This window comes from Oncorhynchus kisutch, unplaced genomic scaffold, assembly GCF_002021735.2.
Source record: "Oncorhynchus kisutch isolate 150728-3 unplaced genomic scaffold, Okis_V2 scaffold982, whole genome shotgun sequence".
Lineage (NCBI taxonomy): Eukaryota > Metazoa > Chordata > Actinopteri > Salmoniformes > Salmonidae > Oncorhynchus > Oncorhynchus kisutch.
The window spans coordinates 1-109,864 of NW_022262927.1; the positions used below are offsets into that span (position 1 = coordinate 1).

Consider the following 109,864-nt stretch of genomic DNA (forward strand, 5'->3'; position numbering starts at 1 on the left):
AGAAACTAGTGGGACTAACACTAACTAGTAGCAGAAACTAGTGGGACTAAAACTTTACTAGTAGCAGAAACTAGTGGGACTAACACTTACTAGTAGCAGAAACTAGTGGGACTAACACTTACTAGTAGCAGAAACTAGTGGGACTAACACTTACTAGTAGCAGAAATAGTGGGACTAAAACTTTTACTAGTAGCAGAAACTAGTGGGACTAAAACTTTTACTAGTAGCAGAAACTAGTGGGACTAAAACTTACTAGTAGCAGAAACTAGTGGACTAAAACTTACTAGTAGCAGAAACTAGTGGGACTAACACTAACTAGTAGCAGAAACTAGTGGGACTAACACTAACTAGTAGCAGAGAAACTAGTGGGACTAACACTAACTAGTAGCAGAAACTAGTGGGACTAACACTTACTAGTAGCAGCAGAAACCGTGGGACTAACACTAACTAGTAGCATAAACTAGTGGGACTAACACTTACTAGTAGCAGAAACTAGTGGGACTAACACTTACTAGTAGCAGAAACCAGTGGGACTAAACACTAACTAGTAGCATAAACTAGTGGGACTAACACTTACTAGTAGCAGAAACTAGTGGGACTAACACTTACTAGTAGCAGAAACCAGTGGGACTAACACTAACTAGTAGCAGAAACTAGTGGGACTAACACTAACTAGTAGCAGAAACCAGTGGGACTAACACTTTTACTTACTCTTTAGTTTTGTCTTTTTCGCTTTCCTGAAGAAGAGAGAGATTGCATTAGAAGGCGCTGTTCAATCTTTTTTTTTGTGAAAGTTTGAAAGTAGGTCAAACTTGAAAGACGGGGATCAAACTTACAGATCAACATTTTTCTGCTGCACAGCAGCAATCTTCTTGCTCGGTGCTACACCCCTCATCTTTCCCTCAACATCATAATGCCTGTAAGAGGAAGTGAACACGCATGAACTACAATAACCTCAAAAACACTTCTAAAATTTCCGTATGATCATTTTATGCATCTTCTTTTTAACCCGTATGTTTTATGTTCAACTAGTGCTTACAAGTAAATGCACCGTGGGCTGCAAGTATTGTATCATAGGTTGCTATATACATAAAGATTACTATTGTGGTTCATTATTAAAAAATAAGTGGAATCACCTTTTTATGTTCTCCCATCTTCGAGTCATCGTCGGCATTTCTGGGGAGACATTGATTAACATATAGAATCTCATTGTTGTATTTTGTCCAATGGCAGCTTGAATACAATGTTGACACAGTAGGTACATCCCATACACTAAAACCCCTCCCCCAACACAGAGTTCTGTCTGTAATGATATGACCTCACTGATTAGCCTTTTGAAGCTCTTTTGTTTCGGCAGGTTGCTGCCACATATTGTTAGCAAACTCTGCTTTCAGGAAACCATTCATCCCAGCTAAAACAGAAAGAGATCAACCACATTCAGATTTCTGACCATTTTTATTGAATCAATACCAGAATGTTAGGTCTGTGGCTGTTGAGGTAAGCATTCATAAAAAAAAAGTAAAAAGTTCATTCTAAAAAAAGATCCATAGCTACAACAGTACTGTCAAAATAGAAACAGACAACTGGTCCTCTGCAGCTCAAATGTTAGAGTAGCGTTTCACAAGGGGTGTACATTTTGGTTTTTTGCCCTAGCACTACACAGCTGATTCAAATGAGGAACTCCTCATCAAGCTTGATCATTTGAATCCCCCTTGGGGTCCCCAAGAGTTTGGGTAACGCTCTGTTAGAGCACATTACTTGCAACACCAGAATAGTGGATTCAATTCCCAGGACCACCCATTCATAAAAAACGTATGCACCATAACGAAGTCACTTAGATTATTTATTACGAAGTCACTCTTATTATTTGAAAAGCCAACAATGGCAAAAATGACTCACTTTTTGTTCCATCCACTGTAATGAATGAAGTACTTAATTTGCTTCTCCGTGATATTGGTTTTCACTGCCTGAAATAGAACAACAATCATTACGAATTGTAATAAATATGACTTTAGGTATAGGCTACTGCAAATGGTTTATTGTTTAGTAACACGAGCCGAAAGCCATTCAGATTGGTGGAATGAATCTAAACCCACCTTTGCTTCGTAAAGCAATGGCCCATGAAAACACAGAACTCTTTCACCTAAAAACAGAAGAAATAGACAAATGCTGGATGGTTATATTAAACCGTCAACACCAGTGGTTGGCTAAGGTGTAGCTAAATGTATTTCGTTGATATGTGGCCAACGTATAAAACAAATACAATAGAAACACAATTGCCATAGTTAGCTAGCTAGATCTGTTATTCAAGCCAAGGCCCTTGGCAAGGGATTGTTTACCCGTTAGCAATTAGCTAACGTTAGCTAGGTAAGCTTATTGTTTCAACACAGCCAATTAGAGCAAAAGTCTAGTTAGTTGGCTGAATGAATACGAAGGTACGTGTATTAGTACACTACTTATGGTAGATGACATTTAATTATTCATGCAATTTTCAAATTGATGATATCTCTCGCTAGCATGTAGCAGTGTTTTAGCTAACGTTAGCTGGCTAACGTGCTCTGCGCGAGAAGCGCCATACGTCGATGCCTTTCACTCCACGAGACGACAGGGTCTAGCTACGTTTTAATTTTCACAGTTCATCATCACGGTGCCCATTACCTTCTTGAAATTTAGGTTTAGGTCCTGTTTTGGCGCCATTCACAGACTCAACTGTTCGGATCTCTGAATGATCAATTCGTGCATTGCCAGCTTCCATTCTTCCTGACACAACACGGCAAAGGGCTCTTCTCTCGACTGCGCAGCCTGGCAGCGCGGTCAGGTGACCACGGTATAGCACTGCGCTGGAGCGGCCCCTGCGGACCACACAGGACATGATCATGTGTTTGGGAAGGGAGCCGTATTCATTTACTTTATTTGAACCTTATTTAACTAGGCAAGTCAGTTAAAAACACATTATTATTTACAATTACATCCTGACCAAACCTAACGACGCTGGGACCATTGTGCGCAGGCCTATGGGACTCTTGAGTTTATTTAGTAAATATTTTCTAACCTCTATTTCTTGAACTGCGTTGTTGGTTAAGTGCTGGTAAGTAAGCATTTCACTGTACACATTTTGTATTCAGAACTGACAATTTTTTCCCCTAGTTCTGCCAATGAGAATACTATACCAGATCTGGATGTATGTTTAGATTATTATAATAAATATTTTTATTTAAGTCAGTTAAGAACAAATTCTTATTTACAATGACGACCTACCCGGTCCAAACCCGAATGACGCTGGGACCAATTGTGTGCCGCCCAATCACAGCCGGTTGTGATACAGCCTGAAATCGAACCAGGGTCTGTAGTGACACCTCCCATCACTGAGATGCAGTGCCTTAGACCGCTGCGCCACCCAGAAGCCCTGTAGGGTACTAGGCTGTTTAGAATATTCATACAATCTTAACATGAATTGGTTATTTCAGCCACTAACTAATAAATCAGCTCTTGATCTTGTATCTCATGTGATGGTACCAGATGGCTGGCCAAGAGGTTTGAAGATCATGAATAAGTTCATTCATTAGTCTGAAGAGTAATACAAAAATATCAATCATTCTGTCCTGACAAATAGGATAGTAGGTCAATATCAAAACGGAGATTAAATGTTTTAATTGATATGGGTCAAGTATGTGATGCATAAGTGGTAGCCTGTTAGCACCACACCTCTCCCCTATTTGACCTAGATAGTTTGTGTGTATTTACTGACATGGAGGCTACGTGGTGCCTGTTAAAATGTATGTAGTTCTGTTCTTGAGCTGTTCTTGTCTAATGATGTTCTGTATTATGTCATTCTGTGTTATGTTTCATGTTTTGTGTTGAACCCCAGGAAGGGTTACCGCGGGTCGGCCGTGTCGGGGTTACCGCGGGTCGGCCGTGTCGGGGTTACCACGGGTCGGGTTACCGCGGGTCGGCCGTGTCGGGGTTACCGTGGGTAGATGGCTGGCCGGCTCCAGAGAGGGACATGAACATTAAAGGATTCCATTACGTAGCATTTGGAATTCTAATAAAATGCTAAATATTTACACGCGCTCCTCACATGTGTGGGGATAAAGTCCTCAATGAATCATCAATGCTTCTAGAATAACCAGTAGGATACGTTAATGTCTTAACACCCTAATGTGTCTGTAATACAGAACAAATTCAAGAAAGTGTTTTATATAGAACCTGCATGGAACTTCCTTTCATCTCATATTGCTCAAATAAACAGCAAAACTGATTATTTTTTAACAGATAAAGCAACACCTCACGGCACCCACACCTCTCCCCTATTGGACCTAGATAGTTTGTGTGTATTGACATGGAGGCTACGTGGTGCCTGTTTAAAATGTATGTAGTTCTGTCCTTGAGCTGTTCTTGTCTAATGATGTTCTGTATTATGTCATTCTGTGTTATGTTTCATGTTTTGTGTTGAACCCCAGGAAGAGTAGTTGCTGCTTTTGCAACATCTAATGGGGATCCTAATAAAATACCCCCAAATACCAAATAGGTAGACCTGTTAAGCAATAAATGCAGTGTTTTCGATATAAAATCATTTTGTTTGGGAAATGCATAGGCCTACCGGTAAAAGCTGTCATCAACTATGAAGTTGTACTCGTAACACTGCTTGTGGGCTTCAGAGAGAAATTGACCATTTACAGTAATTGGTGTCAAGACAGTCATGTTATTCGTTGTCCATTTTGACATGAGACACAATACAATCATTAAGACAACGGGGTGAGATTCAATATATGGATGTTTATTTTGCATGAACACAATTTAAGCAATATGGTTATCTGTTATCATAGGCATAACATTTACACTTCCCTCCCATTGCATGTCATTTGTGACAAATGCAATTGCACACAATGAAGACTAGACGTGCAGCTGTGAAGGAGAACATAGGATCATGGGTACATTTATCTCCACTAGGCTACAATTATGATGGAATGATAAAGACAATATCTAGTCTGCCTCTGTTTCTCTATCGTTTAATGATGACTTCCGGTTTTTCTGTCGTTTAATGATGACAGTCCAGGTGGTTACCCTATCGTTTAATGATGACTGTCCGGGCAGTTTCTCTATCGTTTAATGATGACAGTCAGGGCGGTTTCTCTATCGTTTAATAATGATGACTGTCCGGGCGGCTCTCTATCGTTTAATGATGACTGTCCGGGCGGTTTCTCTTAACGTTTAATGATAACTTCCCGGGAATACAACAGCACATGGATAGGAGGAACCATAAGAGGCAGAATTGCCTCATGCGCAATTTTGGTAGCCATTATCATTGCATCATTGTGACCGTTTGTTTTAGTGCTTGTCCATGCCAGTTTTGTGATTTTTTTTCCACCAACAGAACATACTGCATTCGCCTATTACAGTACACCCATGTCGTGCGCCCTATAGGGTACATTATGCAACAGGGAGCGCGTGCGTAATGGCAACGGCAACCGATTCTTCCACTGCGTAAATGACTATCCGCCATATAACAAATCTTTCAGTTTCTTTCTAAACTCTTCTCTCATTAGGCAATAAATGACAGGGTTTAGACAGCTATTGGCGTGCGCAAGGCAGACTGTCACAGGGAATACGTAAGTGTGAACTATGTAGTAAGATTTATCCCAATGCACAGCATTCAATTTCACAAGGACGCCCCAGAATGTGATGGCGTGATTTGGCATCCAGCAAGAAAGAAGGAGAGGACGACGATGGTGACAGATTTGGTGACTTGTGATGTCCGTTTGGTGTTTGTTTTCATACTACGGTTGCGGATGAATCGCAAAAGCATGATGTAGCTGACTGAAACAATGGCCATGGGTAAAACAAATGCAAATATAATTTTCTGAAGGTGATAAACTGCTAACCAATATTGTCCATCAGGGACTTAAGCAAACATAGTTTTTCCCCCGCTACATTTGTCACGGTTGAGAATATGGATGTTGGTGCAGTCGCAATTGTTGCGGATACCCAAAGAACCACGCTAATCCATTTGGCAGAGCAGGACTTTTGCCTAGTTCGGTCCTTTAGAGAGGAGGCGACGGACCAGTATCGGGTGACGCTCATTGCAGTCAGAAAGAACACGCTCGCGTACATGTTCATAACCGTGACGGAGCTGATGATTTTGCACATGGCGTCTCCAAACGGCCAGCTGAAGTCAAGTGCGGTGTCCACTGCCCAGAACGGCAGAGTCAATACAAACTGGAAGTCCGTCACTGCCAAGTTAAGTACAAAGAAGTTGATTCTGGATTTTTTCCGCTCTTGTTTCACTCTGATAAAGAACAGCACCAGTAAGTTGCCCACCAAGCCCACAGCGCACACCACGGAGTAAACGACGCAGATGAACACCCTCAAAATCGGAGTACCGTCCGCTGTCACGTCGATGTCCTCTAGGCTACTGAACCGGTCCAGATCCGTCAAGGACCGATTCTGTAGGCCTACACTGCTGTTGTTTCCTTCAGTCATCGTTTCTGTTTTAAATTCGAGTGATTCATGTAGGCTATCCAACTTCAAATCAGGGTTGGAGTCGCTCACTCTGCTTCCAATACATCCTCAGGTTAGTTTGAAATGATAAGAGCGCAGCGATTGCCATGCGCCATTCCCATCATCGCATGATCACACACATTGACAATGTAGCTGTCTTGGTGGCGTAGCTCAAAGCGTCTTGACAATTGCAGTTCTTACAGGATTTATATTGTGACCGCTTCTAGATGCCCTGCCCTGAACGCACAAGGATTGGTGACAATGTTTGATTGACATTAGGCTATATCCTATATTCCTTATTTGCATCACTTTCTTGATATTGACCAATAGGCTACGCTGGGCGTAATGGGTTTTTATAATGGAATAAAATGTGTTTTTCTGGGCAATATTGATTTGGCTACTCACCGAGAAATAAAGGACTGGTAGGCTTAAACCTAATAAATACTATTGTATTGATTGGAAACATTATTTAGATCTTTCATCGACCATCCCATGTAGAGATCAGTGGAGGCTGCTGAGGGGAGGACGGTTCATAACAATGGCTGGAAAGGCGCCAATGGAATGGGACCAAACCATGTGTGGTTTTTATAAACATCTATATATTTAATCTCACCCCGTTGCCTTAATGATTGTATTGTGTCTCATGTCAAAATGGACAACGAATAACATGACCGTCTTGACACCAATTACTGTAAATTGTCAATTTCTCTCTGAAGCCCACAAGCAGTGTTACGAGTACAACTTGATAGTTGATGACAGCTTTTACCGGTAGGCCTATGTATTTCCCAAACAAAATGCATTTTATATCGAAAACACTGCATTTATTGCTTAACAGGTCTACCTATTTGGTATTTGGGGGTATTTTATTAGGATCCCCATTAGATGTTGCAAAAGCAGCAACTACTCTTCCTGGGGTTCAACACAAAACATGAAACATAACACAGAATGACATAATACAGAACATCATTAGACAAGAACAGCTCAAGGACAGAACTACATACATTTTAAACAGGCACCACGTAGCCTCCATGTCAATACACACAAACTATCTAGGTCCAATAGGGGAGAGGTGTGGTGCCGTGAGGTGTTGCTTTATCTGTTAAAAAATAATCAGTTTTGCTGTTTATTTGAGCAATATGAGATGAAAGGAAGTTCCATGCAGGTTCTATATAAAACACTTTCTTGAATTTGTTCTGTATTACAGACACATTAGGGTGTTAAGACATTAACGTATCCTACTGGTTATTCTAGAAGCATTGATGATTCATTGAGGACTTTATCCCCACACATGTGAGGAGCGCGTGTAAATATTTAGCATTTTATTAGAATTCCAAATGCTACGTAATGGAATCCTTTAATGTTCATGTCCCTCTCTGGAGCCGGCCAGCCATCTACCCACGGTAACCCCGACACGGCCGACCCGCGGTAACCCCGACCCGGCCGAACCCGCGGTAACCCCGACCCGGCCGACCCGCGGTAACCCCGACACGGCCGACCCGCGGTAACCCCGACCCGGCCGACCCGCGTAACCCCGACCCGGCCGACCCGCGGTAACCCCGACCCGGCCGACCCGCGGTAACCCCGACACGGCTGACCCGCGGTAACCCCGACACGGCCGACCCGCGGTAACCCCGACAGGGCCGACCCGCGGTAACCCAGACACGGCCGACCCACGGTAACCCCGACACGGCCGAGTTCAGGTGAGACATTTCTAATTGTATTTCTTAATTGTACTCTTCAAAGTCAAAAATTCAACAAAAATACAAAAAATAAGAATATAATTATTTTTAATGAAAGAAAAGTTGAGGTAATCTCCATCTCCTTGGAGCTGTTCAATAGTCAAGTCCAAGATCATAGATGTTGACGGCACCATCTCCAAAGCCTCCATTCAACCCCAGGTACATGTGGGTGATGTTTCAACCCAAAGTAGCAAGGCCATGGTACATGTGGGTGATGTTTCAACCCAAAGTAGCAAGGGCATGGTACATGTGGGTGATGTTTCAACCCAAAGTAGCAAGGCCATGGTACATATGGGTGATGTTTCAACCCAAAGTAGCAAGGCCATGGTACATATGGGTGATGTTTCAACCCAAAGTAGCAAGGCCATGGTACGTGGGTGATGCTATCTACCATCCTACAGCACTCTGCCCTCTATACCAGTGATGGCCTCAGCATTGCATCTGTAGCCAAGCAGAGGAAGAAGGGAAGCAGCTGCTTCTAAATCACTCAGTCCTTCCTCTTCACTGCAACTCAATCTACCCACCCCAACACAATTCCCTTCTCTCACACCAATCCCTTTACCACACACCAATCCCTTTTCCTCACACCAATCCCCTTTCCTCACACCAATACCCATAATTGAATCTTCAGATAACCTTTTGTCAATGCATTTGAATGCGTTCGGTTTTCGATTGGAACCACAATAAATCTCAAATTAGGGGAATTTTCATCGTCACTTTAAAGATAAATCAATGGATTTGTCATCAGAGATCATAGAACTCACCACAAATACAAGTATATACTAGTTCAACGACTTGTCAATCAATAACTGAGTAACTTTAATTAAACTGAGGCAACTGAGCCAGAGAAGCAAGCAGGAGGGCAACAATGACCTTCAGAAACGTTTAACGATACCAAAAGATTGCCAATGCAGTTCTAGAATCTCCATATTTTGACGACAAGCCTTCCCACACATGGCTCCTCCTAGACGGAGTAGTGTGCATAGTTATGACGTTTCCCTGCATGCTGCTATAAGCTGTTGGATTCCATAACGAATATGATCCTTTTAAATCTGTTCACTAATATGTGGTGAAGTATTTCCATCTCATAATGTAACTTCTAGAATAGAATAATGTAACTTCTAGAATAGAATAATGTAACTTCTAGAATAGAATCATGTAACTTCTAGAATAGAATAATGTAACTTCTAGAATAGAATAATGTAACTTCTAGAATAGAATAATGTAACTTCTAGAATAGAATCATGTAACTTCTTGTCATTGCATCCCACTCCTTTGAGGCGTTGCTACACTAGTGACTAGTTGTACCCAAGAGTGTTGTGTACTGTTGGAGCTAGGAACACAAACATTTCTCTACACCTGCAATAACATCTGCTAAATATGTGTGTGTGACCAATACAATTTGATTTGATTTAGACTCTGCCTCGTCTAACGCGCACTGCAAAATGAGTGTCTACTGCCACCCAGTGTATGGTTGTGGTAATAACATACACTATTGTATATTCATGTATTTTGTAAGCCACTTATTGGCAGTGAAACATGTTACCATTCCACATGAGTATTTAATACTGTATGTATATGTTTCTGAAAGAGAGGTATAAAAGAGGTATAAAAACGCCACAGATCAGATTAGATTTTTGACAAGCTAATATATGGTACACATAAAATCGTGACTAGAGACAAAGGAACAAAATATGGATGATCCCATACCTTCAATCTATTTGTTTGTGAACTAAAATGAAGATAAAACCCATAGTTAACAAAAATGCTTTTTATTACATCTAAACTCCTATACATTAGACAGAAAACATTCAATAAAGTAAACAATTTCTTCCAACGCAAGTAATAAATATTCTGTTTTCACCTAGTACTCTCTACAAACTGACATCGGTCTACTGTACAACGTTCCATCTTCCTTGAAAAGCCGTTTCATTCTCTGTTTGGAAATGTGAAAGCAGAACCTGGGGGTTAAGGCAGTGAGGGCAGCTGGCAACTTATCCGCTCTTTAAATTCATTTAGTAAATTGGACCTTTTTTAGGTTTAAAGTCCAATTTATTGTACAGCTTTACTTTTAAAAAATATATAAATTAATTTCATCTGATGTTTTTGGATGACGCAAAAACACGAACTAACACTGGAGGAACTGACACTGGAGGAACTGACACTGGAGGAACTGACACTGGAGGAACTGACACTGGAGGAACTGACACTGTTGAAACACTTGGGATTGGGGGGGGTGATACAGACATCATAATATTACCAATGGGGGGAGAGTGGGAGAGGACTTCACAATAAGGCCATTCCATGCCCATGTTAGGCTACACATAGCATTTGAAATGGGAACACATTCTATGATGTCTGCTCTCACCTTGTCTTAAAAACGGACAAAAAGAGATCACAGAGATCTAGAGTAATGACATCAACAACAAATCTGAAACATAAATAAACTAAAATCATCTAAATAAATAAAGACATTTCTGATTGGGTCAACTCCTAACCTCTAACCCCAAATCTTAGTCTCACTTTGTTGGTCTACCCTAAACTAGGGTTACCTAAACCAGCGCTTCCCAAACTCTGTCCTCACACACACACAGACACACATCCATGAAAATCAAACAGGTGTAAAAATAGATCCGATTTATATATATGTATATATTACAAAATAAATAAAATACTGCACAACATTGTTTATACAGAGAGGACATTTTTAAAACACGTCTGATGCTATCAAAGAGTCAATCAGTTAAGAGTAGGGGGGGGGGGGGTCTCCATATCGACTTGCTGCAAAGTTGACCTGTTATTTGCTCTGGTTCAGGATACTAGATGGAGAGTGATTGGGGAAGCTGTCACAAGCGATTATCTATCTCCAGAGGGGAAAGCTAATTAGGCTTGAAGTGAAGAGCTGTGGAAGAGAAGAGGACTGAAGCACAAACACCTTGCGAGAATGACACTGCAGGATTCTCTCTCTCTCTCCCTCCCTCCCTCTCTCTTTCCCTCCCTCTCTCTCTCTCTCTCTCCCTCCCTCTCTCTCTCTCTCTCTCTCCCTCTCTCTCTCTCTCTCTCTCTCCCTCCCTCTCTCTCTCTCTCTCCCTCCCTCTCTCTCTCTCTCTCTCTCCCTCCCTCCCTCTCTCTCTCTCTCTCCCTCCCTCCCTCCCTCTAAAAAGCATCGGTTTTTGACTGTAGGTGACTGTGATGATTGTGACTATCACTAAAGCAGTGATTTTTGGAAAGTTTTAAAATGCAGTACAGTAGCCTGAACAAACCCTGTATTTTACTTTCATATTGTCTATGTTGGCGGAAAACTGATTCAGCAGGAAAAGGTGACAAACGTTGCTGTCATTGTTTCGATCCCGACACATTCTTTAATGTCTTCTGAAAGAGCTTTACATGGCAGTTGTTGACTTCCAATGACTATAGAGTCTCCTGTATATTTAACCAGCAGTGACTGTTGAGTCTGCGCTTAGTTCTATACCTTTATATCTGGTAATTCACTCATTCTATTATCGTTACATGTTCACTGTGTAAAGTCCTCTGTCTGTATTCTGTCTCTATATTGTCTATCACTCGAAGCACCATTTCACCATGTCACATTCTGACTGAGTCAATGACAATGACACAAATATTAATTTCCACAAAGTTTGCTGCTTCAGTGTCTTTAGATATTTTAGTCAGATGTTACTATGGAATACTGAAGTATAATTACAAGCATTTCATAAGTGTCAAAGGCTTTTATTGACAATTACATGGCATGCTGTCAATTAACTTCTGGGCCACATCCTGACTGATGGCAGCCCATTCTTGCATAATTAATGCTTGGAGTTTGTCAGAATTTGTGGGTTTGTTTGTCCACCTGCCTCTTGAGGATTGACCACACATTCTCAATGGGATTAAGGTCTGGGGAGTTTCCTGGCCATGGACCCAAAATATTGATGTTTTGTTCCCCGAGCCACTTAGTTATCACTTTTGACTTATGGCAAGGTGCTCCATCATGCTGGAAAAGGGATTGTTCGTCGCCAAACTGTTCCTGGATGGTTGGGAGAAGTTGCTCTCGGAGGATGTGTTGGTACCATTCTTTATTCATGGCTGTGTTCTTAGGCAAAATTGTGAGTGAGCCCACTCCCTTGGCTGAGAAGCAACCCCACACATGAATGGTCTCAGGATGCTTTACTGTTGGCATGACACAGGACTGATGGTAGTGCTCAACTCTTCTTCTCCGGACAAGCTTTTTTCCAGATGCCACAAACAATCGGAAAGGGGATTCATCAGAGAAAATGACTTTATCCCAGTCCTCAGCAGTCCAATCCCTGTACCTTCTGCAGAATATCAGTCTGTCCCTGATGTTTTTCCTGGAGAAAAGTGGCTTCTTCGCTGCCCTTCTTGACATCAGGCCATCCTCCAAAAGTCTTTGCCTCACTGTGCGTGCAGATGGACCTGCCTGCTGCCATTCCTGAGCAAGCTCTGTACTGGTGGTGCCCTGATCCCGCAGCTGAATCAACTTTAGGAGACGGTCCTGGTGCTTGCTGGAATTTCTTGGGCGCCCTGAAGCCTTCTTCACAACAATTGAACCACTCTCCTTGAAGTTCTTGATGATCCGATAAATGGTTGATTTAGGTGCAATCTTACCGGCAGCAATATCCTTGCCTGTGAAGCCCTTTTTGTGCAAAGCAATGATGACGGCACGTGTTTCCTTGCAGGTAACCATGATTGACAGAGGAAGAACAATGATTCCAAGCACCACCCTCTTTTCGAAGTTTCCAGTCTGTTATTCAAACTCAATCAGCATGACAGAGTGATCTCCAGCCTTGTCCTCGTCAACACTCACACCTGTGTTAACGAGAGAATCACTGACATGATGTAAGCTGGTCCTTTTGTGGCAGGGCTGAAATGCAGCGGAAATGTTTTTTGGGGGGATTCAGTTCCTTTGCATGGCAAAGAGGGACTTTGCAATTAATTGCAATTCATCTGATCACTCTTCATAACATTCTGGAGTATATGCAAATTGCCATCATACAAACCGAGGCAGCAGACTTTGTGAAAATTAATATGCGTGTCATTCTCAAAACTTTTGCCCACAGTTGAGTTGGATGGAAACTGCCTCTCATATTAGCAATATCCCCATAGCATTTATAACACAGTAGATATGTCTGCCATTATCTCTACGAGGTAATTCCCTCCATCTCTACGGGGTTACTCCCCTCCACCTCTACGGGGTTACTCCCCTCCACCTCTACGGGGTTACTCCCCTCCACCTCTACGGGGTTACTCCCCTCCACCTCTACGGGGTTACTCCCCTCCACCTCTACGGGGTTACTCCCCTCCACCTCTACGGGGTTACTCCCCTCCACCTCTACGGGGTTACTCCCCTCCACCTCTACGGGGTTACTCCCCTCCACCTCTACGGGGTTACTCCCCTCCACCTCTACGGGGTACTCCCATCCACCTCTACGGGGTACTCCCCTCCACCTCTACGGGGTACTCCCCTCCACCTCTACGGGGTACTCCCCTCCACCTCTACGGGGTACTCCCCTCCACCTACTCCCCTCCACCTCTACGGGGTTACTCCCCTCCACCTCTACGGGGTTACTCCCCTCCACCTCTACGAGGTACTCCCCTCCACCTCTACGGGGTACTCCCCTCCACCTCTACGGGGTACTCCCCTCCACCTCTACGGGGTACTCCCCTCCACCTCTACGGGGTTACTCCCCTCCACCTCTACGGGGTACTCCCCTCCACCTCTACGGGGTACTCCCCTCCACCTACTCCCCTCCACCTACTCCCCTCCACCTCTACGGGGTACTCCCCTCCACCTACTCCCCTCCACCTACTCCCCTCCACCTCTACGGGGTTTCTCCCCTCCACCTCTACGAGGTACTCCCCTCCACCTACTTCCCTCCACCTCTACGGGGTTTCTCCCCTCCACCTCTACGAGGTACTCCCCTCCACCTCTACGGGGTACTCCCCTCCACCTCTACGGGGTACTCCCCTCCACCGCTACGGGGTACTCCCCTCCACCGCTACGGGGTACTCCCCTCCACCGCTACGGGGTACTCCCCTCCACCGCTACGGGGTACTCCCCTCCACCGCTACGGGGTACTCCCCTCCACCTCTACGGGGTACTCCCCTCCACCTCTACGGGGTACTCCCCTCCACCTCTACGGGGTACTCCCCTCCACCTCTACGGGGGTACCCCCCTCCACCTCTACGGGGGTACTCCCATCCACCTCTACGGGGTACTCCCCTCCACCTCTACGGGGTACTCCCCTCCACCTCTACGGGGTACTCCCCTCCACCTCTACGGGGTTACTCCCCTCCACCTCTACGGGGTTACTCCCCTCCACCTCTACGGGGTTACTCCCCTCCACCTCTACGTGGGTACTCCCCTCCACCTCTACGGGGTACTCCCCTCCACCTCTACGGGGTACTCCCCTCCACCTCTACGGGGTACTCCCCTCCACCTCTACGGGGTACTCCCCTCCACCTCTACGGGGTACTCCCCTCCACCTCTACGGGGTACTCCCCTCCACCTCTACGGGGTACTCCCCTCCACCTCTACGGGGTTACTCCCCTCCACCTCTACGGGGTTACTCCCCTCCACCTCTACGGGGTTACTCCTCTCCACCTCTACGGGGTACTCCCCTCCACCTCTACGGGGTACTCCCCTCCACCTCTACGGGGTACTCCCCTCCACCTCTACGAGGTACTCCCCTCCACCTCTACGAGGTACTCCCCTCCACCTCTACGGGGTACTCCCCTCCACCTCTACGGGGTACTCCCCTCCACCTCTACGGGGGTACTCCCCTCCACCTCTACAGGGTACTCCTCTCTGCTATGACTTTAGCTGGAGTGTCTCACAAACAACCAGGTGAAAACAGAGAGGAAGAGTGTGTGATAGGTGGAGGATACTACTGATATGTAGTGCCCAGATACACATGCACTCTGTGTGGGTTGAGTTCATTCATGGTTTTGTGCAAAAAGTGACAAATGTGGTTGAATATGCAAAACCAAAGCAACAACAACAGGATATAAACAAGGTGTCAAATAAAAGCATGACATGACTGTGTTTCTGTATTTCTCAAGTTAAACAGGCATTCTGTGTCAACCGTAGTTTTAAGAACCATACACATGTCAACACATTTTCTGCTCAAATGTTGTCAAATTGAAATATTGTGCATAATGATAATGACTGCACAGACGGTTAATTGAAGGGTGGGGGGGGGGAAATGAAAGGCCCAATGCAGCCGTTTATATATCGATATCAAATCATTTCTAGGTAACATGAAGCACCTTACTGTAATAGATGACCATAAAAATGGGCAAAAATAGCTTTTTAGGAAGAAAAAAACCCGCTCTAAAGCAAGAATTTAGCCGAGACTGGTCCGGGAGTGGTCTGAGTGGGAAGGGGGGAAACTGAACACGAGCTGTTATTGGCAGAGAGGGTTTGGAAGTCTCTTTGCTATTGGTCTAGCAACCAATTTACCACATAGTGACGTCACCATGTAAAGCCAAAATTCCCGCCCAAACAAACCTGCTGATTACAAGGTCCTGTGTAGATTATTTTCATCCAGCAACTATCAGGAAATAAAACTGATTTACGTTTTTTTTCTCACACTTTTACCATGTTAGTTTCATCAGCCGTTGTGCACTATGATAAAAACACCTGGAAACAGAATTCTGACGCCACTGGCCCTTTAACAGATGAAAATCAGAAATGTCTAATATCACCCACCTAGCTATACACTCCCCACAGCATCAAGCTGAAGTCCTTAGGGAATGCATGTTTACGTCATTTAGCAGATCCACTTATCCAGAGAGACTTATTCATATATCTTACATATAACTTAGAACGCAGAATACCAAAACAAATTATACAGTAACAAACAAGTCAACCAGGGAAAATATATTGTCTTGGAGAATAAATTCAAATCAAATCAAATCAAATTTTTTGATTTTTTGATTTGATTTGATTTGAGAATAAATTCAACTGTGATTTCAAAAATGAAGAGTAGAGAGAGATCGATAAGTTGAAAATGTCAAGAGGTAATGCCATGAATGTGTGAGGAAAATCCCCATCAGATCAGGATAAAAACCAAAGAAAAGTCATGAGATATTAAAGTTCATTATATCGAGGGGAAACGTATGTATATCTTCAGTCTCCACTTCAAAATAGCAACTGAAGTTACTTACGGGACAGAAAAATTATTCAATTAATTAATATACAAAAGTAAAAAGAGAAAATATACTTGTTGTTCTCTGTACACAGCGTTACTCTTTTCGTACAAAAAAAAAAAAAGTCTTCCTCCGTTTTTGCACGGCGTTTCTGGTAGGTACCGGCAGGGAGCTGATCTAGGTCCAGTCTGTCGACTTCAGAGATGAAACCCATAGACCTCTCTGATATCAGTCTAGTGGAATGTCGTCAGGGAGCCGCCAGCTACCAACCGGTAACTGTTCTGGGGTCAGTCTAGTGGAATGTCGTCAGGGAGCCAGCTACCAACCGATAACTGTTCTGGAGTCAGTCTAGTGGAATGATGTCAGGGAGCCAGCTACCAACAGGTAACTGTTCTGGACTCAGTCAAGCAACACTAGGTGCCAATCCCATCCATCTGTGGGGTGTGACTTTATAACTGTTCCTGGGTCAGCCCAGTCAAACGACACCTCGGGACCGGCTCCGCCACAGACAGGTATTCCACTGTTCTGGAGTCAGCCTTAACAACACAACTCAAAACCAGAGCTGTAGACTGGGTGGGACCGTTAAACTGTTTCTGCGTCAGTTTAGTAGTCATGACTGCATCCTCCATTAAACAACCAACAAACCCTCTGTTTCGGAGTCAGTCGCTAGTCGCCGAAAACAAAATCGTCAGTCTAGTGAGATCACGTCGGGGACGGCCCCGTAGAGGGCTGCGGCCGCCACATCAGCACTGGACCGACCTCCTACGCCGGGGTGTGAGTGGGTGGGGTGTGTGTGTGAGTGCGTGGGGTGTGTGTGTGAGTGCGTGGGGTGTGTGTGAGAGTGTGTGCTGTGAGTGTCTCTCAGACTGCTAGAGGACACTAGGCTACTGCTGCTGCCACCGCTGCTGTTTCCTCCATCACCACCGTTGACGGGCGCCAGCGAGCCAGAGGAGGGCGCCCCAGATTGGTCCAGGAACAGCTGGGAGGAGGACGAGGAGGAGGTGGTGTAGGGACGGAAGTGGTTGAGAAGGAGCTCGTGGTCGTCCGAGGCCGAGGCAGCGGCGGCGGCGGCCATCACCATGTTGTAATGCTTCAGAGGAGGACAAACAGGTACATTCACTTATATTCATCTTGTTACCAAACCCAAGTTCTGGGAACATCTTTAGAGGCTAATAGTGTTGACTTCAGGAGGCCTACAGGGGGGGGGTTCCATCTAAAACATACCTGATGATTGTCCCCTTGTAGAAAGGAGAAGAAATTCAGATCTGTGAATAAAACAATGAACCAAACACAACATACAGTCATTCATTTTATTCACAATGAACCATGATCAGTACAGGTTCAACTGACTCAGACAAGTTAGTGTTTACTGTATACAGGGACATACTGGTCTCCACAGACCCTGAGGAGACTCTTGACGAAATGTGTCGAGGCAGTGTGTTGTACTAGGTTGGTGTGTGTGTGTGGTTGTGTATGTGTGTGTGTAGTTGTGTATGTGTGGTTGCGTAAGTGTGGTAATGTGTGTGTGGTTGTGTATTTGTGGTTGTGTGTGTGTGGTTGTGTATTTGTGGTTGTGTGTGTGGTTGTGTATTTGTGGTTGTGTGTGTGGTTGTGTGGTAATGTGTGTGTGTGGTAGTGTATTTGTGGTTGTGTGTGTGTGGTAATGTGTGTGAGTGGTTGTGTATTTGTGGTTGTGTGTGTGGTAATGTGTGTGAGTGGTTGTGTATTTGTGGTTGTGTGTGTGGTAATGTGTGTGTGTGTGGTTGTGTATTTGTGGTTGTGTTACCTGTGAGCTGGTTTGGGGCGTGGTAGTGTGTGTGTGTTACCTGTGAGCTGGTTTGGGGCGTGGTAGTATGTGTGTGTTACCTGTGAGCTGGTTTGGGGCGTGGTAGTGTGGACGGTAGTCCTGGATGAGGGGAGGTAGTGTGTTACCTGTGAGCTGGGTTGGGGCGTGGTAGTGTGTTACCTGTGAGCTGGGTTGGGGTGTGGTAGTGTGTTACCTGTGAGCTGGGTTGGGGTGTGGTAGTGTGTTACCTGTGAGCTGGGTTGGGGTGTGGTAGTGTGTTACCTGTGAGCTGGGTTGGGGTGTGGTAGTGTGTTACCTGTGAGCTGGGTTGGGGTGTGGTAGTATGTTACCTGTGAGCTGGTTTGGGGCGTGGTAGTAGGGACGGTAGTCCTGGATGAGGGGAGGTACGGGGGGGATGTAGCTGGTGTCCACAGACGGCATGCTGGGGGTCCGGCTCACTGGGGACACCTGGTGGTGCAGGTTCAACACTCTGCAAACACACACACACAGCACAGAGAAAGAGAGACAGACAGACAGAGAGAATATTAACACACACAGAGGAGTGTAAGAGGTGTGTGAGAGGTGCGAGAGATGAGGGGTGAGAGGTGTGAAAGGGGTATGAGGGGTGAGAGGGGAGGGAGGGGCGGGAGGGGAAGGAGAGGTGAAAGGGGTGAGGTAGGTGAGATTGGTGTGAGGTGTATTGGTGGAGGTGGGCCTCACCCCTTGTTGACGATGGGAGGCGAGGTGGGGGACAGGGAGGGGCACGGCCTCTTGAGGGGCGGTTGGTCATCATCGTCGTCCTCTGAGGAGCTGTCCAGGGTCAGGTCGATCACCTCCACCTTCATCCTACTACTGCCCCCGTTGTGGGACGACGAGCTCCTCTGCTCCCCTACCGCCGACCGGTGCAAGCCTGGGGGGGAGAGACACGGGAAACAATCAAATCAATATAGCTAGCATATTTTGCAGTGATTTACACACCCCAGCATAGAGCAAGTGGCAACACAGTGGAATAGTCATCAGACATATAGTGTAATGATAACAAGCCAGAATAATATCATCTAACACAACGAGAGACACTGGGTTTGCAGCCTGTTGTTCCAGCACTGTTCTAACACACATTCTGATACAAGGTCCAACAAACAGAGTAGTGGAATCAGGCATGTTAAAAGCTGCAGGGCTGGACCAAAAGCCTGCCCTTACACACCGCCTCTCTCACCTTCCAGTCCGTTGCTGTAGGACGCTGACGAGACCTCCTGTACTTCCTTCTTTGTCCTCATGGGGGCCCAGTAGCCATCCTCCTTAAACTGGATCTCATCACAGTCTACACAGCTGTTCAGGATCTCCATAAACAACCTGGACAAGACAGACACACAGAAACAACAGTGTGAAGGTATACTGTACATGCAATGTCTTCACGTTGTGTTGCGGTCATTGTGTGTACGGTGTTATTTACGTTGTGTTGCAGTCATTGTGTGTACGGTGTTATTCACGTTGTGTTACAGTCATTGTGTGTACGGTGTTATTCATGTTGTGTTACAGTCATTGTGTGTACAGTGTTATTCACGTTGTGTTACAGTCATTGTGTGTACGGTGTTATTTACGTTGTGTTACAGTCATTGTGTGTAAGGTGTTATTCATGTTGTTTACTTGGTGTGTGTAAATACCTCTATACACTACAGATTGTATAAAATAGAAAAGACCATCTGAATCTCTCATGTAGGAATGAATAGAGTGGACTTGTACGCAGTATAACTGAATAGAGTGGACTTGTATACAGTATAACTGAATAGAGTGGTCTTGTATACAGTATAACTGAATAGTGGACTTGTATACAGTATAACTGAATAGAGTGGACTTGTATACAGTATAACTGAATAGAGTGGACTTGTATACAGTATAACTGAATAGAGTGGACTTGTATAACCGAATAGCGTGGTCTTGTATAACTGAATAGAGTGGACTTGTATACAGTATAACTGAATAGAGTGGACTTGTATACAGTATAACTGAATAGAGTGGACTTGTATACAGTATAACTGAATAGAGTGGTCTTGTATACAGTATAACTGAATAGAGTGGTCTTGTATACAGTATAACTGAATAGAGTGGACTTGTATAACTGAATAGAGTGGACTTGTATACAGTATAACTGAATAGAGTGGACTTGTATACAGTATAACTGAATAGAGTGGTCTTGTATACAGTATAACTGAATAGAGTGGACTTGTATACAGTATAACTGAATAGAGTGGACTTGTATACAGTATAACTGAATAGAGTGGACTTGTATACAGTATAACTGAATAGAGTGGACTTGTATAACTGAATAGAGTGGTCTTGTATACAGTATAACTGAATAGAGTGGACTTGTATACAGTATAACTGAATAGAGTGGACTTGTATACAGTATAACTGAATAGAGTGGACTTGTATACAGTATAACTGAATAGAGTGGACTTGTATACAGTATAACTGAATAGAGTGGTCTTGTATACAGTATAACTGAATAGAGTGGTCTTGTATACAGTATAACTGAATAGAGTGGACTTGTATACAGTATAACTGAATAGAGTGGACTTGTATACAGTATAACTGAATAGAGTGGACTTGTATACAGTATAACTGAATAGAGTGGACTTGTATAACTGAATAGAGTGGTCTTGTATACAGTATAACTGAATAGAGTGGACTTGTATACAGTATAACTGAATAGAGTGGACTTGTATACAGTATAACTGAATAGAGTGGACTTGTATACAGTATAACTGAATAGAGTGGACTTGTATACAGTATAACTGAATAGAGTGGTCTTGTATACAGTATAACTGAATAGAGTGGTCTTGTATACAGTATAACTGAATAGAGTGGACTTGTATAACTGAATAGAGTGGTCTTGTATAACTGAATAGAGTGGACTTGTATACAGTATAACTGAATAGAGTGGACTTGTATACAGTATAACTGAATAGAGTGGACTTGTATACAGTATAACTGAATAGAGTGGTCTTGTATACAGTATAACTGAATAGAGTGGACTTGTATACAGTATAACTGAATAGAGTGGACTTGTATACAGTATAACTGAATAGAGTGGACTTGTATACAGTATAACTGAATACAGTGGACTTGTATAACTGAATAGAGTGGTCTTGTATACAGTATAACTGAATAGAGTGGACTTGTATACAGTATAACTGAATAGAGTGGACTTGTATACAGTATAACTGAATAGAGTGGACTTGTATACAGTATAACTGAATACAGTGGACTTGTATAACTGAATAGAGTGGTCTTGTATACAGTATAACTGTATAGAGTGGTCTTGTATACAGTATAACTGAATAGAGTGGTCTTGTATACAGTATAACTGATTAGAGTGGTCTTGTATACAGTATAACTGAGAAGGTTGTTTTTGTACATACTGTAGGTCAACTAGCAGAATCCCGCCCTATGGTTGGATGTGACTATCTGGATTCAATACCATTTCATGTTTGAAGAACACAACCACAGACCGTTCAACTCAACAACCCCCCAGCTAATAAGCACAAATTCATGCTGCTAATCAACTATTCTCAACTCCCTGTTTATTTTGATCACTGCTCACCCAAAATGTCACCCTATGGGTGAATATTGAATTTGTGCAGAAAAATAAGTTGGTTGCAACTGGAGCCATGTAAAGAATTGTTGGGCTCCACATTTGAAACCCATCAGGTCTGATGTGACCATTAAAGTCTGAAACTGGGCACAGAACATAAAGGAACTAAACCCAGAGGAATATACAGTGGCACGTTCCCGGATGATGTGCTACTTTCCAGCCTAAAAGTAAGAAAATCTGCACAAAATTGTAGGGGCTCCGCCGCAAGTTTCTGTGATACGGTATAATAACATAGATGTATACAGTATACACAGTGCCTTCAGAAAGTATTCATACCCCTGGACTTATTCCACATTTTGTTGTGTTACAGCCTTTGTTGTGTTACAGAATTCAAAATGGATTAAATAGATTCCCCCCCCTCACCCATACACACACACAATACCCTATAATGACATCACAACACCCCATAATGACATCACAACACCTCATAATGACATCAGAACACCTCATAATGACATCACAACACCCCATAAAGACATCACAACACCCCATAAAGACATCACAATACCCCATAATGACATCACAACACCCCATAATGACATCACAACACCTCATAATGACATCAGAACACCCCATAATGACATCACAACACCCCCCATAATGACATCACAACACCCCCCATAATGACATCACAACACCCCCCATAATGACATCACAACACCCCCCATAATGACATCACAACACCCCATAATGACATCACAATACCCCATAATGACATCACAACACCCCATAATGACATCACAACACCTCATAATGACATCAGAACACCTCATAATGACATCACAACACCCCATAAAGACATCACAATACCCCATAATGACATCACAACACCCCATAATGACATCACAACACCTCATAATGACATCAGAACACCTCATAATGACATCACAACACCCCATAATGACATCACAATACCCCATAATGACATCACAACACACCCCATAATGACATCACAACACCCCATAATGACATCACAACACCCCATAATGACAAAGTGAAAACGTGTTTTTAGACATTTTTGCACATTTATTGAAAATGAAATACAGAAATATCTCACTTACATAAGTATTCACACCCCTGAGTCAATACTTTGCAGGAGCTCCTTTGGCAGTGACAGTAGAGTGTTTCTGGGTAAGTCTCTGAGATTTCCACACCTGGATTGTGCAACATTTTTCCATTATTCCTTTCAAAATACTTCAAGCTCCGTCAATTGGTTTTTAATCATTGCTAGACAACCATTTTCAGGTCTTGCCATAGATTTTCAAGTAGATTTAAGTCAAAACTGTAACCAGGCCACTCATGAACATTCACTGTCTTCTTGTTAAGCAACTCCAGTGTAGATTTGGCCTTGTGTTTTTGTCCTACTGAACTGTGAATTCATCTCTGGTGGAAAGCAGACAACCTGGTTTTCCTCTAGGATTGTTCCTGTGTTTAGCTCCATTCAGTTTATTTTTTATCCTGAAATACTCCCCCAGTCCTTAACGATTACAAGCATACCCATAACATGATGCATCCACCACTATGCTTGAAGATATGGAGAATGGTACTCAGTAATGTGTTGTATTGAATTTGCCCCAAACATAACACTTTCTATTCAGGACAAAAATATAATTGCTTTGCAACATTGTTTGTATTATTACTTTAGTGCCGTGTTGCAAACAGGATGTAAGTTTTGGAATATTTTTATTCTGTACAGATTTCCTTCTTTTCACTCTGTCATTTAGGTTAGTATTGTTGCGTACCTACAATGTTGTTTTCTCCTGTCACAGCCATTCAACTCTGTTACTGTTTTATAGTCACCATTGGTCTCATGGTGAAATCCCTGAGCTGTTTCCTTCCTCTCCGGCAACTGAGTTAGGAAGGACACCTGTATCTCTGTAGTGACTGAGTGTATTGATACACCATCCGAAGTGTAATTACTAACTTTCCCATGCTCAAAGGGATATTCAATGTCTGCTTTTTATTTTAGTTATTTTTTACCAATCTACCTATAGGTGTCCTTCTTTGCCAGGCATTGGAAAACCTCTCTAGTCTTTGTGGTTGAATCTGTGTTTGAAATTCACTGCTCGACTGAGGGACCTTACAGATAATTGTATGTGTGGTGTACAGAGATGAGGTAGTCATTCATGTTAAACACTATTATTGAGTCCATGCAACTTATTATGTGACTTGTTCAGCACATTGTTACTCCTGAACTTATTTAGGCTTGCCATGACCAAGGGGTTTGAATACTCACTGACTCAAGACATTTCAGCTTTTCATTTTTTATTAATTACTACAAATTTAAAAAAACATACTTCCACTTTGACATTATGGTGTATTGTGTGTAGACCAGTGACAATTAAAAAAAAATATGTAATCTATTTAAATTCAGGCTGTAACACAACAACATGTGGAATAATTGAAGGTGCTTGAATCCTTTCTGAAAGGCCTGTAGGACCACTATGTTCTGTATTAAATAGAGACACTAAGAGCTGGTACAGGCTTGTGGGTCTCACCCGTCAATGATGAGATGTTCGTAGGGGGCTTTCTTATCACAGACGGGACAAACCCAGGTGGGTTTCTTCTCATTCATCTGGATGTACAGCGTAGCGTCAAAACACTGCAGGTGGGAACACGTCAGCGCCCGGCACGGGATCATCAGACGCATCTTCCCCAGCTGCACACACACACACACACACACACAGACACACAGACACACACCCACCCACACACACACACACACAAACCACATACATAGTAGTTAAACGGTGATAGGGGTATTGAGACAAGTCGGGACACACACAGTAAAGCACAGTAATAGGGGTATTAAGACAGAGTGTGTGTGTTTACCGGACAGAGCAGCGACACACGCAGGCTGGTGGTGGCGATTTCACTGTCTGGATCTGCAGTTAGCTTCTCTTTGACTGCAGGGGGACAGAGAACAGCATGAAGAAGAAGCAGCAATCATAACCACCTATACAAGACCTGCACAACCTTCTACAGTACATGAACACTTCACATGGAATATAGTACAGAGCGCCATGACAATACAGAACGAGACGCCTGGTTTCAACAGGCCAGAACTAAATATGTAGCTAGATACACGTGTGTCATGGACCCGTTCAGCCAGATCCATATATTTAACCTAGCATGCTAACAGTGCTAACAATGTAAACAGTGTGTCGTTCTGGCAACCCTTACTGAGTGCTCTGGAATGGTCTGGGTTCCTGATGCCTTTGGACCGTAGTCTCTGCAACAGTACTGTGGACGACTGCTGCTTGACCAGGTACACCGCCATAGAGTAGCTCTGAAAACACAGAAGGTGCTGTAGGGTTGTTAAAATCACTCTCTTTTTCATCCGGATCACTGCACTTTTCTACCGCACTTTTATTCATGTGTTTCTGCCCCACTGTTCTTACCAAACCAAAACATTATTTATACAGAGCATTTCTTACAGGAGTAAAGTCTAAGTGCTCAAAACATCAAATAAATTGGCCTCCCGAGTGGCGCAGACGTCTAAGGCATCTGTATCGCAGTGCTTGAGGCACCACTATAGACCCGGGTTTCGATCCCGGGCCGTCCGCGACCAGGAGACCCATGAGGCGGTGCACAATTGGCCCAGCGTCGTCCGGGTTAGGGGAGGGTTTGACCGGCAGGGATGTCCTTGTCCCATCGCGCTCTAGCGACTCCTGTGGCGGGCCGGGTGCAGTGCACGCTGACACGGTCGCCAGGTGCACGGTGTTTCCTCCGACACATGGGTGCGGCTGGCTTCCGGGTTAAGCGAGCAATGTGTCAAGAAGCAGTGCGGCTAGGCGGGGTCGTGTTTCGGAGGACGCGTGGCTCTCGACCTTTCACCTCTCCCGAGTCCGTATGGGAGTTGCAACGATGGGACAAGACTAACTACCAATTGGATACCAGGAATTTGGGTAGAAAAGGGGGCAATAATAACTAAATAAAAACATTTAAAACATTAAATTTAAAAAATATATATAGAAATACAACAAAAAATTATAATAAATAGGTCAGAAAGAAACTAAATGTTTTCTAGAAATGTTTACAATTAAGATAGACAACAATCAAATTAAGATAATTTTAAATGTATCATCTCTTCAATCTTATCATTTCTTACCCTTCCAACCTCTGAGGTCCAAGACACCACGATGGTGTTGGGGACTGTGGTGGATAATCTGACCACTGAGGTAATGTTGATGGGCCGGCTGGGGCGCTTCGGCTCCACACCGTTTTTCGTTGGAGGAAGATAACCCTGAGAGGGGGGGAGAGAGAAGGGAGAGAGACAGGTGGAGGGAGAGAGGAGAAGGGAGAGAGACCGGTGGAGGGAGAGAGAGGGAGGGAGAGAGAAGGGAGAGAGACAGGTGGAGAGAGAGAGAGGGAGGAAGGGAGAAAGGGAGGGAGAGAGGGGGAAAAGTCACACCACATCTCAATCAAATGTTTATTGTAATTGAAGGTATGGTTTGTGTTTAACTAGCAGTAACTAGCAGTACTGTACAGTGTGTAACTAACAGTACTGTACAGAGTCTAACTAACAGTGAATAACATTACTGTACAGTGTGTAACTAGCAGTACTGTACAGTGTGTAACCAGCAGTACTGTACAGTGTGTAACTAGCAGTACTGTACAGTGTGTAACTAGCAGTACTGCACAGTGTGTAACTAGCAGTACTGTACAGTGTGTAACCAGCAGTACTGTACAGTGTGTAACTAGCAGTACTGTACAGTGTGTAACTAACAGTACTGTACAGTGTGTAACTAACAGTACTGTACAGTGTGTAACCAGCAGTACTGTACAGTGTGTAACTAGCAGTACTGTACAGTGTGTAACTAGCAGTATTGTACAGTGTGTAACCAGCAGTACTGTACAGTGTGTAACCAGCAGTACTGTACAGTGTGTAACTAGCGGTACTGTACAGTGTGTAACTAACAGTACTGTACAGTGTGTAACTAGCAGTACTGTACAGTGTGTAACTAACAGTACTGTACAGTGTGTAACTAGCAGTACTGTACAGTGTTTAACTAACGGTACTGTACAGTGTGTAACTAGCAGTACTGTACAGTGTGTAACTAGCAGTACTGTACAGTGTGTAACTAGCAGTACTGTACAGTGTGTAACTAACAGTAACTAACAGTACTGTACAGTGTGTAACTAGCAGTACTGTACATTGTGTAACTAACAGTGACTTACAGTACTGTACAGTGTGTAACTAGCAGTACTGTACAGTGTGTAACTAACAGTAACTAGCACTACTGTACAGTGTGTAACTAGCAGTACTGTACAGTGTGTAACTAACAGTACTGTACAGTGTGTAACTAACAGTACTGTACAGTGTGTAACTAGCAGTACTGTACAATGTGTAACTAACAGTACTGTACAGTGTGTAACTAGCAGTACTGTACAGTGTGTAACTAGCAGTACTGTACAGTGTGTAACTAGCAGTACTGTACAGTGTGTAACTAACAGTACTGTACAGTGTGTAACTAACAGTACTGTACAGTGTGTAACTAGCAGTAACTAACAGTACTGTACAGTGTGTAACTAGCAGTACTGTACATTGTGTAACTAACAGTGACTTACAGTACTGTACAGTGTGTAACTAGCAGTACTGTACAGTGTGTAACTAACAGTAACTAACAGTACTGTACAGTGTGTAACTAGCAGTACTGTACAGTGTGTAACTAACAGTACTGTACAGTGTGTAACTAGCAGTACTGTACAGTGTGTAACTAGCAGTACTGTACAGTGTGTAACTAACAGTACTGTACAGTGTGTAACTAGCAGTAACTAACAGTACTGTACAGTGTGTAACTAGCAGTACTGTACATTGTGTAACTAACAGTGACTTACAGTACTGTACAGTGTGTAACTAGCAGTACTGTACAGTGTGTAACTAACAGTAACTAGCAGTACTGTACAGTGTGTAACCAGCAGTACTGTACAGTGTGTAACTAGCAGTACTGTACAGTGTGTAACTAACAGTACTGTACAGTGTGTAACTAACAGTACTGTACAGTGTGTAACCAGCAGTACTGTACAGTGTGTAACTAGCAGTACTGTACAGTGTGTAACTAGCAGTATTGTACAGTGTGTAACCAGCAGTACTGTACAGTGTGTAACCAGCAGTACTGTACAGTGTGTAACTAGCGGTACTGTACAGTGTGTAACTAACAGTACTGTACAGTGTGTAACTAGCAGTACTGTACAGTGTGTAACTAACAGTACTGTACAGTGTGTAACTAGCAGTACTGTACAGTGTTTAACTAACGGTACTGTACAGTGTGTAACTAGCAGTACTGTACAGTGTGTAACTAGCAGTACTGTACAGTGTGTAACTAGCAGTACTGTACAGTGTGTAACTAACAGTAACTAACAGTACTGTACAGTGTGTAACTAGCAGTACTGTACATTGTGTAACTAACAGTGACTTACAGTACTGTACAGTGTGTAACTAGCAGTACTGTACAGTGTGTAACTAACAGTAACTAGCACTACTGTACAGTGTGTAACTAGCAGTACTGTACAGTGTGTAACTAACAGTACTGTACAGTGTGTAACTAACAGTACTGTACAGTGTGTAACTAGCAGTACTGTACAATGTGTAACTAACAGTACTGTACAGTGTGTAACTAGCAGTACTGTACAGTGTGTAACTAGCAGTACTGTACAGTGTGTAACTAGCAGTACTGTACAGTGTGTAACTAACAGTACTGTACAGTGTGTAACTAACAGTACTGTACAGTGTGTAACTAGCAGTAACTAACAGTACTGTACAGTGTGTAACTAGCAGTACTGTACATTGTGTAACTAACAGTGACTTACAGTACTGTACAGTGTGTAACTAGCAGTACTGTACAGTGTGTAACTAACAGTAACTAACAGTACTGTACAGTGTGTAACTAGCAGTACTGTACAGTGTGTAACTAACAGTACTGTACAGTGTGTAACTAGCAGTACTGTACAGTGTGTAACTAGCAGTACTGTACAGTGTGTAACTAACAGTACTGTACAGTGTGTAACTAGCAGTAACTAACAGTACTGTACAGTGTGTAACTAGCAGTACTGTACATTGTGTAACTAACAGTGACTTACAGTACTGTACAGTGTGTAACTAGCAGTACTGTACAGTGTGTAACTAACAGTAACTAGCAGTACTGTACAGTGTGTAACTAGCAGTACTGTACAGTGTGTAACTAACAGTACTGTACAGTGTGTAACTAACAGTACTGTACAGTGTGTAACTAACAGCACTGTACAGTGTGTAACTAACAGTAACTAGCAGTACTGTACAGTGTGTAACTAGCAGTACTGTACAGTGTGTAACTAACAGTACTGTACAGTGTGTAACTAACAGTACTGTACAGTGTGTAACTAGCAGTACTGTACAGTGTGTAACTAGCAGTACTGTACAGTGTGTAATTAGCAGTACTGTACAGTGTGTAACTAACAGTACTGTACAGTGTGTAACTAGCAGTACCGTACAGTGTGTAACTAACAGTAACTAGCAGTAACTAACAGTACCGTGTGTAACTAACAGTACTGTACAGTGTGTAACTAGCAGTAACTAACAGTACAGTGTGTAACTAGCAGTACTGTACAGTGTGTAACGAGCAGTACTGTACAGTGTGTAACTAGCAGTACTGTACAGTGTGTAACTAGCAGTACTGTACAGTGTGTAACTAACAGTAACTAGCAGTAACTAACAGTACAGTGTGTAACAGTACTGTACAGTGTGTAACTAGCAGTAACTAACAGTACAGTGTGTAACTAGCAGTACTGTACAGTGTGTAACCAACAGTACTGTATAGTGTGTAACCAGCAGTACTGTGCAGTGTGTAACTAGCAGTAACTAACAGTACTGTACAGTGTGTAACTAACAGTACAGTACAGTGTGTAACTAGCAGTACTGTACAGTACTGTATAGTGTGTAACTAGCAGTACTGTACAGTGTGTAACTAACAGTACTGTACAGTGTGTAACTAGCAGTACTGGACAGTGTGTAACTAGCAGTACTGTACAGTGTGTAACTAACAGTAACTAACAGTACTGTACAGTGTGTAACTAGAAGTACTGTACAGTGTGTAACTTGCAGTAACTAACAGTACTGTACAGTGTGTAACTGACAGTAACTAGCAGTACTGTACAGTGTGCAACTAACAGTACTGTACAGTGTGTAACTAGCAGTATGGTACAGTGTGTAACTAACAGTACAGTGTGTATCTAGCAGTACTGTACAGTGTGTAACTAGCAGTACTGTACAGTGTGTAACTAACAGTACTGTACAGTGTGTGGAGTTGTGTTTCTTACCGGGAGGTTGCATGGCTTCCCGTTCACCTTCACACACAGATTGGGCGGAAAGTGGTCTTCCTGAGGACAACTCGTCTCAGAGAGACAAAACCTGCACACACACACACACACACACACACACACACACACACACACACACACACACACACACACACACACACACACACACACGCACACGCACACACGCACACGCACACACACGCCATAATGGGCATATTGCAATGAAGAATGGCCACTAGATTATGGCCAGCTGATCTCTCGGTAAACCATCAATACGTGCGAAATTCACCTGCACAGCTCATCTCAATTGCATCCAGCATTGGCCACCCCCTAAGACAGATGTCAGGGTTATGTTTCCACCCCCTAAGACAGATGTCAGGGTTATGTTTCCACCCCCTAAGACAGATGTCAGGGTTATGTTTCCACCCCCTAAGACAGATGTCAGGGTTATGTTTCCACCCCCTAACCCCTCCCTAAGACAGATGTCAGGGTTATGATTCCACCCCCTAAGACAGATGTCAGGGTTATGTTTCCACTCCCTAACCCCTCCCTAAGACAGATGTCAGGGTTATGTTTCCATCCTCATTGCAACCAACATTTTTCGCCTTCTGGTGGGAATTATCATCGGAACATTTTAGTACGGCAATTTTACCTGACAATGAGCAATTTATTTAAAATATATATATATTTGTATTTTTCTCCCCAATTTCGTGGTATCCAATTGGTAGTTAGTCTCGTCTCATCCAGAATCTCACCCAGAATCTCTAGTGGCACAGCTAGCACTGAGATGCAGAGCCTTAGACCACAGCTAGCACTGAGATGCAGAGCCTTAGACCACAGCTAGCACCGAGATGCAGAGCCTTAGACCACAGCTAGCACTGAGATGCAGAGCCTTAGACCACAGCTAGCACTGAGATGCAGAGCCTTAGACCACAGCTAGCACTGAGATGCAGAGCCTTAGACCACAGCTAGCACTGAGATGCAGAGCCTTAGACCACAGCTAGCACTGAGATGCAGAGCCTTAGACCACAGCTAGCACTGAGAGTCTTAGACCACTGCACCAGTCAGGAGGACAATTGATCTGGGCTGGTAGTTTATAGTAACATGTTTTATGTTGTGTGGTTATAAACATGGTTTTGTTGTGTTCGTGGTTGGGCTGGTAGTTTATATGTTCTGACAGGACGACAAGTACTGAAAGACTATGTCTGAATTGGAAAGAAATGTGGAGGGTCACTTCCTATTGTTTGGAAGTCGATATTGTAACCATAGAAACAGAAACAAAGTGCTTTGTTTTATAATGATATTTAAATTGCGCTTCACACAGTTGCTGTAATCCATATCACTTTCATTTACACCGTGGTAATTCATTAACACTTAGTCTTCAGTGGCCTAACTTTATTTTCACAGAAGATATATAAATCATTTGGCTTAGTGATTGTCTGTAATTAAACGTGTTGGCTAAATCATTGTATTTGACATAGGCTACATTTACAGTCTAATCATTATATTTCAGTTGTAGGCTGTGTCATATTCTTTAATTCATGTTTTTCATATTTCCATTTTGTGGTTCGTGATAGGATGTTATGTCATTTGGGTGGGAGTCTGTCTAGTATAAATCATGTTAACATCTATATCCTCTGTCTAGTATAAATCATGGTAACAGTCACTTCCTCTGTCTAGTATAAATCATGGTAACAGTCACTTCCTCTGTCTAGTATAAATAATGGTAACAGTCACTTCCTCTGTCTAGTATAAATCATGGTAACAGCTATATCCTCTGTCTAGTATAAATCATGGTAACATCTATATCCTCTGTCTAGTATAAATCATGGTAACAGCTATATCCTCTGTCTAGTATAAATCATGGTAACAGCTATATCCTATGTCTAGTATAAATCATGGTAACAGTCATTTCCTCTGTCTAGTATAAATCATGGTAACAGCCATTTCCTCTGTCTAGTATAAATCATGGTAACAGTCACTTCCTCTGTCTAGTATAATTAATGGTAACAGTCACTTCCTCTGTCTAGTATAAATCATGGTAACAGTCACTTCCTCTGTCTAGTATAAATCATGGTAACAGTCACTTCCTCTGTCTAGTATAAATCATGGTAACATCTATATCCTCTGTCTAGTATAAATCATGGTAACATCTATATCCTCTGTCTAGTATAAATCATGGTAACATCTATATCCTCTGTCTAGTATAAATCATGGTAACAGCTATATCCTCTGTCTAGTATAAATCATGGTAACAGCTATATCCTATGTCTAGTATAAATCATGGTAACAGTCATTTCCTCTGTCTAGTATAAATCATGGTAACAGCCATTTCCTCTGTCTAGTATAAATCATGGTAACAGTCACTTCCTCTGTCTAGTATAATTAATGGTAACAGTCACTTCCTCTGTCTAGTATAAATCATGGTAACAGTCACTTCCTCTGTCTAGTATAAATCATGGTAACAGTCACTTCCTCTGTCTAGTATAAATCATGGTAACATCTATATCCTCTGTCTAGTATAAATCATGGTAACAGTCATTTCCTCTGTCTAGTATAAATCATGGTAACAGTCACTTCCTCTGTCTAGTATAAATCATGGTAACAGCCATTTCCTCTGTCTAGTATAAATCATGGTAACAGTCACTTCCTCTGTCTAGTATAAATAATGGTAACAGCTATATTCTCTGTCTAGTATAAATCATGGTAACATCTATATCCTCTGTCTAGTATAAATCATGGTAACATCTATATCCTCTGTCTAGTATAAATCATGGTAACATCTATATCCTCTGTCTAGTATAAATCATGGTAACAGTCACTTCCTCTGTGTAGTATAAATCATGGTAACAGCTATATCCTCTGTCTAGTATAAATCATGGTAACATCTATATCCTCTGTCTAGTATAAATCATGGTAACAGTCACTTCCTCTGTCTAGTATAAATCATGGTAACAGTCACTTCCGCTGTCTAGTATAAATCATGGTAACAGCTATATCCTCTGTCTAGTATAAATCATGATAACATCTATATCCTGTCTAGTATAAATCATGGTAACAGTCGCTTCCTCTGTCTAGTATAAATCATGGTAACAGTCATTTCCTCTGTCTAGTATAAATCATGGTAACATCTATATCCTCTGTCTAGTATAAATCATGGTAACAGTCACTTCCTCTGTCTAGTATAATTAATGGTAACAGTCACTTCCTCTGTCTAGTATCTAGCTGGCTTGACATGGTAACATCCACATAGTGGTTGTAGTATAGTGGGAGGATATATATTGATCAGGACCTACATAGTGGTTGTAGTATAGTGGGAGGATATATATTGATCAGGACCTACATAGGGGTTGTAGTATAGTGGGAGGATATATATTGATCAGGACCTACATAGTGGTTGTAGTATAGTGGGAGGATATATATTGATCAGGACCTACATAGGGGTTGTAGTATAGTGGGAGGATATATATTGATCAGGACCTACATAGTGGTTGTAGTATAGTGGGAGGATATATATTGATCAGGACCTACGTAGGGGTTGTAGTATAGTGGGAGGATATATATTGATCAGGACCTACATAGTGGTTGTAGTATAGTGGGAGGATATATATTGATCAGGACCTACATAGTGGTTGTAATATTGTGGGAGGATATATATTGATCAGGATATATATTGATCAGGACCTACATAGTGGTTGTAGTATAGTGGGAGGATATATATTGATCAGGACCTACATAGTGGTTGTAGTATAGTGGGAGGATATACAGTATATTGAGCAGGACCTACATAGTGGTTGTAATATAGTGGGAGGATATATATTGATCAGGATATATATTGATCAGGACCTACATAGTGGTTGTAGTATAGTGGGAGGATATATATTGATCAGGACCTACATAGTGGTTGTAGTATAGTGGGAGGATATATTGATCAGGACCTACATAGTGGTTGTAGTATAGTGGGAGGATATATATTGATCAGGACCTACATAGTGGTTGTAATATAGTGGGAGGATATATATTGATCAGAACCTACATAGTGGTTGTAATATAGTGGGAGGATATATATTGATCAGGACCTACATAGTGGTTGTAATATAGTGGGAGGATATATATTGATCAGGACCTACATAGTGGTTGTAGTATAGTGGGAGGATATATATTGATCAGGACCTACATAGTGGTTGTAGTATAGTGGGAGGATATATATTGATCAGGACCTACATAGTGGTTGTAATATAGTGGGAGGATATATATTGATCAGGACCTACATAGTGGTTGTAATATAGTGGGAGGATATATATTGATCAGGACCTACATAGTGGTTGTAGTATAGTGGGAGGATATATATTAATCAGGACCTACATAGTGGTTGTAATATAGTGGGAGGATATATATTGATCAGGACCTACATAGTGGTTGTAATATAGTGGGAGGATATATATTGATCAGGACCTACATAGTGGTTGTAGTATAGTGGGAGGATATATATTGATCAGGACCTACATAGTGGTTGTAGTATAGTGGGAGGATATATATTGATCAGGACCTACCTAGTGGTTGTAGTATAGTGGGAGGATATATATTGATCAGGACCTACATAGTGGTTGTAATATAGTGGGAGGATATATATTGATCAGGACCTACATAGTGGTTGTAATATAGTGGGAGGATATATATTGATCAGGACCTACATAGTGGTTGTAGTATAGTGGGAGGATATATATTGATCAGGACCTACATAGTGGTTGTAGTATAGTGGGAGGATATATTGATCAGGACCTACATAGTGGTTGTAATATAGTGGGAGGATATATATTGATCAGGACCTACATAGTGGTTGTAGTATAGTGGGAGGATATATATTGATCAGGACCTACATAGTGGTTAATAGAATCCTACTAGAAGTAGAACAATGAGTTCTATCAACTGACCGTAATTGAACTTGTACTGTGAAGTCACATTTGGTCCCCGAGATGTCCCTGAAAAACACAGACGGACATTAAAGGGTTGGTAGGGTAGAGGGTTGGTAGGGTACATGGTAGTATAGGGTACGTTGGCAGGGTAGAGGGTTGGTAGGGTACATGCTAGTATAGAGTACGTTGGTAGGGTAGAGGGTTGGTAGGGTACATGGTAGTATAGGGTACATGGTAGTAAAGTGTATATGGTAGGGTAGGGGATAGGTAGGGTACGTTGGTAGGGTACATGGTAGGATAGAGGGTGGGTAAGGTACGTTGGTAGGGTACATGGTAGTAAAGTATATATGGTAGGGTAGAGGGTAAGTAGGGTACATGGCAGTATAAGGTACATGGTAGTATAGAGTACATGGTAGGGTAGAGGGTAGGTAGGGTAGAGGGTAAGTTGGTAGGGTAGAGGGTAGGTAGGGTATATGGTAGGGTAGATGGTAGGTAGGGTACGTTGGTAGGGTACATGGTAGTATAGAGTACATGGTAGGGAAGAAAGTAGGTAGGGTAGAGGGTAGGTAGGGTACGTTGGTAGTATAGGGTACATTGTAGGGTAGACGGTAGGTAGGCTACGTTGGTAGGGTAGAGGATAGGTAGGGTACGTTGGTAGGGTAGAGGATAGGTAGGGTATGTTGGTAGGATGCATGGTAGTATAGGGTACATGGCAGGGTAGAGGGTAGGCAGGGTACGTTGGTAGGGTACATGGTAGTATAGGATACATGGCAGGGTATGTTGGTAGGGTACATGGTAGTATAGGATACATGGCAGGGTAGGCAGGGTACGTTGGTAGGGTACATTGTAGGGTAGAGGGTAGGTAGGGTACCTTGATAGGGTACATGGTAGTATAGGATACATGGCAGGGGTACGTTGGTAGGGTACATGGTAGTATAGGATACATGGCAGGGTAGAGGGGTAGGCATGGTACGTTGGTAGGGTACATGGTAGAGCAGAGGGTGTCTCTTACATTGAGCTGCTAATCTGTTGGACTTGCTGCGGTGTTAGTGCGAACGCAAAACACGTTTCCTGAAACCGCTGGCTGTTGTCCGATGCTGCAGAAAGAGAAAGAGAGACAGAGGGAGAGAGAGAGAGAGACAGAGAGAGAGAGACAGAGAGAGAGAGACAGAGAGAGAGAGAGAGAGAGAGAGAGAGAGGAGAGAGAGAGAGAGACAGAGAGAGAGACAGAGAGAGAGAGAGACAGAGAGAGAGAGAGACAGAGAGAGAGAGAGACAGAGAGAGACAGAGAGAGAGAGAACAGAGAGAGAGAGGAGAGACAGAGAGACAGAGAGACAGAGAGAGAGAGAGACAGAGAGAGAGAGACAGAGAGAGAGAAGAGAGAGAGAGACAGAGAGAGAGAGAGAGAGAGAGAGAGAGAGAGAGAGAGAGAGAGAGAGGAGAGAGAGAGAGGAGAGAGAGAGAGAGAGAGAGAGAGAGAGAGAGAGAGGGAGAGAGAGAGACACAGAGGGAGAGAGAGAGAGAGAGTGAGAGAACGAGACAGAGAGAGCGAGACAGAGAGAGCGAGCGAAAGAGCGAGAGAGAGTGAGACGGAGACAGAGAGCGAGAGAGGAGGTACTGGTTAGTGATAAGTGAGGGGAACTGTAGAGGACAGTGAACAATCAGAAGAACAATCTGGCCTTTATGGCCATGTACTCTTATAATCTCCACCGGGCACAGCAAGAAAAGAGGACTGGCCACCCCTCAGAGCCTGGTTCTTCTCTAGGTTTCTTCCTAGATTCCTGTCTTTCTAGGGAGTTTTTCCTAGCCACCGTGCTTCTACATCTGCATGGCTTGCTGTTTGAGGTTTTAGCCTGGGTTTCTGTACAAGCAAGTGCGACATCAGCTGACGTAAAAAGGGCTTTTTAAATACATTTGATTGATTGAACAGAGACTTAGTCCCTTTTCAGTGAGAGGTCTGTTCACTCAACCGATCAGACGATACAGGGTCCTTTACCCACAACAGGGATGGTTGTTCTTCACACCAGTTATCCTCCAGACAGACTTCTCAAAACAAAACTGGCTACCAGGAACGCTCTGAGAAAAGGACGGGTGTGCTATCTTGTCATCGATGCCAGTAGAAATGGGGGCTTCAGCAATACGGAACGTGTAATATAGTCAATTGGTAGGGTGACAGTACAGTTTGAACCCAGCACGGGCAGAGATCCTAAGAAAAACACAGATCAAAAGACCGTTTTGTCTCGTCGTCATTCACCTCCTCAACAAACTGGGTCCGTGTACAGCCGTGGGCTTGGTGGAGTGGTGTAGTGCAACAGTGGGGCGCTGAAGTGCTGCCTGGGGGGGGGGCTTACGGAGTGGGAGAAACAGCCCTGTATGAAGACAGACTGTGGGGGTAGTACGGCCCCAGCCTGTAGTTCAGCAGTAAACAGCCCTGTATGAAGACAGACTGTGGGGGTAGTACGGACCCAGCCTGTAGTTCAGCAGTAAACAGCCCTGTATGAAGACAGACTGTGGGGGTAGTACGGCCCCAGCCTGTAGTTCAGCTGTAAACAGCCCTGTATGAAGACAGACTGTGGGGGTAGTACGGCCCCAGCCTGTAGTTCAGCTGTAAACAGCCCTGTATGAAGACAGACTGTGGGGGTAGTACGGCCCCAGCCTGTAGTTCAGCTGTAAACAGCCCTGTATGAAGACAGACTGTGGGGGGTAGTACGGCCCCAGCCTGTAGTTCAGCAGTAAACAGCCCTGTATGAAGACAGACTGTGGGGGTAGTACGGACCCAGCCTGTAGTTCAGCTGTAAACAGCCCTGTATGAAGACAGACTGTGGGGGGTAGTACGGCCCCAGCCTGTAGTTCAGCAGTAAACAGCCCTGTATGAAGACAGACTTTGGGGGTAGTACGGCCCCAGCCTGTAGTTCAGCTGTAAACAGCCCTGTATGAAGACAGACTGTGGGGGGTAGTACGGCCCCAGCCTGTAGTTCAGCTGTAAACAGCCCTGTATGAAGACAGACTGTGGGGGGGTAGTACTGCCCCAGCCTGTAGTTCAGCTGTAAACAGGCCTGTATGAAGACAGACTGTGGGGGTAGTACGGCCCCAGCCTGTAGTTCAGCAGTAAACAGCCCTGTATGAAGACAGACTGTGGGGGTAGTACGGCCCCAGCCTGTAGTTCAGCAGTAAACCGTCCAGTCTTTGTGCTGACAGAGTTGTGAGACCGATGATGTCACTGTAGATGACCGCACAAAGGACTTGTCATGTGTGTGTGTCTGGTGTCTGTGACTGGTGAGTGTGGTGTGTGTGTCTCTGGTGAGTGGGTGTGTGTGTGGTGTGTCTGGTGAGCGTGTGTGTGTCTGGTGAGCGTGAGTGTGTGTGTGTGTCTGGTAAGCGTGTGTGTGTGTGTCTGGTAAGCGTGTGTGTGTGTGTGTGTGTCTGGTAAGCGCGTGTGTGTGTGTGTGTGTGTGTGTGTGTGTGTGTGTGTGTGTGTGTGTGTGTGTGTGTGTGTCTGGTGAGCGTGTGTGTGTGTCTGGTGAGCGTGTGTGTGTGTGTGTGTGTGTGTGTGTGTGTGTGTGTCTGGTGAGCGTGTGTGTGTGTGTGTCTGGTGAGCGTGTGTGTGTGTGTGTGTGTGTCTGGTAAGCGTGTGTGTGTGTCTGGTGAGCGTGTGTGTGTGTGTGTGTCTGGTGAGAGCGTGTGTGGTGTGTCTGGTGAGTGTGTGTGTCTGTGTGTGTGTCTGGTGAGCGTGTGTGTGTGTGTGTGTGTGTGTGTGTGTGTGTGTGTGTGTGTGTGTGTGTGTGTGTGTGTGTGTGTGTGTGTGTGTGTGTGTGTGTGTGTGTGTGTCTGTGTGTGTGTCTGGTGAGCGTGTGTGTGTGTGTGTGTGTGTGTGTGTGTGTGTGTGTGTTCAGCCCTTCCTAACTGATCCTTGCAGGATGGACCAACAGAACGTCTTGGCCAGAGAGCTGCTCATCTCCCCACATCACAGGAGCTGAAAGCTGCTCATCTCCTCACATCACAGGAGCTGAGAGCTGCTCATCTCCCCACATCACAGGAGCTGAAAGCTGCTCCATCTCCCCACATCACAGGAGCTGAAAGCTGCTCATCTCCCCACATCACAGGAGCTGAAAGCTGCTCCATCTCCCCACATCACAGGAGCTGAAAGCTGCTCATCTCCCCACATCACAGGAGCTGAAAGCTGCTCCATCTCCCCACATCACAGGAGCTGAAAGCTGCTCCATCTCCCCACATCACAGGAGCTGAAAGCTGCTCATCTCCCCACATCACAGGAGCTGAAAGCTGCTCCATCTCCCCACATCACAGGAGCTGAAAGCTGCTCATCTCCCCACATCACAGGAGCTGAAAGCTGCTCATCTCCCCACATCACAGGAGCAGAGAGCTGCTCATCTCCCCACATCACAGGATCAGAGAGCTGCTCATCCAAATCAGAAACATGTGGTTGGTGGGAGCAGCATTCACCTGACGATAAGACCTTTTATGTTGAAGGAGGTTGAAATTGATTTACTGTCAAAGGGAGGCTACCTGTCCATTAACGTCCCCTGATGAGTTCCAGTGTGATAGAACATGTTCACAATGTTACCTGACTGACTGGACCGGAAGCAACCAGATCAAAGTCTTCACTGAGTTACATTCATATAAAGAAATCAGTCAATTGAAATATTCATTCAGGCTATAATCCATGGATTTGACATGACTGGCAATATCAGATATACATCTGTTGGTCACAGATACCTTTATAATAATAATAACAATGGAAGTAGTTGCGTGGATCAGAACCAGTCAGCATCTGGTGTGACCACCATTTGTCTCATGCAGCACAACATCTCCTTCGCAGTTGATCAGGCTGTTGATTGTGGCCTGTGGAATGTTGTCCCACTCCTCTTCAATGGCTGTGCGAAGAAGCTGGATATTGTACACGCTGTCGTACACGTTGATCCAGAGCATCCCAAACATGCTCAATGGGTGACGTCTGGTGAGTATGCAGGCCATAGAAGAACTGGGACATTTTCAGCTTCCAGGGATGGTGTACAGATCCTTGCGACATAGGGCTGTGCATTATCATGCTGAAACGTGAGGTGATGGAGGAGAATGAATAGCAACGACAACGGGCCTCAGGATCTCAACTCGCTCTCTCTTTGCATTAAAACAGCTATTGATAAAATGCAATTGTGTTCATTGTCCGTAGCGCATGCCTGCCCCATACCATAACCCCATCATGGGGCACTCTGTTCACAAGGCTGACATCAGCAAACTGCTCACCCCCACGACGCCATACACGCGGTCTGCGGTTCTGACGTACTGTCAAATTCTCTTAAAAGAAGTTGGAGGTGGCTTATATTAGAGAAATTAACATTAAATTGTCTGGCAACAGCTCTGGTGAACATTCCTGCAGTCAGCATGCCAAATACATGCTCCCTCAAAACATGAGACATCTGTGGCATTGTGACACTGCACATTTTAGAGTGGCCTTTTGTCCCCGGGCACAAGGTGCACCTGTGTAATGATCAGGCTGTTTAATCAGTTTCTTGATTAGGCCACACCTGTCAGGTGGATGGATTATTTTGAAATGCCCACTAACAGAGATGTAAACAAATCTGTGTACAACATTAGATAGAAATAAGCTTTTTGTGTGTATGGAACATTTCTGGGATCTTTTATTTCAGCTCATGAAACGTGACCAACACGTTTATATATTTTGTTCAGTGTAGTTACCGGATTGGCTGGACAGGGTAAAGCAGATCGTTCAGGGCCAATCACATGGAAAGGCATCAGGCTGCAACTATACTGACAACAGCTTAACTGGCTTCCTTTTGATTACACCCCCCCCCCCCCCCCCCCCCCCCCACCCCCCACACACACACCCCCACCCCACACACACACACACACTAAATGATCACAGAGTAATATGAGGGAACTCTCTTGATGGTGGTAATTACTTTCCGTTTAGGATGATGGGGGGGAGGGACCAACCAAGAAGACCCCAGCCCCCCCCCACTAGACGATTCCCAAGGCCCAACCACCAGGTTCCCCAACTCATCTGCATTAACGGAGAACAATCTGTTTTTCACCGCCTGTCTGTCTGTCAAAATGGGTGTGTGGTTCTCTTTCCACCACCTGGGGTGCAATTAGAGATGAGAAGGGGTGTGAGGTGGATTTACCACAGCCCCCAGTCTGCTACAATACTAGATGGTAGAAAGAATACAAACATCCATGTGATCCTCGAGTGCAGCAGTTGGTTCCTAACAATGGTCTTCTTCCTCCCGGGCGCCCAGGCTATAAATAGACTGTTATTCTCTCTTCCCGCTCGCTCTCTCTCTTCCCCCCCCCCCCCCCCCCCCGCTCAATCTTCAGCATCTGATTTGTTCCAGCCATCGGCTGCAGAGTGGAGGGATCTGTGAGGGGTGTGTTTCTACGTTACTGATGGAAAGGCAAAGGGTTAACACACACACACACACACCTCCATCTGTCAGATCTATACTGGCCGGCTGCTTCTGACAGCAAAAGCATGGAAAACACTGTTCCTAGATCAGCTCTTATGGTAAAAGGCTCCCATCTGTACCTTTTCTTTCTGGGGTGAATGTGTTCTGGAGTCAGTACTGGCTAAGAGGAGGAGATGAGAGGGAACTATATGCTAGGGAGAATCTGTTCTGGAGTCAGTACTGGCTAAGAGGAGGAGATGAGAGGGAACTATATGCTAGGGAGAATCTGTTCTGGAGTCAGTACTGGCTAAGAGGAGGAGATGAGAGGGAACTATATGCTAGGGAGAATCTGTTCTGGAGTCAGTACTGGCTAAGAGGAGGAGATGAGAGGGAACTATATGCTAGGGAGAATCTGTTCTGGAGTCAGTACTGGCTAAGAGGAGGAGATGAGAGGGAACTATATGCTAGGGAGAATCTGTTCTGGAGTCAGTACTGGCTGAGAGGAGGAGATGAGAGGGAACTATATGCTAGGGCGAATGAGAGCCGCTCTAGTTCTTCAGTGGAGCAAAGACCATCTGGAGTCTATTAGCTAGTGAGTGGCATCATCCCATTGTTTTATACATTACAATACACACACGCTCACACAGACACACGAGATCTGGTACTAATCACTCACAGAAAGGAGCCAAAACGGTTTAGCTCCTCTCACGGTCACCCACAGTAACAGACCGCTCCGTTCAGCTCCATCACGGTAACAGACCGCTCCGTTCAGCTCCACCACAGTAACAGACCGTTCCGTTCAGCTCCACCACGGTAACAGACTGCTCCGTTCAGCTCCACCACGGTAACAGACCGCTCCGTTCAGCTCCACCACGGTAACAGACCGCTCCGTTCAGCTCCACCACGGTAACAGACCGCTCCGTTCAGCTCCACCACGGTAACAGACCGCTCCGTTCAGCTCCACCACGGTAACAGACCGCTCCGTTCAGCTCCACCACGGTAACAGGTAACCATGGATGCCATACCAATCCCCCCCAACAACTGAACCTTCCAGACTAATCAACTTCCCTTTCCCCAACAGCCATAATGACCCTTTATTGTCCCTATACTGAGAGACCTGTGCAGCCATCCTCTCTACTCTACACAGTAGCAATTAACACATTCCAGAGCTCTTGCTGCAGCCACACACACACACACACACACACACACTCCTGCTGCATGCTTCCTGGTATTAGTTCAGAGTGGTGGCTGTTCCCAGCCTGGCTGCCATCACTGCTATGTGAGGTGATGTATGGAGAACACATTGAAGAGGAGTGGGCTTGGAGGAGAGATGCTGTAGTGAGGTGGGGGGGGTTGTGTGTAGTGAGAGTGGGGGGGGGTTGTGTGTAGTGAGGGATGGGGCAGGTTGTGTGTAGGGAGGGGGAGGGGGGTGGGGAGGGTTGTGTGTAGTGAGGGGGAGGGGAGGGTGTTGTTTTGTCTACTGAGTGAAGAGGTGGTTTGCGTTGAGGGATTGGGTGTGTATTGACTAGTGAGAAGATTGTGATGGGTCAATTTGTTTCTGTGTGTGTGTGTGTGTGTGTGTGTGTGTGTGTGTGTGTGTGTGTGTGTGTGTGTGTGTGTGTGTGTGTGTGTGTGTGTGTGTGTGTGTGTGTGTGTGTAGTCACAGCCTTCTGGGGTCTGCATGTTGTGTCATGAAAATATCCATGTTGATGAAAACAAAACACATGAAGCTGTGTAACGCCAACGTTGTGCATTCCAATAAAAATTCCTCCTTGGCCCTTAAAGAGCTGAGTTAAGGTCTTTCAGAGGCCTCTTAAACCTGTTCACACATCTGCCACCTTCTCAGGGCTCTGTTGTGGCAGATGTGGCAGGGGGCAGCCATCTTGTTTGACCAGATGTAGCGGGGGGCAGCCATCTTGTTTGACCAGATGTGGCGGGGGGCAGCCATCTTGTTTGACAAGATGTGGCGGGGGGCAGCCATCTTGTTTGACCAGATGTGGCGGGGGGCAGCCATCTTGTTTGACCAGGTGTGGCGGGGGGCAGCCATCTTGTTTGACCAGATGTGGCGGGGGGCAGCCATCTTGTTTGACCAGATGTGGCGGGGGGCAGCCATCTTGTTTGACCAGATGTGGCGGGGGGCAGCCATCTTGTTTGACCAGATGTGGCGGGGGGCAGCCATCTTGTTTGACCAGATGTGGCGGGGGGCAGCCATCTTGTTTGACCAGATGTGGCGGGGGGCAGCCATCTTGTTTGACCAGATGTGGCGGGGGGCAGCCATCTTGTTTGACCAGATGTGGCGGGGGGCAGCCATCTTGTTTGACCAGATGTGGCGGGGGGCAGCCATCTTGTTTGACCAGATGTGGCGGGGGGCAGCCATCTTGTTGACCAGATGTGGCGGGGGGCAGCCATCTTGTTTGACCAGATGTGGCGGGGGGCAGCCATCTTGTTTGACCAGATGTGGCGGGGGGCAGCCATCTTGTTTGACCAGATGAGGCGGGGGTCAGCCATCTTGTTTGACCAGATGTGGTGGGGGGCAGCCATCTTGTTTGACCAGATGTGGTGGGGGGCAGCCATCTTGTTTGACCAGATGTGGTGGGGGGCAGCCATCTTGTTTGACCAGATGTGGTGGGGGGGCAGCCATCTTGTTTGACCAGATGTGGTGGGCGGCAGCCATCTTGTTTGACCAGAGAGTTTAGAGATTTCAGGAATCGTACTCGATGTGTTTTCAACAATCCGCACTGAGGAAGGCTATACGAGGAGTCTACAAGACCCCGAATCCACAAACACAAAAGGACACCTCTGTATTTCAATACAAACATCTCCCCTCCTACTCATGACTTTCAAAGAAACATTCAAAGGAGAAAGTCTCAGAAATATTTATTATTCATGAAATGCTCATCAAATTTGAAATAGTCCTACATTATTTCCCAAGAATATGGTGATTAAAATCATGTATAATGTATGCATGCCACATTGATATCCATAATGAACACAGAGGCATGGCTCCCTGGCAGAGGATGATGGTGTTGGTGATGAAGAGTTTAGAGTTCGACAAACATGAATGTGGCCTATTTAATGAGTAGAGCCGCGCAGGTCCTCAGTTGCTACATTAACCAGTCTTTACAGAGGGGAGCTGGGGTAACTGGAGGCCAACAACATGTACTGATAAGACTCAGGACATTACAGGCCTTCCAACAGGAGAACAGGCTGCTGCACAGACTGGAGAGGGGAGGGAGAGGAGCGAGAGGGGGAGGGAGGGCATGGGTAGAGTGCGGGACAGAGGGAGGGAGGGGAGTGAATTGAATTGAGTGAGGGGGAGGGAGGGAGTGGGGTAGAGTGAGGGAGAGGAGAGAGGGAGGGAAGAAAGATAGTGAATTGAATTGAGTGAGGGAGGGAGAGGAGAGAGGGTGGAAGTGGGTAGAGTGAGGGAGAGGAGAGAGGGAGGGAGTGGATAGAGTAGAGAGGGAGGGAGTGGGTAGAGTAGAGAGGGAGGGAGTGGGTAGAGTGAGGGAGAGGAGAGAGATTGAATTGAGTGAGGGAGGTGTGTGTGTGTAGAGTGAGGGATAGAAGAGAGAGATTGAATTGAGTGAGGGAGAGGAGAGCAGGAGGGAGTGGGTAGAGTGAGGGAGAGAAGAGAGAAAGGGAGGGAGAGGGAGCTGGGATAGGGTAGAGAGAGGCAGGGCGAAGATAACGAGTGGGGGATGGGAGAGAGAGGCACAGCCAGAGAGGGGGAGGGGGTGGGAGAGAGAGAGAGAGGCACAGCCATAGAGGGGGGAGGACAAGGCAGCTAGAGATAAACAGAGTGAGAGAGTGAGAGATGGAGGGAAACAGAGCCAGCGATAATCAGGGAATGCAAGAGTGAGAGAGAGAGAGAGAGAGAGAGAGAGAGAGCAAGAGAGAACACTAATGAAATACAGAGGGAGAGAGAGTGGGGGGAGGGGTGGGCAAGATAACTAGCAATAAACAGAGAGGGGTGGGGTTAAGGGAGGGGGGCAAGAGAGCTAATGATAGACAGAGAGAGAAATGAATATAACTATAGATGAACAGAGAGGGGTAGAGAGAGGGAAGAGAGGCAAAGAGCTAGAGATGAAAAGAGAGAGGGGGGAAGAGAGGCATAGAGCTAGAGATGAACAGAGAGAGAGGGGGGAAGAGAGGCATAGAGCTAGAGATGAACAGAGAGAGGTGGAAGAGAGGCAAAGAGCTAGAGATGAACAGAGAGAGAGGGGGGAAGAGAGGCATAGAGCTAGAGATGAACAGAGAGAGGTGGAAGAGAGGCAAAGAGCTAGATGAACAGAGAGAGAGGGGGGAAGAGAGGCATAGAGCTAGAGATGAACAGAGAGAGAGGGGGGAAGAGAGGCATAGAGCTAGAGATGAACAGAGAGAGAGGGGGGAAGAGAGGCATAGAGCTAGAGATGAACAGAGAGAGAGGGGGGAAGAGAGGCAAAGAGCTAGAGATGAACAGAGAGAGGTGGAAGAGAGGCAAAGAGCTAGATGAACAGAGAGAGAGGGGGAAGAGAGGCATAGAGCTAGAGATGAACAGAGAGAGAGGGGGGAAGAGAGGCAAAGAGCTAGATTAACAGAGAGAGAGGGGGGAAGAGAGGCATAGAGCTAGAGATGAACAGAGAGAGAGGGGGGAAGAGAGGCATAGAGCTAGAGATGAACAGAGAGAGGTGGAAGAGAGAGGAATAGAGCTATAGATAAACAGAGAGAGAGGGAAGAGAGAGGAATAGAGCTATAGATAAACAGAGAGAGAGGAATAGAGCTATAGATAAACAGAGAGAGACTAATAGAGCTATAGATAAACAGAGAGAGAGGGAAGAGAGGAATAGAGCTATAGATAAACAGAGAGAGAGGAATAGAGCTATAGATAAACAGAGAGAGACTAATAGAGCTATAGATAAACAGAGAGAGACTAATAGAGCTATAGATAAACAGAGAGAGAGGGAAGAGAGAGGAATAGAGCTATAGATAAACAGAGAGGGGGAAGAGAGGGGGAAGAGAGAGGAATAGAGCTATAGATAAACAGAGAGAGAGGGAAGAGAGGAAGAGCTATAGATAAACAGAGAGGGGGAAGAGAGAGGGAAGAGAGAGGAATAGAGCTATAGATAAACAGAGAGGGGGAAGAGAGAGGGAAGAGAGAGGAATAGAGCTATAGATAAACAGAGAGATGGGGAAGAGAGAGGAATAGAGCTATAGATAAACAGAGAGGGGGAAGAGAGAGGAATAGAGCTATAGATAAACAGAGAGGGGGAAGAGAGGGGGAAGAGAGAGGAATAGAGCTAGAGATAAACAGAGAGATGGGGAAGAGAGAGGGAAGAGAGAGGAATAGAGCTATAGATAAACAGAGAGATGGGGAAGAGAGGAATAGAGCTATAGATAAACAGAGAGATGGGGAAGAGAGAGGGAAGAGAGAGGAATAGAGCTATAGATAAACAGAGAGGGGGAAGAGAGGGGGAAGAGAGAGGAATAGAGCTATAGATAAACAGAGAGATGGGGAAGAGAGAGGAATAGAGCTATAGATAAACAGAGAGATGGGGAAAGAGAGAGGAATAGAGCTATAGATAAACAGAGAGAGAGGAATAGAGCTATAGATAAACAGAGAGATGGGGAAGAGAGCTATAGATAAACAGAGAGATGGGGAAGAGAGAGGAATAGAGCTATAGATAAACAGAGAGAGGGGGAAGAGAGAGGAATAGAGCTATAGATAAACAGAGAGAGGGGGAAGATAGAGGGAAGAGAGAGGAATAGAGCTATAGATAAACAGAGAGAGAGAGGAATAGAGCTATAGATAAACAGAGAGGGGGAAGATAGAGGGAAGAGAGAGGAATAGAGCTATAGATAAACAGAGAGAGGGGGAAGAGAGAGGAAGAGCTATAGATAAACAGAGAGAGAGGGAAGAGAGAGGAATAGAGCTATAGATAAACAGAGAGAGGGAAGAGAGAGGAATAGAGCTATAGATAAACAGAGAGAGGGAAGATAGAGGGAAGAGAGAGGAATAGAGCTATAGATAAACAGAGAGAGAGGAATAGAGCTATAGATAAACAGAGAGAGACTAATAGAGCTATAGATAAACAGAGAGAGACTAATAGAGCTATAGATAAACAGAGAGAGAGAGAGAGAGAGGGGGAGAGGGGGAAGAGAGAGAGAGGGTAGAGAGAGGGGGGGAGAGAGGAATAGAGCTAGAGATGAAAAGAGAAAGAGGAATATAACTATAGATAAACAGAGAGAGAGAGAGAGAGGCTCCCCTCGGTCCGTCTGGGAAGGCAAATGAATTAATCAAACTGCTTCATTACTGTCCTGCCATTATTATTAGGATAAAGAGGGTCATCTCCTCAAAAACTAAGGCTGTGGATAATTCATTACCACACCGTGCAGGGAAGGAATCAGGTCTTCAATGACTGAAAGCAGCTCCATTCTCTACCTCGGGCTGTTCTCTCTGCCTGGGGGACACGTGTGATTGAAATGCATTATTTATTTGAATGGGTCACTGTTTTTTTATGAGGTTTGGTAAGAGTTTGTGTGGAGGAGCGTGTGTGTGTGTGTGTGTGTGTATATATGTGCCTAACAGTCACATGATGGGGGATGTGTTTTGTAGGCACAGGTGTATGGCTGTAGGATTTCATCACACAACACAGCACGTCAAAAACGAGAGCGATGGAGAGAGGAGAGATGTAGCGAGAGGACAGTGTTGTGGGCAGTGTGTTTGTACATGCAACCGGAGGCAAATGAATCACAATCCGGTATCCTACTCCATCAAAATGCTAATGTAGGAAAATGTAGACATTTCCATATATTTGCAGGGAAGTTGGTGCAGGTTGAAAGGGGAGGTGTTTTATCAGACAAGGTGCAGTGGGGTGTGATGCAGCATTTGCATATCTAATAGAACGGGACACTTCAAAATAAAGAGCAGTGTTGAGATGCAACTGTTATTATAAATAGGTTACTTAGAAAGACAGAGGATGCACAGCCTGAGAGGCCTAAAAATATTTCTGTATGGCTCCGTATGGTCCCGTATGGTCCCGTATGGCCCCGTATGGTCCCATATGGCCCCGTATGGCTCCGTATGGCCCCGTATGGCTCCGTATGGCCCCGTATGGCTCCGTATGGCTCCGTATGGTCCCGTATGGCTCCGTATGGTCCCGTATGGTCCCGTATGGCTCCGTATGGTCCCGTATGGCTCCGTATGGCTCCGTATGGTCCCATATGGCTCCGTATGGTCCCGTATGGCTCCGTATGGTCCCGTATGGCTCCGTATGGTCCCGTATGGCTCCGTATGGTCCCGTATGGCTCCGTATGGTCCCGTATGGCTCCGTATGGTCCCGTATGGCTCCATATGGTCCCGTATGGCTCCGTATGGCTCCGTATGGCCCCGTATGGCTCCATATGGATTCCGTATGGAATCCGTATGGCCCCGTATGGCTCTGTATGGACCCGTATGGCTCCGTATGGTCCCGTATGGCCCCGTATGGCTCTGTATGGACCCGTATGGCTCCGTATGGTCCCGTATGGCCCCGTATGGCTCCATATGGTCCCGTATGGCTCCATATGGTCCCGTATGGCCCCGTATGGCTTCCGTATGGAATCCGTATGGCCCCGTATGGCTCTGTATGGATCCGTATGGCCCCGTATGGTCTCGTATGGCCCCGTAATTTTCAGATGTTCCCACTTCATTAGCATTTGTGAAAATTCTACAGTAATATATAGAGGGAAAACAGCTGTGAATTTGAACAATTAACACTGCAGTAAATAAAACCTATTGTCCAGACGACACAGACTGGAGCACCATAGCCAATCAGTGATACAGTAGGCCTTTATGCAAATAAGCCATTTGCCACACAGGCCTGCTGCCATCATTCACTATGAACTGGACTGTGTGTTTACAGGCAGTAGGGCCTGCCATCATTCACTTTGAACTGGACTGTGTGTTTACAGGCAGTAGGGCCTGCCATCATTCACTTTGATTGAACTGGACTGTGTGTTTACAGGCAGTAGGGCCTGACATCATTCACTATGAACTGGACTGTGTGCTTACAGGCAGTAGGGCCTGCCATCATTCACTTTGAACTGGACTGTGTGTTTACAGGCAGTAGGGCCTGCCATCATTCACTATGAACTGGACTGTGTGTTTACAGGCAGTAGGGCCTGTCATCATTCACTATGAACTGGACTGTGTGTTTACAGGCAGTAGGGCCTGCCATCATTCACTATGAACTGGACTGTGTGTTTACAGGCAGTAGGGCCTGCCATCATTCACTATGAACTGGACTGTGTTTACAGGCAGTAGGGCCTGACATCATTCACTATGAACTGGACTGTGTGTTTACAGGCAGTAGGGCCTGCCATCATTCACTATGAACTGGACTGTGTGTTTACAGGCAGTAGGGCCTGTCATCATTCACTATGAACTGGACTGTGTGTTTACAGGCAGTAGGGCCTGTCATCATTCACTATAAACTGGACTGTGTGTTTACAGGCAGTAGGGCCTGACATCATTCACTATGAACTGGACTGTGTGTTTACTTTGAACTGGACTGTGTGTTTATAGGCAGTATGACCTGTCATCATTCACTTTGAACTGGACTGTGTGTTTACAGGCAGTAGCAACAGCGTGACTTTGGATCAGTAGAAAGCATTCACCAAAATCTGAGTCTTCTTACATTGATCAGTCCAATTGATCAAACAACCATGAAGTTGTGAAAAGGGTCAATAGTCAGAAGAGGTAGTTTTGCAACACGACACCAACCAGCCACAGACACCAGCCAGCCACAGACACCCACAGACACCAGCCAGCCAGCCACAGACACCAGACACCCACAGACACCCACAGACACCAACCAGCCACAGACACCAGACACCCACAGACACCAGCCAGCCACAGACACCAGACACCCACAGACACCCACAGACACCAACCAGCCACAGACACCAGCCACCAACCAGCCACAGACACCGGCCAGCCACAGACACCAGCCAGCCACAGACACCAGCCAGCCACAGACACCAGCCAGCCACAGACACCAGCCAGCCACAGACACCAGCCAGCCACAGACACCAACCAGCCACAGACACCTGCCAGCCACAGACACCAGCCAGCCACAGACACCAGCCAGCCACAGACACCAGACAGCCACAGACACCAGCCAGCCACAGACACCAGCCAGCCACAGACACCAGCCAGCCACAGACACCAGCCAGCCACAGACACCAGCCAGCCACAGACACCAACCAGCCACAGACACCAACCAGCCACAGACACCTGCCAGCCACAGACACCTGCCAGCCACAGACACCAGCCACCCACAGACACCCTTACCTAGACTGGTGGGTTTGATGAGCTCGTCCAGCATATCGTAGAAGGGCAGCCTCTGCAGCTTGACGTCTGGGTGCACCGGATGCAGGGTGGCCGAGGTGGGCAGGTGGTGCGCCAGCCCGCTGAGCTCGTGCTTGCCAGGCCCCAGCAACGAGATGGGCAGCAGGGCAGCCGGCGAGGGTACTCCCCCGTGCCCGTGGCCCTCATACGCCAGCTGGCTGAGGCCGGCAGGTAGGGCGGCGGTGCCCCCTCCTCCCGAGGCAGGGTAGTGTGGTCCGGGCAGGACCAGCTCTGAGGGAGAGCCCATCTTGGTGGGGAAGCGTCTGCAGTATAGCTCCTTGATCTTCATCTGCACGGCGGGGCTGCAGCCGGCTTTCAGGAGATGCAAGGCCATGGTTAACAGCTCATGTTTTCGCCCGTGTTTGTTCCGGCCCGCGTAACCTAGCAGAACCTGCAGCTCTGAAACGCGCAGGCTCATCACCATTTGCTGTGGAGGAGAGACAGAGAGAGACAGAGACAGAGACAGAGACAGGGACAGAGAGAGAGACAGGGACAGAGAGAGAGACAGGGACAGAGAGAGAGAGACAGAGACAGAGAGACAGAGAGAGAGACAGAGAGAGAGACAGAGAGACAGGGACAGAGAGACAGAGACAGAGAGAGAGAGAGAGTGTTGAGTTAGGTTAAATGAAATGAGTCTACAAAACTCCTGAAGTACTCCTTGCTTAAACCAACAAAAGGTGCGAGGAGACTTACCTGGTTGGCGTAGCGTGAAACATGGACAACAGCGTAGGAGTAGTCTAATGATCAGATGCCTCACACAGAAGAGCTTTAACTATCATTTCCAGTTTGTGAAGTTCTACCCACAAGAAGAATCCATGAAGGGAAAGCAATGCGCCATTATTCCATATACATTACACCTAAAAACCCAGTTAACTTTAATATACTGTAGAAGCATACACAACATCAATTGAACTTTTTAAAATTAATTATAAATGTTACCTTTATTTAACGAGGCAAGTCAGTTAAGAACAAATTCTTATTTACAATGATGGCCTAGGAACAGTGGGTTAACTGCCTGTTCAGGGGCAGAACGACAGATTTGTACCTTGTCAGCTCGGGGGATTGAACTCGCAACCTTCCGGTTACTAGTCCAACACTCTAACCACTAGGCTACCCTGCCACCCCCAGACATCTTATTCTATGCATTCTTGCAGTTGTTTCACCTTTTTACCCTCAACAATAGTCCTACTGCTTTAGACTGGGTAGCCAAATAGCTTCATTTTGATTCATGATTTTGAATTTTCATGGCGCAGATGAAGCTAAATCCATCAAACGAATGTATAAACTATGTGATATAGGCTAATACGTATCACCAGCTCTCTCAGAAGGGTTGATGCAGGCCTAGTTTCCACTACAGATAATTACATGTGGCGAGGGTGTGATATGAATTTCAATGAAGTGTTATCAGACCAGGTTCCTACCAGTACGACCTGTGGACTGGAACCAGTTCATGAGTGAGCTGATACTAATTCCATGCTAATGAGATGCAAATTGTTCATTATCTATAATAATGAAATGCCCATGCATATTAATAATGTATGTTCTCCATGCTATGGGTGGACATTCGAGCAACTAACATCTAATTTGCTCTTGGGCTGGGAATTGCCAGGGACCTCACAATACGATACTTAGGTGCCGATACCACAGCGTTAATTTCATCAACAAAAATATTGACTATAATATAAAACAGACCCAGAAAAATATATATAAAATGAGACGAGAAAATGATCTCTATGACAAAAAATAAAAATAAAAAATCAGACTACTAAGTGGACTGGACAAGAGTTTCTGGAACGATTGAGCGCTTTTCAGTGATAAGCTCAATTAATATTAGCAGCACAGATGTGCAGCGCATTCAGCAGTGGGAAGGACACGTCACACCCAGCACACACAGCCTACATCAGCTGGTGAGCTGCAGGGGAGCAAGCGATGAGTGTGAAGACAGGCAGACAGGCTCCGCTTATAGTGTACACATCACACAGGCGACTCTCTTGCTTTATCGCCAGACTTCTAGTTAGCTACCCTTCGGCTGGTTAAGAAACACAAGCTGCTTTACAAAATAAATAAAAACAGTAGCAGTATTGAGTTTAGTAGTAAAACAACAGTCTGGCTATGTTTTTCTCCCCCTTGAGTAATCTTGAGAAAAGTAGGCTGTCTTTGAATTTGTAGTGACGCTCAACCCCTCCCACTTTTCTCACAGTGTTTCATATACAGGTTTTATAGACAATGCCACCAAGTCTCCCTCTTTTCCTCTGCGAACTGATCAATTCTAGACCTTAGGCTCCCGTTCAAAAGACATGACCCATAATACTGCCGCTATATTGGAGGGCCACATTTTATATTCATAAAGCATATCATGGGCCATTCTAAAGCTAGGCTACTTACGGACTGGACCGTTAACCATTTGTTTAGGCTACACCTTGTCCAGTCATGTTACCACATTAACTAGCTATAGCTAACAACCTGGGGAACACAATGTTATGGAACACTCAGAAAGAGGCCATGTAGAACACAAACATGCCTCTCTGACATGTTGAATAAGGGATAACGCCGGCTCTATTCATGGCATTTCTATGTGCTACGTTCGAGAACGTGACCCTGGTACCATTACCAGTAGCCTACTGAACGTGATCCTGGTACCATTACCAGGAGCCTACTGAACGTGATCCTGGTACCATTACCAGGAGCCTACTGAACGAGATCCTGGGACCATTACCAGTAGCCTTCTGAACGTGATCCTGGGACCATTACCAGTAGCCTACTGAACGTGACCCTGGTACCATTACCAGTAGCCTACTGAACGTGATCCTGGTACCATTACCAGGAGCCTACTGAACGTGATCCTGGGACCATTACCAGGAGCCTACTGAACGTGATCCTGGGACCATTACCAGTAGCCTACTGAACGTGATCCTGGGACCATTACCAGTAGCCTACTGAACGTGATCCTGGGACCATTACCAGTAGCCTACTGAACGTGACCCTGGTACCATTACTAGTAGCCTACTGAACGTGATCCTGGTACCATTACCAGGAGCCTACTGAACGTGATCCTGGTACCATTACCAGTAGCCTACTGAACGTGACCCTGGTACCATTACCAGTAGCCTACTGAACGTGACCCTGGTACCATTACCAGTAGTCTACTGAACGTGACCCTCGTAGTCTCCTGAACGTGACCCTGGTACCATTACCAGTAGTCTACTGAACGTGACCTTGGTACAATTACCAGTAGTCTACTGAACGTGATCCTGGTACCATTACCAGTAGTCTACTGAACGTGACCCTGTTACCATTACCAGTAGTCTACTGAACGTGATCCTGGTACCATTACCAGTAGCCTACGGAACGCGACCCCGGTACCATTACCAAATCACTGAAGCTGGAAACTCATATCTCCCTCACTAGCTTTAAGCACCAGCTGTCAGAGCAGCTCACAGATCACTGCACCTGTACATAGCCATCTGTAAATTGCCCATCCAACTACCTCATCCCTATACTGTTATTTATTTTGCTCCTTTGCACCCCAGTACCTCTACTTGAACACTCATCTTCTGCACATCTATCACTCCAGCGTTTAATTGCTAAATTGTAATTATTTCACCACTATGGCCTATTTATTGCCTTACCTCCCTTATCCTACCTCATTTGCACACATTCTATATAGACATTTTCTATTGTATTATTGACTGTATGTTTGTTTATTCCATGTGTAACTCTGTGTTGTTGTTTGTGTCGCACTGCTTTGCTTTATCTTGGCCAGGTCGCAGTTGTAAATGAGAACTTGTTCTCAACTGGCCTACCTGGTTAAATAAAGGTGTTCTCAACTAGCCTACCTGGTTAAATAAAGGTGTTCTCAACTAGCCTACCTGGTTAAATAAAGGTGTTCTCAACTAGCCTACCTGGTTAAATAAAAGTGTTCTCAACTAGCCTACCTGGTTAAATAAAGGTGTTCTCAACTAGCCTACCTGGTTAAATAAAGGTGTTCTCAACTAGCCTACCTGGTTAAATAAAGGTGAACAAATAATAATAATAACTAGACTAAATCCTTAAAATGACAAAAATGTGACATGGTGATATTTTAGTCAAAATGACAAATACTAAATCAAAAAAAATTTGCACACAATTTTCTCTGTATGCGATTCGATGTTCCAAACGTATATCTCACCAAATGTCTGCTTCTATGATCAGTCATGGAAATAAATGTGCTGAAAACAAATTGGCTCCCGATTAAAAAACAATATGGACAACAAGTTGTGAAGTGAAAGTTCTGGAGTTCTGATGCAGGTACAGTGTAAAAGTTCTAGAGTTCTGATGCAGGTACAGTGTAAAAGTTCTAGAGTTCTGATGCAGGTACAGTGTAAAAGTTCTAGAGTTCTGATGCAGTGTAAAAGTTCTAGAGTTCTGATGCAGGTACAGTTTAAAAGTTCTAGAGTTCTGATGCAGGTACAGTGTAAAAGTTCTAGAGTTCTGATGCAGGTACAGTGTAAAAGTTCTAGAGTTCTGATGCAGGTACAGTGTAAAGGCTCTGGAGTTCTGATGCAGGTACAGTGTAAAAGTTCTAGAGTTCTGATGCAGGTACAGTGTAAAGGCTCTGGAGTTCTGATGCTGGTACAGTGTAAAAGTTCTAGAGTTCTGATGCAGGTACAGTGTAAAGGCTCTGGAGTTCTGATGCAGGTACAGTGATGTTCACCCCCATCACTAATTCTCTCTCCTTCAAGACTTCGCCTCGATGACCATAGACATGGCCTCGATTCTAAATCTTAATCTAGCCTATAGATTACTGATGTAGACTGATGTAGCTAGATCAGTCCACTGATGATCTCCCTATAATGTGACCCCACTATAACTGAGTTTGGGCGGTATAACGTATATACTGTATACCGGGGTATTTGGGAAAAAACCACGGGATGGTTTTCCAATACCGTTGAAACTATACATTTGAATATTTGTAGCTACTTTTTAAGTAAATACCTTCAGTCAACTTGTGCAATACATTAGGAGATAAAGAACATTGTGTTCTCCATTTCATCTGTCACATAATTATGACGCTTACGATAGTTCCCTGTCACGTGGTGTTTGTTTATAAGCACACAATAACGAGACCGGAGGCTTGTGAGTCTTTCACTGTCGTGCAGCACGCGCCTGGTGATCTAATTTTCAGACTGGAATTCACAACTAAATGTTTGCCAGCTAGATATCTTATAACTATTAAGTTAACTTTCTAGAATGTGCTAAATGCTCTGCAGTTGTGCATTTGATTTGCTAATTTAGTAGCTAGTGAGCTATCTGGCGAAGTGGTAGCTTCTTCCAAAAATCAAGTATTCTCTTGATAACAGCAGAGTATCCCCTCGCGGATCACGAGCCTGGCTAATATTCCTTTAGCGCAGCAAACGGAGTAGAATTTGGGAGTTACTTGTATAGTTTAGGTCAGAAACTGTACAAAATGTTTGCAATGCGCTCGCTAGTATTTAATTAGCATCCTCTATGAGGATTCCTTAGTAGTTGTTAGCATTTAGTTAGCATCCTATGAGGATTCCTTAGTAGTTGTTAGCATTTAGTTAGCATCCTATGAGGATTCCTTAGTAGTTGTTAGCATTTAGTTAGCATCCTATGAGGATTCCTTAGTAGTTGTTAGCATTTAGTTAGCATCCTATGAGGATTCCTTAGTAGTTGTTAGCATTTTGGTAAATTACACTTTTTGGGCTTTGAATATTAGCACTTTTTAAATAAATACCTGCAGTCAACATGTGCACAAGGTCCAGCACAAGCTTCATTATGAGGCTTGCCAGTACTGGGTTTCCCAAAACAGCAGTTTGAGACAGTCACACGTGTTTGTTTACAAAGAAGAACAACAAGCAAAGCTTATGGAGGTGAGTCACTCCAGCAGCGCATCTTAAGTGAGGTGATAATGTGTGGTTCTGAAAGGCTAAGGTAGCAGGATAACGCTGGGTGTATCAGGGCTGTTTCAGACCACACCAGGTGGGTGTGGAATGAGGTGACAGGTCCACTGAGCAGCAGCTGTGTGCTTTCGTATGGAAAACAGCCCTCAGAAGCTCTAATGTAATAGGTTACATAATAATCAAATATATGGGTAAAATAGCAGATATGATGGCAGCACATAAGTCAACATGACAGGCACACGCAGCACACACCCCTAGTATAACAAACGCCCTGGGCGTGGAATATTGGAGACTTGGATAGCCACCTTCATATCATTTATCTTAATGACAGGGGAGAGATAAAACCAGTGATTAAAACACAGAGCACTAAAACCTCCCCTGAGCTGCTACCCCCCCACACACACACTCCCAGTAGTCAACCACATACACAGGCTGAAGAGTGTATGTGAGAGAGAGAGGGGGAAAGATAGAGTGTGAGAGACAGTGCTATGTTTCTCATGCTAATAAAGCCCATTGAATTGAGAGCAAGAGAGAGAGTGAATGTGTGTATCTGTCTTTCTGAAATCTCTCATAACCCAGCTACCACTGACACTAGCCCTAGAAACCCTAACTGTAGCTTAGCATAGCCCAGCTACCACTGTGACACTAGCCCTGGAAACCCTATCTATCTTTAGCTTAGCATAGCCCAGCTACCACTAACACCAGCCCAATAAACCTTGTCTAACTGTAGCTTAGAATAGCCCAGCTACCACTAACACCAGCCCTAGAAACCCTAACTGTAGCTTAGAATAGCCCAGCTACCACTAACACTAGCCCTAGAAACCCTATCCAACTGTAGCTTAGCATAGCCCAGCTACTACTAACACTAGCCCTAGAAACCCTATCCAACTGTAGCTTAGCATAACCCAGCTACTACTAACACTAGCCCTAGAAACCCTATCCAACTGTAGCTTAGCATAACCCAGCTACTACTAACACTAGCCCTAGAAACCCTATCCAACTGTAGCTTAGCATAACCCAGCTACTACTAACACTAGCCTTAGAAAAACCTAACTGTAGCTTAGCATAACCCAGCTACTACTAACACTAGCCCTAGAAACCCTATCCAACTGTAGCTTAGCATAACCCAGCTACTACTAACACTAGCCTTAGAAAAACCTAACTGTAGCTTAGCATAACCCAGCTACTACTAACACTAGCCTTAGAAAAACCTAACTGTAGCTTAGCATAACCCAGCTACTACTAACACTAGCCTTAGAAACCCTAACTGTAGCTTAGCATAGCACACACACAACTGTACACATATTTCCCCCCCTTTACCACACTGCGGATGTGTAACATTCCTCCACTGGCCTGAAGAAAAGTGAGGGAAAACAAATAGATACAAAAACACTGGAGCCAGAGGAGGAGAGACAGAAGGACAGAGCACTCTCTCTCTTTTCCTTCCATCACATTTTATAGGAGGCTTGGCCTGACTCATCATACAAGGCCCAATTATCATAGTTACAGTAATTATCAGGACACTGTTTTTGAAAGGAGGTCTGGTGTGGTTTTAGCCAACAGGCCAAAACATCTGATGTCACACAGTCCTTTAGGCCACGCTGTGAGAGGAGTGATGGGTCCAGACTCCAGGCATGTAGCATCAATCCTAGCATCATGAGGATTTAGGCTATACAGCTATTAGCAAGGCCTACAACCTCCTCAGGAACCCAAGGAGAGCACACTCTGCTAACCCTGATGTCCTTGCTGTGTCTGAATCCTGGCTCAGGAAGGCCACCAAAAATTCAGAGATTTCCATACCCAACTATAACATCTTCCGTCAAGATAGAACTGCCAAAGGGGGAGGAGTTGCAGTTTACTGCAGAGATGGCCTGCAAAGTAATGTCATACTTTCCAGGTCCATACCCAAACAGTTCGAACTACTAATTTTGAAAATTACTCTCTCCAGAAATAAGTCTCTCACGGTTGCCGCCTGCTACCGACCCCCCTCAGCTCCCAGCTGTGCCCTGGACACCATTTGTGAATTGATCGCCCCCCATCTAGCTTCAGAGTTTGTTCTGTTAGGTGACCTAAACTGGGATATGCTTAACACCCCGCCAGTCCTACAATCTAAGCTAGATGCCCTCAATCTCACACAAATCATCAAGGAACCCACCAGGTACAACCCTAACTCTGTAAACAAGGGCACCCTCATAGACGTCATCCTGACCAACTGGCCCTCCAAATACACCTCCGCTGTCTTCAACCAGGATCTCAGCGATCACTGCCTCATTGCCTGTATCCGCTACGGAGCCGCAGTCAAACGAACACCCGTCATCACTGTCAAACGCTCCCTAAAACACTTCTGTGAGCAGGCCTTTCTAATCGACCTGGCCCGGGTATCCTGGAAGGACATTGACCTCATCCCGTCAGTTGAGGATGCCTGGTCATTCTTTAAAAGTAACTTCCTCACCATTTTAGATAAGCATGCTCCGTTCAAAAAATGCAGAACTAAGAACAGATACAGCCCTTGGTTCACCCCAGACCTGACTGCCCTCGACCAGCACAAAAACATCCTGTGGCGGACTGCAATAGCATCGAATAGTCCCCGTGATATGCAACTGTTCAGGGAAGTCCGGAACCAATACACGCAGTCAGTCAGGAAAGCTAAGGCCAGCTTCTTCAGGCAGAAGTTTGCATCCTGTAGCTCCAACTCCAAAAAGTTCTGGGACACTGTGAAGTCCATGGAGAACAAGAGCACCTCCTCCCAGCTGCCCACTGCACTGAGGCTAGGTAACACGGTCACCACTGATAAATCCATGATTATCGAAAACTTCAATAAGCATTTCTCAACGGCTGGCCATGCCTTCCACCTGGCTACTTCAACCTCGGCCAACAGCTCCGCCCCCCCCGCAGCTCCTCGCCCAAGCCTCTCCAGGTTCTCCTTTACCCAAATCCAGATAGCAGATGTTCTGAAAGAGCTGCAAAACCTGGACCCGTACAAATCAGCTGGGCTTGACAATCTGGACCCTCTATTTCTGAAACTATCTGCCACCATTGTCGCAACCCCTATTACCAGCCTGTTCAACCTCTCTTTCATCTCGTCTGAGATCCCCAAGGATTGGAAAGCTGCCGCAGTCATCCCCCTCTTCAAAGGGGGAGACACCCTGGACCCAAACTGTTACAGACCTATATCCATCCTGCCCTGCCTATCTAAGGTCTTCGAAAGCCAAGTCAACAAACAGGTCACTGACCATCTCGAATCCCACCGTACCTTCTCCGCTGTGCAATCTGGTTTCCGAGCCGGTCATGGGTGCACCTCAGCCACACTCAAGGTACTAAACGACATCATAACCGCCATCGATAAAAGACAGTACTGTGCAGCCGTCTTCATCGACCTTGCCAAGGCTTTCGACTCTGTCAATCACCATATTCTTATCGGCAGACTCAGTAGCCTCGGTTTTTCGGATGACTGCCTTGCCTGGTTCACCAATTACTTTGCAGACAGAGTTCAGTGTGTCAAATCGGAGGGCATGCTGTCCGGTCCTCTGGCAGTCTCTATGGGGGTGCCACAGGGTTCAATTCTCGGGCCGACTCTTTTCTCTGTGTATATCAATGATGTTGCTCTTGCTGCGGGCGATTCCGTGATCCACCTCTACGCAGACGACACCATTCTATATACTTTCGGCCCGTCTTTGGACACTGTGCTATCTAACCTCCAAACAAGCTTCAATGCCATACAACACTCCTTCCGTGGCCTCCAACTGCTCTTAAACGCTAGTAAAACCAAATGCATGCTTTTCAACCGGTCGCTGCCTGCACCTGCATGCCCGACTAGCATCACCACCCTGGATGGTTCCGACCTAGAATATGTGGACGTCTATAAGTACCTAGGTGTCTGGCTAGACTGCAAACTCTCCTTCCAGACTCATATCAAACATCTCCAATCGAAAATCAAATCAAGAGTCGGCTTTCTATTCCGCAACAAAGCCTCCTTCACTCAAGCCGCCAAGCTTACCCTAGTAAAACTGACTATCCTACCGATCCTCGACTTCGGCGATGTCATCTACAAAATGGCTTCCAACACTCTACTCAGCAAACTGGATGCAGTCTATCACAGTGCCATCCGTTTTGTCACTAAAGCACCTTATACTACCCACCACTGCGACTTGTATGCTCTAGTCGGCTGGCCCTCGCTACATATTCGTCGCCAGACCCACTGGCTCCAGGTCATCTACAAGTCTATGCTAGGTAAAGCTCCGCCTTATCTCAGCTCACTGGTCACGATGGCAACACCCATCCGTAGCACGCGCTCCAGCAGGTGTATCTCACTGATCATCCCTAAAGCCAACACCTCATTTGGCCGCCTTTCGTTCCAGTACTCTGCTGCCTGTGACTGGAACGAATTGCAAAAATCGCTGAAGTTGGAGACTTTTATCTCCCTCACCAACTTCAAACATCAGCTATCTGAGCAGCTAACCGATCGCTGCAGCTGTACATAGTCTATTGGTAAATAGCCCACCCTTTTCACCTACCTCATCCCCATACTGTTTTTATTTATTTATTTTTCTGCTCTTCTGCACACCAATATCTCTACCTGTACATGACCATCTGATCTTTTATCACTCCAGTGTTAATCTGCAAAATTGTAATTATTTGCCTACCTCCTCATGCCTTTTGCACACATTGTATATAGACCCCCCCTTCGTTTTCTACTGTGTTATTGACTTGTTAATTGTTTACTCCATGTGTAACTCTTTGTTGTATGCTCACACTGCTATGCTTTATCTTGGCCAGGTCGCAGTTGCAAATGAGAACTTGTTCTCAACTAGCCTACCTGGTTAAATAAAGGTGAAATAAAATAAATAAAAAAATTTGGTTTGCGCCCTAACACTACACAGCTGATGATCAAAGCTTGATGATTAGCTAATTATATGAATCAGCTGTGTAGCATTAAGGCAAAAACCAAAAGGGGCCACCAGGACCGAGTTTGGGAATCGCTGGCCTTATTGAGTAAGTCACACTTCACCCTGTCCTCTATTTGCAGCACATAGGCTACACTTCCTGTGCTGTCCTTATAAAATAAAGGAAATGTGTATGATAAGGCAGTAAGCACACAGAAGATTCAGACGCATAAAATCTAATTGAATCCAGCATAACATACTGATATCATATCTGACAGCGAAGTAACGCCCTCTGGCATTTCTGGCTCCAGCATTTCAACTTGGATTTCTGGCCACACAGATGGGGTCTTAGAAAACGCCTTCAATAACACAGAACAACACACATGTTGAAGACCTCTGCTAACTCATTAACATCTACATAGCACACTAAAGAAAAGGAAAGGTATGACATATTTTACTATGTGACTGGTATGAATGTACAGACCGGTTTGAGTTTTTACTTTACCTTCTATAAAAAGGTATTTAAAATGATTGGTTTGTTAAATGGATACTCTGCTACTTGAGTCATCTCTCTCTCTCCGTCTCTCTCTCCGTCTCTCTCCCGGTCTCTCTCTCTGTCTCTCTCTGTCTCGCTCTCTGTCTCTCTCTCTGTCTCTCTCTCTGTCTCTCTCTCTGTCTCTCTCTCTGTCTCTCTCTGTCTCTCTCTCTGTCTCTCTCTCTGTCTCTCTCTCTGTCTCTCTCTCTTCTCTCTGTCTCTCTCTCTGTCTCTCTCTGTCTCTCTCTCTGTCTCTCTCTCTGTCTCTCTCTCTGTCTCTCTCTCTGTCTCTCTCTCTGTCTCTCTCTCTGTCTCTCTCTCTGTCTCTCTCTCTGTCTCTCTCTCTGTCTCTCTCTCTGTCTCTCTCTCTGTCTCTCTCTCTGTCTCTCTCTCTGTCTCTCTCTCTGTCTCTCTCTCTGTCTCTCTCTCTGTCCGTCTCTCTGTCCGTCTCTCTCTCCGTCTCTCTCTCCGTCTCTCTCTCTCAATTCAATTCAAGGGCTTTATTGGCATGGGAAACATGTGTTAACATTGCCAAAGCAAGTGAGGTAGATAATATATAAAGTGAATATATAAAGTGAAATAAACAATAAAAATTAACAGTAAACATTACACATACAGAAGTTTCAAAACAATAAAGACATTACAAATGTCATATTATATATATATACAGTGTTTTAACAATGTACAAATGGTAAAGGACACAAGATAAAATAAATAAGCATAAATATGGGTTGTATTTACAATGGTGTGTGTTCTTCACTGGTTGCCCTTTTCTCGTGGCAACAGGTCACAAATCTTGCTGCTGTGATGGCACACTGTGGAATTTCACCCAGTAGATATGGGAGTTTTTCAAAATTGGATTTGTTTTCGAATTCTTTGTGGATCTGTGTAATCTGAGGGAAATATGTCTCTCTAATATGGTCATACATTGGGCAGGAGGTTAGGAAGTGCAGCTCAGTTTCCACCTCATTTTGTGGGCAGTGAGCACATAGCCTGTCTTCTCTTGAGAGCCATGTCTGCCTATGGCGGCCTTTCTCAATAGCAAGGCTATGCTCACTGAGTCTGTACATAGTCAAAGCTTTCCTCTCTCTCTCTCTCTCAACTCAATTAAATTCAAGGGCTTTATTGGCATGGGAAACACATGTTAACAACGTCAAAGCAAGTGAAATAGATAAAACAAAAGTGAAATAAACAATAAAAAATGAACAGTAAACATTCCTCACAAAAGTTCAGAAAGAATAAAGAAATTTCAAATGTAATATTTAAGCAATAAGGCCCAATGCATCGTGCCTAAGAACAGCCATTAGCAGTGGTATACTGGCCATATACCACAAACCCCCAAGGTGCCTTACTGCTATTGTAAACTGGTTACCAATGTAATTAGAGCAGTAAAAATAAATGTTTTGTCATAACCGTGGTATATGGTCTGACATATCCCGGCTGTCAGCCAATCAGCATTCAGGGCTCTAACCATCCAGTTTAAAACATGTGTGTATATACACACACATATATATATATATAGTGTTGTAATGATGTGCAAATAGTTAAAAGTAAAAAAAGGGAAAATAAATATGGGTTGTATTTTCAATGGTTGACCTTTTCTTGTAGCACAAGGTCAAACATCTGGCTGCTATGATGGCACACTGTGGTATTTCAACAAAGAGATACAAGAGTTTATCAAAATTGCATTTGTTTTTTAAATTATTTGTTGGTCTGTGTAATCTGAGGGAAATATGTGTCTCTAATATGGTCATACATTGGGCAGGAGGATAGGAATTGCAGCTCAGTTTGTGCACATAGCCTGTTTTCTCTTGAGAGCCAGGTCTGCCTATGGTGGCCTTTCTCAATAGCAAGGCTATGCTCACTGAGTCTGTACATAGTCAAAGCTTTCCTTAAGTTTGGGTCAGTCACAGTGGTCAGGTATTTTGCCACTGTGTACTCTCTGTTTAGGGCCCAATAGTGTTCTAGTTTGCTCAGATTTTTTTGTAAATTCTTTCCAATGTATGAAGTAATTATCTTTTTGTTTTATCAAGATTTGGTTGGGTCTAATTGTGTTGCTGTCATGGGGCTCTGTGGGGTGTGCTTGTGAACAGAGCCCCAGGACCAGCTTGCTTAGGGGACACTTATTCAGGTTCATCTCTCTGTAGGTGATGGCTTTGTTATGGAACGTTTGGGAATCGCTTCCTTTTAGGTGGTTGTAGTATGTAACCACCCTTTATAGATTTAGATAATTACTGGGTAATTAGGCCGATACATTATTTGGTGTTTGACAATGTACACGGATATTTTAGCAGAATTCTGCATGCAGAGTCTCACTAAAACTAAAATAAATTGTAAGCTGAATATGCTAAATCGCTAGTTAGCAAACGTAGCTAGCTAATACAGCCTGATAACAGTGCTTGTGTAGGCCTAAATCAGCATGTTTGTGCAACAGTATTTTCTAAATCAGAGAGGAATAGGCAAAGCATAAATGTTAGCTACATGAAGTACGAGAAAACATTTATTGTAGACAAAGATTATAAGTTCCCACTCTCCTGGGTAACACTGACCAACACTTTGGTTCCTACCCTGTCACAGTAATACCTCCACAGATATCCTATTAGTATCATAATTCCTAATTCCCTGGCTTTTTCATTCGTTGTCATATCAAACACCGTATTCAAAGTGACCACTTTTACATTCTAACTATACAATTATGATAATCATCATTATATTTCCAGGATTCCAACAGCTCAAGTGTTTTGATCTAAATCGCAAATTGCAATATTTGGTTAAAGATCAGGCTAGATGTTTTTGCCCATATCGTGCAGCTCTACGTGGCAGTGGGACATTTTTTGTTGACGTTTGATTGAACAGTGTAAAACCATCAGAATGGAGAAAGCACCAATGAAATCCCATAATGTCTGTGTTGCCACCCAGGCGTCATGCACAACTCATGAAGCAAATTTAAAAAAACGTATATTATTTAAAATACCGTCAAATGTGAAGAAGAAAAAAACCCGGTGATATGATATTTTGGCCATATCGCCCTATACTAAACTATTCAACTCTACTGTCCTGAACTGTCCGGTCCTGCACTGCACTCTACTCTGCTGTCCAAACTTGTGAAACAGATTTGGTGGGGTCAGGACAACCCAAATTTGGTCTTAACGTCTGCACAGTTCTTCCAGTAAATGTGTTTTGGTAAAATGTTCAGTGGAAATGTTAAAAGTCGTCATTGTGCATAGAGTTGTATGGTTTGTTTAACTTAGCAAACATTAGTTGTTTGTTTGTCATACATTTAAAGTGAAAAATCAGCATCTGTTACCTTGGAATTGCCCTGGAGTATTTTCTATTGGTTGAGGGGGAGTAGAGTGCTAGTGAGCATTAATTCCTTTGGAGTGTGGGAAGGAGGGAAAGAGGGAGAGAGGGAGGGAAGGAGGGAAGGAAGGAGAGAAGGAAGGAGAGAGGGAAGGATACAAGCAGTGGAGCTCCCAAAACAAATTAAATTCTCCACAGCTCCTGTGAAAAGAGGCAATCATGAGGAGCTATGGCGAGGTAGGGTGAAGGGGCAGGAGTGAGGAGCGCTGGAGAGGTAGGGTGAAGGGGCAGGAGTGAGAAGCGCTGGAGAGGTAGGGTGAAGGGGCAGGCGTGAGGAGCGCTGGAGAGGTAGGGTGAAGGGGCAGGAGTGAGGAGCGCTGGAGAGGTAGGGTGAAGGGGCAGGCGTGAGGAGCGAGGAGCGCTGGAGAGGTAGGGTGAAGGAGCAGGAGTGAGGAGCGCTGGAGAGGTAGGGTGAAGGCGTGAGGAACGCTGGAGAGGTAGGGTGAAGGAGCAGGAGTGAGGAGCGCTGGAGAGGTAGGGTGAAGGAGCAGGCGTGAGGAGCGCTGGAGAGGTAGGGTGAAGAAGCAGGCGTGAGGAGCGCTGGAGAGGTAGAGTGAAGGCGTGAGGAGCGCTGGAGAGGTAGGGTGAAGGGGCAGGCGTGAGGAGTGAGGAGCGCTGGAGAGGTAGGGTGAAGGAGCAGGGGTGAGGAGCGCTGGAGAGGTAGGGTGAAGGAGCAGGGGTGAGGAGCGCTGGAGAGGTAGAGTGAAGGAGCAGGGGTGAGGAGCGCTGGAGAGGTAGGGTGAAGGAGCAGGCGTGAGGAGCGCTGGAGAGGTAGGGTGAAGGAGCAGGGGTGAGGAGCGCTGGAGAGGTAGGGTGAAGGAGCAGGCGTGAGGAGCGCTGGAGTGGTAGGGTGAAGGAGCAGGGGTGAGGATCGCTGGAGAGGTAGAGTGAAGGCGTGAGGATCGCTGGAGAGGTAGGGTGAAGGAGCAGGCGTGAGGAGCGCTGGAGAGGTAGAGTGAAGGCGTGAGGAGCGCTGGAGAGGTAGGGTGAAGGGGCACTGGAGAGGTAGGGTGAAGGAGCAGGGGTGAGGAGCGCTGGAGAGGTAGGGTGAAGGGGCAGGGGTGAGGAGCACTGGAGAGGTAGGGTGAAGGGGAAGGCGTGAGGAGCGCTGGAGAGGTAGGGTGAAGGAGCAGGGGTGAGGAGCGCTGGAGAGGTAGGGTGAAGGGGCAGGGGTGAGGAGTGCTGGAGAGGTAGGGTGAAGGGGCAGGCGTGAGGAGCGCTGGAGAGGTAGGGTGAAGGAGCAGGGGTGAGGAGCGCTGGAGAGGTAGGGTGAAGGCGTGAGGAGCGCTGGAGAGGTAGGGTGAAGGAGCAGGGGTGAGGAGCGCTGGAGAGGTAGAGTGAAGGCGTGAGGAGCGCTGGAGAGGTAGGGTGAAGGAGCAGGCGTGAGGAGTGCTGGAGAGGTAGGGTGAAGGAGCAGGCATGAGGAGCGCTGGAGAGGTAGGGTGAAGGAGCAGGGGTGAGGAGCGCTGGAGAGGTAGAGTGAATGCGTGAGGAGTGCTGGAGAGGTAGGGTGAAGGAGCAGGCGTGAGGAGCGCTGGAGAGGTAGAGTGAAGGCGTGAGGAGCGCTGGAGAGGTAGGGTGAAGGGGCAGGGGTGAGGAGCGCTGGAGAGGTAGGGTGAAGGGGCAGGGGTGAGGAGCACTGGAGAGGTAGGGTGAAGGGGCAGGGGTGAGGAGCACTGGAGAGGTAGGGTGAAGGGGCAGGGGTGAGGAGCACTGGAGAGGTAGGGTGAAGGGGCAGGCATGAGGAGCGCTGGTCTGGGACAGTATAAGAGCCTAGAGCAGCCTACTATTTAACAGAACTGAGTAGCCTAGATATGGCCAGCGACACCAGTCTATTCACTACTTACACACTGATATCCATGTCTGGGTCAGCAGAGACCATAGCTCGAAGACATCTATGCAACGTAGGCCCTGGTCTATTTGCATGTAGGCCAAGCATCAAAACGTACAATAGGCCAAGCATCAAAACGTACAGTAGTACAATAGGCCATTTAATTAAGTTAAACAAAAAAACGCTGCAGATGAGAAGATATCACCAAATGTGAACTCCACAATGTAACTATACGGAATATAGAGCACGGAGAACAACTAAGGACTGCTGCTGTGGCAGGTTTGATTCTTCAGCAGAACACCAGAGTTCAGTGGAGAGTTGCCCAGAGCTACAGACAGAGCTACAGAGAACTACAGACAGGGCTACAGAGAGCTACAGACAGGGCTACAGAACGAGCTACAGACAGAGCTACAGAGAACTACAGACAGCTACAGAGAACTACAGACAGCTACAGAGAACTACAGACAGGGCTACAGAGAGCTACAGACAGAGCTACAGACCGAGCTACAGAGAGCTACAGACAGGGCTACAGAACGAGCTACAGACAGGGCTACAGACAGAGCTACAGAGAACTACAGACAGCTACAGAGAACTACAGACAGAGACACAGACAGAGCTAGACAGAGCTACAGACAGAGAGAGACACATACAGAGCTACAGACAGAGCTAGACAGAGCTACAGACAGAGAGAGAGAGACACATACAGAGCTACAGACAGAGACACAGACAGAGAGAGAGAGCAATCACACCAGCAAGATTAGTGACCTGTTGCCACAAGAAAAGGGCAACCAGTGAAGAACAAACACCATTGTAAATACAACCCATATTTACGTTTATTTATTTTCCCTTTCGTACTTTAACTACTTGCACATCATTACAACACATAATATGACATTTGAAATGTCTTTATTATTTTGGGAACTTTTGTAAGTGTAATGTTTACTGTAATTTTTTTGTCTATTTCACTTTTGTTAATGATCTATTTCACTTGCTTTGGCAATGCAAACATACATTTCCCATGCCAGTAAAGCCCTTGAATAGAATTGAGAGACAGAGAAACAGAGATCAGACCTATGCCCCTCCTGCCCACCCCATGCCCCCACTCCAGAAAAGAGGGCTTCAACATGAAAGTCACACAGATGGCCTGAGGTCATCTGCCTTTGGCCTAAAGAGCAGGAACCTGGACATTATCAAAGAAATTAGAAATACAGACATAATCATCCTACAAGAATCATGGTATAGAGGAGACTGACCCACTGGTTGCCCTCTAGGTTACAGAGAGCTGGTAGTCCCATCCACCAAACTACCAGCTGTGAAACAGGGAAGGGACTCAGGGGGTACGCTAATTTGGTATAGAGCAGCCCTAACTCACTCTATTAAATTGATCAAAAGAAGAATATTTTACATTTGGCTAGAAATTCTAAAGGAAATTATCTCAACAGAGAACTGTCCTCCTGTATGCTACCTATATCTCCCCAATAGAATCCCTATACTTTAATGAAGACAGCTTCTCCATCCTGGAGGGGGAAATCAATCAATTCCAGGCCCAGGGACATGTACTAGTCTGTGGTGACCTAAATGACAGAACTGGACAAGAACCTGACACCCTCAGCACACAGGGGGACAAACACCTACCTGGAGGTGACAGCATTCCATCCCCCATGTGGCCCCGTAGGCACAACAACAACAACATAACCAACAGAAACATGTCACAACTCCTGCAGCTTGGTCACACGCTGGGTCTGTACATAGTCAACGGTAGGCTTCGAGGGGACTCCTATGGTAGGTACTAGAGGTCGACCGAATATGATTTTTCAACGCCGATACCGATTATTGGAGGACCAAAAAAAGCAGATACCGACTAATCTGCCGATTTTTTAAATGTATTTGTAATAATGACAATTACAACAATACTGAATGAACACTTATTTTAACTTAATATAATACATCAATAAAATCAATTTAGCCTCAAATAAATAATGAAACATGTTCAGTTTGGTTTCAGTAATGCAAAAACTAAGTGTTGGTAAAGTAAAAGTGCAATATGTGCCATGTAAAAAAGCTAACGTTTGAGTTCCTTGCTCAGAACATATGAAAGCTGGTGGTTCCTTTTAACATGAGTCTTCAATATTCCCAGGTAAGACGTTTTAGGTTGTAGTTAATATAGTTATTATAGGACTATTTCTCTCTATACCATTTGTATTTCATATACCTTTGACTATTGGATGTTCTTATAGGCACTATAGTATTGCCAGTGTAACAGTATAGCTTTCATCCCTCTCCTCGCCCCTACCTGGGCTGGAACCAGGAACACATCGACAACAGCCACTCTCGAAGCAGCGTTACCCATGCAGAGCAAAGGGGGAACAACCACTCCAAGTCTCAGAGAGAGTGACGTTTAAAACGCTTTAAGCACCAGCTGTCAGAGCAGCTCACAGATCACTGCACCTGTTCATAGCCCATCTGTATACAGCCCATCTATCTACCTCATCCCCATACTGTATTTATTTATTTTGCTTCTTTTGCACCACAGTATCTCTACTTGCACATCCATCTTTTGCACATCTACCATTCCAGTGTTTAATTACCATATTGTAATTACTTCGCCACCATGGGCTATTTATTGCTTTAACTCCCTTATTTGACCTTATTTGCACTCACTGTATACAGACTTTTTTCCCCCTACTGTATTATTGACTGTATGTTTTGTTCTTTCCATGTGTAACTCTGTGTTGTTGTATGTGTCGAACTGCTATGCTTTATCTTGGCCAGGTTGCAGTTGCAAATGACAACTTGTTCTCAACTAGCTTACCTGGTTAAATAAAGGTGTTCTCAACTAGCTTACCTGGTTAAATAAAGGTGTTCTCAACTAGCCTACCTGGTTAAATAAAGGTGTTCTCAACTAGCCTACCTGGTTAAATAAAGGTGTTCTCAACTAGCCTACCTGGTTAAATAATGGTATATATTTTTTTTTTTAAAAATACAGAATTCCGATTGTCATGAAAACTTGAAATCGGCCCTAATTAATCGGCCATTACGATTAATCGGTCGACCTCTAGTAGGTACACCTATAGCTCATCTCTTGACAGTAGTATTGAAGACCACTTTATCACTGACCTCAACCCAGAGTCTCTCAAAGTCAGTCCACTGACACCCCTATCAGACCACAGCAAAATCGCACTCTACTTGAACAGAGCAATACTCAATCATGACGCATCAAAGCCAAAGGAACTGAATAATGTTAAGAAATGCTATAGATGGAAGGGAAGTAGTGTGGAAACCTACCAAAAAACAATTAGGCAACAACAAATGAAATCCCTTGTAGACAACTTCCTGGACAAAACGTTCCACTGTAATAGTGAAGGTGTAAACTTGGCAGTGGAAAACCTAAACAGTATATTTGACCCCTCAGCTTCACTATCAAATCTAGACATTTCTAAAAGAAAACCTAAGAAAATGAACAACAATGACAAATGGTTTGATGAAGAATGCAAAAACCTAAGAAAGAAATGGAGAAACCTATCCAATCATAAACATAGAGACCCAGAAAACCTGAGCCTACGCTTTTACTATGGCGAATCACTAAAACAATACAGAAATACACTACGGAAAAAGAAGGAACAGCACGTCAGAAATCAGATCAATGTAATTGAAGAATCAATAGACTAACCACTTCTTGGAAAATTGGAAAACACTAAAGAAAACGAAGAGTTGGTGCCCTCACACATTGACTCTGTACTTGTACCACCTGTATATAGCCTCTCTACTGTTATTTTCACTGTCATTTTACTGTTTAGGTTGTTTTTTTTCTTTACTTATCTATTGTTTTCCTAATACCAATTTTTTTATAAAAAATGTCACTGTTGGTTAGGGCTTGTAAATAAGCATTTCACTGTAAGGTCTACACAAGGTTGTATTCGGCGCACGTGACAAATGAAATGATCAAATATACAGACTACAAATTACAATTGGCTACACATAAACTCTTTAACATCATCCTCAGCTCTGGCCTTTCCCCCAATATTTGGGACCAAGGACTGATCAACCCAATGTACAAAAGTGGAGACAAATTTGACCCTAATAACGAGAGTGAGATATGCGTCAACAGCAACCTTGGGAAAATCCTCTGTATTTTCATTAACAGCAGACCCGTACATTTCCTCAGTGAAAACAATGTACTGAGTAAATGTCAAATTTACTTTTTTACCAAATTACCGTACGACAGACTACAAATGCACCCTGCACACCCTAATTGACAAACAAACCAAAACAAAGGCAAAGTCTTCTTCTGCTTTGTTGATTTCAAAAAAGCTTGACTCAATTTGACATGAGGATCTGCTATTCAAATTAATGGAAAGGTGTGTTGGGGGAAAAACATACGACATTATAAAATCCATGTACACAAACAAGTATGCGGTTAAAATGGGCAAACATTTATTCACACAAGGCCATGGGGTGAGACAGGGATGCAGCTTGAGCCCCACCCTCTTCAACATATATATCAACGATTTGGCGAGGGCACTAGAACAGTCTGCAGCACCCGGCCTCACCCTAATAAAATCTAAAGTCAAATGTCTACTGCTTGCTGATTATCTAGTGTTACTATCCCCAACCAAGGAGGGCCTACAGCAGCACCTAGATCTTCTGCACAGATTCTGCCAGACCTGGGCCCTGACAGTAAATCTCAGTAAGACCAAAATAATGGTGTCCCAAAAAAGGTCCAGTTGCCAGGACCACAAATACAAATGTAATTTAGACACAGTTACCCTAGAGCACACAAAAAAAACTATACACACCCCGGCCTGAACATCAGCGCCACAGGTAACTTCCACAAAGCTGTGAACGAGCTGAGAGACAAGGCAAGAAGGGCATTCTTTGCCATCAAAAGGAACATAAAATGTAACATACAAAGTAGGATCTGGCTAAAAATACTTGAATCAGTTAGAGCCCATTGCCCTTTATGGTTGTGAGGTCTGAGGGTCCACTAACCAACCAAGACTTCACCAAATAGAGACTCAGCATGCAGAATTCTGCTAAAATATCCTCAGTGTACATCGTAAAAACACCAAATAATGCATGCAGAGCAGAATTAGGCTGATATCCACTAATTATCAAAATCCAGAAAAGAGCCGTTAAATTCTACAACCACCTAAAAGGAAGCGATTCCCAAACCTTCCATAACAAAGCCATCACCTACAGAGAAATGAACCTAGAGAAGTCCCCTAAACAAGCTGGTCAACAGAGCCCCAGGACAGCAACACAATTAGACCCAACCAAATCACCAGAAAACAAAAAGATAATTACTGAGTAAAATCTGAGTAAGCTAGAATGCTATTTGGAACTAAACAGAGAGTACACAGTGGCAGAATACCTGACCACAGTGACTGACCCAAAGTTAAGGAAAGCTTTGACTATGTACAGACTCAGTGAGCATAGCCTTGCTTTTGAGAAAGGCCACCGTAGGCAGGCTCAAGAGAAGACTGCCTATGTGCACTGAGTCTGTACATAGTCAAAGCTCTTATCCAGACTTAACACACAAAATGAGGTGGAAACTGATCTGCACCTCCTACCATACCAAATGTATGACCATATTAGAGACACATATTTCCCTCAGATTACACAGATCCACAAAGACTCCCATATCAAGAGAGAGAGGCAGGGAGGGGAGATTGAGAGTGGCGGGGAGAGGCGATTGAGTGAGGCAGGGAGAGGAGATTGAGTGAGGCAGGGAGAGGCGATTGAGTGAGGCAGGGAGAGGAGATTGAGTGAGGCAGGGAGAGGCGATTGAGTGAGGCGGGGAGAGGAGATTGAGAGTGGCGGGGAGGGGAGATTGAGAGAGGCAGGGAGCAAGAGAGAGCGGGGGAGGGGTAGAGAGGGAGGGAAAGACAGAGTGGGAGAAAAGTGCGAGAGGGGGAGGAAAGGAGATGGAGAGAGACCGAAAGAAAGGAGGAGGGATGGAGGGAGGGATGGAGGGAGGGAGGGAGGGAGGGAGGGATGGAGGGAGGGAGGGAGGGAGGGAGGGAGGGAGGGAGGGAGGGAGGGAGGGAGGGAGGGAGGGAGGGAGGGAGGGAGGGAGGGAGGGAGGGAGGGGAAAAACAGAGCGAGAGGCAGAGAGAGAGGGGTAGTGGTTAGTGATAATAGTGAGGGGAGAGAGAGGTAGTGGTTAGTGATAATAGTGAGGGGAGAGAGAGGTAGTGGTTAGTGATAATAGTGAGGGGAGAGAGAGGTAGTGGTTAGTGATAATAGTGAGGGGAGAGAGAGGTAGTGGTTAGTGATAATAGTGAGGGGAGAGAGGGGTAGTGGTTAGTGATAATAGTGAGGGGAGAGAGGGGTAGTGGTTAGTGATAATAGTGAGGGGAGAGAGAGGTAGTGGTTAGTGATAATAGTGAGGGGAGAGAGAGGTAGTGGTTAGTGATAATAGTGAGGGGAGAGAGAGGTAGTGGTTAGTGATAATAGTGAGAGACTGATATGGGTCCTACTGAGAGTGATACACTGCGTCAGAGGTTTAGATGTTACTAAACCTCCCCCACACAGAGACAACCGAGATGAACACCCACGTGCACACCAACACGTCCACACATTAAAGTACGGACACATGCAACCCTCTGACGCAGAAATGTAAAAGCCCTGACATGCACGTCCACATCTAGGCTAGTTCAAACACATAGGACTACTGACACACAGTCTGTCTCCTATCCAGACTGAACACACACCTGTTAGTGCCCTACCGTGTTGTAGCCCCCCTCCACAACAGAGGCCGGAATGAAACCAACCAGACAGTAAAAAGGGCCTTTGAAGGCGTAAGCAGACAGGCCAGTGTGAAGGCTTAAGCAGACAGGCCAGTGTGAAGACGTAAACAGACAGGCCAGTGTGAAGGTGTAAGCAGACAGGCCAGTGTGAAGGTGTAAGCAGACAGGCCAGTGTGAAGGTGTAAGCAGACAGGCCAGTGCTCAGCTGCTCAGCAGCCCCTTTGAACAGACTGTTTCATCTGTCAGAAGAGGCACGGGGCTATAGAACTGCTGGGGCTGGCAAATACACTCTGATGCCGGACTTGGGAATCACTAGTGCTCTCACACACACACATATGAAGGGGCCAGTAGCCAGTACTGGCACAACAGGTGCTTGCCCACTACAGAACAAACACACAAAGGCCAAGCATGCAAAAAGAGTGTGCACACTGTACAATGCTAACACAATGCTAACACGCACAAAGCAGCCATGCACACAAGTCTAATGCCGCACACATTCAAGGCAGTGTCACAGAACCACATGCCTCCATACTCACTCACACTGTGTAAAGAATTATACTGAGACATTCAGCAGCCTGCAAAAAGCTGGCATAGAAGAAGCTAGGTGAGATTGAAGTGATACAGCGTCCCTTCTGTCTGCCGAGGGGCTGATAGAGAAGAGAGGAAATGTTAAACTAAACATGGCCACATTTTGGGTAGGCCATGATAGAGCTGCACAATCCATCCAATTCACATCTAAATCTAAATTCACATTCTCCATCTAATTCATATCTAAATCCACATTCTCCATCTATTTCACATCTAAATCTAAATTCACATTCTCCATCTAATTCACATTCTCCATCTAATTCACATTCAATCTAAATTCACATTCTCCATCTAATTCTCCATCTAAATCTAAATTCTCCATCTAATTCACATCTAATTCCACATTCTTCATCTAAATTCACATCTAAAATCACATTCTTCATCTATTTCACATCTAAAATCACATTCTTCATCTAATTCACATGTACATCTAAATTCACATTCTCCATCCAATTCACATCTAAATGTAAATCCACATTCTCCATCTAATTCACATCGAAATCTAAATTCACATTCTCCATCTAATTCACATCTAAATCACAATATTGACATGTGCAATATCCATATCGCAATAAATATTTTGAAAACGCCACTCAGCCGTGTGTAGCATCAGTTTTTAATAGTTTGGTCAGTTTGTCGTCTCTCTTCCTGCGGCTGCTTTCCACACACACTAAGCTCCGCCCCCTGCAACTCAAACGCGGCAGTTCCATCTTTCTCGCTGTTAAATTCACTAGAAGTTTGCATGCTGTACTGTTAGGTCAAATGCATTTCGAACAGATTGTTCCAAACAAGAACGATCCCACCTTCCACTTTGCTTCTTACTATAAATTATTATACTTCTATGATTTAAACAGTTCAAGTGTTTTGATCTATAATGCAAGTCAATCGCACTCCCAATACTTGGCCATATCGTGCAGTCCTACCCTGGGTGTTTGATTTTATTATGATCTCTTTTAGTCCCCATTTGGACTAATCTTCCAAGAGTCCTTTGTATTATAAATTGTATTTGAATGCTAACACACTTTCACATATAACACACTATTACAAACATACATAATACACTAGAATAATGACCCAATAAATACTCAATCTAAAGAAATATTGATTCTTCATCTAGTATAGTCTCACAACATTTCTATATACTATATTTAAATTGTTTTTAAATAATGTTTAAACTTATATGTTAAATCTACCATTACCTATTTGAGATCTTTGTGATCAAATTTGCACTTTCCTTGGCTTGAAATTACACAATGTGCCAGTTTGAAATCGGTTGATACAACATGTCTGGTTTTTAAAACATTCTTCAAACACAATTACCTTCACCTGGTTTTGATTGTCCATTGCTCAAAAAAGTGAAAATATTACATAACGTGATACACAACACAAATCAGAAGATTTTGCAAGCTCTTCTTTCAGGACAGAACAGACACTGGATTTCCAACACTTGATCTTCATCCTTGCCGTGTCTGAATCCTGACCTAGGAAGGCCACCAAAAAATCTGAGATTTCCATACCCAACTACAACATTTTCCGTCAAGATAGAACTGCCAAAGGGGGAGGAGTTGCAATCTACTGCAGAGAGAGCTTGCAAAGTTCTGTCATACTTTCCAGGTCTTTGCCCAAACAGATCCGAGTTTCTAATTTTAAAAATGTATCTCTCCAGAAATAAGTCCTTCACTGTTGCCGCCTGTTATTGACCCACCTCAGCCCCCAGCTGTGCCCTAGACACCATATGTGAATTGATTGCACCCCCATCTATCTTCGGAGTTCGTTCTGTTAGGTGACCTAAACTGGGATATGCTTAACACCCCAGCAGTCCTGCAATCTAAGCTAGATGCCCTCAATCTCACACAAATGATCAAGGAAACCACCAGGTACAACCCTAAATCCGTAAACATGGGCACCCTCATAGATATTACCCTGACCAACTTGTCCTCCAAATACACCTCTGCTGTTTTCAATCAGGATCTCGGCGATCACTGCCTCATTGCCTGCATCTGCTATGGGTCCGCGGTCAAATGACCACACCCTGACCATTTCGAATCACACCGTACCTTCTCCGCTGTGCAATCCGGTATCCGAGCTGGTCATGGGTGCACCTCAGACACGCTCAAGGTACTAAACGATATCATAACCGCCATCGATAAAAGACAGTATTGTGCAGCCGTCTTCATCGACCTGGCCAAGGCTTTCGACTTTGTCAATCACCGTATTCTTATCGGCGGCGTTGGTTTCTCTAATGACTGCCTCGCCTGGTTCACCAACTACTTCGCAGACAGAGATCAGCGGGTGATTCCCTGATCGACCTCTATGCAGACGACACCATTCTGTATACATCTGGCCCTTCTTTGGACACTGTGTTAACAAACCTTCAAACGAGCTTCAATGCCATACAACACTCCTTCCATGGCCTCCAACTGCTCTGAAACGCTAGTAAATCCAAATGCATGCTTTTCAACCGTTCGCTGCCCGCACCTGCCCGCATCACTACTCTGGACGGTTCTGACCTAGAATATGTGGACAACTACAAATACCCAGGTGTCTGGCTAGACTGTAAACTCTCCTTCCAGACTCACATTAAACATCTCCAATCCAAAACTAAATCTATAATCGGCTTCCTATTTCACAACAAAGCCTCCTTCACTCACGCCGCCAAACTAACCTGAGTAAAACTGACTATCCTACCGATCCTCGACCTCTACTCAGCAAACTGGATGCAGTCGATCACAGTGCCATCCGTTTTGTTACCAAAGCCCCTTATACCACCCACCACTGCGACCTGTATGCTCTAGTCGGCTGGCTCTCGCTACATATTCGTCGCCAGACCCACTGGCTCCAGGTCATCTATATGTCTATGCTAGGTAAAGCTCCGCCTTACCTCAGCTCACTGGTCACGATAACAACACCCACCCATAGCACGAGCTCCAGCAGGTATGACTTACATTTCCCTCACTAACTTTAAACATCAGCTATCTGAGCAGCTAACCGATCGCTGCAGCTGTACATAGTCCATCTGTAAATAGCACACCCAACTACCTCATCCCCATATTGTTTTTATTTACTTTTCTGCTCTTTTGCACACCAGTATAACTACTTGCACATCATCATGTGCTCATCTATCACTCCAGTGTCAATCTGCTAAATTGTAATTATGTTGCTACTATGGTCTATTTATTGCCGTACCTCCTCACGCCATTTGCACACACTGTATATAGACTTATTTTCCCTATTGAGTTATTGACTGTACTCTTGTTTATTCCATGTGTAACTCTGTGTTGTTGGTGGTGGTGTCGCACTGCTTGGCCAGGTCACAGTTGTAAATGAGAACTTGTCCTCAACTAGCCTACCTGGTTAAATTATAATAATAATAATAATAAAATCCTAGTTCTTCCATTAACAGGAAGACAACAACTCTAGTAAGACAGGATACAGAATTATCACAGATTAGTCTGGGATAGGAATGACCAGGGACCTCATGATATGATACTATCACCACTCTTAGGTGCCCCGATACGATATGTATGGTGATTCTCACCATTCTATATGTACTGTGATCCCATAGTGGGATTTTATTGCGATTCAATGTTCCAAACATATTGTTCACCATATGTCTGCTGCAGAAAGGAGAGAGAGTCATGAGAAAACACGTTTTGATCAGCCATGGAAATAAAAGTACTGGTGTTTTGGTGCAGTTACAGAAAACTAGCGCAAAAATACGATATATATAGTAAAAAATATATTTTATTTATTTAACTAGGCAAGTCAGTTAAGAACAAATTCTTATTTACAACGACGCTTGGCCAATTGTGCGCAGCCTATGGGACTCCCAATCACGGCCGGTTGTGATACAACCTGGAATTGAACCAGGGTCTGTATTGACGGCTCTAGCCCTGAGATGCAGTGCCATAGACTGCTGTATAGATTTTCCCCATCACTAAGAATAATCACAGAGTACCAAAGACAACATGCTTTTGGTTCCAGACAGGACCCAAAATCCCTCTATCAGTGTAATCTAGAGTTTTGCTGTGTTCTGTGGTCCACAACTTCAGGATAACCTTTGCCCAAACTCTAACCCAGCTGAACAGCCAGAGACATGGAGGGATTAATGCATCCACACTTCGTCAGAAACACACACTGCACATCTCCTTGTCTGTTTTATAGCGGGTGTCTTACTGGCTAACAGAGATGCAGCTCCTCATTTCTAGCTAGGTGACTGGGAGATGAAGCTGATTATGGCCTGTCAGACGGCACGGCTCTGCAGTGTGGGAGTGTGTGCTGTTATGGATGTGTGTGTGTGGCTGTTGTGGGGGTGGACACTACCTGCCCCATTATATAAAGCTCTGCTAGAGAGAGTAGAGCTTTAGTCTGTGTACCAGCATCCCCCCCCACTCCATCCTCATCCTCCCTCCCCCTCCCACTATCCATCCTCCCATCTCTCAGCCTTCCAGATCCACTGGCTCGAGATCAACTCTGAAAATACCTCATTTCATTGTGCTCTCTGGGCACATTACACAGGCAGAGCACGTTACTGTCTCAGGAGGAAGGAGTTAGCTACAGGAGAGACAGAGCGTGTTTACTGTCTCAGGAGAAAGGAGCTAGCTACAGGAGAGACAGAGCATGTTACTGTCTCAGGAGAAAGGAGCTAGCTACAGGAGAGACAGAGCATGTTACTGTCTCAGGAGGAGGAGATAGCTACAGAGAGGACAGAGCATGTTTCTGTCTCAGGAGGAAGGAGCTCGCTACAAGGAGAGACAGAGCATGTTACTGGTCTCAGGAGGAAGGAGATAGCTACAGGAGAGACAGAGCATGTTACTGTCTCAGGAGAAAGGAGCTAGCTACAGGAGAAAGGAACTAGCTACAAGGAGAAAGGAACATAGCTACAGGAGAGACAGAGCATGTTACTGTCTCAGGAGAAAGGAGCTAGCTACAGGAGAGACAGAGCATGTTACCTGTCTCAGGAGGAAGGAACTAGCTACAAGAGAGACAGAGCATGTTACTGTCTCAGGAGGAAGGAGCTAGCTACAGGAGAGACAGAGGCACATGTTCTGTCTCAGGAGAAAGGAAAACTAGCTACCAGGAGAAAGGAACGTAGGGGGCGGTACAGGGAGAAAGGAAACTAGCTGCTACAAGGAGAAAGGAACATAGCTACAGGAGAAAGGAACTAGCTACAGAGAGAACAGAGCATGTTAACTGTCTCAGGAGAAAGGAGCTAGCTACAGGAGAGACAGAGCATGTTACTGTCTCAGGAGGAAGGAGCTAGCTACAGGAGAGACAGAGCATGTTACTGTCTCAGGAGAAAGGAGCTAGCTACAGGAGAGACAGAGCATGTTACTGTCTCAGGAGGAAGGAACTAGCTACAAGAGAGACAGAGCATGTTACTGTCTCAGGAGGAAGGAGCTGGCTACAGGAGAGACAGAGCATGTTACTGTCTCAGGAGAAAGGAACTAGCTAAGGGAGAAAGGAACTAGCTAGGAGAGAAAGGAACTAGCTACAGGAGAAAGGAACTAGCTACAGGAGAGACAGAGCATGTTACTGTCTCAGGAGGAAGGAACTAGCTACAGGAGAGACAGAGCATGTTACTGTCTCAGGAGAAAAGGAGCTAGCTACAGGAGAGACAGAGCATGTTACTGTCTCAGGAGGAAGGAGCTAGCTTACAGGAGAGACAGAGCATGTTACTGTCTCAGGAGGAAGGAACTAGCTACAGAGAGACAGAGCATGTTACTGTCTCAGGAGGAAGGAGCTGGNAGAGTGAGATATGCGTCAACAGCAACCTTGGGAAAATCCTCTATTTTCATTAACAGCAGACCCGTACATTTCCTCAGTGAAACAATGTACTGAGTAAATGTCAAATTTACTTTTTACCCAACCAAATTACCGTACGACAGACTACAAATGCACCCTGCACACCCTAATTGACAAACAAACCAAAACAAAGGCAAAGTCTTCTTCTGCTTTGTTGATTTCAAAAAAGCTTGACTCAATTTGACATGAGGATCTGCTATTCAAATTAATGGAAAGGTGTGTTGGGGGAAAAACATACGACATTATAAAATCCATGTACACAAACAAGTATGCGGTTAAAATGGGCAAACATTTATTCACACAAGGCCATGGTGAGAACAGGATGCAGCTTGAGCCCCACCCTCTTCAACATATATATCAACGATTTGGCGAGGGCACTAGAACAGTCTGCAGCACCCGGCCTCACCCTAATAAAATCTAAAGTCAAATGTCTACTGCTTGCTGATTATCTAGTGTTACTATCCCCAACCAAGGAGGGCCTACAGCAGCACCTAGATCTTCTGCACAGATTCTGCCAGACCTGGGCCCTGACAGTAAATCTCAGTAAGACCAAAATAATGGTGTCCCAAAAAAGGTCCAGTTGCCCAGGACCACAAATACAAATGTAATTTAGACACAGTTACCCTAGAGGCACACAAAAAAACTATACACACCCCGGCCTGAACATCAGCGCCACAGGTAACTTCCACAAAGCGGTGAACGAGCTGAGAGACAAGGCAGAAGGGCATTCTTGGGCCATCAAAAGGATACATAAAATGTAACATACAAAGTAGGATCTGGCTAAAAATACTTGAATCAGTTAGAGCCCATTGCCCTTTATGGTTGTGAGGTCTGAGGGTCCACTAACCAACCAAGACTTCACCAAATAGAGACTCAGCATGCAGAATTCTGCTAAAATATCCTCAGTGTACATCGTAAAAACACCAAATAATGCATGCAGAGCAGAATTAGGCTGATATCCACTAATTATCAAAATCCAGAAAAGAGCCGTTAAATTCTACAACCACCTAAAAGGAAGCGATTCCCAAACCTTCCATAACAAAGCCATCACCTACAGAGAAATGAACCTAGAGAAGTCCCCTAAACAAGCTGGTCAACAGAGCCCCAGGACAGCAACACAATTAGACCCAACCAAATCACCAGAAAACAAAAAGATAATTACTGAGTAAAATCTGAGTAAGCTAGAATGCTATTTGGAACTAAACAGAGAGTACACAGTGGCAGAATACCTGACCACAGTGACTGACCCAAAGTTAAGGAAAGCTTTGACTATGTACAGACTCAGTGAGCATAGCCTTGCTTTTGAGAAGGCCACCGTAGGCAGGCTCAAGAGAAGACTGCCTATGTGCACTGAGTCTGTACATAGTCAAAGCTCTTATCCAGACTTAACACACAAAATGAGGTGGAAACTGATCTGCACCTCCTACCATACCAAATGTATGACCATATTAGAGACACATATTTCCCTCAGATTACACAGATCCACAAAGACTCCCATATCAAGAGAGAGAGGCAGGGAGGGGGAGATTGAGAGTGGCGGGGAGAGGCGATTGAGTGAGGCAGGGAGAGGAGATGAGTGAGGCAGGGAGAGGCGATTGAGTGAGGCAGGGAGAGGAGATTGAGTGAGGCAGGGAGAGGCGATTGAGTGAGGCGGGGAGAGGAGATTGAGAGTGGCGGGGAGGGGAGATTGAGAGAGGCAGGGAGCAAGAGAGAGCGGGGAGGGGTAGAGAGGGAGGGGAAAGACAGAGTGGGAGAAAAGTGCGAGAGGGGGAGGAAAGGAGATGGAGAGAGACCGAAAGAAAGGAGGAGGGATGGGAGGGAGGGGGAGGGAGGGGGAGGAGGGGAGGGAGGGAGGGAGGGAGGGAGGGAGGGAGGGAGGGAGGGAGGGAGGGAGGGAGGGAGGGAGGGAGGGAGGGAGGGAGGGAGGGAGGGAGGGGAAAAACAGAGCGAGAGGCAGAGAGAGAGGGCGGTAGTGGTTAGTGATAATAGTGAGGGGAGAGAGAGGGTAGTGGTTAGTGATAATAGTGAGGGGAGAGAGAGTAGTGGTTATGATAATAGTGAGGGGAGAGAGAGGTAGTGGTTAGTGATAATAGTGAGGGGAGAGAGAGGTAGTGGTTAGTGATAATAGTGAGGGGAGAGAGGGGTAGTGGTTAGTGATATAGTGAGGGAGAGAGGGGTAGTGGTTAGTGATAATAGTGAGGGGAGAGAGAGGTAGTGGTTAGTGATAATAGTGAGGGGAGAGAGAGGTAGTGGTTAGTGATAATAGTGAGGGGAGAGAGGTAGTGGTTAGTGATAATAGTGAGAGACTGATATGGGTCCTACTGAGAGTGATACACTGCGTCAGAGGTTTAGATGTTACTAAACCTCCCCCACACAGAGACAACCGAGATGAACACCCACGTGCACACCAACACGTCCACACATTAAAGTACGGACACATGCAACCCTCTGACGCAGAAATGTAAAAGCCCTGACATGCACGTCCACATCTAGGCTAGTTCAAACACATAGGACTACTGACACACAGTCTGTCTCCTATCCAGACTGAACACACACCTGTTAGTGCCCTACCGTGTTGTAGCCCCCCTCCCACAACAGAGGCCGGAATGAAACCAACCAGACAGTAAAAAGGGCCTTTGAAGGCGTAAGCAGACAGGCCAGTGTGAAGGCTTAAGCAGACAGGCCAGTGTGAAGGTGTAAGCAGACAGGCCAGTGTGAAGACGTAAACAGACAGGCCAGTGTGAAGGTGTAAGCAGACAGGCCAGTGTGAAGGTGTAAGCAGACAGGCCAGTGTGAAGGTGTAAGCAGACAGGCCAGTGCTCAGCTGCTCAGCAGCCCCTTTGAACAGACTGTTTCATCTGTCAGAAGAGGCACGGGGCTATAGAACTGCTGGGGCTGGCAAATACACTCTGATGCCGGACTTGGGAATCACTAGTGCTCTCACACACACACATATGAAGGGGCCAGTAGCCAGTACTGGCACAACAGGTGCTTGCCCACTACAGAACAAACACACAAAGGCCAAGCATGCAAAAAGAGTGTGCACACTGTACAATGCTAACACAATGCTAACACGCACAAAGCAGCCATGCACACAAGTCTAATGCCGCACACATTCAAGGCAGTGTCACAGAACCACATGCCTCCATACTCACTCACACTGTGTAAAGAATTATACTGAGACATTCAGCAGCCTGCAAAAAGCTGGCATAGAAGAAGCTAGGTGAGATTGAAGTGATACAGCGTCCCTTCTGTCTGCCGAGGGGCTGATAGAGAAGAGAGGAAATGTTAAACTAAACATGGCCACATTTTGGGTAGGCCATGATAGAGCTGCACAATCCATCCAATTCACATCTAAATCTAAATTCACATTCTCCATCTAATTCATATCTAAATCCACATTCTCCATCTATTTCACATCTAAATCTAAATTCACATTCTCCATCTAATTCACATTCTCCATCTAATTCACATTCAATCTAAATTCACATTCTCCATCTAATTCTCCATCTAATCTAAATTCTCCATCTAATTCACATCTAATTCCACATTCTTCATCTAAATTCACATCTAAAATCACATTCTTCATCTATTTCACATCTAAAATCACATTCTTCATCTAATTCACATGTACATCTAAATTCACATTCTCCATCCAATTCACATCTAAATGTAAATCCACATTCTCCATCTAATTCACATCGAAATCTAAATTCACATTCTCCATCTAATTCACATCTAAATCACAATATTGACATGTGCAATATCCATATCGCAATAAATATTTTGAAAACGCCACTCAGCCGTGTGTAGCATCAGTTTTTAATAGTTTGGTCAGTTTGTCGTCTCTCTTCCTGCGGCTGCTTTCCACACACACTAAGCTCCGCCCCCTGCAACTCAAACGCGGCAGTTCCATCTTTCTCGCTGTTAAATTCACTAGAAGTTTGCATGCTGTACTGTTAGGTCAAATGCATTTCGAACAGATTGTTCCAAACAAGAACGATCCCACCTTCCACTTTGCTTCTTACTATAAATTATTATACTTCTATGATTTAAACAGTTCAAGTGTTTTGATCTATAATGCAAGTCAATCGCACTCCCAATACTTGGCCATATCGTGCAGTCCTACCCTGGGTGTTTGATTTTATTATGATCTCTTTTAGTCCCCATTTGGACTAATCTTCCAAGAGTCCTTTGTATTATAAATTGTATTTGAATGCTAACACACTTTCACATATAACACACTATTACAAACATACATAATACACTAGAATAATGACCCAATAAATACTCAATCTAAAGAAATATTGATTCTTCATCTAGTATAGTCCCACAACATTTCTATATACTATATTTAAATTGTTTTTAAATAATGTTTAAACTTATATGTTAAATCTACCATTACCTATTCGAGATCTTTGTGATCAAATTTGCACTTTCCTTGGCTTGAAATTACACAATGTGCCAGTTTGAAATCGGTTGATACAACATGTCTGGTTTTTAAACATTCTTCAAACACAATTACCTTCACCTGGTTTTGATTGTCCATTGCTCAAAAGTGAAAATATTACATAACGTGATACACAACACAAATCAGAAGACTTTGCAAGCTCTTCTTTCAGGACAGAACAGACACTGGATTTCCAACACTTGATCTTCATCCTTGCCGTGTCTGAATCCTGACCTAGGAAGGCCACCAAAAAATCTGAGATTTCCATACCCAACTACAACATTTTCCGTCAAGATAGAACTGCCAAAGGGGGAGGAGTTGCAATCTACTGCAGAGAGAGCTTGCAAAGTTCTGTCATACTTTCCAGGTCTTTGCCCAAACAGATCCGAGTTTCTAATTAAAAAAATTCATCTCTCCAGAAATAAGTCCTTCACTGTTGCCGCCTGTTATTGACCCACCTCAGCCCCCAGCTGTGCCCTAGACACCATATGTGAATTGATTGCACCCCCATCTATCTTCGGAGTTCGTTCTGTTAGGTGACCTAAACTGGGATATGCTTAACACCCCAGCAGTCCTGCAATCTAAGCTAGATGCCCTCAATCTCACACAAATGATCAAGGAAACCACCAGGTACAACCCTAAATCCGTAAACATGGGCACCCTCATAGATATTACCCTGACCAACTTGTCCTCCAAATACACCTCTGCTGTTTTCAATCAGGATCTCGGCGATCACTGCCTCATGCATCTGCTATGGGTCCGCGGTCAAATGACCACCCCCTGACCATTTCGAATCACACCGTACCTTCTCCGCTGTGCAATCCGGTATCCGAGCGGTATCCGAGCTCAGACACGCTCAAGGTACTAAACGATATCATAACCGCCATCGATAAAAGACAGTATTGTGCAGCCGTCTTCATCGACCTGGCCAAGGCTTTCGACTTTGTCAATCACCGTATTCTTATCGGCGGCCTTGGTTTCTCTAATGACTGCCTCGCCTGGTTCACCAACTACTTCGCAGACAGAGATCAGCGGGTGATTCCCTGATCGACCTCTATGCAGACGACACCATTCTGTATACATCTGGCCCTTCTTTGGACACTGTGTTAACAAACCTTCAAACGAGCTTCAATGCCATACAACACTCCTTCCATGGCCTCCAACTGCTCTGAAACGCTAGTAAAACCAAATGCATGCTTTTCAACCGTTCGCTGCCCGCACCTGCCCGCATCACTACTCTGGACGGTTCTGACCTAGAATATGTGGACAACTAAAAATACCTACGTGTCTGGTTAGACTGTAAACTCTCCTTCCAGACTCATATTAAACATCTCCAATCCAAAATCAAATCTAGAATCAGCTTTCTATTTCGCAACAAAGCCTCCTTCACTCACGCCGCCAAACTAACCTGAGTAAAACTGACTATCCTACCGATCCTCGACCTCTACTCAGCAAACTGGATGCAGTCGATCACAGTGCCATCCGTTTTGTTACCAAAGCCCCTTATACCACCCACCACTGCGACCTGTATGCTCTAGTCGGCTGGCTCTCGCTACATATTCGTCGCCAGACCCACTGGCTCCAGGTCATCTATATGTCTATGCTAGGTAAAGCTCCGCCTTACCTCAGCTCACTGGTCACGATAACAACACCCACCCATAGCACGAGCTCCAGCAGGTATTACTTACATTTCCCTCACTAACTTTAAACATCAGCTATCTGAGCAGCTAACCGATCGCTGCAGCTGTACATAGTCCATCTGTAAATAGCACACCCAACTACCTCATCCCCATATTGTTTTTATTTACTTTTCTGCTCTTTTGCACACCAGTATAACTACTTGCACATCATCATGTGCTCATCTATCACTCCAGTGTCAATCTGCTAAATTGTAATTATGTTGCTACTATGGTCTATTTATTGCCGTACCTCCTCACGCCATTTGCACACACTGTATATAGACTTATTTTCCCTATTGAGTTATTGACTGTACTCTTGTTTATTCCATGTGTAACTCTGTGTTGTTGGTGGTGGTGTCGCACTGCTTGGCCAGGTCACAGTTGTAAATGAGAACTTGTCCTCAACTAGCCTACCTGATTAAATGATAATAATAATAATAATAATAATAATAATAAAATCCTAGTTCTTCCATTAACAGGAAGACAACAACTCTAGTAAGACAGGATACAGAATTATCACAGATTAGTCTGGGATAGGAATGACCAGGGACCTCATGATATGATACTATCACCACTCTTAGGTGCCCCGATACGATATGTATGGTGATTCTCACCATTCTATATGTACTGTGATCCCATAGTGGGATTTTATTGCGATTCAATGTTCCAAACATATTGTTCACCATATGTCTGCTGCAGAGAGGAGAGAGAGTCATGAGAAAACACGTTTTGATCAGCCATGGAAATAAAAGTACTGGTGTTTTGGTGCAGTTACAGAAAACTAGCGCAAAAATACGATATATATAGTCAAACATATATTTTATTTATTTAACTAGGCAAGTCAGTTAAGAACAAATTCTTATTTACAACGACGCTTGGCCAATTGTGCGCAGCCCTATGGGACTCCCAATCACGGCCGGTTGTGATACAACCTGGAATTGAACCAGGGTCTGTATTGACGGCTCTAGCCCTGAGATGCAGTGCCATAGACTGCTGTATAGATTTTCCCCATCACTAAGAATAATCACAGAGTACCAAAGACAACATGCTTTTGGTTCCAGACAGGACCCAAAATCCCTCCATCAGTGTAATCTAGAGTTTTGCTGTGTTCTGTGGTCCACAACTTCAGGATAACCTTTGCCCAAACTCTAACCCAGCTGAACAGCCAGAGACATGGAGGGATTAATGCATCCACACTTCGTCAGAAACACACACTGCACATCTCCTTGTCTGTTTTATAGCGGGTGTCTTACTGGCTAACAGAGATGCAGCTCCTCATTTCTAGCTAGGTGACTGGGAGATGAAGCTGATTATGGCCTGCCAGACGGCGCGGCTCTGCAGTGTGGGAGTGTGTGCTGTTATGGATGTGTGTGTGTGGCTGTTGTGGGGGTGGACTCTACCTGCCCCATTATATAAAGCTCTGCTAGAGAGAGTAGAGCTTTAGTCTGTGTACCAGCATCCCCCCCCACTCCATCCTCATCCTCCCTCCCCCTCCCACTATCCATCCTCCCATCTCTCAGCCTTCCAGATCCACTGGCTCGAGATCAACTCTGAAAATACCTCATTTCATTGTGCTCTCTGGGAACATTACACAGGCAGAGCACGTTACTGTCTCAGGAGGAAGGAGTTAGCTACAGGAGAGACAGAGCATGTTACTGTCTCAGGAGAAAGGAGCTAGCTACAGGAGAGACAGAGCATGTTACTGTCTCAGGAGAAAGGAGCTAGCTACAGGAGAGACAGAGCATGTTACTGTCTCAGGAGGAAGGAGATAGCTACAGGAGAGACAGAGCATGTTTCTGTCTCAGGAGGAAGGAGCTAGCTACAGGAGAGACAGAGCATGTTACTGTCTCAGGAGGAAGGAGATAGCTACAGGAGAGACAGAGCATGTTACTGTCTCAGGAGAAAGGAGCTAGCTACAGGAGAAAGGAACTAGCTACAGGAGAAAGGAACTAGCTACAGGAGAGACAGAGCATGTTACTGTCTCAGGAGAAAGGAGCTAGCTACAGGAGAGACAGAGCATGTTACTGTCTCAGGAGGAAGGAACTAGCTACAAGAGAGACAGAGCATGTTACTGTCTCAGGAGGAAGGAGCTAGCTACAGGAGAGACAGAGCATGTTACTGTCTCAGGAGAAAGGAACTAGCTACAGGAGAAAGGAACTAGCTACAGGAGAAAGGAACTAGCTACAGGAGAAAGGAGCTAGCTACAGGAGAGACAGAGCATGTTACTGTCTCAGGAGGAAGGAGCTAGCTACAGGAGAGACAGAGCATGTTACTGTCTCAGGAGAAAGGAGCTAGCTACAGGAGAGACAGAGCATGTTACTGTCTCAGGAGGAAGGAACTAGCTACAAGAGAGACAGAGCATGTTACTGTCTCAGGAGGAAGGAGCTGGCTACAGGAGAGACAGAGCATGTTACTGTCTCAGGAGAAAGGAACTAGCTAAGGGAGAAAGGAACTAGCTACGGGAGAAAGGAACTAGCTACAGGAGAAAGGAACTAGCTACAGGAGAAAGGAACTAGCTACAGGAGAAAGGAACTAGCTACAGGAGAAAGGAACTAGCTACAGGAGAAAGGAACTAGCTACAGGAGAGACAGAGCATGTTACTATCTCAGGAGGAAGGAACTAGCTACAGGAGAGACAGAGCATGTTACTGTCTCAGGAGAAAGGAGCTAGCTACAGGAGAGACAGAGCATGTTACTGTCTCAGGAGGAAGGAGCTAGCTTACAGGAGAGACAGAGCATGTTACTGTCTCAGGAGGAAGGAACTAGCTACAAGAGAGACAGAGCATGTTACTGTCTCAGGAGGAAGGAGCTGGCTACAGGAGAGACAGAGCATGTTACTGTCTCAGGAGAAAGGAACTAGCTACGGGAGAAAGGAACTAGCTACGGGAGAAAGGAATTAGCTACAGGAGAAAGGAACTAGCTACAGGAGAAAGGAACTAGCTACAGGAGAAAGGAACTAGCTACAGGAGAGACAGAGCATGTTACTGTCTCAGGAGGAAGGAGCTAGCTACAGGAGAGAGAGCATGTTACTGTCTCAGGAGAAAGGAGCTAGCTACAGGAGAGAGAGCATGTTACCGTCTCAGGAGGAAGGAGCTAGCTACAGGAGAGACAGAGCATGTTACCGTCTCAGGAGGAAGGAGCTAGCTACAGGAGAGACAGAGCATGTTACCGTCTCAGGAGGAAGGAGCTAGCTACAGGAGAGACAGAGCATGTTACTGTCTCAGGAGGATGTAGCTGGCTACAGGACAGAAGAGACTAGTACTTCTACTACATCTACCAGGAAAGGAACTAGCTACAGGAGAAAGGAACTAGCTACAGGAGAGACAGAGCATGTTACTGTCTCAGGAGGAAGGAGCTAGCTACAGGAGAGAGAGCATGTTACTGTCTCAGGAGAAAGGAGCTAGCTACAGGAGACAGAGCATGTTACCGTCTCAGGAGGAAGGAGCTAGCTACAGGAGAGACAGAGCATGTTACCGTCTCAGGAGGAAGGAGCTAGCTACAGGAGAGACAGAGCATGTTACCGTCTCAGGAGGAAGGAGCTAGCTACAGGAGAGACAGAGCATGTTACTGTCTCAGGAGGATGTAGCTGGCTACAGGACAGAAGAGACTAGTACTTCTACTACATCTACCAGGACAGTATGGAGACTTAAGGGAGGAGGATATTTCCCCTTTTCCTTTGTAGGAAGTGGTTCAGACAGGACATACCTAGGCTGTAGCCTACGTCTGGCAGAAAGCCAGGTGTGCCACTTTGCCCCGGGCTACAAAAGTTTGGTCCCAGCATGCCCACAGGCAGGGCTGATTTCTCAACCCCCGGCTAGACTGAGCAGCACAATGCAAGTCCAGACTTTGCCACGACAATGTTGTTTTCAACCTGAAACCAAAAGAGTGGAGTCAATGCTGCCAGTGTAATGTCAGTGTACCGGTTGCTGCTAGTGTAATGCCAGTGTACAGGTTGCTGCTAGTGTAAAGTCAGTGTACAGGTTGCTGCTAGTGTAATGTCAGTGTACAGGTTGCTGCTAGTGTAATGTCAGTGTACAGGTTGCTGCTAGTGTAAAGTCAGTGTACAGGTTGCTGCCAGTGTACAGGTTGCTGCTAGTGTAATGCCAGTGTACAGGTTGCTGCTAGTGTAATGTCAGTGTACAGGTTGCTGCCAGTGTAATGTCAGTGTACAGGTTGCTGCTAGTGTACAGGTTGCTGCTAGTGTAATGCCAGTGTACAGGTTGCTGCTAGTGTACAGGTTGCTGCTAGTGTAATGCTAGTGTACAGGTTGCTGCTAGTGTAATGCTAGTGTACAGGTTGCTGCTAGTGTAATGCCAGTGTACAGGTTGCTGCTAGTGTAATGCTAGTGTACAGGTTGCTGCCAGTGTACAGGTTGCTGCTAGTGTAATGCCAGTGTACAGGTTGCTGCTAGTGTAATGCCAGTGTACAGGTTGCTGCTAGTGTAATGCCAGTTTACAGGTTGCTGCTAGTGTAATGCCAGTGTACAGGTTGCTGCTAGTGTAATGCCAGTGTACAGGTTGCTGCTAGTGTAATGCCAGTGTACAGGTTGCTGCTAGTGTAATGCCAGTGTACAGGTTGCTGCTAGTGAAATGCCAGTGTACAGGTTGCTGCTTTGTCTGTGTACAGGTTGCTGCTAGTGTACAGGTTGCTGCTATTGTAATGTTAGTGTACAGGTTTCTGCTAGTGTAATGTCAGTGTACAGGTTGCTGCTTTGTCTGTGTACAGGTTGCTGCTAGTGTACAGGTTGCTGCTAGTGTAATGCCAGTGTGCAGGTTGCTGCTAGTGTAATGCCAGTGTACAGGTTGCTGCTAGTGTAATGTCAGTGTACAGGTTGCTGCCAGTGTAATGTCAGTGTACAGGTTGCTGCTAGTGTACAGGTTGCTGCTAGTGTAATGCCAGTGTACAGGTTGCTGCTAGTGTACAGGTTGCTGCTAGTGTAATGCTAGTGTACAGGTTGCTGCTAGTGTAATGCTAGTGTACAGGTTGCTGCTAGTGTAATGCCAGTGTACAGGTTGCTGCTAGTGTAATGCTAGTGTACAGGTTGCTGCCAGTGTACAGGTTGCTGCTAGTGTAATGCCAGTGTACAGGTTGCTGCTAGTGTAATGTCAGTGTACAGGTTGCTGCTAGTGTAATGCCAGTGTACAGGTTGCTGCTAGTGTAATGCCAGTGTACAGGTTGCTGCTAGTGTAATGTCAGTGTACAGGTTGCTGCTAGTGTAATGCCAGTGTACAGGTTGCTGCTAGTGTAATGCCAGTGTACAGGTTGCTGCTAGTGTAATGCCAGTGTACAGGTTGCTGCTAGTGTAATGCCAGTGTACAGGTTGCTGCTAGTGTAATGTCAGTGTACAGGTTGCTGCTAGTGTACAGGTTGCTGCTAGTGTAATGCCAGTTTACAGGTTGCTGCTAGTGTAATGCCAGTGTACAGGTTGCTGCTAGTGTAATGCCAGTGTACAGGTTGCTGCTAGTGTACAGGTTGCTGCTAGTGTAATGCCAGTTTACAGGTTGCTGCTAGTGTAATGCCAGTGTACAGGTTGCTGCTAGTGTAATGCCAGTGTACAGGTTGCTGCTAGTGTAATGCCAGTGTACAGGTTGCTGCTAGTGTAATGCCAGTGTACAGGTTGCTGCTAGTGAAATGCCAGTGTACAGGTTGCTGCTTTGTCTGTGTACAGGTTGCTGCTAGTGTACAGGTTGCTGCTATTGTAATGTTAGTGTACAGGTTTCTGCTAGTGTAATGTCAGTGTACAGGTTGCTGCTTTGTCTGTGTACAGGTTGCTGCTAGTGTACAGGTTGCTGCTAGTGTAATGCCAGTGTGCAGGTTGCTGCTAGTGTAATGCCAGTGTGTGTACAGGTTGCTGCTAGTGTAATGCCAGTGTACAGGTTGCTGCGAGTGTAATGCCAGTGTACAGGTTGCTGCTTTGTCTGTGTACAGGTTGCTGCTAGTGTATAGGTTGCTGCTAGTGTACAGGTTGCTGCTAGTGTAATGCCAGTGTACAGGTTGCTGCTAGTGTAATGCCAGTGTACAGGTTGCTGCTAGTGTAATGCCAGTGTACAGGTTGCTGCTAGTGTACAGGTTGCTGCTAGTGTAATGCCAGTGTGCAGGTTGCTGCTAGTGTAATGCCAGTGTACAGGTTGCTGCTAGTGTACAGGTTGCTGCTAGTGTAATGCCAGTGTACAGGTTGCTGCTAGTGTACAGGTTGCTGCTAGTGTAATGCCAGTGTACAGGTTGCTGCTAGTGTACAGGTTGCTGCTAGTGTAATGCCAGTGTGCAGGTTGCTGCTAGTGTAATGCCAGTGTGTGTACAGGTTGCTGCTAGTGTAATGCCAGTGTGTGTACAGGTTGCTGCTAGTGTAATGCCAGTGTACAGGTTGCTGCTAGTGTAATGCCAGTGTACAGGTTGCTGCTAGTGTAATGCAAGTGTGTGTACAGGTTGCTGCTTTGTCTGTGTACATAACCCACTCACATAAATAAATTCCCAGCAACACAGGAAACCACCTGCTGGATTGGGCCGGACCTCTCCCTCGACCTTGGCCTCAATCATCCACAGAGGAAGGGAGAGAATGAAAGAGGTTGAGGAAGGCAGAGAGAGAGATGGTGTGGTAGGTGAAACTATCAGAGAGAGAGAGAGCGAGAGAGAGAGGTAGGTGAAACTATGAGAGAGAGAGAGCGAGAGAGAGAGAGAGGTAGGTGAAACTATCAGAGAGAGAGAGCGAGAGAGAGAGGTAGGTGAAACTATGAGAGAGAGAGAGCGAGAGAGAGAGAGAGGTAGGTGAGACTATCAGAGAGAGCGAGAGAGCGCGGGAGAGAGAGAGAGAGAGAGAGAGAGAGACATGGTGTGGTAGGTGAAACTATCAGAGAGAGAGAGAGCGAGAGAGAGAGGTAGGTGAAACTATCAGAGAGAGAGAGCGAGAGAGAGAGGTAGGTGAAACTATGAGAGAGAGAGAGCGAGAGAGAGAGAGAGGTAGGTGAGACTATCAGAGAGAGCGAGAGAGCGCGGGAGAGAGAGAGAGAGAGAGAGAGAGAGACATGGTGTGGTAGGTGAAACTATCAGAGAGCGAGAGAGAGAGAGAGAGAGAGAGACATGGTGTGGTAGGTGAAACTATCAGAGAGCGAGAGCGCGCGAGAGAGAGAGGGAGAGAGAGAGAGAGAGAGAGAGAGACATGGTGTGGTAGGTGAAACTATCAGAGAGAGCGAGAGAGAGACATGGTGTGGTAGGTGAAACTATCAGAGAGAGAGAGAGACAGACTCAGTGAGCACAGTCTGGCTATAGAGACCAGTCGTCACAGACAAACCTGGCTGCCCAGAGTGGACAGGCTGTGCTCACTCTGCTCCAGGGGAGAGGTAGAGACAGAGCTGCATTTCCTACTACACTGTGACAAATACTCAGACCAAAGAGAATATTTCTTTCCCAAAATTATAATTCAATACTAAGAATATGAAACTATAAAAGATGAAGAAAAAATCCAATATTTATTGGGTGAAAAGCCTGCCACAACCTGATGGACAGCCAGTGAAAAGTGAAAAGTAATGTCGATAATATTTCCCATCTTGTTTTGTTTTGTCTTTCATACCATGTCATGTCTTCTCAGTCATGTTGACACTGGTCTACTACCAGGTCATGTGTCTTCTCAGTCATGTTGACACTGGTCTACTACCATGTCATGTGTCTTCTCAGTCATGTTGACACTGGTCTACTACCATGTCATGTGTCTTCTCAGTCATGTTGAGACTGGTCTACTACCAGGTCATGTGTCTTCTCAGTCATGTTGACACTGATCTACTACCATGTCATGTGTCTTCTCAGTCATGTTGACACTGGTCTACTACCAGGTCATGTGTCTTCTCAGTCATGTTGAGACTGGTCTACTACCAGGTCATGTGTCTTCTCAGTCATGTTGAGACTGGTCTACTACCATGTCATGTGTCTTCTCAGTCATGTTGACACTGGTCCACTACCAGGTCATGTGTCTTCTCAGTCATGTTGCCACTGGTCTACTACCATGTCATGTGTCTTCTCAGTCATGTTGACACTGGTCTACTACCAGGTCATGTGTCTTCTCAGTCATGTTGACACTGGTCTACTACCAGGTCATGTGTCTTCTCAGTCATGTTGACACTGATCTACTACCATGTCATGTGTCTTCTCAGTCATGTTGACACTGGTCTACTACCAGGTCATGTGTCTTCTCAGTCATGTTGACACTGGTCTACTACCAGGTCATGTGTCTTCTCAGTCATGTTGACACTGGTCTACTACCAGGTCATGTGTCTTCTCAGTCATGTTGACACTGATCTACTACCATGTCATGTGTCTTCTCAGTCATGTTGACACTGGTCTACTACCAGGTCATGTGTCTTCTCAGTCATGTTGACACTGGTCTACTACCAGGTCATGTGTCTTCTCAGTCATGTTGACACTGGTCTACTACCAGGTCATGTGTCTTCTCAGTCATGTTGACACTGGTCTACTACCAGGTCATGTGTCTTCTCAGTCATGTTGACACTGGTCTACTACCAGGTCATGTGTCTTCTCAGTCATGTTGACACTGGTCTACTACCAGGTCATGTGTCTTCTCAGTCATGTTGACACTGGTCTACTACCAGGTCATGTGTCTTCTCAGTCATGTTGACACTGGTCTACTACCAGGTCATGTGTCTTCTCAGTCATGTTGACACTGGTCTACTACTATTGCTTTAATGTATTGTTGTTCTCATTAATATTGTTGTTGTTGTTGTTGTTGATGGTAAACCCATGTCCACTACTACTATTATTATTGCTGTTGTAGTTGTTGTTAATGGTAATCCCATGTCCACTACTACTATTATTATTGCTGTTGTAGTTGTTGTTAATGGTAATCCCATGTCCACTACTACTATTATTATTGTTGTTGTAGTTGTTGTTAATGGTAAACCCATGTCCACTACTACTATTATTATTGTTGTTGTAGTTGTTGTTAATGGTAAACCCATGTCCACTACTACTATTATTATTGCTGTTGTAGTTGTTGTTAATGGTAATCCCATGTCCACTACTACTATTATTATTGCTGTTGTAGTTGTTGTTAATGGTAATCCCATGTCCACTACTACTATTATTATTGCTGTTGTAGTTGTTGTTAATGGTAAACCCATGTCCACTACTACTATTATTATTGTTGTTGTAGTTGTTGGTAATGGTAATCCCATGTCCACTACTACTATTATTATTGCTGTTGTAGTTGTTGTTAATGGTAAACCCATGTCCACTACTACTATTATTATTGCTGTTGTAGTTGTTGTTAATGGTAATCCCATGTCCACTACTACTATTATTATTGCTGTTGTAGTTGTTGTTAATGGTAAACCCATGTCCACTACTACTATTATTATTGCTGTTGTAGTTGTTGTTAATGGTAAACCCATGTCCACTACTACTATTATTATTGCTGTTGTAGTTGTTGTTAATGGTAAACCCATGTCCACTACTACTATTATTATTGCTGTTGTAGTTGTTGTTAATGGTAAACCCATGTCCACTACTACTATTATTATTGCTGTTGTAGTTGTTGTTAATGGTAAACCCATGTCCACTACTACTATTATTATTGCTGTTGGTCCCACCATTTATTTATATATAAATATATATTTTTATTTTATTTTTCGATATGTATACTTTGACAATGTAAGTAATAATGAACTTGCCATGTCAATAAAGTCAATTGAAAAAGTCAGAGAGATGGTGTGGTAGGTGAAACTATCATAGAGAGAGAGAGAGAGAGAGAGATGGTGTGGTAGGTGAAACTATCATAGAGAGAGAGAGAGAGAGAGAGAGATGGTGTGGTAGGTGAAACTATCATAGAGAGAGAGAGAGAGAGAGAGATGGTGTGGTAGGTGAAACTATCAGAGAGAGAGAGAGAGAGAGAGAGATGGTGTGGTAGGTGAAACTATCATAGAGAGAGAGAGAGAGAGAGAGATGGTGTGGTAGGTGAAACTATCATAGAGAGAGAGAGAGAGAGAGAGATGGTGTGGTAGGTGAAACTATCATAGAGAGAGAGAGAGAGAGAGAGATGGTGTGGTAGGTGAAACTATCAGAGAGAGAGAGAGATGGTGTGGTAGGTGAAACTATCAGAGAGAGAGAGAGAGAGAGAGATGGTGTGGTAGGTGAAACTATCATAGAGAGAGAGAGAGAGAGAGAGATGGTGTGGTAGGTGAAACTATCAGAGAGAGAGAGAGATGGTGTGGTAGGTGAAACTATCAGAGAGAGAGAGAGAGAGAGAGATGGTGTGGTAGGTGAAACTATCATAGAGAGAGAGATGGTGTGGTAGGTGAAACTGGGCTTTCCCCGATCCACTGGGCTTTCCCCGATCCACTGGGCTTTCCCCGATCAGAACCATCCGTTGCAAGATTGTGCGCACATCTTCGATCTCTGCAGTGTCGTCATTGGACGCCTAGTTTATTTTCCTTTCTTCGCCCATCCTGTGTTCTTCCACCTCCATGGTCCACACAACCTATAGTAAGGACCCGGTGTTAGACGGTAGACTAGCCAAGTAGCTGGAAAGGGCTCCATGGTCCACACAACCTATAGTAAGGACCCGGTGTTAGACGGTAGACTAGCCAAGTAGCTGGAAAGGGCTCCATGGTCCACACAACCTATAGTAAGGACCCGGTGTTAGACGGTAGACTAGCCAAGTAGCTGGAAAGGGCTCCATGGTCCACACAACCTATAGTAAGGACCCGGTGTTAGACGGTAGACTAGCCAAGTAGCTGGAAAGGGCTCCATTAGAAGAGCCCATGTTACTTCTCTATCTTGTTGTGACACCCTGGGGACAGTTAGTGCAATCAGAGAGACTGCGATATCTGCCCCAGCCTACTGCAATCAGAGAGACTGAGATATCTGCCCCAGCCTACTGCAATCAGAGAGACTGAGATATGTGCCTCAGCCTACTGCAATCAGAGAGACTGCGATATGTGCCTCAGCCTACTGCAATCAGAGAGACTGCGATATGTGCCTCAGCCTACTGCAATCAGAGAGACTGCGATATCTGCCTGAGCCTACTGCAATCAGAGAGACTGCGATATCTGCCTCAGCCTACTACAATCAGAGAGACTGAGATATCTGCCTCAGCCTACTGCAATCAGAGAGACTACGATATCTGCCTCAGCCTACTGCAATCAGAGAGACTGAGATATCTGACTCAGCCTACTGCGATCAGAGAGACTGAGATATCTGCCTCAGCCTACTGCAATCAGAGAGACTGCGATATCTGCCTCAGCCTACTGCAATCAGAGAAACTGAGATATCTGCCTCAGCCTACTGCAATCAGAGAGAGAGATATCTGCCTCAGCCTACTGCAATCAGAGAAACTGAGGTATCTGCCTCAGCCTACTGCAATCAGAGAGAGAGACATCTGCCTCATCTGACATCTGCCAGTCAGGTGTGGTTCTGCTTGCCGGCCGACTCCAGTCAGGTGTGGTTCTGCTTGCCAGCCGAATCCAGTCAGGTGTGGTTCTGCTTGCCGGCTGACTCCAGTCAGGTGTGGTTCTGCTTGCCGGCAGACTCCAGTCAGGTGTGGTTCTGCTTGCCGGCTGACTCCAGTTCCAAGTAACGTGCAATGACACAGGAAACATCATGCAAATTTCTGCACAGTCGGTCGACACCGAAATAAACAAGTGAAACCAACGTATACTGTTAGGGTTACGATGTTTTCTTTAAAATGTCTGTTTCCGGGAATAGAAAGGGGATTTCCTCTGTTGTGGCCTAACATGCCAACTCAAATTAAATCCAAATGGTTAGAGCATCCACTGGAAATACATCTAGTCTTCGGCACACTCCATTTCTTAATGAGACATGTTCAGCTCAGAGGTGATTGGGAGAGGCCGGGGGAGAGGCCAGGGGAGAGGCCGGGGGAGAGGCCGGGGGAGAGGCCGGGGGAGAGGCCGGGGGAGAGGCCGGGGGCGAGGCCGGGGGCGAGGCCGGGGGAGAGGCCGGGGGAGAGGCCGGGGGAGAGGCCGGGGGAGAGGACGGGGGAGAGGACGGGGGAGAGGCCGGGGGAGAGGACGGGGGAGAGGCCGGGGGAGAGGCCGGGGGAGAGGCCGGGGGAGAGGCCGGTTCTATGTTTAGTCATTATTAAGTGAGGGTGAGGCCGGGTCACAACCTGCTGTCATGTCCATTAAAATCTATGCAATATTTTGGGTAATGGTTTAATTGACTGACATGTAGTGTCTACGATAGTAACACGGTGTCAGAATCAGAAAATTATGTTTTCACTTTTTATAGGAGCATAATTAAACAACAATAAGAAACTGGCTATTTAAAGCATTTAGTTGTTATTTTAGCTTTCATCCTTAGACAGTGTCTCTGTGCTGCAGTAGTGTAACTAAAGGCTGTGGGAAGGTGTACACAGGGCTAACTGTGAGGAGAAACTGTGAATCCTGGAAATAGGTACTGGAGCTGCTCCCAGGTAGGAGGAAATCATCTGTTGAGAGAGGTGATATATTCTCCCTCCCAATCCTTCTGCTGCTTTCTCTCTGCAGATTTAAGAACATATTCACACCTTTCTCTCTGCAGATTTAAGAACATATTCACACCTTTCTCTCTGCAGCTTTCTCTCTGCAGCTTTCAGAACATATTCACACCTTTCCTCAACAAGAGGAACAGTAGAACCACTAGTGTTATAGCCTAGGCTTTGATCAGACAGAACTTTTCAACTGATCTGACGTCAGCCGTAAACCTGGTCTGAAAACCTGGATATCCAAAGAAGCTTCAATGCAAATAATTTTCAAACCTGCTTCCATTATATGTCCAGCCAGCCCATAACACCAGTTATATATGTTTCCACGGCAACACAGGGCTTCAAAATCACCCCGGCTGGTAGCGAGCAGAGGCAGGCTATTTTTGGGCAGAAATGGTCAATTATACTTTTGGTACCCGAAGGCTATAATGAAATTTCACAATCTGTCTCAACACCACACTGTGCATTGAACAATAAAGGTATTGTGACCAATTAAAGGGAAGACCGACCTCAGTAAAAACCAAATGTGTTTCTGATGTTTTACCTCCACCATCGGTCCTCTATGAGCAGTCTGGCCGGACGATGCCATTGATGATCTATCTAAGGAACTAATCTCTTTAACTTCAACTAAATGTCTGTGTCTGGTCTTAAGGTGAAGTCATGCTGGGTCAATATAGCACGTTTCCCTTAGTCAGCTCAGTCCCCCATTAATGAAATCAGCCTGTGAAGAATCTGATTGTCACAAACAGTCCAGTCCAAACACATAGCCTCTCAGTTACTAGTTAGTCATGATGCAATGGAACAGTTTGAGAAGTAGTAGGCTATGAGTTCAAAGCAGTAACATCACACCACACAACCGCTATCATCTCTCTCACACACACACACACACACACACACACGAAGAAAACAGTCATCATCCACTTTGGTGATTACTGAGCACACGTCTCTTCTTCTGAATAGCACTGATCCTACCTATGAGAGGTAGCCTGGTGCTGAGAGAGAGAGACACAGAGAGACAGAGACAGAGACAGAGAGAGAGAGAGACAGAGGGAGAGAGAGACAGAGGAAGGGAGAGACAGAGGAAGGGAGAGACAGAGGAAGGGAGAGACAGAGGCAGAGAGACAGAGGCAGAGAGACAGAGGGAGAGAGACAGAGGCAGAGAGACAGAGGCAGAGAGAGACAGAGGCAGAGAGACAGAGAGACAGAGGCAGAGAGACAGAGGGAGACAGAGGCAGAGAGAGACAGAGAGAGGCAGAGAGAGACAGAGGCGGAGAGAGACAGAGGCAGAGAGAGAGAGAGACAGAGGCAGAGAGAGACAGAGGCGGAGAGAGACAGAGGGAGAGAGAACCGTGTCATTTAGAGATTAGCCTAGCCACAGGCTCTACAAATAGACTTCACCTGTAAGCTTCCAGAGCAGGAGGAGTTACTGTACAGGCCCATTGGTGCAGCTGTCTGCAGAATGAGACTAATGCAGATGAAGGACTTTTACAATAGCAACAATTGAAATGTTTTAAGCAACAACATAGTCTGTGTCTTGTCTATAGCTTCCAAAAACAATCAACGCAATACATTTGAGGCCATTTTAGGCCTATTTCTGACAGATTTCAGAAACCACAGATTATTTGAAGCCATGGATGAGCCTAAGAGTTGAGTTATGGATCGATGCATCTTGAAACACGGGTTACATCCCGTACCAATTTAAGGAGTAGATTTAATATTCTAGCAGTTTCTATGCCAATTAGCAGATGCTTTTATCCAAAGCGATTTACAGTCATGTGTGCATACATTTTACGTATGGGTGGTACCTGGCATTGCAAGCACCATGCTCTACCAACTGAGCTACAGAATCAGACCTGTGTTACCTACAGAATCAGACCTGTGTTACCTACAGAATCAGACCCGTGTTACCTACGGAATCAGACCCGTGTTACCTACAGAATCAGACCCGTGTTACCTACGGAATCAGACCCGTGTTACCTACAGAATCAGACCCGTGTTACCTACGGAATCAGACCCGTGTTACCTACGGAATCAGACCCGTGTAACCTACAGAATCAGACCTGTGTAACCTACAGAATCAGACCTGTGTAACCTACAGAATCAGACCTGTATTGCAACTCAACAGGGATGAGAAAGACAGCTCTGAATCATTTGATCACATTACCAGTCAAGCAACTGATGAACTTTGGGTCACCTCACACCTCTACAGAGGCTAGTTCAGAGGAGAGGAGAGACTGACTCAGTGAGAACTACAACCACTAGCTATGGTTCACGAAATCTGCAAAGCCTTTTTCTCACTAACATTACCACTGGGAGGTAGGGTATAGCCTATGGCATTAAAAACATGAGAGTCTTGTATTCTCACTTCTTCAAATCCCCAACCCTGGAAGACACCAGGTCAGTGGATCTAGCATTCAACACAGAGCTAAGGATAAGAGAGAGAGACAGAATGTACTGACTGTCTCCACTGTAGTGATGATGATCTGATGTACTGACTGTCTCCACTGTAGTGATGATCTGATGTACTGACTGTCTCCACTGTAGTGATGATCTGATGTACTGACTGTCTCCACTGTAGTGATGATCTGATGTACTGACTGTCTCCACTGTAGTGATGATCTGATGTACTGACTGTCTCCACTGTAGTGATGATCTGATGTACTGACTGTCTCCACTGTAGTGATGCTCTGATGTACTGACTGTCTCCACTGTAGTGATGATCTGATGTACTGACTGTCTCCACTGTAGTGTTGATCTGATGTACTGACTGTCTCCACTGTAGTGTTGGTGATCTGATGTACTGACTGTCTCCACTGTAGTGATGATCTGATGTACTGACGGTCTCCACTGTAGTGATGATGATCTGATGTACTGACTGTCTCCACTGTAGTGTTGATGATCTGATGTACTGACTGTCTCCACTGTAGTGATGATCTGATGTACTGACTGTCTCCACTGTAGTGTTGATGATCTGATGTACTGACGGTCTCCACTGTAGTGTTGATGATCTGATGTACTGACTGTCTCCACTGTAGTGTTGATGATCTGATGTACTGACTGTCTCCACTGTAGTGATGATCTGATGTACTGACTGTCTCCACTGTAGTGATGATCTGATGTACTGACTGTCTCCACTGTAGTGATGATGATCTGATGTACTGACTGTCTCCACTGTAGTGTTGATGATCTGATGTACTGACTGTCTCCACTGTAGTGATGATCTGATGTACTGACTGTCTCCACTGTAGTGTTGATGATCTGATGTACTGACGGTCTCCACTGTAGTGTTGATGATCTGATGTACTGACTGTCTCCACTGTAGTGTTGATGATCTGATGTACTGACTGTCTCCACTGTAGTGATGATCTGATGTACTGACTGTCTCCACTGTAGTGTTGATGATCTGATGTACTGACTGTCTCCACTGTAGTGATGATCTGATGTAGACTGTCTCCACTGTACTGACTGTCTCCACTGTAGTGTTGATGATCTGATGTACTGACTGTCTCCACTGTAGTGTTGATGATCTGATGTACTGACTGTCTCCACTGTATTGATGATGATCTGATGTAGACTGTCTCCACTGTACTGACTGTTTCCACTGTAGTGTTGATGATCTGATGTACTGACTGTCTCCACTGTAGTGTTGATGATCTGATGTGAGTGTAATGATTTGCAAGAAACACGAAGCGTTAATCATCAGCGGTGAAAGACTATTTGTAGGAAGCAGTCTCATGTCATACGAACTCCATCTGCTCCGAGTTTGAGCCTGGACATGGTTTAGGAACAGAAACTACAACAACAGACAACATGTGTGAGGAATAAAGACTTAAACACCAACACCGTGCCGTAGAAGAGATACACCCGAGGACATTAATATGGACTGAGTTTCCAAGCACACAGCAATAGCAACACTTTGGAGTAAAAGTATAAAAATATCCCTCAGATCAATAGCAGCTCAAAAGGGAGCCTGTCAAGCATCGGGTATCGTCAGTTAGGCCCTAACTCATATAGTCAGCTGCAACGTCTCACAATAGATGTGCAGACTGAGACAACTCCTAATAAAACACGGTCTGAAATACTGTTCCTAATCAAATGGTTGACGTGAGAAAACTGATGTCACTCTTTTTGAATCACAACAAAATGTCATTTTGAAGTATGTCTACATCTGAATCAATTGCTATTGATTTGTGATCCTAGTACACTAGATTATGAACCACACAAGAAACATTAACTGCACTAGCTTTAAATGAGATAATTCTAGGAAGGCAAGAAGGCAATTGCTCTGAAGGCACCATGCAAGCAATGCTGAGAGAAATCATTCAGGCAAAAGGTTGCTATGCAGGTTTGCATTTCTGACAACTAGTTTAGGGATAAATGTAGCCTTGATCATCACTCTCAGTTCCATTACATTACGACTCTCAGTTCCATTACATTACGACTCTCAGTTCCATTACATTACGACTCTCAGTTCCATTACATTACGACTCTCAGTTCCATTACATTACGACTCTCAGTTCCATTACATTACGACTCTCAGTTCCATTACATTACGACTCTCAGTTCCATTACATTACGACTCTCAGTTCCATTACATTACGACTCTCAGTTCCATTACATTACGACTCTCAGTTCCATTACATTACGACTCTCAGTTCCATTACATTACGACTCTCAGTTCCATTACATTACGACTCTCAGTTCCATTACATTACGACTCTCAGTTCCATTACATTACGACTCTCAGTTCCATTACGACTCTCAGTTCCATTACATTACGACTCTCAGTTCCATTACATTACGACTCTCAGTTCCATTACATTACGACTCTCAGTTCCATTACATTACGACTCTCAGTTCCATTACATTACGACTCTCAGTTCCATTACATTACGACTCTCAGTTCCATTACGACTCTCAGTTCCATTACATTACGACTCTCAGTTCCATTACATTACGACTCTCAGTTCCATTACATTACGACTCTCAGTTCCATTACATTACGACTCTCAGTTCCATTACATTACGACTCTCAGTTCCATTACATTACGACTCTCAGTTCCATTACATTACGACTCTCAGTTCCATTACGACTCTCAGTTCCATTACGACTCTCAGTTCCATTACATTACGACTCTCAGTTCCATTACATTACGACTCTCAGTTCCATTACATTACGACTCTGTTCCATTACATTACGACTATCAGTTCCATTACGACTCTCAGTTCCATTACATTACGACTATCAGTTCCATTACATTATGACTCTCAGTTCCATTACATTACGACTCTCAGTTCCATTACATTACGACTCAGTTCCATTACATTACGACTCTCAGTTCCATTACATTATGACTCTCAGTTCCATTACATTACGACTCTCAGTTCCATTACATTACGACTCTCAGTTCCATTACATTACGACTCTCAGTTCCATTCCATTACGACTCTCAGTTCCATTCCATTACGACTCTCAGTTCCATTACATTACGACTATCAGTTCCATTACATTACGACTATCAGTTCCATTACATTACGACTATCAGTTCCATTCCATTACGACTCTCAGTTCCATTCCATTACGACTCTCAGTTCCATTCCATTACGACTCTGTTCCATTCCATTACGACTCTGTTCCATTCCATTACGACTCTGTTCCATTACATTACGACTATCAGTTCCATTACGACTCTCAGTTCCATTCCATTACGACTCTGTTCCATTCCATTACGACTCTCAGTTCCATTCCATTACGACTCTCAGTTCCATTCCATTACGACTCTCAGTTCCATTCCATTATGACTCTCAGTTCCATTCCATTATGACTCTCAGTTCCATTACATTACGACTCTCAGTTCCATTACGACTCTCAGTTCCATTACATTACGACTCTCAGTTCCATTACATTACGACTCTCAGTTCCATTACGACTCTCAGTTCCATTAGATTACGACTCTCAGTTCCATTCCATTATGACTCTCAGTTCCATTACATTACGACTATCAGTTCCATTACGACTCTCAGTTCCATTCCATTATGACTCTCAGTTCCATTCCATTATGACTCTCAGTTCCATTACATTACGACTCTCAGTTCCATTACATTATGACTCTCAGTTCCATTACATTACGACTCTCAGTTCCATTACATTACGACTCTCAGTTCCATTCCATTATGACTCTCAGTTCCATTCCATTACGACTCTCAGTTCCATTCCATTACGACTCTCAGTTCCATTCCATTACGACTCTCAGTTCATTCCATTACGACTCTCAGTTCCATTCCATTACGACTCTCAGTTCCATTCCATTACGACTCTCAGTTCCATTCCATTATGACTCTCAGTTCCATTACATTACGACTCTCAGTTCCTTTACATTATGCATAAGAGTAATTGGAAGAAGACATCTTCTGTACAGTTTTGTTACGAACCCCAGCGCTCGGCCTGAACATGAACAAGCATCGCTTGTGGTACGGTTTTGGAAGCATACGAACCTTATCTTTCATATCAGCGAGAAATAATTTCAAAAAAGGTTCAATTGATATACATCTTTATAGGGTTAAAGAGTACATCTTGGGCGAGGGTAAATTAGGGCTGAACTAACTCAAAACAAGTTACCAGAACTTGAACTGTAATGAATGAACCGGCACCCCGGTATATATTATTTTATTGCTGCTCTTTAAGGACGTGTTACTTTTATCCGTATTTATTGAAACTGCACTGTTGGTTAGGGGCTTGTAAGTAAGCATTTCACTGTAAGGTCTACCTACACCTGTTGTATTCGGCGCACGTGACTAATAACATTTGGTTACGATGCAGAGCAACGTGTTAAGATTGGCATAAAGCCTAAACGTGTTCAATGATATAAACATATCAAAAGAACATTGCTACACGTTTTACAACATCTATCACTATGACTCAGTGATAGTCCACCGCTGTGTAAAAGTAACCGAACTAAACCAGGCTACAAAACGTTTTCAAATTAGAACAGCTTGTCACCATTAAAAAGTGCATCATTTTATGCGTCTTGAGAAATTGATAAAAGTGAAAACGCTTGAAAAGTCGCCTAAGCTAGCAAGAAGCAGATGTAATCCTTCTCCCATCGCTAGCGGGAGCCTCTGTTCACTAGCTTGACAGAACGTCAAGACCGCTCGTCCCCCTCCAAACGCGGACCAACTAATTAGCTGATAACGGCATCCTCATTCAAACAGTCAACTACGATCCATCATTGTCATAAGATACTTTTTAACTAAATGTCTACTAAGTTGACATGGACCGAAAAGGAAAAATACTTTTTAATTATTCCGCTAGCTAGCTAATAAAGATATTCTATGCAGGAGACCGCTAACGAACGAGCGGTTCTCTCTCAACATCAACAATAACATGTTCCAGCTTTCCCCTTATAGTGAATTCCTTTAAAGTTATCCCTTTGCACAAAAAATACACATAAATTCACACTAAAATTAGTTCCTTGTCGTTTAAATTACACATGCGAAGATTTGCGTTGGCATTATATCGTTTGCTAACCGTTTACATTTATAATGATTTCAAGCTGCGCTTTACCTTCAATTCCGCACTCTCCGCCATCTTGCAATTCCTAGTGCAAGCGTGATGACGTGTTGTGACGTAACCGACCGCTACGCTACGTGCGTGCGCTCATTGGGGGTGCATTTAAAATACTTGAAACGTTGTTTGAGTGCTTAAAACTGTGTTAGTTTTGCAGTAGATATAATCCGTCCCATATTCCGTTTCAAGAGATACGTTTAATTGACATGACACTTTAGGCATCTTTTGAGGTCCTCAATCAATGCAAAATGCAACATTTTTTCCTCTCCCAACCACCAACTTGTTCTTTGTAATGGAGTTGTCTCCATAGAAGTTTTGTACATAATTTCCTCCACAAAAGAGAGTGACTATGCCTCTCTCTCTCTCTCTCTCTCTCTCTCTCTCTCTCTCTCTCTCTCTCTCTCGCTCGCTCACTCACTCACTCACTCACTCACTCACTCACTCACTCACTCACTCACTCACTCACTCACTCACTCTCACACACACACACACACACACACACACACACACACACACACACACACACACACACACACACACACACACACACACACACACACACACACACACACACACACACACACACACACACACACACACAAGACAGGGAATAAATGCAATGGATACAACAGGATAAGCAAATGGATCCAGAATACAACAGAATGGACTGGATTAATAATGAAATAGCACAGGACTGTATAATAAATATATATATAATTATATATATAATCAAACAACTATCAGTAACAGTAAACACACAAAGTTACAACAACAATATTAAAGTACTTCTGCACGCACTCCATCCCACAAGTCCACTCAGAGGAGAAGTGAGGAGACAGTGGGCTGCACAGAGAGAAGAGCTGTCAGGTGTCGTGCCCCCTGACAACGTGCCCATTAGCAACCAATCACGGTTAAGTCACACATGTCAGAGAGAGTTTGAGAGGCCGGTTTATGGCTTGGTCGAAAATATATATATATATATATATATATTTTTGACCTACGTTTATGGTGCCCCCAGACACTCAGGCAAGCTCCTGGGAGATGGGGAGTGGGCTGTGCAGATTGAAAGGGTTGTGAGGTGCTGATAAGAGTCAATTTGTAACAAAAACAGTTCTTGAGATATGCTTGAAAAATGGGATTTACCTGTTTTATATATACACTATATATAACAAATGTATGTGGACACATCTTCAAATGAGTGGATTCGGCTATTTCAGCCACACCCGTTGCTGACAGGTGTATAAAATCGAGCACACCGCCATGCAATCTCCATAGACAAACATTAGCAGTAGAATGGCCATACTGAAGAGCTCAGTGACTTTTAACGTGGCACCGTCATTGGACGCCACATTTCCAGCAAGTCAGTTCATCAAATATCTGCCCTGCTAGAGCTGCCCCGTTCAACTGTAAGGGCTGTTATTGTTAAGTGGAAACTTCTAGGAGCATTGACGGCTCAGCCGTGAAGTGGTAGGCCACACAAGCTCACAGAAAGCACGTCAAAAATAAAAATAATTTGTCCTCGGTTGCAACCCTCACTACCGAGTTCCAAACTGCCTCTGGAAGCAACGGCAGCACAATAACTGTTTGTCGGGCGCTTCATGAAATGGGTTTCCATGGCCGTGCAGCCGCACAAAAGCCTAAGATCATCATGCACAATGACAAGAGTCGGCTGGAGTGGTGTAAAGCTTGCCGCCATTGGACTCTGGAGCAGTGGAAATGCGTTCTCTGGAGTGATGAATCACGCTTCATCATCTGACAGTTTGGCGGAAGCCAGGGGGATGCTACCTGCCTGAATGCACAGTGCCAACTGTAAAGTTTGGTGGAGGAGGAATAAAGGTCTGGGGCTGTTTTTCATAGTTTGGCCCCATAGTTCCAGTGAAGGGAAATCTTAACACTACAGCAAACAAAGACATTCTAGAGAATTCTGTGCTTCCAACTTTGTGGCAACAGTTTGGGGAAGGCCCTTTCCTGTTTCAGCATGACAATGGCCCCGTGTATAAAGCGAGGTCCATACAGAAATGTTTTTTCAAGATTGATGTGGAAGAACTTGACTTGCCTGCACAGAGCCCTGACCTCAACCCCATAGAACACATTTGGGATGAATTGGAACGCCGACTGCGAGCCAGGCCTAATCGCCCAACATTAGTGCCCGACCTCACTAATGCTCTTGTGGCTGAATGGAAGCAAGTCCCCAAAGCAATGTTCCAACATCTATTGGGAAGCCTTCCCAGAAGAGTGGAGGATGTTAAAGTAGCAAAGGGGGGACCAACTCTAATGTTAATGTACCATGATTTTGGAATGATTTTGGAATGAGATGTTCGACGAGCATACTTTTGGTCAATCAGAGCATACGTTTGAAAGTTATAAATGCTGGATATTCATGAGCCAGTAGATGTCACTAATCTTCATTGTCCAGTAGATGGCACTATCTCCATTGTAATTCAGACTATGATAAATACAGATTACCCACTATTTTCTGACATTTATAGAGCCCCCAAAGTCCTCATGAAATTGTTAATATGACTATGTTATATCTAATCATGAATAAGATAATGCCCCCCAGCTTTCCAGTGTTGTACTGATATCTATGTATCGTATTTGGTTATACCATACATGGCTACTCCTTATCCCTAAGAGGGACATGAACAGAACACTGGGTGGAGTACATTACTCCCTAACAATGCAATTCATCTTCAATGTAATGATTGATGACACAAATCCATTACGGATGACTTTAGTCAACCATAGAAGGCTCACGTGGAGGGGTATTTGAACAGGGACGGCTGGTGCACATGTTCCAGTCCCCACCTGTTCAATGTGATGTCCACAGTGACAGAACAAGTGCAGGTTAAACTTTGTATTTGTCTTTGTCAAAGGGAGGGCAGTTTAGAGTTAGATTCCATGACCAATGTGGCATATGACGGAACAACATTATTTCATGGCCACTCTAATAGGTTGATAAACTTCTATGATGTACAAACCATACCCTTTCATTCTCATGTTTGGCCGGGCCATTCTCATGTTTGGCCGGGCCATTCTCATGTTTGACCGGGCCATTCTGAACAATTGTAACAAAAAAAAAAAACAAAAGCTAATAAATCTGACATCATTCACTGTGAAAATGGGTTCACTCATTACAACTGATATTTAAGTGGGCTTTTATATGTTTGGGGTGTAA

The 109,864-nt window shown here is 44.8% G+C and overlaps 1 protein-coding gene, 1 long non-coding RNA gene and 1 pseudogene across 3 annotated transcripts; all 3 read right to left on the bottom strand.

Moving 5' to 3' along the window:
• Positions 1 to 1,876: 1,876 nt before the first annotated feature.
• On the bottom strand, positions 1,877 to 2,696 carry LOC116363977 (uncharacterized). Its single transcript, XR_004207915.1, has 3 exons — positions 2,659 to 2,696; positions 2,097 to 2,143; positions 1,877 to 1,967 (listed from the first exon to the last, which is right to left on the bottom strand). It is a non-coding gene; the product is annotated as an uncharacterized LOC116363977 (long non-coding RNA).
• Positions 2,697 to 5,492: 2,796 nt separating this feature from the next.
• On the bottom strand, positions 5,493 to 6,823 carry LOC116363979 (relaxin-3 receptor 1-like; annotated as a pseudogene).
• An 8,122-nt stretch (positions 6,824 to 14,945) lies between these two features.
• On the bottom strand, positions 14,946 to 106,747 carry LOC116363978 (E3 SUMO-protein ligase PIAS1-like). Of its 2 annotated transcripts, none has more exons than XM_031817304.1 (14): positions 106,684 to 106,747; positions 50,794 to 51,277; positions 36,071 to 36,155; positions 35,077 to 35,124; positions 30,143 to 30,233; positions 25,956 to 26,090; positions 25,028 to 25,133; positions 24,677 to 24,750; positions 24,343 to 24,503; positions 19,406 to 19,542; positions 18,910 to 19,099; positions 18,540 to 18,679; positions 17,628 to 17,668; positions 14,946 to 17,493 (listed from the first exon to the last, which is right to left on the bottom strand). In XM_031817304.1, exons 1-14 carry the CDS (start codon positions 106,705 to 106,707, stop codon positions 17,092 to 17,094), a joined length of 2,118 nt encoding a protein of 705 aa, XP_031673164.1. In that variant the 5' UTR covers positions 106,708 to 106,747; the 3' UTR covers positions 14,946 to 17,091. The 2 variants fall into 2 exon arrangements, with proteins under 2 accessions (XP_031673164.1, XP_031673163.1); XM_031817303.1 differs by having other exon boundaries at positions 25,028 to 25,151.
• Between the last annotated feature and the right edge of the window lie 3,117 nt (positions 106,748 to 109,864).

What these genes read in the sequence shown, in the direction of transcription:
- LOC116363978 (XM_031817303.1), bottom strand. Translation starts at nt 106,707, where the DNA reads ATGGCGGAGAGTGCGGAATTGAAG. An exon ending in CGGAGAGTGCGGAATTGAAG is followed by an intron (nt 51,278 to 106,683) that starts GTAAAGCGCAGC and finishes TCTCCTCCACAG; the next exon opens with CAAATGGTGATGAGCCTGCG. An exon ending in GTGTGTCGCTGCTCTGTCCG is followed by an intron (nt 24,504 to 24,676) that starts GTAAACACACAC and finishes GTGTGTGTGCAG; the next exon opens with CTGGGGAAGATGCGTCTGAT.